Source organism: Cavia porcellus, unplaced genomic scaffold (genome assembly GCF_034190915.1).
Source record: "Cavia porcellus strain 051 isolate PalLab524CR breed Dunkin Hartley unplaced genomic scaffold, mCavPor4.1 scaffold_22, whole genome shotgun sequence".
In the NCBI taxonomy this organism is placed as follows: Eukaryota; Metazoa; Chordata; class Mammalia; order Rodentia; family Caviidae; genus Cavia; species Cavia porcellus.
This window is the reverse complement of record NW_026947505.1, coordinates 15,757,076-15,880,700: the sequence shown is the minus strand read 5'-3', so window position 1 is coordinate 15,880,700 and position 123,625 is coordinate 15,757,076. Positions and strand designations below refer to the sequence as shown.

The window sequence follows — 123,625 nt, the reverse complement described above, 5'->3', positions numbered from 1 at the left end:
AAGACAGGGAGCACCCACACTGGACATGAGATTCAAACATAGATATAGCTGTGTATTTTATCTAATTCACCATTTTCCTTATTCTCAAAATGTGTGCACCTGAGCTACTTTTCAAAGGAATGTTATCACTGCCTGGCATTAGAAGTTTACGTAAGAATGAGTTTGGGTGCCTCACCCCTGCTGATTTCCAGGTCTGCAGCAGTGTTGGAGATGTTGCTTTTTTTCCTTTGTCGATAAGATCTTGCTATGTAGCCCAGGCTGGACTCACACTCACAGCAATCCTCCTGCCTCAGCTTCCCAGTGCTGAGATTACAGGTGTGCATCTCCATTCCCGGCACCTTGGAGGTTCTGGAATCACTGCCCTATGCGAAAGGAAACCCTTGACCCTGTGGCTTGGAACAGAGGCTGGAGCGTCTCCAGGGTCTGACTCAGTTACATGTCCTCTTTGCCTTACATGTGGTCTTCTGACCAACAATAGCTGCATTTCCAGATCACGGAGTCTGCTGTGGCCTCATTCCCACTTCCTCCAGCCCAGCCCTAGGTATTACTCAAATCTGGCCGGTCTTTTCCCCTCTAACCACATCCTACCCCCATCACAGACTGATTCAGATACTGCAGTGACCACTCTTCCTGACCCCAGGACATTTTCACCACAGTTCTGACTGCAATTCTTTATTTCTTTTTTTTTTTTTTTTCTTTTTTTTAAATTTTATTTAAGGAGAAAAGAAAAAAAAAAGCAGGGAAAGGGTACAAGTTATACAGATTTACAGAAAAAAAAATGAACAGTAGGAAATCACTAGTTAATGGATTACATATTGTCATCTTAGAAATAATTGTTCAAGTCACAAAATTAAAGCTTGTAAAGTGGACATTCCATCAATGATACTGCAAACAGTTCTGTTCAATGATCCAATAAAACTCTGTGATATCATATTCTATCTTATACACTTAAATATACATGCAGTTATATAGTTTGGAGCACTTTCTTTTCCTCTCTTTTGTACCATGACTATTACACATTTTGGGTTTCATTGCTCCCACTGTTCTTATTACTTTTTTGGAAGAGAGTAAAACCAAATGTGACATAACAGAACAGAATTGGTCAAGTCAAAAGGGTGGACATAATAGATAATGTAAAAACATAATACAAGGTGATCAACAATGGTTACTAATTCTTTATTTCTTTTTGGGTTTTTGAAGACAGTCTTGTCATGCAGTTCAGTCAGACCTTGAACTCACTGTGCAGCCCAGGGTGGCCTGGAACTCATGGTGATCCTCCTGCCTCAGCTTCCAAAGCGCTGGGACCACAGGTGTGCATCACCAGGCCTGGCTGTGTTTTTTTGAGCCATAGAGAAAATTGTTCAGGCCACTGATGCCATCCCCTGCCCCTTCTCTAAGGGGCTTTGTCTGTCCCCACCTTGTGCCCCAGGCTGTCACCCAGAGTGTCCCTGAGGGAGCTCTAGGTCCCGGAACATGAGCTTCCCTCTCGGCCTCCACCTGGGCCTAGCTAGTCCTGCATGGTTTGCTGGAACTCTGCTGCCTTGGGGAAGTCTTCCCTCTGGGACAGTTCCTAGCTAGACCTCCAGTGCGCAGGGACAGATCCCAGCCACCAGGGCATGGCAAGGGGGCGGACACTGCTTGAAGAACAGAGAGCCTGGTAGGACCCAAAGGTAGCAAGCAGGGAGAAGTCAGGGGAAGGTGACAGTCCAGACCCCGTGCTCCTCTGCACCTCTTCCCCAGCCAGGCCCTACTCCCCTGGTGCAGCAGAGCTGTGGGCTGAGTGTGCCCCGCACGGCTCCTCTGTGCTCTCTTCTGTGCCTCTGTCACCTCTCTGCAGTGTCCAGGGGACAGAACTCGGCCCAGACCAAGCTGGAGATGGCTCGGTCACAGCTGGGGCACGGATAGGCGGACTTCGGCTGCTCTCCTTCCAGATTCTCAACCCAGCGGGGGGCTTCCCAGCAGAACTCTGACAAAGGCACATCTGGAGACAAACCCAGTGTCACATACGCAGGATGCAGCCACCGAAAGCCCCACCTGTGAGCCTGACGCTGGCAGGTCAACACTGAAACCTAAACCATAACAATAAGCCAACGGCTAAAATTACACCAGTGGGGGACATTAGAAAGCTCTCTCTAAGCGAGGAACAAAACAAGGATGTGGACTTTCTCCACCTTTATTCAACACCATATTGGAAGCCCCAACCAGAAGAATCAGGCAAGAGAGAGGAATAGGCTGCATCACACTGGGAAGGAAGATGCTACGCTTTCACTCGTGCTGATGACAGGATCTTTTGTACAGGAAGCCTCAAAGGCTGCACCCAGAACCTAGTGTGACTGCTACATAAATACAGTGGAGTCACAGTATGAAAAGCCTGCGGACCAGTGCGGTGCATGGCTGCATGCAAGTGATCCCTTAACCAAAGGAGAAAGTAGGAGAGTGGTCATTGTAACAGTGTGATACCTAGGAGAAGACCCTCCTGCCTGCTGTGGATATCAAGGATTCTGCCCCAAAAACGAAGAAGAAAGTGGTTAAGACGCAGAGACTCTTAGAACACTCTTAGAAACACAGCTTGCAAATTGGGAAACTAAAGTTTAGTCAGCTCCACAGGTACATTTTGTTGATTTCTATGATGTTTAAAAATACTGACTCAAGCTTCATGTAATGAAATCCCAGCACTCAAGAGGCTGAGGCAGGAGGATCATTGTAAGTTTTGAGGTCAGCCTGGGTTACATAGTGAGTTTAAAGCCATCCTGATCTATACAGCGAGACCCTGGCTCGAACAAAACAAAACAAAGCAAACCATTGACTTAGTTGCTAAGACACAAAAATTGAAATAAATATCTAAAATTCAAGCATTTATTTAAAAATCTGTGATGAATTTCAGCTACAGAAAGGTGAAACAATCAGCAAACTCTCTCTGTAAGACACAAGCATAGAACCGAACAACTCTTGATATTGGTTGCTTTCCCTGCAATATGTAATGCGTGTCTCACATACGGAAGGAAATCCACAGCTTTTAAATGTTAAGATTTAGGAAATTCTAAGGAACCTATTGATCTGCACCAAGTAAAACTACTAGAATTATTCAACAATTGTGGCAAGGTCACAGATACAAAATATACAAAAACTAACTGTACTGTGTACACTAGCAATGAGCAAACTGAATAGGTGTGGCAGTGCTCACCTGACATTCCAGTACTTAGGGAAGCTGAAGCAGGAGGATCCCTGCAAGCCTGGGCTATAAAGTGAGGTACAGGCAGCCTAGACTATATGGCAAGACCTTGTCTCAAAAAATCAAAAACAAACAACAAAACTCCTCAAAAGTACACAAATAAAGAAACAAATAAGTAGCATAGAATTGGGTGGCAGAGATTTGCACAACCCCAAAAGTAAAGACTTAGCAGCTCCCTTTAGGCAAGGAAGGTGTTTCCCATTTTGTTCCAGTTCCTGTGATACTCATTGTATCTGACACTTCTGGGTGTATTTTGCTCCTTTGTGTGTGTGTGTGTCAGGGTCTGGCTATATAGCTCTGGCTGGCTATCAAATCACTCTGCAGCCCAGACTGGCCTCGAACCCCCAGTGATCCTTCTGCTTCAGCCTCCTGAGTGCGGGGATTACAGGCATGTGCCACCACCCTCAGTTTGTAAAATCAGTTTTAAATGAGGAAACCGAGGCTCAGAGACTCTGTGTAATGTGCGCAAGACTACAGCTACCCAGTTATCTTGTTGCTGAGGATACTGTGCTTACAGACAAAAGCAAATGAGAATGTTACACCAAATATTAAAAAAGAGCTAATGCCATGGAAAAGCTTCCCCCCTACCCCGGGCCCCTAAAGATTAAATAGCTCTGCGGTTTTCTTGTTTTAGACCTGGCTGTGGGAGTGGAGAATGCTGGAGAAGCCCTGGCAGCTGCTAAAGTCATTAGGGCGGGTTGCATCTTTGTAAAACCGGGAGTTCTTTCTCAGCCAAGAGCAGGCAGCACCCAAACAAGGGCCTCATCTACGCCGTCCAACTTTGCAGGGACCCAGGGAGAAACGCTGACTCAGCGAGGTGTCTGGACAGATTTGGGGAAGTGTAGCGTGCGTCCTAGGCGCTGTACAAAGTTAGCGCTCCCCGGGTGGCACGCAGAGAGCTGGGGACAAACAGTCACCCTTCCCTGCACCTGGCCTGGCTGCCTGACTCCTTCCTGCAACCGTTTTGCGCGCAAGAGGCTGCAGGAAGACGCCGAGCTGCCCACAGCTGAACCATGTGACTGGAGCCTGGCTCAGGTTTTGTTCCTCTGCGTTTGGAATTCTAATTAGCTTTTCCTAATGACCTACAAAGCTCAACCGGTGCAGGGGCAGCGTGAGAAGAAGCCAGCTCCATCCTGGTGGCCATCCGCGGCCCCGCCCTGCAGATGTGTTCCCTCTCACTTGGCTCTTAGAGCACAGTTGGAAGGAGCTGCTTTTCTGAATTGAGTAGACAGCGTTTTGCAGTCTACAAAAAACATCTCCATTTTCTGCTCCTGTGAGAAGTCTCTCTCCCCTTTGCTGCAGTCTTGCGGAGGAAATGCTGTGCCCTTCAGGAGTATAGTAGCCAGGACCGCACAAGGTTGGGGCTGGCTGGGAGATGTTTGATTTGTGATTCTAAGGGAAGCCTTGCCTTTGCCTCTGGGTACAGCCTTGCTGGGAGTGAGGCCTGTGTCTGGAGGCCCAGCTTTTGGGAGGCTGAGGCAAGGAATGCTGCGAGTTCAGCTCCAGGCCAGCCAGGGCTGTATAGTGAGACCTTGTCTTAAAAAAAAAAAATTCAAACAAAAACCCGGAAGCCGACATGGGTGGCCTTTAAGTTGTCATGTTGGGTTCCACATGATACACGCTGGTTGCACACGAACCTGTGTTGTCAGGTTCAAAGCCACTTTGGAGTTGCTTTTAGAAGTTTGAGAATCTCAGTCCTTTAATCTGATCATGGAAACAGACAAAGGAGACTCCGGAGCCCAGTTTGGGAAAGTCCGCGAGGGACTCGCGGGCCTGGGAACTGGTGCGGGCCTTTTTTGTTTGGTGGCTGTCAGCTGCTCACAGGTAGCAAAAGTAAAATCAATTTGGAGCGGTCCAGAGGCTCGGCCTCTTCCCAGGGATCACCCTAGGCCCAAACCTGGCTGTGCGGCTAGCCTGAGTTGGGGGTGAGGCTACGGATGAGGTAGGGGTGAGTTAGAGGGTAAGGGTTGGGGCAAGGTTAGGGGTGAGGGTGAGGGTTGTCTGCCGGTCCTGCCCTCCCCCTTTCGCCAGACTGAGTGGATCTTCCGGGAAGACCCTTTACTCCTTCCTCACGGCAGCAAAGCCAAGGGCAGAGGACGAATGCGTAGACAGCGGCGGTGCACACGGGGTGCCCCGCCGGGCCCTCGGGAGCGGACGCAGTCCCGCGGCGTGGAGCGGCCCCTTCTCCCTGCAGAGTCGCCTATTTGCACGCGGTCCGCCCTGAGACCCAGAACACAGGAGCGCGCGCCAGGACTCCGCGGCCCCCGCGGCCACCTGGAAGCCACCGGGTGGGGGGCCGCGAGCTGCAGCCCGCGCTCTGTCCCGCCAGGGGACCCTGGCAGCCCCGCGCCAGAGGGCACCAGCCGGTCCCGCGCGCGCACGCTCCGCGGCGACCTCTGGCGGCGGCCCGGTTGGGGACCTGCGCCGGCCCCGCCCCGGCCCGAAATAGCCCCGCGGCGGGCGACAGGAAGGCGCGGGCGCGGCGGCCTTAAAGGCGCGGCGGGCGGCGGGTCGCGCGGGCATGGAGCAGCGGGACGGCGGCGACGCGGGCCGCGCAGGGCCGGCCGGGGACCCGCAAGCGGCCGCGGCGCTGCTGACGCCCATGGAGCTGGGCGAGGAGCCGTTGGAGAAGGCGGCGCGCGCGCGCACGGCCAAGGACCCCAACACCTACAAAGTGCTGTCGCTGGTAGGTCCGGGCGGGCGGAGTCAGCCGGCGCGCGTCTCACTCATGCTTCTGCAAAAGAGTGTGGAAAGGGGTCGGGAGGACCCTGGTGTGGTGGCGCACGCCGGACATCCCAGCACTTGGGAGGCTGAGGCAGGAGGATCGCTGCTACTTGGAGGCCAGTCTGGGCTGCAGAGTGAGTTCAAAGCCCGCCTGCATTGCATGGTGATACTTTGTCTTGGAAAAAGCAAGCAAGCAAAAGAAAAAAAAAAAAATCATAGTTAGAAATACACCTCACTATCTTTGGGAGTACAGAGGGGCAAAAACGACCCTCTTGAAAGTGGACTCATAATCGCTGTAGGAAGCAGCCTATATGACCTTCAGCTGATGAATGGATACAGGAAAAGTAGGGTTGCCATACCACGGAGTACTACTCTGCCATAAAGAAGGATAAACTTGAGTTATTTGTAGGAAAGTGGACGTACCTTGAGACTATAATGTTGAGTGAAGGGACACACAAGCTTCAGTGTCGTGTGGTTTCTTTTATATGAGAAACCCAAAGTATGAATAATTTAAAAAGCAAAAGGAAAGATAGACCTTAGGAAACCAGGAGCTAGAGCTTTTGCAAAAGGGAAGGAGATCAAAAATTGGAGGGAGGAGGGAAGAGTGGGAAGGGGATGAGAAAACGAGTGGAAATGTGTCGTGTGCACGCACCAGCTCCCCGTGAGGGATATGATCGTTGTGTTCTTACGCTAATAAAAAGACCATCTGGGGAGAAACAAACAAACCTAAAGCAAGAAAGGCAGGTGGTCCGGCTCTGAAAGGGGCGGTGAGTTGGCCTTGGGCCTCAGTGGTGGTGCGGGTGACCCAGATGGGCTGACTGCAGTGGAAAATGATTTCACAGAGTCTTTCAGTTTTTCAGGACCGTTAGCAGACACTGTCTCGCTTGGCTCTGGTGCAGCATTTCCTTGCAGCTGCTCAGAAATTCCATGGCTCGCGGTGGCCCTGAAGGGCGTCTGTGATTCTTCACCGCCCGGGCGCCGCGGTGCTGAGCGCAAAGTTGAGCTTATGGCTGTCCCTGCCCTGCAGCGGCTGGGGTTTCTCCCCGTGAATTTTCAGTGGGCAGTTTCGTGGCCTTTCTTACTTCCCGGGACCTTGCGGACTCCTGCCACGCTCAGTTTCTTCCCTCTGTGATAACACGAAGGATGGTGACCGGGACCCCGCGGACAGGGTGCCGGCGCGGGCAGGACACTCACAGCAAAAGGAGCTGTGATTGCTTCCACCGCCTGCCTGCGCCTGGGCCCCAAGGCGTGCACCCTCCGCAGCGCCCTGCATGTATTAAGGCAGGAACGTGCTTCGGTGCAAAGCATCTCCTGACTCCGCAGTTTCCTTTCCACTGTATTTCAGGTTTCGTGGAGACGTCATAGGTCTTTGACAAACCAAAATTCCTAGACTTGGGGGATGGTGTCATATCCTTAGTGCTTAAAAATAAGCCTAAGTTTAACCGATGAAATGGCCCAAGCCACATGAGGTGGCATCTCAGGATGTATTTTTGTATCCTATGTCACTGTTACAGAGGAAAACTCGCCCAGTTTGAGTCTAGCAAGTTTTTCTTTCCCTCTTTCCTTCCTTCCTCCCTCCCTCTCTCCTTTTTTGTTTGTTTGTTTGGGGTTGAACCCAGGACCTTCCCACTGAACTACACGTCTATCTTTTTACTTTTTATTTTGAGACAGCCTCACTAAATTACTCAGTTACCCAAGTTGGGCTTGAATTTGAGACCCTCCTGCCTCAGCTTCCCAAGATGCTGGGGTTCTGGGCCTGTACCACCATGCCCAGCATCTGAGGCATAGTTTTAAAGGGACTAGTAACTGTCACCTATAATGCAGTGCATTTTCCCAGTTCGTTCTTGCAGAGCATTACTTTCTGGTGTCTGTGACCTTCAACTTACTTAGGAAGCTGTGTCTGTAGTTCTGCCCTGGGCTCTGAGTGTGGGTGGAGATCCTTTTTGCAGAGTTCTTTTCGTGAAAAGTGGGCCCTGTTTATGAGATTTGGGTATGAAGGTCAGCTTGCTTAACTTCCTTTCCTTACTCCTGTAATCTCTTATCATTGAGAACACAGCATGGTTTTTCAGGTAACTCTCTCCCCTAGTTAGATTTGGAATGGTTTTCTTTCTTTTTGTTTTGTTTTTGCTTATTTTGGTTTTGGTTTTTTTGAGACAAGGGTGCCTTAGATAGCCTAGGCTGGCTTTGAACTCAGTGCATAGCCTACGCTGGCCTGGAACTCTGTGATTCTCCTGCCTCAGTCTCCAGAGTGCTGAAGTTACACATGTGCGCCACCATGCCTGGTTTCATAAAACTTCCCTGCCGTGTTCCTCCGTGTGAGTCTCTCTTCTCAGGTGCCAGTAATTAAGGGAAATGAAAATAGTTTGATATTTGTTTTTGTTTGTAAGCTTCCTGAATATCATTGTGAAATCTTTGTGCAGTTTTTAAAGTTAGCACATGTATTTCATCAATGTTACAGACTTTTTTGGATCAACTAGAGAGAGCTTAATTATGTTTAGAAATGTTTTTTTCTTTTGGCTAGAGAGAAAGGTATTTCAAGTCACAGACAACTTAAAAACAAGTAAGGTTTGGAATATAACTTATAATTAGGCATCTGCTTTCGGTTGAAATAAACCTGCCTCTGTCAGGCACGAAATCTCCATACAACAAAAAATAGACTAGAAGCCTTCAGCATATGAGGTCAGTGCAGAACAGAAATGACTTTCCTAAGCGAATGTCTTATGCAACAAGAGCAGATGCTCAGATGCTGGCCTGACCAGAAACCCTTCAGCAGCTCCAAAAAACCGGCGTCTATTTACCAAAGAGAGAAAGTGTATTTCAGAATTTTCAAAATGTTCACCTAAATACTAATTGGAACCTTCTGTTCTCCGAGCATTTTAGTTATGAGTCTTCCCGATGAGAATTTTAGATAACAGTTTTCCTTTCATGTAGCAGTCAGAAGAAAAAGTTGGTGGATATGTAGGTGGCACAAGTTTTAATGATTTTAACCCATTCTTACGGCACTTTGAACTTTTTTTTGTTTCTTTTCTTCTTCCTCTTCCTCTTCTTCTTCTTCTTCTTCTTCTTCTTCTTCTTCTTATTATTATTATTATTATTATTATTATTTTTGAGGTAGGGTCTTGATATACAGTTCAGGCTGACCCTGAACTTACTATGTAGCCCAGATCGGCGTTCATGATGATTCTCCTGCCTCAGCCTCCCACATGCTGAAATTACAGGTGTGTGTCACCATGCCCAGTGTATTTTGCAATTTTAAAGAGCATTGTGTGTGTATTTTTCACATTTTTATTGGTACCTGTTTTGTAATAGGCAAGGCTCCTCCTCACCCTGGGGATCTAGTGCCTGCACATAACACATTTGAATTCTTTTTTCTTTCTTTTTCCCACCCCTGCCCCATTCCCCATGTATTTTTAATCAATTCTAGCAACATCAGTGCCCCTGACATAGGAAAACTTTTCGATTGTCACTTCTACTTTACAAATCCAGAGGCAGCCCAGGCCTGGCCTGAGGGCATGTGCATAGCCGCCTCCTAGCAGGTGTCTTCAAGACAGATTCCTGGGCCCTGATCGCTGAGATTATAGCTAAGGAGCTTGAGAATGGCTCCAAGAGTTGGCCCTGCCCCTGAGGAGCTCCCCAAGTTATTCAGGGGTTGATGGTGCTTTTACTGCACCTCTAGAAGCATTGCAACCTTTCCAGGGACCCCCCTGCCCTGAAGTATACAATGGAAAGCAGGACCAGAAGGACTGTGGGTGATTGTGGACTGGTCACTGTCACCCCTGAGTCCTTTGCACCTCACCTACCAGACTACATCCGGGCGCATTGCGCTGGCCCCATCTGTGGGATTCCTCCTGTCTTTTGCCCCCTTCAGTGCAGACCAATGTAATCAGAACCCAAGAGTCCCCGAGTGGGAGGGAGGATGCAGGTAGCTTCCATAGTGGTGTGGAACGTGTTTCTCGTGGTAATTTGGTGACTCAGTTTCCCTGGGTGGATACCAAAATCAGTGCATTTTTTATTAGTATTAAGTCAATAAAAATGTGTATTTTCCCCCCAAGCTTCCTATGTATGCTAACTTTTGGGAAATAGATTTCTCTTCATTTGAATTTCTTCTTTGATGCATTCCCACGCGCATTAGACTAGGAAACCAGAGCGCTCTGATGGTTGGTTCTGAGAACGTGAATTTTCACAAGTTTGTCTCGAGTGGCCCTTTTCCCACCACGCCCCAGGCCTGCCCGCACGTCTGGCTGGCAAACCTTCTTTCAGATGTGTTTGGGGACCTTAAAGATCACGTGTCTTGGTTTCCAGGAGGGTGTTCTTTGGAAAATAGCTTGTTCGTGAAGGTGGCTCCCAGGGGTCCCCCAGAGCCCTTGACATTGAGGTCGAGATTATTATAGCTGCAGTAATCAGATGACATTTGCCCTTGTCATGGTGCTGACTTATATGTGGGTGTTGTTAAAAGAGCTGTGGGCTAACTACTGATGCGGGAGAGCGATCAAAGTCGTGGGGCCAGTTTTACATGGAGCCGGGATTTGTCATTAAAAAAAAAATAAAGCCAGCTGGGTGAGGTGAGGCAGGTCTGTAGTCCCAGCACTGGGGAAGCTGAGGCAGGAGGATTGTTGTGCATTCCAGACCAACTTGGGCTACAAAGTGAGCTCAGGACCAACCTGAACTGCTTAGCAAGGCCCTGTCTCAAAAAGACAAACAACAAAAAAAGCCTGCTTCATTTTTGAGAAACATGTCCTTTGTGAAGCAGATTTCAGTGATTCTCAAACTTAGTTTGGTTGTTTTATTTTCTCTGTGACAGTGTCGGGAGTTCCTACCTAGCTCATCTGGGGAAGCGGTTGCACTGGTTTTGGGTTTTTATTTTATTTTATTTTTGACATTTTTGAAAGAACTACTAACAATCTTGTTCTTCAGAGTTGGGTATTTTTGTTGTTATTAGATTTTTTCCTGAGACAGGGTCTCACTTTGTAGCCCAGGCTGGTCTCAAACTCACGATGATCCTCCTGCCTCAGCCTCCTGAGTACTGGGATTACAGGGATGTGCTACCTCTTCTGGCTGCATTAGTATCCCCTCCCCCCCAAATTGTATTGGTTTTTCAATTTCAAGAAAAAACAGATATTTGTTGCTTGTGATAAAAATCCGACCTTTCATGGAAAAATTAGAAATTTGAAGACCTTGTGTGCCACTGAAAGCCTGCTTGCTTCCCAAGCCCTGAAGACTTTTCTGACGAAATTGAGGAAGGTGGTAAGGAACAAGACTTCTTATGTGGTTCAGTGGCGCAGGCCAACCTTTGAAAGAGCAACGTAACTCAGCAAGCCAGTGTTTTCCACAGAGCCAGTGGGTGGTGGCCTAGAGTCCTGCTCTTAGGTAAGTTCCGGTCAAAGTGCAAGGTGGCCTAACGGGCATTAGGTCACTGTGTGTAAAGTCATTCGGCTCCTTTGAAGTTTCACCCTGCAGCAGGCTTTCAGCAATCACCACTGGTGGGAGTCGGGTGTATTTTAAGGAAGGATGTTGACAATTGTCTGAAAATCAGTTTTTAGACGGGATCCAGAGAAGCAGAGACTTGGGTGTACATTTGCTTCGAGAAAAGCCATATGTCCAAGAGGATGCTGGCTGTAGCTGGGGTGACCCTGTCCCCATGGATCGGGACTCTGCCTGCCCTGGGTCCTGCTCTAATTCATTTCAGGCTGGGATCACAGTCTGTAGGCAGAGTTGGGAGGAGACTCGGGTCACACAGATGTGAGTAACTGAGGGGGGTCAGCCTCGTAGCTGTGATGCTTAACTGACACCCAAGAATGGTCCGGGAAGTTTCCTGGCAGCGCCTTCTGTATTTTCCAAGTTGAAAGAGGGAGAGAGTGGACCAATCCATGGAAGAAGAATCGGCGGGTGATAGCGCTGGTGTCTGTGTGTGTGTCCCTGTGTAGATTTCTGTCTTTTCACCTCTGCTACCTCATTGGGTCCAAGCCACACTTCTGAGTTAAGTCCTTGTGGGGGATGCCTGAGAAAATTTAGGGACTCTCTGAGATTGCAGCATTAAGAATCCTGCTCACCCTCGCTCTGAGACTAGGGGAGAACAGTTTGGAGTCAGAATTGGTTGAAATCTGGGTGCTGTTATTAGATAGCTGTTTGTAGACAAATACATTTCCCAAACATCAGCTTCTATGACTGAAAAACAGAGACAGAACCTCATCAGAGTGCCGGGGGAGAATTACGTTAACACGCAAATGGCACACAGCACGTCATTTTCCTGGTTGTTATTATTTTGTTTTGTTGTGACACAGGGTCTCACTATATGGTTCAGGCTGGCCTCAAACTCATTATGTAGCCCAGACTGGCTTCAAACTTGCAGCAGTCCTCCTGCTTCAGCCTCCTGAGTGCTGGGGTTACAGACCTGTGCCAGCTGGCTTTCCTTGTTGCTGTCAATGAGCTTTGGTTGAGTCAGTTGGCACTTTGTGTACCTTGGGATTCATCTGCATCAAGGAGTTCAGTGTCATGGCACCGTGGGTGGAGACGGGCAGAGGCGCTGGTGTATGTCTGTGCAGCAGGGAGCTCTGAGCAGTGTGTTGGTCCCACACGCTCTGCTGTGATTGAAAACACAGACCCACAGCCGGCACACACCCATAATCTCTGCACTTGGGAGACTGAGGCAGGAGGATGGCCATGTGTTTGAGCCAGCCAGGGCTACATGGTGAGTCCAAGGCCAGCCTGAACTGCATAGCAAGAGCCTGTCTCAAATCAAGCCAAACAAACCATAAAACAAAATAAAACAAAGCAAACCCATCACACAATCTTTGCCTGCTACCAGTAGCAGCGGTTTGGAAGATGATAAACCAGCACTTGTACTTATTTATTTATTTGGTTTTCTTTTAGTACTGGGACTCAAACTCATGACCTTACGCTTGCCAGGCAGGCGCTGTACGACTGAGCTGCATCCCCACCCCCCAGAAGTCGCTAAAATATTCCCTATCGCTATGCTGTCTAATGTGGTGACCAGCACTTGAAATGAGCCTCTCATGGGAGGAACTAACTGTTTAATACTATTCAATATTAATTAGTGGAAGCTTAGCCTAAAGAGCCACATGTGCCTGGTGGACTGTAGTTACTAAATGGCCGAGTGAAAACAATGAAAATCGCGGCTTTCCTTGCCGTCCCTTTGATTTGCTGCCTGCTCTGGCTAAAATGATCTTTCTGTAGCATCAATCATGCCCTGTCTTGTTGCTAAGAACAAAGACAAATAAAACCAGGGGAGCAGAGGGCGGGCTCCCGTGGTTTCCAGTTGCTCTTAAATTAAAACCCCAAGCCCCTTAGCTGTCCCGCAAGGCCGGGACCTGGCCCTGGCGTCTGCATATGGGCCTGCCCTCCCTGCTGCCCGGGAGCCCTCAGCTCCAGGGTTGGCCACCTGGATGGCACTCGAATCAGCTGCCCTGAGATGCTGTGATCTCTGCATAGGTCTGCTGGGGAGGAAAGGACAGCAGAGCAGAGAGACAGTTCCCCTGGGCGCTGGCTCAGGACGACTGGGACCACAGGAGTGCTGCTGTTTGTTGGGTGAATTGTAAACCCTAATGCTAACAGTGACAAGCCCTCTTGCAGCGTCTGCTATCTGTCAGGCACCGAGGTTGCTGCTGTTGCAATTCCTTACACAGATGGGGAAACTGAGGCTAGGGAAGGCTTGGGGCTTGCCTGGGATGCACAACACCCAAGAGCAGAGGCAGGACCAGTACCCTCTCCTCTGTAAGAAGCCCCCTTGCCTCTAAACCTGTGGTCATGTGATCAGTGGCAGCTTGGTGGCTCAGGACACAGGAGAGGGACCCAGAACAACTAAGAATGTTTCACAGGGCCAATCCATGGTGAGCTGGATGGGGGTGAGACAGGCAGGGCTGGAGAGATGCGGACTGCACCCCCAGTGGAGAACAGAAACACCCCCATTCGGTGCCCGAGGGGCCTGGGTGGCCCTGCACTGAGGGCTGGCAAGGAGGCATCCCCCAAGCTGGCTGTTTGAGGACAGGGATCTGGAGCTCACCAAGAAACATGAGAGCAGAGGCGACCAAAAGATACCCAAGCCCTTCATGCTGCTAAATCCAGCCATGGTGGTGACACCCGCACATCATGTGGAACGACAGATGGCACTAGCTCGAGCCACAGGGTCACCTCACTCTCCTGATGGAACTGTGCTGACCAAGAAGAAAGCCAGCATCACGCAGCACTTACTCAAGGGCACCCAGAAAGGTGCATCTCCCCGAGCACTCAGGCAAGGGTCAGCTCGAGGGGCAGGCGGGGCTTGTGCCACCCTGCACCCTCGGGCTGCTGCTGCTCCGTCGGGAAGAGCTATACCCAGGAGCCATGGGCGAAGGGAGCTGGGACGGGTTTTCCTACTCCAGAGTTATGGACTGGAGTCCATAGCAGTATTTTAGGGAAACTAATGAACTAAGCCTGTGTCCGTAAGAAAGCAAAGATGGGACTGCAGAATGGATAAACAGAAGACAGGTACTAAATGTAGACACCGATCATATCCGAAGGAGAAGTAGAGATAATTTCAGAGATCATCTGTTGGTTTAAGGTTAGTAAGAGTCTCACGATTCTGTATGCATAAAGCAAGTCAACCAGCCCAGGAGCAGGGCCGGGGTTTGGGTCAGTGACAGATGCCAACCTGTGTGCACCAGGCCCTGTGCTCCATCCCCAGCACTCAAAAGAGACAGAAAAAGGAAAAAGGAGTGCTTGTTCTCAAGGGCAAAGGGGATCAAGAAATGGGACAGAGGGGAGCCCTGGTGAACAGGAATAAGATGTGTTCTGTACAGGTACCAGCTCTATACCAGGAATGGAAACATGAGTCTATGAACATGTAGTCATAAAATTAAAAACACAAAACTTGACAAAAGATAGCTTCAGGTATGAGTGTTCGGTGGGGAGTGAGACAGAATCTTGCTGTGTAGTTCAGGCTGGTCTTGAACTCACTGTGTAGCCCAGGCTGGCCTTGAATTCACAGAGATCCTCCTGCCTCTGCCTCCTGAGTGCTGGGATTACAGGCATTCACCAACACGCCCTGCAATATGTAGAGTTCTTATAACAAAGGGGGAACATAACTGCAAGCTGTCTATACAATTGAAACCCAGAAGAAGCCAACCTAATCCAGATCTGTATTATGATTAAACAAACCGCGATCAGCTTAGCAAAGCAGCTGCTCAGAGGTCACACAGCAAATCTGTTATGCAATACCAGGTTTTCACACTTCCCGATTCCTGTGTCTTGAGACCTTTGCTGGAATCCGCCCAGAAGAATCGACTTGTACTCCCCCACCCCCATACTGGGCAAGCGCGGAAGAGTGCAGGAAGACCTGTATAGGTTCTGCAAGGACCTAGGCCGGGTTGCAGCACAGGTGCCTGGCCTGTGGCCCCCAAGGTGATCATCTGAGGGAGATGGGCCGTACCATGCGCCCCACTGTTTCCTAGATTCTGGTCTCCTTGCGTGCTCCGATGATACAGAAACGCTGTGGAATGGGCTCCAGGCCCAGGGCGCACAACGGCGTCTCCAGCCCCCAAAGGAAGGGTCCCCTTGTATGGTGCTGTAGCGAGCCCCGTGCGGGCTCTGAGGGCTGAGCCCGCAAACTCCGAGCTCCCGACTGGCTTTGGCGGTGAGAGACACGCAGGGCCGGCTCTATGCGAGGTTCTGGGAGCCTGGCAGCCAGATTGGAAAAACACCTGTGCCTGGTGACAGCCAGGACAGCCAGGAGCCCCCAGCCAGGGGGAGGCGTCCAGGCACGAGCCCATGCAGAGCAGAAGAGGAGACAGTGCTTAGGGCACAGGACGGGAAGTTCCCAGCGAGGGGGAGTGCGCAGGTGCTGCCCACATAGGAGCATGGGGCCCTTTGTGTCACCCTGATGCTCAGGTCCCGAAAAGGGGACGCGGATGCAGCCATCAGGAGCACCGGTTCATTGCCATGGCCCCACAGAGAATGTCACTGTGTGCGTGCATGCGTGTCTGCACGTGTGTGCATGTGTTTGATTTTCTCTCACTGTTCCCCACGCTGGCCTTGAACACACGATCATCCTCCTGCCTCAGCCTGCCCAGTGCTGGGATCGCAGGTGTGCAGTACTGGGCGTGGCTCGTGTCGTGTATTTAAAGTTCTTTAGCTCCTGATGATGAAGTACATGGCATTTGCTCAAGAGCCATTTAACAAAAGAAGAAAATAAAGGTTTACCCCAGTTCCTGTGCATACTTGTTTTTCTGCTTGTTTCCTCCGAGCCCCGCTTTTGAAGGAGAAGCAGGAGGTGCACCAGCTCCAGAGTTCACCTCAGAGAAGCCCACAGTGTTCCCAGGCTTCGCTCCAGAGGCCTCCTGCCCCCCTGGCCTGGGGCTGGGCTCGTCCTGTATGCACAGAACCCTCTCCTGGCTCGTATCTTGGGAGCTTAACTTAAATAAACCCATTATTAAAAAATCACTTAATGCCCCCCTTTATATAACAAGTCCTGGATTCCTTGATAACCACAAAAGAGACATAGGGTTTTTAAGATTTGGGGGCCCAGTTTTTTTTTTCCTGTTGTTGTGTGAGATCAAATGAAAGCAGGATCTAATGACAACATTCTTTGCATCTAGGAAAGTTGAGTGTTTTGTTCTGTGTTTCTTGGTCTCTCTCTTTTGGTCTAATTGTTTGTTGTGTTGCTCAGTCTAATATGAAAACAAAGTCCCCGGCTGGTCATTTAATTAAGATAACTTTTAGTTTTTGTGTGTGTAGTCCTGAGGATATTTATCTTCTTGTGTGTATCTGTTCGAGGAGATGACAAGGTCTCACTGTGTAGTTCAGGCTGGCCTTGAATTTGCTGTGTAGCCCAGGCTGGCTTGAATTCTCCAAGATACTCTTGCCTGAGCCTCCTGAGTGCTGAGATGATTGGTGTGTACTACCACACCCAGTTTAAACCTCCTATTTTGAATAGTCTTAGATTTATAGAAAAATCGATGCATTCCTGCCCCTGCCAAATCTACTGTTACTTACTGCTGTTCTTTTTGCTGACACCCTTCATCAGTGTGGTGTGTAATATGTTCTTATTTATTTATTGTCTTTTTGAGACAGTGTCTCACTATGCAGTTCAGGCTGGCCATAAGCTCATTTTGTAGCCCAGGCTGTTCTCGGACTCGTAATGATCCTCCTGCCTCAGCCTCCCGAGTGCGGGAATTTGGCCTGTGACACCATGCCCAGCTCAATATATTCTTACTTTAAAAAGTCCATGCTCTTTTTGGATTTCCTGCATTTCCGCTAATGTCCCTTTCTCTTCTTTCCTCCACTTCTCACCCAGGAATGGAGTAGCACATGACATTCAGTTGTTGTGTCTCCTTGGGTTCATCTTAGCTACACATCCCACACTTCCCTGGTGTGGGGTGATGCTGACAGTGCAAGGAGATGAGGCGGGTGTTATGGGTTGTCTGAGGCTTCCCCACGAGCCTCTGGAATGATGTGGTTTGGGGGAGCAGGTCACAGAGACAAAGTGCTGGTCTTAACCCATGACATCTGGGATCTGCGTGTCAGTGTTATTAGCATGGCTTACCCTGGGCCACGCTGGCCTTGGTCACCTGGCCCCATGAGTCATTCTCAAGTTTCGTAGAGAACCTCTCTCTGTCTCTGTCTGTCTCTGTGTCTCTGTGTCTCTGTCTCTGTCTCTCTCTCTTTGTCTCTGTCTGTCTCTGTCTGTCTGTCTCCTGTGTCTGTCTCTCTCTCTGTCTCTCTGTCTCTCTTTGTCTCTGTCTCTCTGTCTGTCTCTGTCTCTGTCTCTCTGTCTGTCTCTGTCTCTTTGTCTCTCTCTGTCTCTGTCTCTTGGTCTCTCTCTGTCTCTGTCTCTTTGTCTCTGTCTCTCTCCACACTGCAGTTTTGGAAGGAAGCCACTCCGTCCCCAAATGCCTTAGAGGTCTGCCTGTTCCCTCTCATGTTCCTGTTTGTTTGATCATCTTTAAAGACCAGCACGGACTCTTTACAGTTTATTCTGTACTTGGATGATGACCCAGCAGCTCAGGTGGTCCCAGGTGCCCTGGCCCTCTGTGCATTCAGGGCCACTTGCTTCCTGGCTGGGAGGTGCTCCCCGCCCTGCCTCACCCTGGCTGCCCCCAGCCCCCCAGGCCGACCTGTGACTGGAGGGCTGGATGGTGTCGTCCATTCCCCCCCCCCTGCTGGGGTGGAGCCCTGCTAGCCAGCTGAGGACTGTTGTCCAGTTTGACCTTTCACCCCAGAGCAGTGGTCTGTGAAGGAAGGTGCTGGTTGCCTCTCAGACAGGTGCTGGGGCGGAGTGATGAGAACTGGGTATCCCCTGAGGCACAGGCTCCTTGCTCACTGAAACAGCAGTGAGCAGTGACCAAACCAGACGGGCGCTGATCCACACAGCCCTGTAGGTTCTCGGGGCCCAGAAGGACACCAGGGATGCAGAGGATGAGACTGGTGAGTCCTGGGCCCCTCTATGTACCGGGCAGTGACTGCAGGGCCGGGCCTCGGTGTCCCCAGAGTCTGGCTCTGCCCAGATCTTGTCATCTCCTCTCTTTGGTTTGTGAAGGGGAGGACTCAAGATGCAGGGTGGGGGTCGGTGATGACTAGGGTGTGTGGGGGGGTGACTGTCAGGGAAATATAGCGCTCTGGATAATCCCAATCTTGGGACTGTGGAGAGTGCCTGGGGCAGCTCGTTATTTTGCTGGTGGACTGCTGGAGCCCGTGTGTGCCCCTCAGGTAGAGAATCCTCAGTTCATAGAGCTCATGGGTTCAGATCGCGGGTGGGAATGGCCAGACCGGTTCCTTTGTGCCAAACATGCAAAGTAATAAAATAGTCATCTGCCTGCAAGACTGTGAACGTCCTTTACGCTGTACTGGTGAGTTAACGTCATTTCTCTTCCTCAAACTCGCTTTTTCATTCCATCTTTAAAAAAATTTTAACCTGTCCTGGAAATTTCCCCTTTCTTCTTTCTCTCTCTCTCCCTCTTCCTTCCTCCCTCCCTTCCTTCCTTCCTTCCTTCCTTCCTTCCTTCCTTCCATACTTGCCATACGTATTGATCACATTCATCACAGGGAGTCTTCTTCCTCTCCTTCCTCTCCCCTCCCTTCAACTGTCCTCCCTCCCTGTTTACAACAGCTTTGTTTCTATTTTTTTCCTTCCATTCTGACTCTTTTTAACACTTCCTTTTCTCATTGAAAAATAATTTTTCAATTATCATTGCCAGCCCTAGTTTTCTGATAGGAGCCTTCTGGAGTCTTTTCTTCAACTGCTAGGATAACTCACTGGAAAGCAGAGAAACAAGGAAATACCTGTTTATGAGTGGCACTCAGAATCTTTGGATTTTTTTTTTTAATCATACCGGGGATCGAACTCACGACTCCTTGCTTGCGAGGCAGGTGCTTATGCCACTGGGCTAAATCCCCAGCCCTAGAACCTTTGGATTTTTTGAGACTAGGGTCTCACTATATAATTCAGGCTGGCCTTGAGCTCACTATTATAGCCCAGGTTGCCCTCAAACTTAGCGAGATCCTTTGTCCTCAGCCTCCCAAATTCTGGGGTGACAGACGTGTGCCAGCATGCTAGCTCTCTTTTTGAATTATTAAATTTTTATTTTATTTATTTCTTGTTTTTTCTTTTTTGAGACAGAGTCTTGTTATGTAGTTCAGATTGGCCTTGAACTCACTATGTAGTCCAAATTGACCTCTAATTTGAGGTGATCCTCCTGCCTCAGTCTTCCAAGCACTGGGATTACAGGTGTGCACCACTAGGCCCAGTTCTGGGTTATTCATTTTGGTATAGGGAAGAATCTGCTAGTATTAGCTGTCTTAGAAAATAGTTCAACCAGCTCCACCTTGTGTTATGCAGTGACTATTCAGAACTGTGTTTTCTGTTACCCGCATCTTTTCTTGTCCGCACTGCTGTCCTGGGTTGCTTTACAAGATAAACCTGCTGTTGCCTTTCTGTCCCAGTTAGGAGAGGGTTAAAAGCCCAGAGTGTCTGTGGCACAGGGGCCGCTTCTAAGAGAGCTCATGCTTAACCTAATAGTTTAGGGAGGACTGGGGATGTAGCTCAGCGGTGCAAGCGCCTGTGTGGCAAGCTTAAGGTTCTGAGTTTGATTCCTAGTACAAAAGAAATAATGGTTTAAGGAATTCTGTTTGGTGAGTCATCTTCATCTCCTTCTGACATTCTTGCCCCTTCTGTCTTTTTAAAAGGAAAAATTGCGGAAGGGAAGAACAGAAACTTTTCAGGGAAGAATGTGGGACGTGTAGCTGGGTCTAGTCACAGCCCGGCTTGGGGAAAAGCTGTGAAACTTGGCTCAATCCCGATGGTCCCCCTAGGAAAGATGGGAAGTCTCTGACATTTTAAAAAGCATTGCGCATTCTCGGCGGGCCTGCTTGCTTGCTTTCTCCGCCCTTTCCTCTTCCATCACGCTGTTTCTAGTGCAAGTACTATTTAAAGGGAGGTGAACACCCAGCAGTTCCATCGGGTGTGATTGAGGAAGTCCTGTTGCTGGCGGACTCCTGGAAACTCCAGCTGAATTGCTGTTTCTCCTCTCTGTTTGTCTTTGAGACAGTCTCGCTATGCAGTTCAGGCTGGCCTCAGCTCACTTTATAGCCCAGGGTGATCTGAAACCTGCGACAATCCCCCTTAGTGCTGGGATTAGGGGTGTGCGCCACCACGCCCCACTTGTTTCTCCTCTTTGGGGTGCATTTGTCGGGGCTCCTGTCTTACAGCACTCAGGGAAAGCTAACTTCCCCCTCTGCGTCCTGTGGCAGGTGCTGGGCTGGCTCACGCAGAGTAGAGCCAAGCCCTTTCTGTTTGGGTAGCAGGATCTCAGGAGGGTGTGGAGGCCGTGGCTGTGGGACTCACAGTGACGCTCAGGGTGCTGACCCAGGGCTTGGTTGGGACAGGGGTCCTTTTGTGTTATGGTAGTCTTCTCCTCACTCTTTTGGGCAGTGCCTTGGTAATAAATGGCCTTGTCCATTTTTTTTTTTTTTTTGCAATGGGAATTGAACTCACAACCTTGCCCTTGCCAAGCAGGCTCTTGTGCTGCTGAGCTGAACCCCGGCCCCATGTCTGTTACTTGTATTTGAGCATTGCCTCTTCCTTCTCTCTCTGGCAGCCCACCTCTCTGGATGTCCGCTGGTGAGTCTCCCTCTGATGTTCTCTGTGGGTGGAGGGAGACCCGGGAAACTGTGCCCTCTGCGTGGCACTGGATGTTCCCTGGCATGGTGCATGTGGGCATCAGGTTTCTTAAGTTGGACTTGATGAAGTAGGGAGGCAGAGATATATAAAATACTCCTTTTCAGAAGCTACTCTGAGATATGAAGATAATTTTTTTTTAATCCAGGAACTTTTTGCATGTTTTTCTTCCTTGCACGGCTTGAACTTTGCTGCAGGCATGTTGATTCTGAGTGCAGTGCTCGGTGTGAAGCCAGAGAAGCCCGAAGTCCTGTCTGCGGTGCAGCCATTCAGTCTGCCCCTTAGGTACAGACTTACGCAAGCTGACTTCCCTTTATCTTTCTCAAGCTCTGAACCCCCCCCCCCAACTCCTGTCTCTGAGTCCCCTTCCCATTTGCAAAAATCTGTCTCCCTGTTTCTATCTGTCTTTAATTTTGCCTCAGTTAGTGTGCGCCACCACTGTAGGGATTTATTAATTATTGAGTTTGTCATATAAGAGAAACCATGCAATATTTAAGCTCGTGTGTCTGATTGGTTTCACTTAACACCGTGGTCTCCGGTGCATCCATTTTCCTACACATGACTGAGGTTTACCTTCCTTTGTGGAAAGTAGTGCTCCGCTGTGTGTAAAACACCACGTTCTCTCCACTCATCCATCTGCGCGTGGACTCATAGGCTGCTCCTGAGACGTAGCTGCTGTGAGCTGTGCTTCTGTTCATGTGGGTGCTGGGGCACTGTAACATGATGGGCCCTTAGCTCTTTTGCGAAGATACCTAGAAGCTGAAGAGCTGGGCCAGATGAAACTTCTAGTCATCGTTTTTGAGAAACCTCCACACTCATTTCTGCAGGACCGTCGTAGTGTGCAGTTCCACCACAGTGTAGGAGGGTTCCCTCCCCGGATGCGTCTTACGTGGCCAGGAAGGTCGAGGGCTTCACCAGCAATGGCTTCCACGTTGCTGTTGCTCAGGTTTTCTGTGTGTGTGTGGGCTTTTTCTGGTCTTGTGTTTGTATCTTCCTCTCAGCCTTTTGGCTTGCCTATCCCTGAAGCCAGTGCCTTGAGAGTATTGCATTCTACAAATAAAAGGTGACATTAAGTTTCCTTCAGTTAGTTTTTCTCTTTTTCTGAATGAATGCAGTTCTGACATCCGTCTCTTTGGAACACTGGGCTGCCTACTTGTGAGAGTTAAACGGTGCTGCTGGCTTTGTTGACTCGCTGATATGTTCAGTTTCTCTTAGCATTGTTGAATGACATCAGCTCCCCGCCACGCCCATCCAAAGTTCAGTGGCCAAGGTGTATTAGCTAGGACTGCACAGCGCACAGCTTTTTTTTTTTTTTTTTCATTGCTAGCTCCTCACCCTAGGTCACCACGGTGGAAAACAGGTGCATTTCATGGCCGGTGACCAGCTGTGCCCCTGCTTTAAAGTGTGTCAGGATCAGCCCCCACACATTGTTCAGGTGGCCCAGCTGCAGGCAGCAAGCAGGCAGGTTCAGTCCAGCTTTGCTTCCTCATTAGCCTGTGCAATGCATAGTCACCATGAGTGATGGAAAGGAAATTGACTGATAAGGAATGGAAGAAAAGTGATTGTCTTGGAGGTGAAACTTAAATGCAAAGTAAATAAAGTTGTGAAAGACGTAGTTCTGGTACTGTGGGACTTGCACTTTGCCACTCAATGTGAAGCCAGAGTAACTCACGGGTGGGCTGTGCATACAGCAGAGATGTGCTGGCCAAAAGACAGAGTTGTGTGCAGTAGAGCACAGTGTGCAATGTCTATCCTTCTACCCCAATGATGACTTAGCATTTTTGATTAATTTATTTCTATTTGTCTGTACTTGCAGCACATATTTATATTCCTTTGTGGAGCTGGTGCATGTACGTAATGTCTCTTAATTCTTTTTTATATCCTCTTCCTTCCTGCCCCTCATTCTCTCTCTCTCTCTTTTTATTTAAAGAGAAAGAAACAAAACTCCTCCCCCAAAAATAGAGAAAAAAAGGATAGAAATAATACAGAATTTCAGAAAAAATAAATAGTAAGTAATCACTAGTTGATAAGTTACATATTGTTATCTTAGAAATAGTTGTTAGGTTACAAAATTAAAGCATACAAAGTGACATTCAAATAGTGACACTGCCAACAGTTCTGCTCAATGATCCAACAAAAGCTTAGTAATATGGTTATCAGTCCTACACACTTGTTTTTTGTCATAAAGAGGGTAAGATTAAACATATCAAAACAGAACAAAACAGTTCAAAAAGAAACAATTTAAAGAAATACAGATTTCAAATCAAGTCCACTGGAGATCTTCACTGTCTATCTTATTGTCTCTAGTTTTCTTCCAAATAGTTGTCCCCATCTTCACACACATTGAATACATACTGCATATTATAGAACTAATCAAATCATTAAAGAATGATGAAGGTTTTTTAGGTCTTCAAGATCTGACATTGGGGAAGTCAATAATGACTACCTTAATGTCTCATTCTCTTTTTAGTAGCTGTCCTTATCTTTACACATGCTGAAATTGAACTTAAGAGACTAGACTAGGGGCTGGGGATTTAGCTCAGTGGCATAAGTGCCTGCCTTGCAAGAAGGCAGTTGTGAGTTCGATCCCTAGTACCGATAAAAAGGAAAAAGACAAAAAAAAAAAAAAGGGACTAGACTAATATCCCTCTGAACAGTGAATAATAGTATTGATAGATTTTATATCATAATCTTACAGAATTAGCATTGGGTTTTTTACTGTCTCTTCTTCAGAGTATCTATTCATTACATCATGCATTATATAGTCTGCTCCCATAAATAGTTTAAAAAATTCTTCCTATGTGTGAATTTCTACATGTATATCTGTACTCTCTGTATTATTGGGAAAAACAGATCATAACAAGACAACAAAACAGATTCCTAGAAAAACATGCAATGACAAAGACACATAAGACCACAATAGTAGGTGATCTACTGTAGTTACTATGCTTTCTCTTGTTATTTTCAATAGACTTGTCCACATCACCAGGCTTAATATAGTTAAGCATAGTATTACATAGCTATTTTTATAAAAACACAACTTTGAAGACATTGTAGGACTTGAGAGCAGTTAATAATCAAAACCAGTATGGATATCTTTTACATCTTATCATCTTCAGAGTAGTTGCCTCTACTTTTAGACTTGATACTATCAAGCATACCAAATTTGAATAAAATCAGCCAAGGCAAAACCGTGGTCTAACAAACCAGATTAAAATAAGATCAGTCATAGTAAGACAATGTAAGTAATACAGAATTTCAGTTTAAGTTAATAGGAGATTAAGGATAGTCACCATGGTATAACCTGCTATTTTGGGGTTAGCTGTCTGTGCCCTCAAATCTGATATGAGTGGACAGACCGGAACAAAAAATCAAACTAAACAGAGTGATAAGACTTCTGTGACTTTTAAATCCTGATACACTATTAACAATGTCCTCTGCCTTTTTAAGGCTATTTTTCACCTTTCCCCTTCTCAGAATGCTTTGTATGTTTTGAGTCCCACTAGCCACTTTAGGTTTTAGATTAGCGGGCCAGCCTGTTGTCTATCTGAGTGTTGCTGAATCTTTCTACCCCTGAGCTTGATCTTGAGCTGTACTCCTTTACTCACTAAAGTCATAGGGTTTTCCTTCCTTCCAGCTGTGTAGTTCTACACTGCCCCAAAGTGTCATAGCTTTCCAGTCTGTCTGTGGCTGCTGGATGAGTTGTCCCTATTTCTCTCTGGTTTCCTGTCACATATAGCATTGCTTTCTCATCTTTGACTTTCAGTTTATTAACCCTCCTTCTGGTTGAGTGTATTTCCCATTCAGAGCATCTCGATGGAGCCTGCCTCCTAATCTACTCTGCCTGTTTTTTTTATTTTAGTGTATCAAGGCTACCTATATTAAATATTATAACTTACTGTCTCTGCCTCTTGTCTGCTACTCCACTTTACTGCTATAATTTGTCCACCTTACTCCCTCATTCCACTGTCTGCCCTATTCATTGAGGCCTCTCTGCCACTGTTTCTGGAATCCTGGTATCCCTTCCTCTCTCTCTCTCTGAAATGTCCTTCAGCACTCTCTGTAGGGTTGGGTTGGTGGCCATGAACTCCCACAGTTCCTCCTTGTCTTGGAAACAACTTATTTCTCCATTAATTTTGAGAGAGAGTTTTTCTGGGTACATCAGTCTTGGTTTCAAATTATTTTCTTTCAGGGCTTGGACTATTTCCCCCCAGGCTCTTCTTCATTTGAGAGTTTGTGTTGATAAGTCTGTTGTTATTTTGATAATTTTTCCATTGTAGGTAATCTGCTTCTTTTCCTTGGCTGCTTTTAATATTCTGATCTTTTGGTGGATTTCTGGAATCTTGATTATTGTATGTCTGGGTGTAGATCTGTTTTGGTTGTAGGTGGCTGGGGTTTTGTATGCCTCATTTATCTGGATATCGTTTCTTTTTCCTATGCTTAGGAAGTTTTCCTTTATTATGTCTGAATATTCTTTGTAGTTCATTTTTGTTACTCCTGCTTTTTCACTCATGAGCTTTATTCTTAAGTTACGTATCCTTTTGTTGTCTTCTAGCCTTTGAATTGTTTCTTTTTGGTTCCTCGTTATTTTTAAGAGGTCTTTTCTTTTGCAATCATATAAATCTCTCATCAAGCTTCAAAAGGCTAACTTTAGTTTATGTCAAGGCATTTGGCCTGTTTTCAATGGAGTTTTTAGTTTCCTGGTAATCTCTTTGGATCTGTTTCATGTATTCTACGTTATGTTTAAATTCTTCATCGAAAGTTTCTCTTTCTTTTCTGATTTCCTCTGTTCTTCCATCTGTGTTCTCTTGGGAGGGGCTTATCATTTCTTTAATTAATCTTTTTATATCTTGCCTCACTTGGATTAGAAGTACAGTTTTAAATTCTCCTATGAGGTAATGAAGGTATTTCTTTATGTCTGCTGATGCTGTGTCTAGTATTGGATGGTTAATGCACTGATTCTCTTCTGTATTTACTTCTCCTGTGCTTATTTTCTCAGGTTCAGCAGCTGGAGATTTTGTAAAATTTCTGTCTCTTGTCATGTTTCTGGTTTCTTTCAGAGTGGTGTGTCCTGGGGGTCTCTGGCCCTCTCTGTATTGCTTAGGGTCTTTCTGAAATGTGCTGTATGGGTTTTGCTGCCCTCCCCGGTTTGCTGTTATCTAAGGTGCATGCAGGGATGCAGGGACAGTGCAGGCTAGCCTCAAGCCTCTGAGCCAGTCAATCCACAAGTTAGGCTGTAACTTGTGGACATCACAGAGTCGTGACAATTTTGTACCTGCTTATTGGGTCCCAATCAGAGGCGTGGCTCAGCCCCAGCAGACCCCACCAGTTCTCTCTGCGCCAGGGGTGGCTGACTGATGTCATCGCGGCACCAGGCTCTGCCCAACTCCAAGATGTCCTCCACCAGTCCTCTCTGTCAAGGACCGACTGATCTCCCCGTGGTGCTGGGCTCTGCCCAATTCCAAGATGTCCTCCAACCAGCGACAGCAGCCGTGGGACCCAATCCCTAGCACTCACCGGGAATCAATGCAGTTTCTTCCTCTTGGGTCTACTGCATGCTGCGCCGTATGTCTTCACTGTGCTCCCAGCACAGCACAGATCAGTCAGAAAACTGTGTGGTGCCCAGCTTCGGAGCCCAGGTGTATGGTTCTCTCACAGTCTCCTCCGGTGTGGCCAAGTGGCTCTGGCTGCTTCGTGGGGCCCCAGGTCCCAATTTCCAGCACTCACCAACAGTCAATGTAGCTCTTCCCCTTGGATCCACTGCTCACTGTGCCGAGTCCTCTTGTTAAGGGTTTGGGATTAGCCGACTCCCATTATCAGCAGCCAAGGTCTCAGCCCGACCTTGGATTCTCTGCGCGTGCCTAGTATAGCACGGACCGGGGCTCAGTGAGTGGGTCGGGCTTCAGCTCTCCATCCGTGCTTTTCCTTCCTCTTCCTAGTTTTATTTTTCCCTTTGGTTACTGCCTTGGTTAATAAAAATCATTATCCATTCATCTGGCCCTCTCCATGTTGTCATATTCTAGCGTCTAATCCGATTTCTCCACAGACTCTCCATCTAGCACCCTAGCAAGCCGCCATTTTTCTCCCCTCCCTCTCTCTCTCTTTTTGAGACAGGGTCTAACTATACAATTCAGACTGGCCCAAAACTCACTTTGTAGCCCAGGTTGGCCTCAAATTTGAGGTGATCCTCCTGCCTCAGCCTCCTGAGTGCTGGGAGTACAGATATGTGTCATTGCACCTGGCTCCCTCTCCATCTCTCGATCCTCTTTTCATTTGAGAAAGATCCATCTCCCTGATTCCTATTGTCTCTTATTTTGGTTTTTACATACAGTTTGAGTTTCTTATGTAGGAGAAACCATGCTGGATGTAAGCTTGTGTGTCTGATTTATTTACAATATGGTCTCAAAGGACACCCAGTGTTCTACCAATGACTCGTTTGTTTTTCTTTATGACAGAGAACTCCATTATATATAAATAACATGTCTTTTTTATCCATTCTTTATAAATTTATTTATTTCTGGATTTTTCTATTTAATATTTTCAGACCATGGTTGACTGTGAATATATATTGTACCAAAATAATACTTCACTCAGTACATTAAATCACATGTATATTTAATATATTGTAATACAATTTAATGTATTACATTAACAGCATAGGATCAGTGCTCAGTATTTTTTTTTTGTTTAAGGAGAAAAAGAAAAAAAACAGAAAAAGGGTACAAGTTATACAGAATTTCAGAAAAAATAAACAATAGGAAATCACTAGTTAATAGATTATATATTGTTATCTTAGAAATAGTTGTTCAAGTTACAAAATTAAAGCATATAAAGTGGACTTTCAAAAGTGAGACTGGAAACAGTTTTGTTCAATGATCCCACAAAACTCAGTAATATGGTTATCTATCTTACACACTTAAATATACATGCAGTTATATCCTTTAAAGCACTTTCTTTTCCTTTCTTTTTGTGACAATTACACATTTTGGGTTTTATTACTCCCACAGTTCTTATTACTTTTTTTTGAAGAGAGTAAAACCAAATGTGACATAACAGAACAGAGTCAGTCAAATCAAAAGGATGGACATAATAGATAATGTAAAAACAAAATACTAGGTGATCAACAATGGTTACCACACTGCCTCTTGCTATCTTAAAAAGAATTGCCTATATCATCAGTTATAATAAAATTGAACAAAACAGTAAAGAATAAAACCAAAACATTGGAGACATTACAGGACTTTAAAAGAAGATAATAGTCAACCGGAATGGGCGTCATAATGAATCTTATTGTATTTACAGTTGTTGCCAAACTTTCGAACTTGGTGCTATCAAGCAAAGCAGAATAGAGGAAAATCAGTCAAAGCAAGATGGTGAGGGCTATACAGGGTTTCAAATCAAGTTAATAGGAAATCAAAGTGGGTTACTATAATGTATCCTGCTATTTTTTCTAATTTTTCCCTTAATTAAAAAGAAAAAAAAGTAAATAATTAAAAAAAAGGAGACTGAGATAAAAGAGGGCATAACAACAAAACAGCATAGGTCAAAGCATAACCATTTAAGCAAAATAGTGTTGCACCACAAGATATCCTGACATAAAAGTAGTTACCATAGTGTCTCTTTCCTTGAAATCTTTGAGTATAACTTCGTATACTGTAGTACCAAACATATCAAGACAATGTAAAACTATTCAAGAGAATGACAGTATTACAGGGTATTTAGAACCAACTATCAGAAAATGAACAATGGTTTCTGTATAATCTCCTTGTCTATAAAAGTTTTTGCTTATATTATCACATATAATCAAATCCAATAAGATACAACCTGTTAATACTGATGGAGACAGAAGAATAAAAGCTTGATGGGACTTCAAAGCAAGATGATACTAAATCAGCACTAGCTATTATGATGTCTTGTTTTCTCCAAAATAGCTGTTCCTACCATCCAATCTTCTCTGCTTCATTTCTGTTGACCTCTTTTTCTGTCATTAGTTGTCAGTTTGTCTTCTTCATTTCACTTTCTGCTCCATTCATTGTGGCCTCTCTGCCACTGTTTCTGTAGTCTTGATATTTTCCCTTTTTAGAATATCCTGCAGTATTCTCTGTAGAGTTGATTGGTGGTTGTAAATTCCCCTAGTTCCTCTTTATCCTGGAAGCACCTTGTTTTTCCATCAATTTCTAGGGACAGTTGTGCAGGATGTATCAATCTTGGCTGGAGGTTGTTATCTTTCAAAGCTTGAATTATTTCCCCCCAAGCTCTTCATGATTTGATGGTTTGTGCTGAGAAGTCTGCTGTAATTCTGATGGATGTTCCCTTGTAAGTGATCTGTTTCTTGTCTCTGACAGCTTTTGGTATTCTGTTCTTATATTGTATTTCTGGAATTTTGATTATTATATGCCTGGGTGTAGCTCTGTTTGGGTTGTAGGTGACTGGGGTCCTGTATGCCTCATACATCTGAGTATCTTTACCTTTTGCTAAATTAGGGAAATTCTCTTGGATTATTTCTGTGAATAGCTTTTGTTGTAGTCCATTTGTTTGTGTCCCTACTTCTTCTTTTTATGTTCTTAATTCTTAAGTTATAGATCCTCTTATCATCTTCTAGCCTTTGTATTATTGCTGCTTATTTTCTTGTTATTTTTAAGAAGTTTTTCATTTCATGCTCCCATATTAAAAATCTGCCCTCCAATTCAGATAATCTATTCTTAGTTTCTTTCAAGCTGTTATGTCAGCTTTCGATAGAGTTTTTAGTTTCCTGGTAATCTCTTTGAACCTGCTTCACGTATTCTATGTTTTCTCTATTTTCTCCATCAAACAATTCTCCCCTTTGTTTCTGTTCTTCCATTCCACCATCTGTTTTTCTTGGGCAGTGCTTAGGATTTCTCTAACTATTCTACTTATATCTTGCTTTATTTCATTAAATACTTCATTTTTAAACTCGTCTGTGAGGCTCTGGAGATATCGCTGTATGTCTATTGGTGCCATGTCTGATATTGCATGTTTTCTGTCTTCCTTTGAGTTTCCCTTTCCTGGATCAGTGTTCTTAGGATTGGGGACTGAGGACCCTTTCTTGTTGCTTCCTCTTCCCATACTTTTTGTTTCTTCCATATAAGCGAATGTAGGAGGCCTGCTTTTTTCTCTTTTTCGGTTACAGTTTGTTTGAATTGCGCTGGCTAGGTGTTCCTGCCCACTGCAGTACACTAGGGAGACACAAACCTGGGCAGCCTCTGCTGGTCCTGCCCCTCCAGGTCAACCTACCGAAGGCTTCACCGCTAGGGTGCACCTCCATTCACTGGTTTGGGCTAGCCTACTGGGTCTTAGTCAGTGGCGTCACACAGGCTAGGCACTCCCCACCAATCCTGCTTGAGAGGGGAATATGCCACTAATGTCACTGCAGCATCCTGTTCCGGCAAGTCTTCCCAGTCCCAGTATGTCCTTTGCTGGAACCTCCTACTCTATGAAAGGGTCCCCGTTCCGCTCACTCACTGCAAGTTGATGTAGGGTTCCCTGCTAGTCCCACTCTCAACTCTGTTCACAGATTCCCGCTCTCAGAGTTTTTGCGCCTCTCTCTCCCTGCCGTGCTGATTTGGACACAGCAGCACCAGCAGGAAATTCAAATCGCTGCTTTCAGTGGTGCGGGTTCTAGCTTCTGCACTGAGATTTTATCTGTTCCTGTTATAGTACCAGGATTGGATTTCCTGGTTGGTTTCTCTTAGCTTAGTTCATTCCTGGGTTGGCAGGGTGTATCTCCCCTTGCTTAGGACTCCTCTTACCGCACCATTCCTGGATTCTAAGTGGGGTGTCTCAGAGAGCCTCTGAAGCTGCTGCTATCTATCTGCCATGTTCTTCTGGAAGTCCAGTGCTCAGTATTTTTTAAAGGAATGAATTCATAAACATCTATACACCCACCATCCACCTTGTCTTATATATTAGTCATGTTCCCATCTTTGGGGCAAGATACCTACAACTATAACTTGAAGGAGGAAGGGTCTATTTTTGGTTTATGTTTCTGGAGGGTTCAGTACATTGTTGTTTGGCTTCAGGGTACAAATGTCATGGCAAAGAAGATGGAGGAGGAAATGTACTCAGTCCATGGCAGCCAGGAAGCAGAGAGAAAAGGGAGGAGCCAGGACCAAGAATCCACCCTTTTGGGTCTCATCCCTGGGACCTGGTCCCACCTCTGAACATGAGATTTTTAGATCTAAGCCATAAAACTCCATCCCAGTCTCCCAAAGGCTCATGCCTTGTCCTCGGTTAAAATGTACTAGTGCATCTCTAGGAGTTGCCAAAGTTTTAATAATTGCTGTGTTGCTGAGAAGTCCAAATACAAAGTCTCCTCTGAGATTCAAAGCAAACAGCTGTAGCACCTATGCAAATTAAAAACAAAGTGAGCTATTTCCCATATACAATGGCGTGGAGTAAACATTCTCATTCCGAAAGGGAAGAATAGGGCAAAGAAAGAAATCAGAGCAAAGCAAGAACAAAAATACCCAGCAGGGCAAATGCTCAACCCTTGAACTACACATCCAGTGCCTGGGCAGGTCTTGGTGCAGTGCGGCTCCAAAGCACTTGGGGGGCTCCTGCCACCCCAAAACCTCCCACTCCCTGCTGCTGTCCTGGCAGACAGGCCACGTTCCTGGGGTCTCCACTGCGCTCTGGCTGTGCACTCTCATGGTTTTAGCATCGTCCCGGCAGTGACAGTATCCCTGTCACACATCATGACCTGGGCTCCCTGGGCCTCTCCATAAAGCCCCACAACTCTTGTACTCCGCAAACCTGAAAACCCGGCTTCCTTTCTGCTATCTGAGGTGTTTCTCACTACACTGACTCTGGTTGATCTAGAATTAGCTGCTGACATTTGAGGAGACTTTTTATTATATTAAAATATGCAGAACAGTGTAGAAACCACAAATGTGTGGTTTGACATTTTCAAAACGGGAGCATAGCCCTGTGACCGCAGCCACATCAGGAAGCCAGTGGCACCAGCAGGGTCGGAGATTCCTAGAGAAATAAGGCATTTTGAGAAAGAGAAGGGCTGCTGACTCTGTCTTCTTTCCCTTTTTCCTCCATACAGGTTTTGTCAGTATGTGTTCTAACGACAATCCTCGGTTGTATATTTGGGTTGAAACCAAGCTGTTCCAGAGAAGGTAATTAGTTCTTGTTCCCATTCATAGTCTCTTTCTCTGTCTCTCCACCCTTAATTTGCAATGTCATTGAGGTAAGTGTTATATCCTGAACCCATTTTTATTTCACAGATACCATATATTATACATTTATTTTTATTTTTTTGAGACAATTCATTCTGTGTAATTCAGCCTGGCCTTGAACTCACAATGTACCTCGGGCTGGTCTTGAACTCATGGTGATCCTCCTGCCTCAGCTTCCCCAGTACTGGGATGACAGGCATGTGCCACTATGCCTGGCAGATACTGAAAATTCGAGAAGGCTGGATTGACCCTTCTTGAAATGCTTATATTATTTTAGCCATACAAAATTTTATTTGCTTGCAAAATTTTATCTCAAAACAAGGAAGAGGGCTATGACCATAAAACAACTAAAAAATCTAAAGCAGTAAAATAAAATAAAATAAAATAAAATAAAAAGTCATGTAAGGAGAAAGACATGAGCAGACAGGGCCTGTAGGTCCTGTGCTGTGCCTTGGAACCCTCTCTACAGGGACCCAGGGATACTTTCCCTGGAGTTTGTTGCTAAAGCATCTGTGGATGTTGCTAGGTAACCATTTAGTATCCTTGGTCAGCCAGAAACTGATCAGAACCCACTCTTGGGGATTTTAAAATTACAGACATGGGTGGTTTCAAAGTAATAGTGAAATTGAGCTTTTGATTATGTGTCTCTTCATATAAAATGCAGAAATCTGCCCATCTTTAACAAGATTAAGTAATTTAATTCAGTCAGTACATTGCAGTGGTTGTTCTTTTGGCTTTGAGGTACCTTTCCCCCTCTGTAAAATCACACATGCTGGGGCTGGGGATTTAGCTCAGCGGCATAAGCTCCTGCCTTGCAAGCAGGCAGTCGTGAGTTCGATCCCTGGTACCGATAAAAAACCGAAAAAGCAAAAAAAAAAAAAAAAAAAAAAAATCACACATGCTTTTCCTTGGGAATTTACTTTTTAAAATTGAGCAACTTTTTTTTTCCTGTTCAATTATTCTGCAATTATAACATTAATCATTTAAAAAATTTTAGTGATTGTTAGGCTATCATATATTGTTCAAGTGAAATGTAGTAATTTTATTTAGTTAACAGACTATTCCAAACAAATATATTTAATTTAAACAAAAGTAAAATGTTTCATCATATTAAATAAATTTGCTTTGACTAAAATCAGACATCAAAATAAAGGGTTGCAGTTTTATCTAAGCCCAGCATAGAATGAATCTTATTCTTGAGATTTGCAAGGTATATAGTGTTTCTTTCCTCTTAAGGCATGAAAGCTGGTATTTCTGATCTTGGACATTACTGTTTTTACTTTTTGTCCTTAAATTTACCAGTGTCGCATGATATTTGAATTCCATGGTGTTATTTTGTGGGGTAAGGAGATCATTCAAGTCAAGAATTAAGCTTATTACTACCCTTTTCTTAGGTTATGACCATTATTTTATGTGTAGTTTCTTTTTTCTGTTTTTCATTATCCTGATTTTCTAGTAATCCAGTAAAAATCTGCTTTATCCATGGGATCTAGTAAAGAGTTACAAGAGTCAAATTATAAATTTATAGAACAGTCATAAAATTTATATTTTCAAAGTATTATTATTATTATTTGAGACAGAGTTTCACAATGTGGGCCATGCTGACCTTGAGCTCACTATGCGAACTAGTGTGGCCTTGAGGTGATCCTCCTGCCTCAGCTTCCTGAGCACTGGAATTACAGACAAATTTCACTACATCTGGCTCTAAAATTGTTATTTTTTAATGAAAAATATTTTCCTTCTTTTGTGCCGTTTATTTATTTAGCCGAGACTTGTTAGTACTAACGCTATATCAAACACTTGCTGGCTACTAGGCTTACATTACTGTGGCCAAAATCTAGATGGGGGCTTTGTCTTAAGAAGTTTAGTATTAGTCTGGGCCAGTCACCGAATAGACTAGCCCCAGATGGAATTATGTGGTCATGAGAAGGTCAAGGTTTATAAGAGCTTAGATGAGATGAGAAGTGGGAGGGGTCTTGGGAAAACTTGGTGAAAGCTTGCTGGTGTGTGGATGAAGTGGGCATTTTCGGGTTTGGTAGATTTCCCGGTGCTGGGAGCGTATTCTGTACACACCCTGCTGCTTTACAGCAAGAGTGAGAAGGGGGTGCGACAGGGATCTTTTCCTATCTACATTGTCCCTAGATAATTGCTTTTTAATTTTACTCTCACTGAGAATGGTGGTCATACCTCTAGTCCCACTGGTACTCAGTAAGCTGAGGCAGGAGGATCATCATAAGCTGGAGGCCAGACTGGGCTACTAAGTGAGTTCAAGGCCATCCTGGACTACAGAATGAGACCCTATTTAAAAAAAAAATTCTCACATTTTGAAATTTTAGGGAGCTTTTTAGCTCCTTAAGCAGCTTTTTATAGCAGGGAAATTTTCAGAACCCATCCTTATTGCTTTCTGTACACAATCACCAAGTTTGGTCTGACCCTGTAGGCTCTGTAACAAATTCTTCTTTTTTAAAAGCTTTTTATTGTCTATAGCGAGAGAGAAAAATCGCATTTCTGCACGGCAGGGTCTCTTCTTTTGATGTCTCTTGTACACACTTATTAGTGAAAAGAACCACAGGCACTGTCAGCCATCAGCTTTTTCTGGAGCAGCCTCTGAACCCTCCTGCGCCTAACCTGGGCGTCTGCCCTGGGCGTCTGCCATCGGTGACTTGTGATGGCAGAATGACTGGAGGCGTCCCCTGTTCACTGTTTTCAGTAAAAAGCTGCAAAGGCCGCTGTTTCGAGAGGACCTTTGGGAACTGTCGCTGCGATTCTGCCTGCGTGGACTTCGGAAACTGCTGCTTGGACTACCAGGAGACCTGCTTAGAGCCGGGTATGGCCATGCGGGGTGGCGGGCTGGCCGGGGAGGGCAGTCAGTGAAGGTCACAGAAAGCTCTGTCTCCATGCCGTGTCCTTCTGTCTTTATTTCCCGTCTCTTTGCCCTCCTTTTCCCCTTCCCATTTGAACATTTTCTTCCCATCTCCCAGTGTCTGTCCATTTTGCTCCTTGTTTAGCCTTTTGGATTCTCACACAAGAGAAACAGTGTGGTGTGTTTGTGTCTGATTTATTTCACTTAAAAGTGCAGTCTTAGAGAGCATCCATTTACCTAGAAGTGCCCTGGGTTTTCCTTCCTTGTGGCTTTGCGGTGCCCCATGGTGTATAAAAACTCCATCTTTATGGTGTTTGGATCTGACATTCTTGGGTACACTTCATAGTGCCATAGAGAAAACTACATGATCTGCTTTTGATAAACATCTTCAGACTAGCAGAACCATGCCTGTTTTTAACAAATGCTGAAAGCCTCTGCGGTCTCATTTGCATTTAACCTGAGTCCTAAAGGCTGCTGGAAATATTTTCATGATGCCTTACTGAGGTAACAGGTTTCAGATATTCGCTTGCATTTTAAGATAAAACCGGGAAAAATGAAGGTTTGCTGAGATCTAGTTAGAGAGGATGAATTGCAGTGGAGACAGACTTGGGTTCCGAGAACTCCAAAAGCAGCTCCAGCCTTCCTGGCCTTCTGGGCCTTCCAGGCAGCTGCAGGGTCATAATTATGTCCGAGGAGGGAAGGCCAAGCCTCAGTGAATCCGTTTCAGTGGTACCTGCCTGGCCCTGTGCTGGCTCGGAGCAACCTCTGGGCTGGTGATCGCGTGGGTGACCTGACTTGGGTCACCATGGGTCACCTCTCCCCTGGCTCTGCTTCTGAAGCGGGACCCTGCCTTCCCTTCCGGTACTGGCGGGACCGCAAGATGTGTTTGGCTGGCGTCTGCTTTGTTTGCAGCGCACATATGGACCTGCAACAAGTTCCGCTGTGGGGAGAAGAGGGTGCCCCACAACCTCTGCTCCTGTTCCGACGACTGCAAGGACCATGATGACTGCTGCGTCAACTACAGCTCCATGTGCCAAGGTCGGCTCTGGCCTCACTCCATCCCCGGCAACCACGCTGTCCTCGCCCAGGCCAGCCGGCCCGGTGCTGGGCTGCCTGTGCTGTCTGAATACGCTAGAGAGCATTTCAGAGCTGAGCGCTGGGGTGCACACCCCTAATCCAGTACTTGGAGGATGAAGCAGGAGGGTCACTGTGAGTTTAAGGCCAGCCTGGGCTGCATAGTGAGACTCTGTCTCAAAAATAAAAACTTAAACCAAACCAAACATTCAGACAGGCATGAGCAGAGAGAGTGGCTAATGACCTGATCACCAAGCCTAATGAGTGGTATTACTTACACATGCCTGGCTAATCTTCTGTATCTGTCGCCAGCCACTGACTCTGACAGTGCCCCATCTATCTGTGAAAAACCGTGTTTCTAGTCCTGGCTCCAGGATGTTTAGGCTCCAGGTTTCCTTCTAGTACTTGAGGAAGGTGTTGGCCACGCACTGAGAGTGTCTATGTGAAGTTACTTTGCAAGATGATTTCGATTGGCAAGACAGGATCTTGCTATGCATTTCAGGCTGGCCTTGAGCTCACTTTGCAGCCCAGGCTGGTCTGGAACTTGCAATGATCCTCCTGCCTCAGCCTTCCGAATGCCGTGATTATAGGCCTGCACCACCACACCTGGCCCACAAGATGATTTTGTAAGCTGATGTTATTAGATGTCGTGATGGGAGATAAAGCGTTCCTTGAAATGGCTTGACAGAACCAGAATCCTTGTGAGGCTTCCTTGCCTTTTGCGGAGATACTAGTAACTCCTTTTCCGCATGGCATCTCTCTCGTGCTGTCCCCTCCCCGGTCCATGGGTCTGTTAATGTGTCGTACTTTGGAATCCACCTTATGTGTCTCAGAAGCATCACAGTTACTAACTGTGTGTTCTCTTTGTTTTATTTCTTGAAAATATTTTAGATGAGAAAAGCTGGCTCGAAGCACCGTGTGAGAGAATTAACACACCACAGTGCCCAGCAGGGTAAGATTATATTCTGAGACATATGTTTTTCTTTTTCAGGATGTTTCCCCCCCCCCTATCTTTTCAAATTACAGTAAGTAGATAAAAATAATAACTAACCCCTGGTTCACCGTGATACCTGAGTTTCAGGCAGGTCCTGGAGTTGATTCGTGTGTGATTCCTTGCAGGAGGAAAGACAGAGGGACATGAATCGTTGCTTTTTATTGTTCCTGATTGCTGGGTGGCATGAGGTGCCTTCTATCTTTTCTTAACAGCATGGCGATTTTTAAGTTTTTATTTTCATCAGTTCTCGCTGCAGTGCGTTGTGATCACATGCATCCTGAGGAGCTGGCTGGTGCTCCCAGCACATCTCAGTTCTCTTAAACCCCTTCCCCACCCCCTCTTTCTTGGTCCCCTTCCTTTTGCAAAAGATATCTCTCCATTTTTCCTCTTACCTGTCTTTCATTTTGCTTTTAAATTTATTTATTTTCAGTCTCTTGTGTAAGAGAAACTATGTGCTATTTAAACTGGTGCATCTGATTTTTTCTGCTTAACACTATGGCTCCAAGTCTGCATCTACTTTCCTATAAGTGACTCAAGTTTATCCTTCTTTGTGGCAGTGTAGTACTCCATTGTCATCCATTCATGTGTTGATGGGCACATAGGTCACGCCCAAGATGTAGCTGTCATGAGTTGTGCTGCTGTAAACCTGGGTGTGCATGGGTCACCATAATACAGTCTCTGACATTTGTGGAGTGATACCTAGGAGCACAATAGCTGGGCCAAATGGAACTCGTGGTTTTGGTGTTTTGAGGCGCCTCTGTGCTGATTCCCACAGTGGTTGTTCTGGTTTCCACTCCTGCAGCAGTGTAGAGGAAGAGTTCCTCGTTCCCTGCAGCCTCAGCTGTGTTTTTGTTTGATTTCTGCATCTTTCTGGGGTAAGATGACCTCAGTGTTGTTTTATTTTGCCTTTCTCTAATGGCCAGAGGTAATGGACATCATTTCATGTGTATTTGTATTTCCTCTTCTGAAAAGTATCTTCATTCCATTATCTGTTTTTTTTTGACTGGGTCTTTGATTTTGGGCTTTTCTTTTTTTTAGTTTTGTATGTATTCTGGATATCAGCCTGTCTTAGTTACTTTTTACTCATGGCTGAGACAAAATACCAGACACCCAAAATGAAGGCAGGAAAAGCTTATTCTTACAGTTCTTGGAAGTTTCAGTCCACACTCAGTTGGCTCCAAGGCACCGTGGCATGGCAGGGAAGCCATTCATGGCTGCTGCAAACAGCAGGGCATGAACCAAGAGAGACACACCTTCTTCCCGCCCTTACATCGTATCCTGGCTCCACCCTTTGTGGGTGTGGCACTCACACCACCAATCCTAGCACTAGACACTAGACCAATCACAAAGGCATTTTGCATGAGGCCTGGGAGCCACTGACATAAACCATGACACAACCCTGTTTATTCCACTCTGTTTATTCTGTTGGTTGCTTTATTTGCTGTGCAGAGCTTTTTAATTTGATATGATTCATGTGTTGATTCTTGATGATATTTCTTATGCAGTTGGGGTTCTATTCAAAAAGTCCTTGCTTAGGCCAGTGTCTTCGGGATCTTACCTATTTTATCTTCCAGCAGATTAAGTGTTTCTGTTCTAATATGTAGGTTTTTGATCTACTGTGATTTTAGTTTAGTACCTGCTGTGAGAGATGTGGGTCTAGATTCAATCTTCTGCATGTGGTCAGTTTTCCTAGCATCATCTGTCAAAGAGGTTATCTTTTAGAAGAAAGAATCTTTACTTTCACTTTGAGACAGGGTCCCGCTGTGTAGTTCAGGCTGGTCTTGAATTCTCAGCGACCCTCCTGCCTCAGCCTGCTGAGTGCTGAGCTTATAGGCCTGTGCTATGGTGCCCCACTGTTTTGTTTCCTGCTGAGTGGATAGATCGGGTTTGTACACATGTGGACCCTGCCATCTCCCAAGTGTCCCTGGAAGTGGCTGCCTGGGCAGTGGTTCACAGCAGCTCTCCTCCACTGAGTAAACGACCATGTGCATTCTTCACCCCATCGACTCTGTGCGTTTGTGAGCATCCGCACGTGTAACCTCATGCTTGATGTCTTCTACCTTCAAGTTGCTTTTTGCTTAAATACATGAATGTAATAAATATTTCTCAAACTTCTGTGTCTTTTCAGTGTAAGAGACAGAAATGAAGTGCAGCATATGATGTATGCTGTGTGAGGTGCCAGGCATTAGACTCAAATAAAGATACTATCACACAGTGACTGCTTAGGAAAAAAATGGGTGAAAACAAAGATGTAAGTTAGGCAGCGCTGCTTGTTATCATTTATCTTCCTGAAAATTACAGAAGTCTCACTATAATTTAATCACATTTGGCTTAGCTTTTGCAAGCACAGGAATCATGAATGCTGTTCTCTGTACAGTGCCTGAAAGTGGGGTGAATATTTAATAAACACTGTTTGGTGACAGATGCATGTGTGTCACGCAGCACTGATGTATGCATGCAAGTACAAAAGTGTGTGAAATATCCTTTGTGGGTGTCCTTGCTAATGCATTAGTTTAATGAAAATGCTTTGGCCCCCACGGAAAATCCACCCTGGACACTTCTCCACTGTATGCATCTTCTTTTGGCTCCTTTAAACAGTTTTTTCTCTTTCTCTTTACCAGGTTTGACGCACCTCCTACCCTCTTATTTTCTTTGGATGGATTCAGGGCAGAATATTTACACACCTGGGGCGGACTTCTTCCTGTTATTAGCAAACTAAGTGAGTAACTTGAGAGGTGGCTCCAGGCATGTCACGATTTTGGTAAGGTAGATGAAGGAACCGGTGTGTTTTGGAAAAGTACTGGGCCCAGCTGCTCTCCGAATTTCCCCCTGGGAGAGTGGCTGAACCTAATCAGGAGGCGCTGGCCTCTAACAGTCTAATTTCCCCTGACATACTTCTAAGATAGCACAGTTATTTTAGAATTTTAAACCTCAACCATTTTTTACACAGATTTATTATATCTTAGAATTTTACATTCTTTTTGTAGAGAGAAAGCCTTCTTATTTATATATTATATGGATGTTGCTTTTAATAATAGAATTTCAAAAGCAAGGCTTTTGAAACTGAAGTGGTACTGCTGGCTGGGTAGGAGGCTCCTGGTTATCCTGTGTTACACTCTCGATCAGGCGGGATCAGAGCCTTCACTGAATGATTACTCCTCAAGTTAGTGATAAAGTAGTGTAATCATCTTTTCTTAGTACTGATGCCAAAGTTTTGAATCACAGTAACAGCGAGCGATATTGGTGTCAGTTATGTTGTCGTGGCAAGACGAAAGTGGTCCTGTCAGCCATGGAACTGTGTTAGCTGAGTCCTTTCGGTGTGAAATCATAGACTAAGCTGCTGGTGCAGTTCTTCTCTCTACTACTCTGTTTAGGTGTTCGCCAGTAATTAATAGCAAAGCTCTTGTCAGCACTGAGTTATTACGATGGGTCCCTCTTGAATTTAATGTTACTGGTGAGAGAGGATTGAGTCCTTAATGGGCTTAATTATGTTGTTTATTGTTTTTCTGATGAATAGAAAAAGGAACTCTTACCTTTTAGGTTGGATTTGTAGCCACAGCATTGCTTTTGACTTCATCTTGAACTCTAATGTGGCCATAAATCCCTCCTGGGGAAATTATTTTTTAGGATTTAGACTGCTGGGGTATGGAGGCGAGATGAGGTGAGCAGTCTGCAAGTGCATTTACTCACGATGTTTTTCCTTCCTCTTTCAGAGAACTGCGGGACGTATACCAAAAATATGAGACCTGTGTACCCCACGAAAACCTTTCCCAATCACTACACCATCGTCACAGTAAGTTCTGCATTGTCACTTCCATGTACTAAAGATGTGAGATGTGGTTGAAATATTTTTTGAGGAAATAATTCAATTTCAGATCAGAATGAAATATCTCATTTTACAATATGTGATAACATCTGTGTTTTATCTGTTTTAGGGTCTTTATCCAGAATCCCACGGCATAATTGACAATAGGATGTTTGATCCTCAAATGAATGCTTCCTTTTCATTTAAAACGAAACAGAAATTCAACCCCCAGTGGTACCAAGGAGAGCCAGTGAGTTCTTGGTCTTAGTTCTAAGATATTTTATTTTGTTATTTTCATTTGTTTTAATCAGTATGAAGGAAAGAGTCCCTGAAGTTTTTAATAAGCTGATTCATGCACTGTGCCTGGGACCTTTCATAAGTGGAGATGTGCGTGTTGACACTCCCAAATGCATCTTGTGTGACTGCGCACATTTGAGCGTAGTTTATTCCAGAGTTGTGCTGAACTGTTTTTCTTCTCAGCTTCGCTCTCTCTTTCTTCTTTTGGGTAAGTTGCTGGGGTTGAACCAGAACCAGGGGCCTCGTGCATTGTGCCAGACCCCATCCCACTGAGAGACATCTCCAGCCAATTCTTTTTTCTTGTAGTAGTACACAGCTGCAGTCCAGAGTAAGAACTTTTAAAAATTAATCATTATTTTAATTGCACTATCTCTAGGGTACAGTAAAATAGATGTATATATCAGAGTAGTTACCAGTCCCATCTCCTTAAACATTAAACGTTTTTTTGATTAACATGAAGTAATTCTAAGGAGATGATAATTATGTTGGTTTCACTACCATCTCTCTATATGTGTCTCATGCTGTAGGTATGTATACAGGGAGTACTTTATCTGCACAAAACTGCTTTGTTTTTCAGAGCAGTAACCCTTGACTTCCTGTGCATGTGTGCTAACTTAAGGTCCCTTCTGATTGTAGTTTAGATGTGTTCTCCTTTTCAATTTATTTTTAAATTGCTACAATAGTTGCTTGATCTTGATATTTCCGTTAGGAAATTTTAGGTTATGAGTTTAGATTATTTTGCTTTGTTTCTTGAGACAGGGTCTCACTATGTAGTTCAGGCTGGTCTCAAGCTCACAGTGATCCTCCTGGCTTGGCCTCCCAGTTTTGGGTTTACAGGTGTATGCCACCACCCCTGATTATGAATTCAGATTTCAGCCCTGCCCTTTAAAGGCATGTGTCTGAGAAACTCATTCTTTCTGGGACTCTGATGTCTCATTGTGCACTGCAGATAATTCTGTAGGTAACCACCCTGTAGGGCTACTGTGAGATTTCGCAAGTTAGCAATGTAGGCTGCTTATAGGAAAACATCACATCTGGGTTGGCAATGGGACGTGATTAATAAGTGATATTTACATAAGCAATGTGTCAATAAATTAAAGACACGTGTGTTGTAAATTTGTCTTCTTTCAAGAATTTATTTATAATTTATTAATTAGGGTTATAGCGCTGAAAGTTAAAAGAATCAACCCCTGATGTGTGTCCATCTTTTTTAGTTCAGTTTAATTCATTTAAAACTCCTCTTGGAGCTGTTCCAAGTTACCTGATTACCGAGGCTGGTGCTAAAGCCGTTATTTAGCTTTGGGCAGAGTGTGTCATGTGGCCTGAACACAGGCTTTTTCCTAAGCGGTGCTGTCTTACCTTTCCTTCATCGCCTCCCAACAGATCTGGCTCACAGCTAAATACCAGCACCTCATATCTGGCACCTTCTTTTGGCCCGGATCGGATGTGGAAATTAATGGAAATTTCCCAGACTTCTACGAGGTGTACAACAGGTAGGCACAGATGTGCGCCATCTGGGACCTTTGCTGCGGGACAGCTTATTCGTCTCTCATCGTCCCCACTTTTCTTTTGAGCCCGAAGCTGTCATGTTGAGTGATGCGCTCACTGAGAAGTGAACGCTCACAGCGTCGTCGGAATCTCAGAGATTGTAGACGGTCAAGGAAATAGTGAAACTCGGCAAGCGCTTCCTAGAAGCGAGGGTGACATTTTGTATTCAGATCTCTGGGTGGCAGTGAACAAGGAAGAAGGGATGGCGAAAGTAGGGATCCAGGAGAAAGAGCGCTGCACATGTTAGCTCAGAAGAAAGGGAGCTAGAAGAGAAAGACGGATGTGATGAAGAGATCTCAGCCTGGAGCATGACTTAACAGGAGAAATTCATGGCTCCCCTGGCTTCCCATTTCCAATCACTTTAGTGACTAAAGCTTTCAAAATAAGAAGCTGATGCTGATGATCTCCCTGTGATTTTGAAAACAATGATGTAATGAGAAAAGACAAAAGCAATTTTTTTTTGTCTTTTTGAGACAGGGTCTTGCTATGCAGTTCAGGCTGGCCTTGAGCTCATGTTGTAGCCCAGGCTGGTCTCAAACTCGCAATGATCCTGCTGCCTCAGCCTCCTGAGTGCTGGGATTACTGACATGAGCCACAACGCTCAGCAGCAATTTGTTTTTAAAGAGAAGACTCTGCTGGCTGATTTGGCAGAGAGGTTACTGCACTAATTCTTAGTTTTATACTTCTTGAAATTTCTGTTACAAAATCAATACAGTACATATAGGATGAGGAGCGAATAAAGAGAAAGACATTGTGAGTCCCAGACAGGAAGCACAGAGCAGTTTCCAGGGGGACCGCAGGTTGCTGCACCCGCAGGTTCACCCGAGCCCTGCTCAGTGCCTCTCCCTTGTGCACTTTATTGCTGGGTGCTGTTTTCATCCCAGAGAGGACATGGAGATGGTAAGTGAGATGTAACCCGCCAGCCCCTGAACCAGACCAAGGATTCGGATATGCGTGATATAGGGGCTGGAGTTTTGTGGTCCAGTAGGGAACATGACTAGCTCTCCTAGGGTTGGGCAGACATTCTGGGGGAGCTGCGTGAACAAAGCCCCGTTCTCACAGGAAGGCGTGGGTGATTTTGCCAACAGCTGTTGCCTGGAGAGAGGTTGCTTGCCTGTCATCCGGTGCCGGTTTCCCAGCTGCCATCCTCTGTGGTCTGTGCTGTGCAGAGCAATCAGCCATACAGTATTGCTGAGCTGCCGCCTCCTCTCCTCAAGGGTGTGGGGGATATCCTCGAGGGAAAGAAGCCAATGCTTAAGCTCCATTACAGCTTTCATGTGTATAAAAGTTGAAGTTTGCTTCTTTATCGGAAAAACAAATTTAGTTTTCAATTAAAACTCTTCTGTAATTTCAAAACATGATAGGTGCCTGGGTTGCTTTAGTATTTCTTAATGCTATTTTCTTTTCATTCATTCATCCTTTTGTCTTTCTGAGGCAGGGTCTCACTATGCAATTCAGGCTGGCCTTGAGCTCACTTTGCAGCCCAGGCTGGTCTTGAACTCCCAACAATCCTCTTCCTTCAGCCTCAGCCTGCTGAGTGCTGGGATTATTGGCGTGAGCCACCACGCCTGTCTAGTATCACTTGATGCTATTTTCAGTAAGAAAAATATTATATTTTGAATCTAAACAATTGTCACAGATTTGTTTTATTTTGTTTATTCTTCCTTTTAGTTCCATACCATTTGAAAAAAGAATCTTAGGTGTTCTTGACTGGTTACAACTTCCACAAGGGGAAAGGTATGTAGATGGTTAATTTCTATTATAAATACTCCTTGGTTACTAAAAAATAGGCTAGATTAAAACTTTGAATCTCCTATAATGATGATTTATATCTGAATAAACTCTTTTGGGAGCTGCCGTAGTCACATTTGGAAGAATTCCAAACCTATAAATTATTCCTCAGCAAGTTTAGAAACGTTACCCCATGGTGTAGATTTTTTAAGCACTGTCAATTGTTGAATTATTCTTTCCCCTCTGTTTTTCAATGTGTTCGTAAAATATTACATTTTGATACTGTTTGATTTAGACCACACTTTTACACTCTGTATTTAGAAGAACCCGATTCTGCAGGTCATTTCTACGGACCAGTCAGCGGCGAAGTAAGTGTACTTTTTCTTGCCTACTGTGACTTTGTTGTGCTGAGGCAAGCTTCTGGCCTTCTGTAAGATGCTGCAACTTCTGGACAGAGGAAACTGTATGCACCATTTTACTAAACCAAAGAGTGTTCTTTAATCAAAAGAAGTGTTGGGAGAAAGGATTTTGCTTACATATTCTACAGTGCTCAAGTGAAGTGATGTTAAATTCTATATTTTCAACTCCAAATCCTTTTTTTCCACTCCATATTCTGTTTCTTTGGCCTTAAAATTAAATGCTTCATGAGAGTTTCATAAGAGTTTAAAAAAAAAGAAACGAGATGTGTTTTGTACCTGTACCAACTCCTCTGGTGTATCTAATCATTGTGCCCTATAAACTTTACTAAAAGACAAAGGCTGTAGATTTCTGTGCAAATATAGGTTAATGAGTCCAGTAGCGGAAGAAGCCATATCTACACTCTCCTCCTTAGGAAGTAGGTCTCTAGATTCCTGAGGCTGTGCTTATAGCACAGGCGAGACACTGAAAGATAGGAGATTTAGAGACATAGCTGAGAGTGGTGGTCCTCATCTATAATGCGAGCACTGTGGGAGGCTGAGGCAGGAGGACTGCAAGTCTGAGCTCAGCCTGGCACTTAGTAACTTAGTGAGATGCTGCCTCAAAAAAAAAAAAAAAAAAAAAAAACCAAAATAGAGGTATGCAAATAATCCTTCTTTACTGAGTGATTATTAGAAAACTCTAGTCCAGCTCATGGACTAATGCTCATGGAATGACATCTTATTTGACCTGCAACCACTAGCCAGCTATGCCTGCCACTTATTTTGCACTTTTATTTTATTTTATCTTTTTATTGGTACCAGGGTTCGAACTCACGACTGCCTGCTTGCAAGGCAGGTGCTTATGCCACTGAGCTAAATCCCAGCCCCTATTTTGCACTTTTAAATAACTTGCTGCTTCCATGTTCTGGCTGAAGCACTTTTATACCTTGGGGCCCTGGAGATGTTAGTGAGAATGGTTTGAGCTTCTTTCCTTCTATGTCTAAGTGACTTTCCTTCTGCATTATTTTACCCATGACCTAAGATATGAAAAGCAATAAGAAGAAAGCATCTGTCACTATTGTTGGTCACACGAAGGGGGAAGTGGCACGCCTGACCCCTCCTGTCACAGACCTGTTTCATTGTCTTCTGCCTGCTGAGGCTGGGGGACGAGAGACTGCAACTCCAGTCTTCCTGCACCCTAGATTCACACCGGCTCCTGCCCTGTCTGCCCAGATAGGGTAGTTCATGAGCTAAATAAATGCCCCCCCCATCAGATCTAAATAAATGCTTCCTTTAGTAACGGTGAGAGGAGGGAGCCCAGAAGCACTCTCATTCCGACTGTCGCCTGTCTTCCCCGACTGTGACCCTGGGTCTGCCCTGCACATGCCCCTCAGGGAGAGTGGGAACTGCTCTGAGAGCTGTGACCTCATTCAAGAGACTGAAGAGTAGAGGAAGCTGAGGCTCCCCAGGCCGAGCTCTGTCCTTTGTCTCTGCTGCCAGAACCCAGCTGCAGAAGCCTGCGGGCCTGAGCGACCTCCGAGCCCTGCTCGGCCTGTCTCATTTGGAGAAGAAAAGTTCCTTCCTGGACGTGGGGTGAGGGAGAGCCGTGCCCTGAGACTTGCCCGTGCCTCACTTTGTCCTGGGAAGTGTTTTTTCTCACTGCTCACTGTTTAAAAATTTGAATTTTCATCAGTTCATCTTTCAGTGTGCACTGATTGCATGCATTGGGAGGAGTTGGTCCACGTCTGTCCATAACACAGCTCAGTGGTTCATCCCTCTCCCTGCTGCTCTCTGCCCCCTTCCTTTTGCAAAAGATCTATCTCTCTGTCTCCTTTCACTTGTCTTTTATTTTGCTCTTTAATCTATCTGTTCTTTGGGTTCCTCATAGAAGAGAGGCCCAGCGATAGGTCAGCTTGTGTGTCTGATTTATTTCGTGTAACATTATTAACGTTTATTTCACTTGACATGGTGCCAGGCTGTCTCAGGTGTGCCCGTTTCTCTAAATGTAGCTGCTGTCCTGATTTGAATAACTGACCGGGCAGCTAGGGTGATTTTCATTCTTTCACCATGGTCACTGGCAGTAAGACCCGTATCTAGGTCAACTCGTTTCCAAGAGGTCCCACGGTCTTTTTGCAATGATGATCCGGTTATATCAGCTTTGATACTGGTACTGCCCTCCCGGATGCATTAGTGATTTTCCAGAGTACCTGCTTTTTTGAGGTGTTCCTTTTCAAATCATAGTCATCAACGAATGAACTCGGTTCAACTCTACTATTACTGGGACCCACTTTACGTAGGAATTGTAATTCATGCTGTTTGGTATCTTTGAAGGAATAAAAGAACTCACTGAAAGAACCTGTGTAGTGAGAGTGACATGTATGACCATGAGTGAAGTAAGCTGATTTGATTTGTTACAGAAAACATGCAAAACTGCCCCAAGAACTTCCTTCAGGGTGGCTTCCGGAGAGAGGAGAAGGAAAGTGCTGGGCCACACACAGTTTGCTAAACTCCTTTGCTATCCTGTGCTCTTGAGGGCACAACTAGGTGCAAGTTGTAAGGCAGTAAGGGGTTTTATTCAAAGAGTTGTAAGTTTAAAAATTAAATGCATAGAATTGTAAGAAGTGTTTCGTGAGTAATTTGCTTGTGGTGCTGGGCATCAAGCTCAGGACATTGTAGATGGTAGGCAAGCACTCTACCACTGAGCTACATCCCTGGCTCCAAAGTGATTTGAACAGTTTTGAAAATCAGAAAACATTGTATTTAAACAGTGGTGATTTAAATGCTTGGAAAATTCAAGAAGAGATGAAAAATGAAGTAGTAATTTAGGATACATTGATTTCTTGTCCCCCACTATGGATTTGAGCTAGTATTATTCTGGCTTTAATTAGGTCTAATTTAAGTAGAAGGCCTAATGTCTTGCATCTTGGGTGGGGGAAGCTGATCAGAACAGCTAATATTACTCTCAGAATTTATGGTTGATAATGGTTCATTTCTGTTGTTAATGGTTAGAATTCATTTATTGCTGTCATGTCTTTGATCTTGGCCAGTCTTGGTCTAATATGAACTAGTTTATCATAGTTGCATCCACTGATTTAGTTTCCATTTTTAAAGATTTTAATTCACTTACTTTTGTTAGTCTGTGAGGGCAGAGTCTAACGTTTACATTGCTTGTGCAGAGTTGGTGCATGTGCCCGACACATCTTGTACAATCCCTTCCCACCCCGCCTCCATCCCTCCACCCCTTTCCCATCCGAGAAAGACCTGTCTCCCTACTTCCTGTCAGCTATTCTTTATTTTTCTCTTTGCATGTACTTTGGGTTTCTCACATAAGAGAAATGATGTGATATTGAACTCATATGTCTGATTTATTTCACTTAATATTATGGTCTCAAGGTACATGCATTTTCCTAGAGAAGATGCAAGTTCACACACTCTGCTGAGTGTAAGCACTACATATTCTTTATCCAGTCATCTGTTGGTGGGCAGATTTAGCTACTGTGACTTGTGCTGCTATAAACGTGGGTATGCACTGTGTCACTGTGATGTCATTGTCTCCAACTCTTCTGAGAAGATGCCTAGAAGGGTGAGAGCGGGACCAAGTGGACTATCTTGTTTTAGTTTTGTGAGGCCTCTCCATACTGATTTCCACGTTCCCCGCAGCAGTGTGGAAGAGTCCTCCACCAGGCCGCCAGCATATGCTATTATTTGATTTCTTGGTGATGGCCATTCTTTCTGGAGTCAGATGGAATCGCAGTGTCCTTTGGATGTACATTGCTCTCAGGGCTGGCGATGCTGAGCGTGTCTTCATGGATTTTTAAATAGAGCCTGCTTCATGTAGCCTTAGCTGATAGTGCAGTGTTGGTCACACGATGTTGCTTTCCACCTCAGGTCATCAAGGCCCTGCAGAGAGTGGACAGCATGGTGGGCATGCTGATGGAGGGCCTCAGGGAGCTCAAGCTGGATAAATGCCTCAACCTCCTGCTGGTTTCGGATCACGGTAATGTTTGCCTCATATACTCCTCAGATTGAGTCAAATAAAAAAAAATTTACTTGGTGAATTTTTGCCTCACAATTCCCTCTGAATGCATAGGTCATACTTTTTCTTTTTAAAAATGTAGTTCCTTAGGGAAAGTCTTTTGGAAGAAATTACAGTAAGAGGGGCTGGGGATTTAGCTCAGCAGCATAAGCCTTGTAAGCGTGTGGTCGTGAGTTCGATCTCTGGTACCAGTAAAAAAACCAAACAAACAAACAAAAAACAAAAAAGAAATTACAGTAAGTATAGAATGAAATGGAGTTCCCAGAAACATAAGCATTTGCCAGGATCATGCAGCTATCCTTCCAATTCGGGAAAGGTCTACACCAGGATTTGAGTAGTTGAAAAACTGATATTTCCGTGTAAATTCTGATCAGGCCACAGTTTTAAATTTAATCAGAACACATTCTTAGTCCCTTTTCGGTTCTACGTAGCATAATACATATAATTGTAGAGGCTGTGTATATTAATTTTAACAATATTTAAATTTTTCACAACACAATCTTGGTGACAGGTTTATGTACAGCTGTGTGACTAAAGAAAGGGTGTAGGTGACAGAAAGGAGAAGTGGGGTGTTTATTTCTGCACTTGTGTTTTGTTGTTTGCTTCAACAATAATTGCAGGAAGCTGTTTTTTCGAAACAGTCCTAACATGTTTCATGTTACAGAAATGCCAGTCCTGCATGGAGGCAGACGCCTATAATCCCAGCTAAAATAGGAGGTGCTTCTGGGCAGACTGCATCTAGATCTGGGATATGCATTCTTCCTACCAGTGCAACGCTGTTGTAATAAATAGATAAATGAGAAGAAGCATTAAACTGATTTTGGGTGAAGGGAGTTTTTTCTTTTCTTTTCTTTTCTTTTTTAAACAGTAGCAAGGTTTTATTAAAGGCAGGAAAATGGAACAGGCTCTGCAGAGCGAGTTTTGGCCAGGTAGTAGCAGGAAATGTCGTTCACCAGTGAACCAGTGAAAGTAGCCATCATGCAGGAGGGAACGTGGCAGCCAAGGGAGGTAATTTGGAAAAAAGTGAAAGGGTGACTATGGCTGAAATTCTGTGTCTTATCGGTCAGGTGGTCAGCTAGGGGACACTTGTCCATGAACGTCTGATAACCGCTGATATCAGCTGATGTATTCAGCTCCTTCTTTGAGCATATATGTAGTTAATTAAATTCTGAAATCGAAATAAATTCTGCTTTCCATATTAAATTCTTTATAAAATTCTGGGATTTCTTTCTCCTAGGCATGGAACAAGACAGTTGTAAAAAGTACGTGTACCTGAATAAATATCTAGGAGATGTTACAAATATCAAAGTGACCTATGGACCTGCTGCTCGATTGAGACTCTCTGATGTTCTGAACGAGTACTCCACATGTAAGTGCATCCGTGCGATAGCTCACAATGAGGCTGTGCTAAGAATAGATTTCTCAGGGGCTGGGGATTTAGCTCAGCGGCATAAGCGCCTGCCTTGCAAGCAGGCAGTTGTGAGTTCGATCCCTGGTACCAATAAAAAGGAAAAAGACAAAAAAACAAAAACAAAAAAAGAATAGATTTCTCCCAAGCATTAGAAACAACTGGAAATCAGTGTCCCATTATCCCTAGAACTTCATTGATCATATGGACATCAGTAAATTTTATGGGACTAAATGGGAGGCCACAATGTTCTTCTGATGTTTATTCGTGGGCCAAGCATGTGGCGTGGGGATGGTAACATGATTTGCTGTGGAGATGTGTGTTTTGCTTTTAGTAGGTTCAAGCTGGCAGTAGCAAAAAGTTTAATTCAACTCTATTCAGGTTTAGATAATTAATTAATGGCATTAATGTGACTCACATCACGCTAGCATAACACTGTGTTACGAGGAGGACTTCTGACAGATGTGACATATTCGATAAATAGTAGATTTCTGTGTGCAGAAATGACTTCTTTCTATCACTTCAAAAAGCATTAGGAGTGTATCTTTGAAAGAGGACAAGAGAAGAAATTTCACCTTCTGTCATGGCACAAGTTGCCAAAAAAAGAAAGATCTTTTCTTTGGCACATCAGCCCATTTTGTAACTTTTTCTTTGGTATCTGTTTTTTTGATTACCACCCTTGAATCTGTCTGATATGTAAGGCAGTTAAAAAAATGTTTTGGATGCTATTAGTTTCGAAATGAAAACAAAAATAAGATTTTCTGAGTTAGAATGGGGCTAGGTTTGGGCTTGAAATGAAATAGGTTCTAATAGGTACTGTTGAATATTAATTTAAGAACAGGTTTCCTTGCAGGAGAATGGGTATGAAATATATCATCACGGAGTACAATTTTTCCATATGTAAAATTAATATTTTTTAAATCTAGACATGTAGCACAGTCAGCCTTCCATATGTAGTGGTTCCCTATCTGTGAATTCAGCCAGGTGCAGATTGAAAATATTTGAAACATTTTATCTGTGTTAAGCATGTTCAAATTTCTTGTCATGGCTCTACGTAATGCAGCATAAGGATTTTTCATGTAGTGTCTGGGTTTTGTTAGGAATTATGAGTATTCTGAAGTCCGCGGGAGGATATGGGCAGATTGTTTGCAGATACTGTGCCATTTTATGTCAGATACTTGAGCTTCTGGAACTGCGATATTTGTGAACCCAGTTCCGAGGACACCAGGGACAGCTGTACATGATGATTATAAAGCCTGTTTAAATGCCGCACAGGCACTGGCTGTGCCAGAGATGTCTGAGTTTGGTGTGAAACAACTTACCCGCACTTTTACCTTGCTTCCACTACCTACCACACTCCCCGAATTCAAGCAAAAACTGCCCATCACACATATACACACAGTACGTGCAATATGTGTGTGATATATACACACAGAAGCATACACACAGAAATACATGCACATGTATATAATATATATTCTTCTTATCCGAGTGATTGTCTCAAAAAGTAGAGCTAAAGAAAATTTAGAAGCTAGACAGTTGCCGATGTACACAATGTACTCTCCTGAAGTTCATTGAGCTTGCAGTGCAAATTCAGCTTCAAACCAAGCGACTTGTCCTTTGTTCTGTTTCCCTATGTCCCTTTTACTTAGAAATTCTAGCATTATCACTGAGTATCAAATATACAAAATAAAAATGAAGTTTCCCACATTAAGTCCCCTAACTCGATCCTCCTTTTTAGAGGTCACCACTGTTAGTGGGAGCAGACTTCCCGGGTGCTTGTTGTCTGTATGGTGAATACGTGTGAAGCCCTCCTGGGTCTCCGTGTGCGTTTGGGTAGGGATGGATACGCGGGCTGATGCCCAGGTATTGGATGAGCCGATACATTAACAGGTGGATGATTGGATGGGCGCCGAAGCGTAGACAGGAGGAGGAGTGAGCAGGCGACAGGCAGACCAGGGCTGTGTCCCTTGCTTTCACTTAATGACAGGACAGTGCTCTGTCTGCACTGTAACTGGAGGTGCAAAGGATCCAGTCCTTCCATAGCTGGTGTGCAGTGTCTTGAGTAAGGCTGACATCAGCTTTGCTATTTAAATGTACAATTTGAGTCTGACATCTTACAGTTTTATAGTGTTTTTATTTTTAATTGTAGCATATCATCAATTATTAATTCTTAATGTTTGTCCCCTTCAGTTGATTATGAAGGCCTTGCCAGAAATCTCTCCGTGAGTATCTTTATTTTCCAGTATCTGGTTGTTGTTAATTTGTGTATTTAGAGAGGGGGTTTGATGTCTGATGTTAGGGTTAAAATTTAATTTATGTTTGAAAGCTTTTCAGAATTTACGTACTAGTGCTGTAAAATGTATGACAGGACCAGAAATAATTGAAAAAACAAAAAGAAAAGTGTAGAGCTATGCTCCTGTAAATACGTCAGCCTTATGACGTAGTTTCCTCCAAGCCAGGTTGGTGGTGCCCACCTGTAACCCTAGCACCCTGGTAGGCTGCGACAGGAAGATCACAAGTTCAAGCCCAGACCCGGCAAAAGAGTGATTTAGCAAGACACTGTCTGGAAGTAAAAAAATTTAAAAAGAGATGAAAACATAGCTGAGTGTGATGTTCTAGGCTCAATTCCTAGTACTGCAAATAAAGGAGGGAAGGGAAGAAGGAGGAAAGAGAAAAGAGAAGGAAAATAAATATCCGTCGTGACTTCAGTGTGGTCTAGGTAATCAAGTGACCCAGTGTAAGAGCTCCGGGACTTTTATATAATAACAATTATGATATTCAATAAAGCCTGGCATATTCACCTTGTAAGTTATACAACTAGTGAGAATGTTTTTATTTTTTCATGTTGGAGACTGAATCTGAGGCTGCTGTACTGAGCTACATGCTCAGCTCTTTTCTCCTCTCCTCTCATCTCATTTTTGAGACAGTGTCTAAATCGCTCAGACTAGGCTTGTATTTGTGTTCTCCTGCCTCAGCCTCCCAGAGTGCAAGAACGGTCCATTTTCTGTCTGTGACTGATAGGACAGGCAGGCAACATGTTTGTGGGGAATACATATGTGGAATATAAAGGAATTTCAAGAGATGTTTACAGTTTTGCCCGTAAGGAAATAATAATGTGCTTGTTTTTTGTTCTGACCTTTTGCATTTCAGTGTCGGGAGCCCAAGCAGCACTTCAAACCTTACCTGAAACAGTTCCTCCCCAAGCGTTTTCACTTTGCCAACAACGACAGGATCGAGCCCCTGACTTTCTACCTGGACCCGCAGTGGCAGCTTGCACTGTAAGTTCTGTCCACCTGTGGGGAGGAGGACGCAGCCTGAGGCAGAGGCTTTTTCTAACCATGTCACTTCATGAACACTCTGCAGATAGGACTCTGTTCACTTGACCTGGGGTTTCTCAACTGTGATGTAGTAACTTTTTGTTTGTTTGTTTGAGACAGAGTCTCACTATGTACCCAGGCTGGCCTTTAACTCACAGTGATCTGCCTGCCTCAGCCTCCTTAGTGCTGGGATGATTCATACTCTCATAGGAGAATCAGTACTTAGTGACTAAGTACCATGTAACATTTTTTACCCTGTGTCACTGAGGTTTTACAAATGACCTGCATGAGACACTGAAAGAAGATAACTGAATTTGTGTAAAGTAACCTCAAGTTACTATCATGCTCATCATCAGGGTTCAAAAGCTCTTCATCGGGGTGTTAAGGGTTTGTCCCCTCTTTTACTTCATGGACACTCATCTCCAAGCAGTGCGGGACAAAGAAGCAAGGTGGAGCTGGGCTTGAAGGTGCCTGCCTGTGATCCCAGCACTCAGAGAAGAGACTGAGGCAGGAGGGTCTCTATGCGTTTGAGGCCAGCCTGAGCTAAGTAGTGAGATTCTGTCTCAAAAAACAAAGAAACAAACAAACCGCCCCCCCAACAACAAAAGAAACACAACAAAACAACCCATCTCCAAAGAAGAAAAACAAGATATTTCAAAGCTAAGCTGTTTTATTTACTTTATGTTGGTTTAACAAATCCTTACTTGATATAGCTCATGGGATCTGCTTTGCAGTTCCCTTCTCCAGTTTTTAACATAATATTCACACTGTGTTAAGATGAGAATTACATCTCAGAAAGCGATTTGGTATCACAGTCTGTGGGCTGTATGTTTTAAAGGAGTTATGCAGGAGAGGATTAAGTCCTTGGGGTAGCTACTAAATTTTCCCTGGTCTGTTAAGTGTTCTCTTTGTATTTATGTAAGCTGTTGGTAATCATTTGTACAAGTAATGTTATAAATTAAAAGGTAAATCAAAAAGAAACTGCAAGGTAAAAGAAAAACCAAAATTGTTACTTGTTTTTTTTTTTATTAACGAAAGGTCGTAGTTACTGGTTTTGTTCTATGAAAAGACTTCACATTATTAATTCATTCATCTCAAAATAGGGACCCCACGGAAAGGAAACATTGTGGAGGTGGATTTCATGGTTCTGACAATATATTTTCAAATATGCAAGTGAGTAAACCTTTGTTCTTTGAGAAAATAGAGCTAAACCTGAGGAGACGCTAATATGTTAAAGTAAGAGACTTGAAAACACACGTTATGGTTATTTTTCTTAAGCATATTTTTATAGCACTATCTTTCTTTGAACAACAGAGAATTTTGTTAATATTTTGTATTGATGTTTCGTGAATCCGTGAGATAACATTTACTAAATCGCTAATAGTTATTTGTGCACCATTAAGTGGCTGATCCCACTGTGGAAGAAAGCCAGCGATTTATCTGATGCACAGGTATCATACCTATGTTCTAAAAAGGTAGCATCTTAATTTTATTTTGTTTAGCTTATTTTTTTCAGGTCCTGGGCCTGAACCCAGGACCTTGGGACTGAACCACATCCCCAGCCCCCTTTTTTTTTCCTTTTTTTGGGACACCTCTTGTCATGTTGTCTAGGCTGGACTTAACTTGCAGTCCTCCTGCATCAGCCTTCCAGAATGGCGGGATTATACACGTGGCCTCTCTAACACAAATTTTCAAGCTAGTTAAATTGTTCCCTGCAGCATCGTGTGAGGTGGGCAGGATGAGATTTGTACTGCATACCATTTCATAGAGGAGGAAAGAGTCTACCATCTGTGGTGTTCTGCTCCTCAAGTCAAGAAAGTAGTGAAACAACAGTGTTTTGGTGTCTTTAGATTATACAGGTGATGGCCCACCAAATCATGGCATTTCCTCCATTGTAACACATTTACAGTGCAGGCAACATAAATTTTTTGCAAACTCTACACAGACCTGAACTGCACTGATAAAGTGTTCTTTTTCTGGCCAACCCAGGCTCTCTTTATTGGCTATGGACCTGGATTCAAGCATGGCGTTGAGGTCGACACCTTCGAGAATATTGAACTCTACAACTTAATGTGTGGTGAGTGTGAACTGGAGCTCTCTTCCCTTCTTGGAGGATAGCTGGGGGAGGACTATCCTAAGTAGGTCACATGCTGGGCACCCGGTGGGCATGGTGGTGAGGAAGACAGACCTTCACATTTTCCCTCTCCTCTTCTGACCCAGACACAACAGGAAAAAAAAGTGTAACATGTTGCTTCTCATTACTTGTCTGACTTTTCCTCTGGACTACACTCTGTGAAGTCCAGGCTCAGTGGGCATCTTCACAGTGCTAGACCCTGAGGTTAAGTTCTGTGACTCCTGGGTCACAGTAGTGGTGGAAACCAAAAGATAGCATTTGAGAAAGTGAAGAAAGGTGAACAAAATGGCGGAACTTCCGGTAGCAGTAACAGTTGGATGGCAGTGTCAAAACTGTAGGCACTAAAGCGGGACTATCAGGTCCGTTCTGTGGCGAGTCTGTATCTTCTGAAATAGCACCGGTATGGTGGGGCATTGGGTTTTATATATTGTTTCCTTTTTCCACTAATATTGGATATTTGCAAAACTATTAAATTTGTCTTCAGTATAATTGTTTGACTAGGAGCCAATAACTTTAAATGAGTTAATACATCCTAAAATACTGAAATCTATGCTATGTAGTATTTCTTTGCTATTGGTATGTTATTATTATTTTAAAATTGAGAAATTTTTACAGAGTAATAGAGCATACATATCAGTATTTCTTATTGGAAGAGCATTTTCACAAATAGTCTAAAAGCCAAGAAAGTTTTACAGTTTTAGTTAAAGTGTAAAGGAGATCTCTGTTTCTGTCTCTATCTCTGTCTCTGTCTCTGTCTCTCCATCTCCTTATTTATGTATCTGTCTATCTATCTACATGGTTTTCAAACCATGCAAATTGTAGCATAAGTCTACAGAGTTCCTTGGTTTGGAACTTCTAAGTGGCTCTTTCCGGTACTTGGAATGCTGCAGATTTACTGAAGTTGACACCTGCTCCGAATAATGGAACTCACGGAAGTCTTAACCATCTCCTAAAGCATCCTGTTTACACCCCAAAGCACCCCAAGGAAGCGCAGTCCCTGGGGAAGTGCCCCATCACAGGGACCCCCCGAGACGGCCTGGGCTGCTCCTGTGACCCTGCGGTGAGTAGCGCTGGGAGGTGAGGGCTGTAGAAACGCTTGGCGAAGCCTGAGCCTTTCGGGCAGGCGGTCAGCAGACAGTGGGTTTTCACACGAGGACCACATTGTGTTCCCCTCTTTGCATCTTCAGCTGATTTTATCGTCTGATGCTGTGATGGGTTGAGTGAGCTCATGGCAACATTCTCTCCAAGACAGCCCAACCCAGTGTGAATTTAGGGGGAAACAGCGTTCTTATATAAAGTAGATGTATGACACTGTTCTTTTCCTCCTATCTTCCCAGGAGTTGTAGGTAAACCTTAGTAATTGTAAGTAAATCTTAATACTTAGTGTTAATATTAGTATTAGTATTGCAAGTAAATCTTCCTTTGGGGGAGTACTGGGAATCAAACTCATAACCTCACTGTTGCCAGGCAGGCATTTATGCCACTGAGCTAAATTCTTGGCTCTTTTTTTAGTTCTTTTTGTTTTGTTTTGTTTTTGAGTAAAGCTTAATAATTAGTATCCTAAGTATCTTAACAGCTGTTGCAAGAAGATTAAAACTAACAGACGTTAGAGGGGCTGGGGATTTATCTCTGTGGCACAGGAGTCTGCCTGGCAAGTGCAATGTCATGTGTTTGATCCCTGGTGCAAAAAAAAAAAAAAAAAAGGCAGCTTTTAGGAACCAAGTGGACCTCAGCTGGGACATAGTAGGCAATGGGAGGCATTTATGGTCACCTTCCTGTTGTCTTTGGGCCTGATGAAGGCTCACGGAGAGCTGCTGGAGGAGGGATGAGCAGGACACAGAGGGTTTAGGTTACTGGTTTGCAGTTGCTGGCATTACACCTGCACCGAGGATCTTGTTTTATTAGTGGTTTCTCTCCTTCTCTCCTCACCCTGGAAAAGCAAACCTACTTTGCCAGGACTTGCGAATCTGACCTTGTTCTGCGCTGGGTTAATTGGGCCTGAGTTGTGGGGAAGTGAAGTGTGTTGCAGGGTCCCTCGGCCTCGTCAGCCCTAACGGAGCTCTGTGGACTTGTTTGTAGATTTCGCCTGTTGAGGATTTTCAGATACAGTTTAACCTGACCAGGACGGAAGGTAATGCATTCCCCCGCCACGGAAGTTGGGAACAGCTTTTGCTCAGCAGCACAAGCCCCCTGAATTGGGGGCTCATTTAGGGGGACCAGCAAAATAAAAGCAGCCATGGAGGCCCACAGGATGACACATAGTTGTTGCTTTGCCTGACAGTCTAGCCTGCTAGGCATAAGGGAAGAAGGGCCATTTTACGGTAGAAATGGCACACCACGCCTATACTGAAATCTAAGTCACTCTGTGAACATCATGGAAGGCTTTTGAGATTCTAAAGATTTTTATGTTCTCCATGGATCCTTAACTGTTCTTGTAATGTACTCCCTCAGGCAGCTGTGGTGTTGCATACTTGTGATCCTAGCTCTAGGGAGGCTGAGGCAAGAGGATCCCTGCAAGAGCAAGGCCAGCTGAACTACACATAATGAAAGCCTGTCTCAAAAATCCAAAACATGTGAACAAAATACCAGCTTGGTGTATATCTCACCAGGTTTTTAATTGATTATAAGAGGTTATAAATTGATTTCTTTACCTGGGAATTATTTCTTTGTAACTTTTGAATGAAAATTGAAATATAGGTGGCGGATGAAATTCTTCAGGCTTAACTGGGATGGACAGAGTCACTCTGATGAGATCTCTGACCTTAAATTCCTTGACTCAGTTTTTTCTTGCTGGAAGACAGGTAACGTCTGTTTCAGTCCTAACATGAGCTTGTCTGTATAAAAATCCATACCCTAAATGTTGGGATGGCAGAAATCTCTTTATCCCTATGTGGCAGAGAAGAAAAAAAAGTACTTAATTCATTGGGAGATGTAAGAATTAGTTAGGTGATGTAAAGAAATTTTATAAAGCATTTGGTGTTCAGGAAAGGACAGTAAATGTCTATTGTTTCATTCAGTTTGGACTCACAGTTCCAGTTCTGCGTCTTTTGCTAAGTCCCCACATACGTTTTGTGCATATGTCTCACAGAATGCGCGGTTGACAATGTTTAAAAATTGGTAATGTAAGTCCTAGTTAATTGGAATTTCTAGCGATTTCACATGTCCCCTTGTAAACCTTGATAACACATTGATCTTTCAGTATCTTTATAAGCACTAGTTGCCCCAAATCACCTTGGCTTTATTAATTTTTTATATTCTTGCTCTTTTTTTTCGAGACAGGGTTATGCTTGGTATGTAGTTCAGGCTGGCCTCAAGCTCCGTGGTGATCCCCCTGCCTCAGCCTCCTGAGTGCTGGAATCATCCGCATGTGCCACCATGCCCAGCTACTCTTGGTTTTTATTTTTTGATGTTGGTTTTTATTTTTCTTGTTTAGCTAAAAACAATTTTTCAACGTGATTGATAGAGGGAAGGGTTTGGTGAGCGGGTTACCATCTGTTATTACACAGTACATGCGAGCTGCATTTAAACGGTGGCCTCCTTTTCCCTTTGTGGCTCAAGAGAAGAACATTGACCGGGGAGCTCTGCCCTACGGACGGCCCCGACTCGTGCAGAGGAAGGGCAGCGTGTGTCTGCTCTACCACCACCAGTTCGTGAGCGGGTACAGCCTGGACATCCTCATGCCGCTGTGGGCATCCTACACCGTGGACAAAAATGCAAGTGTTTTCCGTTCTTCTGGCTGCGTGTGGGTTCGGGTCATCATTAACGAAACGTTAACAGCCAGGCTGTCACTGCTGCACTGGCCTCAGGGTGGGAGACGCCGGGCAGGAGAGCAGGAAGGTTTGGCTTTCTGGGTGTCAGCTCACCCCTTGCCAGCTGTGATTCTCTGAGACGCCACAGAGCAGGCTTCTCTGAGATGAGAGGTGTGTCTCCTTTTTGGTCCTCATTTTAATATTTTAAGACTACTTTATAATTGTACGCAGGACCTCATATCCGGTATCAATTTTGCAGATTTTCAGAAATGCTTGAGCTATCAGATGCACTTAAATCAGCTTCCTTAGCATAGAGATTGGATTGAATGAATGTAATTACTGCTAATACTAATATAACTATTAATACTAATATAATTACTGTTAACACTCACTGAGGTTGGTGCGGACAGGACCATGTATAATTTCTGTGTTAAAAATGTATCATCCACACACAGTCGCATATTCTTGTAGTATTTTGAAGCTAATGTTTAAGATTTTGCAGACCACTTCCAAATACTGCTTTTCACTTGACTTCATAGTATGAAGCCCTCAGCATATTTTGTAGGCAGCCCTTATATTTAACCTTGAATGGTCATGGATTCTGGTTGGCTTTTTAGCTTTCCCATGTCATTAATGCTGCATGAATTCACAGTCCTCACTACTCCTGGGGTTTTCCTCTGCTTCATAAGTGGCTTTCCTTCCTCCCTTCTCCCAGAGACCCTGCAGAACATGCTTAAACTGTGGTTAAAAACCTAAATACAGTTCAAGTGTAGGAAGACATTTGCACATACAGGGTGAGGCATTGGTATCCGGAAACTCGTACCGAACCTTCACTTTTTAGTTAGGAACTAGATGACTACATCAGTGGAGAGCGGGGAAAGAAGGCTGAGAACAGGACCGACAGCACAAGTCACCTTCCCCTGCTGACAGCGTGACCTGCGGCTCCTTCCCTTTCTCTTCTCCAGGACAGGTTCTCTGTAGGAGACTTCTCCAACTGTGTGTTCCAGGACCTTCGGATCCCTCTGAGTCCTCTCCATAAATGTTCCTTTTATAAGAACAACGCCAAACTGAGTTATGGGTTCCTGGCCCCGCCACGTAAGCTGCCTTCTCCTCCTCCTCCCCAACCCAACCTCTCTCCATCCTCATCAGTGCATCATTGCTTTCCTGTTTTAAAATCTGCCCTGATGCTCAGAGATTTTGCTGGGGCAGAAGGTGCTGTTCTGAGGTGGTTCCTGTCACCATAAAGAGCTCAGGGAAGGGAGTTGGCTGTGCAATCCTCCTTGGCTGAAATTAGGGGAATGAAGCATATGACTTGAAATGTTTCCTGTGAGGCTCTTCTTACTGCAGTTTCTATCTCTTTGACAAACTGTCTTGAAAATGGAAAAACTAAAAAACTGTAAGGGGCTTGGTCAGATGCATTACATTCACCCTTGTTTCTGCAGCAGGGAGGCACTTTCAGTTTCAGGAAGATACTCAGCTAATTTTATTTAAATTCCTCTAAACCTACACCACGAGGAACTCTTTGAATGTTGACTGTGAAGGATGAAAAATTGTTCTCTGCTTTTCCTTCTAGAACTAAGTAAATATGCAAGTCAAATATATTCCGAAGCGTTGCTTACTACGAATATCGTGCCCATGTACCCGAGTTTTCAAGGTAAACAATTCTAACTTTGCAATTTCATTACAGGTGGGTATAATTTATACTTAATAGAATTTGTAGACAAAACTAAATATTAAATACATTCCTGCAGATTTATAACTTTAGCTAAGTGTGGCCTATAATCTTAATATTTGGGAAGCTGAGGCAAGAGAATCAGCATGAGTTTGAGGACAGTCTGGGCTATGTAGTGAGTTCAAGGCCAGCTTGAACTACAGAGTGAGTCTCAAAAAAACTACAGAGTCTGTCTCAAAAAAAAAATGGCTTTAACTTTGAAAATCCTGAAACACACACAGGAAAACTTTACATATATTAGAATTATCTTCTAAGTTCTAGTCTGCTTTATCTTAGAAAAAAGTTTGTAAACATTTTTGACAGAAAAGTATGTGACATTCTTCTTAAAGTTATCTTGCTAATACAATCAGCTAACACATAGTGTGTCAGGAACCCTAGAGGAGGATTGTTGGGAATGGGGAAGGAATTAGGAGGGCAGAGAAGAGGTAATCAGGTGGGCTTTGTTCATAGGCCAGTGCCCCCAGAATGAACGTAATTGGGAGGTGCTGGGAACGTACACTAATAAAAAAGTGAAAAAAAAACCCAATTTATAGATCGCTTTTCATTTGTTTCCCAGTTTAACATCTTGGAAATTCCCAGTCATTGTTTCTATGTTTAAAATAAATTAATGCTACATCATTAACTATAGTAGCATTTCACTCCTACAGGTAAAAAATACTCATTCACACCTAGACTGGTGTGTGCATATTCGAGTAGGGCTACACAGTGCCTTATTAACTCCCATGACGCTTGTGAATGTTTCAAAGGGAAGATTCATAGTGACACGAGAGTGTGATCACCTCCCTGGGTTGGCACGGCATGATGTGTCATGATGCCACGTGTTCTGTATCCCAGTCCATCAGGCAGCACAGACAGGGATTCTTTTTTTGGACTTTTTGAGCCAGGGTCTGGCAATGCAGTTCAGGCTGGCCTTGAGCTCATTTTGTAGCTCACACTGATCTCGTACTTACAATGATCCTCCTGCCTCAGCCTCCCCAATACTGAGATTACAGGCCTGCGCCACCACCCCGGCACTGTCAGGGATTCTTAAAAATAGAGCTGAATTCAGCATGTGTCTGTGAGTCCCTCCGAAGACCCAAGTTGAATAGTGAATGCATTTTGAGCCTCATCCTGAGACTGCAGCCATGATGCCCTGCTGGCCACTGCTGACACGGGATGCAGTCTGCATGGGGTTCATGGGCTGGAAGGCTCCCTTACCCCTGGAGCTGACCGTCCTCTTCTCCTTGCAGTCATCTGGCGCTACCTTCATGACACCCTGCTGCCGAGGCTGGCCAAGGAGAAGAACGGCATCAACGTGGTCAGCGGCCCTGTGTTCGACTCCGACTTCGATGGCCACAGCGACACAGCGGAGACACTGAAACAGTAAGTGTGGGCACTATCACGTGTGCAGGTGGCATTGATGGCACAGCCGCCTGGTGGGGTTGCAGAGCCTGCCCCACCCAGCCCGGCCTGGTCCAGTGCTGTGTCCCTGACCTTGCTGGCCTCCACAAGAGCCTCGTGGGACTCTCACTTTGAGGTCCAGGTCTGTGCTCTCGCGTGGGAGGAGCAGTATGGCTCTCTCTGTGGGATAGGTGCTTGAGCGTTGCTTGAGCCCCGTGTCAATGCTGTGCTTCACTTGTAACCTCTGGTGGCCTAGTGTGAGGATGTCCCTCATTTCAGAGGCTGCTGCAGCTGTCTCGTGTGGCCATGGACATTGCAGGCAGCATCAGGGACCTACAGCACCTCTGTAGGTGGGCAGTCATGGGTTGGCGGTCCAATCTTTGGAGGCCAGGGACAGAGCAGTCACTTTTGGGAACCATCAGTGGTGCTAAAATTCTGGACCATGGACCAGGGTGACTCTTTTAGAAACTGATTGATTCTTCCACTCGATTTTTTTGTTTTTGGGATGTTGGGGAGGAAGCCCAGGTCTTGGCTCCCACTAGGCAAGTGGTATATGTCTGAGCTGGGCTCCAGCCCTGGTTAGGCATTATTAGAACTATAATTATAAGTCTGGAAGCAATTTCGTTATTGGGAATACAAGACAAAGATTGATGACTCCACTGAGAATTGTCTGCTGTCCTGGACTGATCCAGGCCTGCTGTCCTCTCCCCGCCATGCACACAATCTGGGTGCACATCAGGCTACAGGGTCCCAGCCTTGCACTTGTCCCAAGGCTGAATGTTCCCATGGAGCAGTTCACAGGCCACTGCAAGAGGGTGGACAGAGACCTGCGTATGTTTCCTCTCCTGCCCCGCCGGAGCCGTGGGCAGTCATCTGTTTTGTATATGATGATTCCACCTAAGGCCATCTTCGTAGGCAGGCACCTGCATTGTAAAATTTGAAAGATGCTGAAGAAAACAAAGAAATACAACTTTAAAGCAAAGGGAATAGAATTACGTAGGAGTAGGTAGACTGCATGGGATAGACTTGGTAGTGGTCTACAGTTTTTTTTTTTTTTTTTTTAAAGCTAAACTTAAATTTTTGGGCAGGAAAAAAAATCCAGATAAAGCAAAGGAGAATGGACTAGAGTGTCCTATGTACTGGGATGAAAATCCCCATGGTCCCCTCTGTGCATTCTTTATAGACTTTTAGGGATGGTTCAGAACCTTCTTTGTAAATATTCAAAAACATTTTTCTTTAGAGTCTCAGTTCTAGATTTTCTAGATAGAACTGAAAAACATTGCAGATTTCAATGGAAAACAAGAGTGGTTTGGAGTTTCTTCTTCTTGGTCTCGATCTGGCAGAATACATCGGGCATCTTGATTACCTAATCTCATGTCATCTCATTATCGGGCTCAGTTTGAAGTTGAGATGTGCTGAAAGCATCCTCTGTTCAAATGTCCTTTAAAAATAGGTCTGCTCAGAAAGGCCTTGTCTACGTCTGTGACTTCAGGAATTTTACCTGTTTTTTTCTTTCAGCAGATTATTTCTGCTTAATATTTAGATCTTTGAACTGTTTAGATTTTCATTTAGTGTCTGGGAAGAGATAGGAGTTTATCTTTAATCTTCTGCATGTGGAAGCAGTTTTCCCAGCACCATTTTTTTTTTTTTTTTATCAGTACCGGGGATCGAACTCATGACTGCCTGCTTGCAAGGCAGGCGCTTATGCCGCTGAGCTAAATCCCCAGCCCCCCAGCACCATTTGTTAAAAAGCCGTCTTTCCTCAGTGGATGTTTTTGGCCCCTTTGTCAAAGACCAAGTGGCTGCATGTGGCTGGGGTCATTTCTGTGTCCTCTATTCCATTCATTGATCCACAGGTCTGCTATAAAGAGGATAAATCTGAGTCATTTGTAGACCAATGCCTGCATCTTGAATCTATCATGTTAAGTGAAATAATACAACACACAAGCTTAAATATCATGGGTTTTTTTTTTCCATTTTGTTTTGTTTTGTTTTGCTTTGGTTCTTTGAGACAGGGTCTCACTTTGTAGTTTGGGCTGGCCTTGAAATTACTGTACAGCCCAGGCTGGTTTTGCTCTCAACGAGGTCCTCCAGCCTCAGCCTCCCAAGTGCTGGGATTCCAGATACGCATCACCATTGCCCAGCATGTGTGGTTTCTCTTACAAGAGAAACCCAAAGTGTAAATAAATTAAAGAACAAGTAAAACAGACAGTAGGAAACTGGGGTGCAGACCATTTGTAAATGGAAACAGACGTTGCGGGGGAGAGGAGGGAAAGGGGACGTAAAAACAGTGTGACGCATCACGGACGCGCACTGCCTCTCCAGATGAGTATGTTCATTGTGTGTTGCAAACACAGTCTAATAAAAAGTCGGGAAGAGAGCGATTTCTGTACGAAGGTGAGTGCTGTATGTTTTACAGAAACAGAAGATTCATCCGTAACCAGGAAGTTCTGATCCCCACCCACTTCTTCATGGTGCTGACCAGCTGTAAGAACACCCTGGGGACCCCGTTGTACTGCACCGAGCTGGACACCATGGCCTTCATCTTGCCTCACAGGCCCGATAACAGCGAGAGCTGCACCGTAAGTGGGGTGCTCTTGTTGCCCTCCTCACATGCAGACCGTGTGTGTGTTTGCAAGTAGTCTACACTGGACGCCGCTATGGGCAGAAACACTGCTCTTGAGTGGACTTGGATTTAGAAACTGCACAGTCACATGACAGGAAGTTCAGGGACTCACGGTCTTGGGGTGCAGCAGCACTGTGAAGGACCCAGACCCTTCCTGTCTTTCTGGAAAGCTCCACATGCTTAGCGTGGCTTTATCCTGAGCATGGCTCTGGCTTCTGTAAATCTCATCTCTCTGTTCTGCCAAAGGCTTATACTTCCATCTGGTCAGCTGTACCACTGGCCAGGCATTAGGTTCCTTTTCCAACTTAGCTGTTCCCAAGGCTGTCAGGCCACCATTGTAGATGGACACATGTTTATCAAATGCTGTAATGGAAAGGTACCTAAAAGGTGCTAACTACTGGACTTGAACCAGAGAGGGGATTAGTTTAGGGTATAGTAGACTGACTCACCGATGGCTTCTGTTTCATGGCTGAAGTGTTGTAACTAGGGATAGGTTGGATATTAGCCTAGGGGAACAGTTACCAGTTGCCCAACATGTATTTCTTAGTCTCCTCCTATGGACATTGGAACAGATGGGAAGATGTACTGCTCAAGGGGTCGCCTGCATCAGGGCTCTTCCCCCTGGTCAGGGTTGTGGCAGGGAAGGAGACTGAATGCGAGGAGGTGGCAGCTAGAGGCTAGTGGGGACATGGAAGTCTTTGGTCTGTTTTGTGTACAAAATCTGTGTTTATCATTTTCAACTGATAGGGTCTGAAGGGTATGTGAACTTTTTGGACAGATGTCTTTAGAGTACAGTTGTAGCCCAGGGGCCAGCGTGCGTTTTCTTTGCCTGCAGTGGCCCGTTGCAGACACACACTATCCACAGGTGCATGAAAGCCATGTCCACCACCTCACTCAGCTACCACCCTGCTTCCACTGGCCAGCGTCTCAGCCTCTTATTGTTTTTCCGATCTCCTCTCCTCTAAGACGCTCCTCTGTCAGTGGAAGTGAATTTGCACTTTGGGACTCTCTCCACCCCAGTTTTCATGCAACCACGTTGACAGTGCATCCTCACAAAAACTAGCAGTTGTGTAGCCCAGTTGCGAGGGTCATTACACTTGACCCTCATATCCACCCTGGAAGGCACACAGGTGCAGGAACCAAGCGCTGGGTGTTAATGTGCATTGGTTCTGATGAGTAATCTTTTTTTTTTTTTATCGGTACCGGGGATCGAACTCATGACCGCCTGCTTGCAAGGCAGGTGCTTATGCCGCTGAGCTAAAGCCCCAGCCCTCTGATGAGTAATCTGAGAACCAGCTTTCACATGCAGGTTTCTTCACAGTTATTCCCATGCACACTGTAGTCTGTTTTCTAGTAGTTTTTTGTTTTTTTTTAACTCCACATTACTGACATTTCTTGCAATCTCTGTGCAATCTGTAACTATCTGTTGGGCTGTCCTTTCTTTTTTCCCAGAGTCGTCTGATCTCAGTAAGCACAAGTGTTTACCTTAGAGAGTGAGCTACACAAATTCAGGGATTATGCCTAGGAAATCTTACGGCAGCTACCACATCAGAAATACCCTAACGGATTAGCCAGGAGAGATGGACACTGGCTGGGGAGGTGACCTGGGTGTTCTCTGGTGACTTCTCTTCTTTATTTTGCATCCTCATAGCATGAGAAGAGCGAATCTTCCTGGATCGAAGAGCTGTTAAGGATGCACAGAGCACGGGTTATAGATGTTGAAGCCATCACTGGACTCAGCTTCTATCAAGAAAGAAAACAGCCAGTTTCAGACATTTTGAAGTTGAAAACACATTTGCCAATCTTTAGTGAAGAAGACTGATTTTTTAAATTCCAAAACAAACAAACAAACAAACAAAAGCAAAAAAAAAAAAAAAAAACCCCAAAATGTGCCATGAGTCTTTCTGAGAGAATCTTGTATTTCTTATAGTCCTGCACCCACGCGGTCACATTGTCTAGAATTGGCGAGCAGAGCTAACACCAGGACTCTTCTGTGATCGGACATCTCAGGTAACCTTGTGGATGCAGCCCAGCATGGGGAAGTGTTCCTGTCCTGTCTCTTGCAGATGAGATGAGGAAGATTTGTATGCTGCGTTGTTCTTCAGGGAGGAAAGACAGACCTTACCCCGACCGCTCTTCTGTTTCCCCTCACAGAGCAGAAGCTGTGAAGACCGTCTGAGCCCAGACATTAGAATTGTGTTATTGACAGTGACCCTCGTGGTGTTGGGAACACTAGTTAATAGGATTGGCACAGTCCATGTTACATTAGTATCTCTACAAGAATTTAAAAGTGGTTCTGTATTCTTTTTAACTTGGGGTTTTGTTATGTGGTGTTTTTTTTTTTTAACTTTTAATCAAAAAATGAATAGAAGCCAAAATATTACTGAACTCCTCTTTTTTATCTTTTTTGTATTCCCCCTCAAAAGCCAAGTTTTTAATCTTGTGGATTTTTAAAAGACAAAATTGTGTTGGATTTCTTCAGCTTTAATGACTATAGTGAGTTACACTTGGAGAGATTTGAGTAGAGCATATCTACCTATTACACTATTTTACTTTGGTACAGAATGTTGCATTCTGTTCACTGGTAATTAATAGAAATTGAATTAGCCCTCAATGTGGTTCTTTTAGACTGTTAACACTGAGTCTTTACTGGGTGAAATTTTAGGGTGAAACCTGTTGGCACAGATGGGGTGGCGTTGATCAGAGTCCTGGTGGCCAGAAAGATTTCTCAAAGCACAAGAATGACCCCTGCAGCTGCAGAGCTGTTCTGTGCCCAGCTGGTCACCCGGGAGCTCAGTGCATTTGGAAAGAACGTGTCACCTATCACTTTACACTGTTGCTGAGGACCTGACAACTGACAAAACAAACCTGATTTCCCCTGTTGCATCCGCTAGGCTTTCATTCTAACATGTGAACCTTCAAAGGCTACTTTAGTTGCTTAACCTGAGTCCAATTTAGACACTGTATTTGTACACCAAAGATTTTTATACGCCCTTCCTAGGATAATCATCCTTTAGCTGTCATGAGGCTAGCCTCAAGGACCTGTAGATAATGTAATTTGCAACTAAAATATATTAAACATTTTAGAAATTTTCACAGGGTTTTTGTGTCAGTACCAGTTTCCTGAGGCTGTACATGTCCTGTGCGTGTGTCTGTGTTTCTATTTTCCTGTTTTAGATCTCACTGATTACTTTCCCTATGTCTAGTTCATTCTGCTGTTGAGCCTATTGATTGATTGATTTTTATTATTTCATGTGTGGTGTATTTTATTCCAATTTCTTTTCTTTATATCTTCTGGTTACTGAGAACTTCAATCTTTTTGCTATAACGTAGTTCTTCATTTGTTTCAGGTGGGTTTGCCATTGCCTGTTGAAGTATTTTTATTATGACTACTATAAATCCTTATCAGGCAATTCCAACATCTCTGTATTGCAATGTTTGCACCTATCAATTGTCTCCTTTTTTCTCATTCCAAAGATTTTTCTGCTTTTACATATGAATGATGTTTTTAATCTTTATCCTTTCTCTCTCTCTCTCTCTCTCTCTCTCTTTCTTTCTTTCTTTCTTTCTTTCTTTCTTTCTTTCTTTCTTTCTTTGAGACAAGGTCTTGCTATACAGTTCAGGTTGGCCTTAAACTCACTATGTAACCCAAACTGGCCTCAAACTCATGGTGATCTTCCTGCCTCAGCCTCCTGAGTGCTGGGATTACAGGCATATGCCACCATGTCCAGCTGATGTGAATGATGTTTCATTGAGAACTGGAGTCCAGGTTCCCCACTCAGCCTTCACTGACACTTGGGGTGAGTCGGATGGCACTGAGCTCCCCGTTAGGTCTGTCCATTCCTCCATGGCAGGGGGGCTCATGGCACCAGCTGCGGCTCACACATGGCCTCTGTAGGGACTGCAGTGACAGGGAAGGCTTCATTACTGCCCCTGTGGGGATGGAGGTCCTGGTGCCCAGCTCCTCCTCCTGTGCCACTCACTGGCGAGAAGTTGGGCCTGTTTACCTCACTGCACCCTCACTGGTACGAGAGGGGCCATGTGCTTTGCTGGAGCAGAGCGACCTGTGTTGCATCCTGCTGCCTCTGTCACTCTTCTGGTCCTTTGGCTGGAGACACAGCAGGTCTCTCTTGGTGCCCCTGCGTGTTCCTAGATTATTGCCTTCCCAGGTCAAAGTCTGAACTAAGCAGAAATCTCAGGAGTCTCAGCCCAGTGCCGAGAGCAGAGCTCCTGGGTCTGGAGGTCCTCGGGCTTCGGCCTTCTGTCCACCATTGCGTCCTCCTGGGTTTGTTTGGTGTGTGATAGCCAGGCCTTTTCTGCACTTAGCAGGAGTGGAAAAAACTGACTTCCTCTTGTGGTAGTGTCTTTCTACTTCGTGTCTATTCTTCAGCACACACACAGACACACAACCAACTCTACCTAAATATCTTGGCAAAAAGTTAAATGGTGAGGAGCCTGCTGCCTGTGCTAGACGGTAACAATCCAAAGCAAAGGATTAGAGTTAGAGTCTGACAGCCTTGGGGGGGAGGCGGAGGCAGCAGAGCGCCAGTGGCCTCCTAGGGTGAGAGCAGGGCGCCAGGGAAAAGGTCACCTCCTGCTTCATGGCTCTATCAGCTGTGGCTTCCTGGCCTTTGTTTGCACTACAACTTGAAGGATGAGCTGGGTCTGCCTTGGTGAACGCTGTGAAAAGGGGCATTTGAACATCCGGTGGTGTTTCCCCATTCTGCCACTACTTCTGACAATTCTAGATGACACTGTCACAGGGACTCATTTGCAGTGTATAACCGCTTCATTTTTCTTGCTTTGTTTTAACAATCTGCTCTTAAAGGAAATGTCAGATTGACATTTGCTATGCTGACTCTTTAAGGAACGAATATATCTGTTCCTGCTTAGCTCTTTTTCCGTTGCTCTTATGTTGCATTCCATTTCTTCCTCTTTCTTTTTTGTGAAAAAGTCCTCTTTTATTATTTCATCCATTTAAAACACAGGGATTGATCTCCTTTCTCCCCGTGTGAACCAAAATTTAGGGATCATCCAGTCACCCCACAGGATTCATGTGGAATTGGCTTCAGGAGCAAATCTCCTCCCCAAAATTTTGATACTCAAAATGTGTGGATGCTTAAGTGCCTTATATAAGACAGTGTATTATTTGCACTTAACCTATGCCTACCCTCCTACAGACTTAATAAAGTGTCAGTTACTTATACTTAATGCAGTATCAATGTTCTATTAAATAGTTATTTTCTATTTAGGGAATAATGAGGAGAAAAAAAGTCCATGCCTGTGTAGTACAGGTGCAATTTCTTTTCTAAACAATTTTGAACTGCAATTGGTTGGATCTCTGGAAGCGAAATTTGGGGACATGGGACTGATTTCACATGGGAATGCCTTTATCTTTTCTTTCCAATAAAGAACTATTCTTCGCTTTTACAAATGAAAAAAGAATCCCTCCTTTTTATGCTGAATTTTGAATCAGAATTTCTTAAGTGGGGTGAGTAACTTTCACAAAGAGTTCATGGCAGAAAAAAGCACAAGGCAGAATTTTAAAATGCATTTGAGAATCAAAGAAAAACAGGACAAGCCTTAAGGAAAGCAGGTGAAAGTTGACAAGCATGTCCCAGCAGAGTGAGCAGCTGTGCAGAGCCGGCCAGGGCTTCAGCCCTGTGTGCCCAGCAGGGGAGACGGTGTGGGTGGAGACCAGCCCCCTCTCAGGAGAGGACGTGACCCACTCTTAAGGTTTTCCAGTCATCCTGTCCTGTGCTGTGCTTACCTGTGGGAGGAACAGGCATTTGAACTTTGAAATTGAAAGTGGCGATTCCACTTTCTACTGAAGCTCCTCACAGGAACTTGGAGGCAGTGACCACTTTAGAAGCTTTGAGTCAAGTTTTAGGATGGTGGTAATCCAAGTACGTCTGCACTGGTTTCAGGCCGGGCTACATATTGTAAGAGAAGAAAAGAGTCTTCTGCCAAGCACAGGGACATAAGTGTCTGTAAGCTGAGAACGGGGCCATGCAAATAAAACTTAACCACGCCCAGTCTTGGTTGCTTTCTGGGGTGGTGTGGGGGGTGGGGCAGGGGCATGGGAGGGTTCCTGGGCCCCTGGACTGTGGAACTGGGGCTCTGCCTGTGGACGATTAACCACGCTGGAGAGAGGAAGAGCCAAAGGTCACTGCAGGTTGAGAGACTAAACACTCTCCTCTGGGAGCCAGGTCCTTGTTTTTGGTGGTTTGGTTCCCTCTCATTGTTCTCCCAGACAAAACCAGGCGTCCAGTGCATGGAACGATCTCGAGTCTAGGGTGGTGTGGGAAGTGTCCAACCTGTGACTTCTTCTGTGTGTAATTTGTGCCACCGTCCTGTTCATTATATGTAAATGATGACTGAAGACAAAATAAAGATATTCACTAGAATCACCTCCAACCCAGAACCGCCAATGTCTAAAAATATGTCTTAGTCTGACAGAGGACCAATTTCTGCATTAAAACCATGCCATGTCAAAAACAAGTGACACAAAAATGGAGTTTGCCTCTTTTAACTTCAGCCAATGCTGCTGCAATCAGTTTAACTTTATGCTGGTCCCCAAATTGTCAATTTTAGGGTTTTAGCTGGGCATGGTGGTGCATGCCTGTAATCCCAGCACTCGGGAGGTTGAGGCAGGAGGATCGCTGTGAGTTTGAAACCAGCTTGGCTACAAAGTGAGCTCAAGCCTAGCCTAAACTGCATAGCGAGACTCTGTCTCAAAAAGGCAAAAACAAAACAAAAGAAAAACACAAAAAAACCAAACCAATAATTTTAGAGTTTTATTAAGACTAATGCTCTGAATTAAAATTTACTTCTAATTATTCTATGTAAGAAATTCAGATCTCAAGACTGACTTTAGCTTTCATGTAGTAATTGTGATACGGGGGAATGAAACTCCCGACTTACCATGTTCGTGAGTTCGTGTTCTCTAAAACTGAAGAATGAATTTTAGGAACAATGGAGGTTAAGAGTAGAATATATTCATTGAGAGAAAGAAAGCTTCTGCCTGAAGAGAGACAGAAGGGGTCCTGAGTGGGTTGCCCAGGGCTCTGCTTTTCCAGGTACTTTTATAGAGTAAAACCATGGGTTCAAGGTTGGGGAAGACTGGGAACTCACAAGGCAGATGGGCAGTGATAGATCTGTGAAGGGGAGGAAGAGGCAGGGGACTGGCGGTGGTGGCTGAAAAGAAGTATAAAATATAAGTGACCTTTATTTTGGGAATGCGGGGAGAGACACCCCCGACCCCCTGGGGCGTGGCATCTCCACCCTGGGGCCGGCGTGGCTTGGGGGAATATAAATAGCCTAAGCTTAGGGCAGTGCCCTAAGGCCATTAGAGATGCACAGGTATTTCATTGGCACACGGTTGGCGCCAGGGGCAGGTTTCTAAGGGTGGGGGTATAGGGTTACAGGTAAATCTCTAGGGGCGGGGGAGGCAGGAGCTCCCTAATTCCGGCTGAGGCTTTTCTGGCTATAGTGTCCGGTCTGGGCAACCCTTTCAGGCATAAGGTGGGACAGAACGATAGTTAGCCAGTAAGATCAATACTTTAGGTGCAATTGATTACATTAGGACAAATGGGGAAGCAAGTCACATAGAAAGCAAAGCAGGCATTCTTAGAGAGCTGTAACTCTTCCCTAGGTTACTCCAGACTTCCTTGGGAGATAGGGAACTATTAGAATGTCAGTCCTTAGGATGTGGGTGCATTTGTTTGATCCTTTGTCTTGAGGCCTGGCCCACAGCAGGAGCTGTTTCCTGGCAGTTGCCTTGAAACCTTTGTTTCAAGGTCTGGCCCAGTGCAATGCCTTGTGCTCCTGAGACCAGCCCTCTGCACCTGTGAGGCATAGATCACGTGATCAGCCCTCCCAGCTGGTAGGTGATTGGCTAAAGTCTAGCCCTTGTTAAGCCGCCGCAGTGCAGGTGTGTGATACAATTTATTGCTGTTCTCTCTCACTACCGTGTTGGTAGGTGACACTGGGACTTCCTGACAAGTTTTGCACCTGTATCCTGGACACTAAATGCCAATATATAGGGGCAGTCTACAAGAATAAAAAGAAATACAAAAACTTCAGGGTGGCATGGTTATAAGTATAAGGGGGTCATTAGTTCCTTCGGGGCTTCCAAGGAGCTGGCAGGGTCTTGTCCTAAAGAGAATACAATTGCCACAGTGGTCCAGAGGACATCGGAAAACCCCTGAAGCTGTGCTTTGTAAACATTTCCCAGCCTGTAGTTCTCTAATAAATGCTCTGAAATAGTATCCTTTGAGCTTGTTCCATATGACTGTAACTGGTGTAGTTTGTTATACTCAGGACTGTGTGGTTTTCCTTGCAGTGATTGTGACTTTTGTTCTGGCCCTAGCATCTGTTTCTTCTATTGAAGCATTGTCTCCACAGTCATCTGCCTCTGGCAGCAGACATGAGCTTTATATATACTAATTCTCACACAGTGTCTCTCACTGTGCTGTGTTTGATACAGATTTCCAGGTGAGTGAAAACCCGATGAGACAGTGCCAACAGGACACCCACGTAAGGCAGAGGGAACATCACAGGTGATGGGTACCTGGCCAGAGGGCGGAATCACAGGAATGAATTAGGTTTGGCTTTGAGGTGCCAGATGGTATTTTGCAGTGGGGCGTTGTAGAAAACTTGTTTATAGACAGCTCCTCCGTGCACAAGACAGAATTTTTAGAAGTAGTGCAAGACTCAGAATGTCTATAAGAATCACTCACAGTCATCCCAGAGTCAACATCCCATGGACAGTCTGCCACTTGGTGAACTGATGAGACAAGAAGGGATTTTTTAAAAAAAGGTTTTAATGTTCAAATGGACCCGTTCTGCAGAGCAAGTTTCCTCCTGGCAAAGGTGGGGATGTATGGATGTGTCTCCTCTCTCTCAGCTGCTTCTCAGGGAAGTCGCACAGCGTGGGAGGAAATAAACACAGGGCCCCGGCCACGCGGGCCACAAGGAACAAAGAGATGCAGGCACTGTCCACGTGTCACCAGAAAGCGGGACGTTTTCTCACTTCCTCTTCCTGTCTTTGAAACACAGGACATTGGTTATGAGTTCAGGGAACTAAAAAATGTTACGAGTAACTAAAACCAGCCCCTCTGTCAGGCGTCCCTGGTTGATAGTGAACAGGAAATAGGAAACCAAGTAAGGCGGACAGGCAGGCTCAGCTAGCACAGGGCTTCTCTTCTACGGGGAACACAAAATATAAATACAGGGTAAAATAAAGAATGGATAAAAGGAAGCAGACGGATAGATGGGTCTTCCTGGAGTGAGAAGGGGACCCGGAGGTGGGAGGACAGTGCTGGTAGGGGGGTGCACATCAGCTCCCCAGGAGGAAGACGATCACCACATACTGTGGACCTGCACCAATAGAATTGTTTTTAATAAAAAAGAAAAACTTAAGTTTTGGTAAGCCCAAGGAATCATTGCTCAACATGGAGCAGTATGACAATTATCATATCTGTCATTTAGGAGGGGGCTTACTTTGTTCCAGATGTTTGCACTAAATAACTTATTGTATTTTCACAACTATTTTCTCGGTTCTTAAAAATATTAGTCCTCACTGTGGCTGGCAAGCAAGCAGGGATTTGAATCCAAGACTCAGCGAAGCTCATGGATCTAAATATGAGGTCATATTGCCTCTTTAGAAAACACACAGACACTCAAGTTCATCTGTGGAGTCCCCCGCCATCAGCAGCCATGTTCCAAACCAGAGCAACAGTGCATTCATAACGAGAAATGCCATCGATAATGAAGGACACTCAAATCCAAAGAAGGGAAATTCTAGATTAAAAAATGGGCTGAAGTCTGGGTTGAGACACTGATGGGAAACAAATGCAAACAAACGCAGAAGGTCTGATTAATTGAATGATGTCATTTTGTGCTCATTGTGTGGGAAAAGACCAAAAGGATGTAGGTCCCCAGTGTCGGGGAGAAGGGATTGTCACCTCTGAGAGCAACTGGAGAAATATCCTAGAAGCCTGGAGATTGTTCCCCAAGTATGATCATATTTCAGTGCTTTATTTTAAAGAAACCACTATATAATTTTACAAAACAGAGTGATGCTTAACCTAAATATTAACTTATTTGATAAATAGTAATAATATAACATATTCACACTAACTAAATCCTTTCTTATTCTCCCCCAACCCCACTCCTGTTTCTCAGACAGGGACTCCCTCTGAGTCCAGGCTGCCCTTAAACGCACTGTGTAGCCCAGGCTGACCTCAAACTCACAGAGATCCTCCTGCCTCAGCTTCCAGAACGCTGGGATTGCAGGCATGCACCATCGAGCCTGGCGGCAGAATCTTTTCTTCAGAGTTGTTTGCCTTCATTTTCTGAAGTGGAAAACTCCACAGCATATTAATTGAGAATGACAAAAATCCAAAATGGCCCTGCCAATGGATCCATTTTGGTGAACAGAAGAAGCAGAATCCCTTTCGCCTTTTCGCCCGCACCCTCACTTTCCCTTCTCTGCGTCCTCCTCCTTAGTTTCCCCTGGCCTTTCTCCGCAGGTTAATTAATGCTTAGGAATTAACAGTTATTACACGTGAGCGGTGGGGCGTGGGGTCATTCCCATACAATGTACTTCTATAATTTTAAAAACAAACAAACAATAAAAAAAACCCAGTGACACTCATTCAGGCAAGAAAATTAGAACGTGAACATCGGAAGGGTCATAAATACATGGGAAAGGTACATAAATTATGTACGTGACAGTGAGTGTTCAAACAGCAGGAAACAGCCAGCGCCCCAGAGAAGCAGAGGGGTGCAGGGCAGCCCTGGCCGTATTCTGTCGTGCTGCAAAGGCACTGGGGCTGCCTCCCTGCGGAGCAGGGCCGGCCCTCCCTTTCCCAGACCAGACTTCCAGCGTCTTGTGGGGCTGTGCTTCCTCGATCGTTAGCCCCTCCCCGATCATTAGGGAAACACTGCGCGTCCCCTCCCTCGGGGCTGCTGCCTCCTCTGCTGGGCCAGGCGCGGTCCTTTCTGCCCGGTCGCGGACCGTCCTCCAGGCTCGCGGGTCTGCACTGCAGCTCTGGGCGCGCAGAGCCGGGTGTGCATCCTCGCTGACCTCTGCCTCCTCCTGAAACCCTCACAGGCCGGTTTCTGATCACTTCCCAACACCACCCCACCTCCCACAACGCCTCCTTAAAAAAGAAAGATTATTTTCCAACGGGTGGATTTTTATTTTTATTTAAAAAAAAAAAAAAACAATCTATAAGGAAGGAAATAGCAATCATCCCCACATCGTAGTGCTATGAACACTCCACTTTATTAGCTCCTGAGTTATTCTTTTAATACTCTTTTCTTTTGTGCTTCAATTTGTATGATGATTTCAAACAATCCTGGGTACCCAACCCCATTTTCCAGGAAATCCATTCGTTCTTTGCTATGTATAGTTTATTATTTTAATATATTTACATCTGGGACTCGCTATGCTTTTTACCTTCTGCTTTACCTAATCTTCTTTGAGCTCTTTATTTACTGAGTTCATGAATCTACGAACCTGCTTTACAGTGCGAAGTATGTCCGCAGTTTCCCTTATTCTTTGACTTATGTTTTCTTCTAGGTAGAGTAGATAGAATCAGCCTTTTCCTGTCTCCTGTTGGAGATGTTGAGGCTGAATGAATACACGTGGCTGAACTGAGAAGGAGACACCTGGGGGGCAGGATAGGCCACAGCTGAGGCCACGTGGAGACTTTCTGGACGGTTTTCCTTAATCAGCATCCTCTGTTGCTCTGAGGGGTCCTTGAACCCCTCCTAAGATCCTGCTCAGGTTTCCTGTGTTTCCCACCTAACTCTTTGCTTGTTTTAGTTAGATACGGCTGCCCAGAGGCAGTTTGTCTGTGGCTGGCATAGTTACAAGCTCTGCAGAGGATTTTAGTTCTCCTGGAGCCCTAAAGAGCATGCCGCATGTCTCAGCCCTTTGAGCCTTCGCTGCGCAAACATTTAGGGCGTTGGAGATCTAGGCTCAGACCCCAAATGTCTCCCACTCTTCCCTCCTTGAATCTGTCCTTCCTTCTTTTTCTTTTTTGTTAACCTCATGTATATTTGCTAAATTTTGTGCTATTTCTTCCAAATGGAAGACGTTAGGCAAATAGAATGAATCCTGAGTAGTTTACATACACTGTGACGAGCATGATAAGTGAAAGGGGGTTGGTACTAGAAGTGTGATTTAAATCAGGCAGCATTGGCCTTGCGACCAGACAGAGGAAGAGAAATGGTATGAGGCTGAAGAAAACACCACCCGTGTGATGAGCTGTGTAGTGTTAGAATTACTCCAAATCTATCTCAGAACCAACTTGGGAGTCTGAAAATGCACCTACTAAATCTGAGATTCTCCAGCAGAAGATGGAAGTGCCCTTTGGGGTCTGTTATTTGTATGTAATAAAATATTGATAGATGAGCTAACATGTAGACACTTTAGAATTTACACATCCAACAACAGAGTTGATGACTGAAACAGCTAAATAAGAGAACCACTTTTCATTTCTAGCAGTCAAAAAAGTGAAAAGGTAAGGGTAGATCTATAGGTTTATATAGAGGTTCTGATCTGTGGGTGTATTACTTTTGTTTCTACAATCTGATTTACACATTTGTGTCCTTAGGTCCACATCAATGTTGTTATGGTTTGTGCTGGGATGGCCCCCAAGTCTCATGCAATCAGGGACACGGCTGAATCTAGTGTTTGTGATTGGTTCATTGTCTAGAGCTGGGATTGGTGGTGTGAGTGCTGCACCTGCCCAGGGACAGGCAGCTGGCATACAATGTAGGGGTGAGAAGGAGGTGTGCTTTCCCTCTTTTGCCCTTTTTACCCTTGTCAATTGCTGCCGCCATGAACAATTGCCCCTCAGTCACGCCACTCTGCCTCCAGAGCCAGCTGAGTAGGGGCTGAAACCTCCAAAACTCTAAGCCAAATAAACCTTTCCTTGCTTTACTTTGGGCATGAGGTGTTTTGTCTCAACAATGAGAGAAAAGTACCTGAGACAAATGTCATCTCTGAAACCACTATTTAGCACTACTTACAGTAAGGGTTAAAAGTTGGTGAATGAGCATATTCATTGTTCATTTGATTAACAGGATTAATCTGAACTCTGAGGGGAAGAGATAGATCCAATTCTTGTTTAACTTCTGTCACTCAGAATTTTTGTACATTTCTGTACAACTTGAGTGTCTGTGTGTTTTCTAAAGAGGCAATATGACCTCATATTTAGATCCATGACCTTTGCTGAGTCTTGGATTCAAATCCCTGCTTGCTTGCCAGCCAGAGTTAGGACTAATATTTTCAAGAACCTTTAATTCTGCTCCTCCAATTAAAAAGGAGGGGTAGAAGCCAGTCTTTTGCTATATGCATGTTTTTTGTCTTTTTTTTTTTTTCGTTTTTATCGATACCAGGGATTGAACTCACCACTGCCTGCTTGCAAGGCAGGCGCTTATGCTGCTGAGCTAAATCCCCAGCCCCTTATATGCATTCCTACAATGCAGCTAACCACTTATAGCCAAGCTTGACCTCTCCATAGCATGGCATGGATAGACTTAAAAATTGACATGATGGTTCTCAAACATTAACCTCTGGAAACTCAGCAAACCCCACTGCAGGTAGGGAAGCTTCAATAGAGCTTCCCTTCAGATACACATGAGGTGAGGCTCATGGGCTGTGCCCTGAGAAATCCAACTGAAACAGATGTAACCTTTCAGTAGATACAAGGTCTGATTTTGCTTTCTTTGATTCAGCTGGTTGCCTCCGGAGGTGATAAGAGTGAGTTCAAACTGAGACACGAATCACCTGTTTTTGTGCATTGGTTCCATGTTTAAAAGGACACATTGGTCCATGCTGGTTTAGATCTAAAGTGTCCCTCAAAAGTCTCACATTTGTAGGGGGCCCTGGTAGCAGCAGCAGGTCACTGAGGGGGTGGTCAGAAGGACTATTCATCATATGGTTCCTCCTTTTCTCCTTTGTCCTGGCCTCCATGCAGTGAACCTACCATGTGATTCTGCTGTGCTATTTCTCCCTTGGAGCTCATGCAGGAGATTAGGGCAAAGGCAGACGGCTGAAAGGCAGGATGAGCCTGCCAATTACAAAGATCCCAACCAGATGCCAGGGACAGGGTATGGCTATGTAATGTCATCTAGAATGGATAGGACCTGTAAATCATGGCCTGGATGGGTCAGCAGAACTCCACGGGTACCGGACTCACAGGATATAAAAGGCACTGATCATAGACTTTGCCTTTATGACTACAGCCTCGTTTTTCTGTCCTATTTCTGCTGTGGCCCATCTGCATTCAGGATGTGTCTCTTCCTTTCTTCTCTTTTCTTCACCCTTTCCTTTTCTTCCTTTACACTTCCTTTATGTTAAATAACATATTTATCTGTATTTATCTGTTCACTGGTTGTCCCAATCAGTTCTTTAAGTGGGACAGAAAGATCCTGGAATCTTCAGACATCAGGACCTCCAGCAACATGGTCTGAGAACCATGGACTGAATCCACAGAAACCATGAGCCAAAATAAACCTTTCCTCCTTGAAGTTGCAGGTGTTGTGTATTTTGTCACAGTGCCAGAAACTAAGACACACACCTGGGTTCATAGAAGCACTATTTACAATAACAAAGAAGAAGAAACAAATTAAATGTCCATTGATAGACCAGTGGAAAAACAAGATGAGCTGGATATCTTCAAAGGAAGATTATTCATCCTTAAAAAGAAGGAAATCCCAGCCAAGCATAGTGGTGTAGGCCTATAATACCAACAATCTGGGAGTCTGAGGTAGGAAGATCACAAGTTTGAGCCCAGCCCAGGCAATTTATCTAGTTAGTGAAACTGTCTTATAATAAAATTTTAAAAAGGCTGGGGATATAGCTCAGTGAGAAGGCCCTGAATTCAATCCCTACTGCTAAAAAAAATTTTTTTTCATCACATGTTACCACCTGGATGGGCCTTAAAGGATGTTAGGCTAAGTAAAATAATTCTCTTATAAAAAGTACTTTTTTGTACTGCTGCTGGTGTGAGGTATCTAAGGGGTCAAATTCAGAGAAACAGGAAGTAGAATGGAGTTCTTCGCCCCCTGCTGGCCTGTTTTGGAATTGCACAGTTTGCATACTGCTGACCTGAGAATGCTCCTCAGGAAGGTGTGTCTGACTAAAATTTGCATTTGCCAAACTATTTCCTGTGTAGCCACTGCATCAAATTACTCACTTTGTGACTTGAATCCTTGCCCTTAAACTTCAGGAAGAAGTCATCTGATTATGCAAAGGTACACAGCTACTTGTCAAAGAGCAGTATCTCCTTTTTCTGGTTTTGAAGGAGGTTTTTCTTTTGAATCATTAGAGACTCATAGTTGCAGAGACAGTGGAGGGAAGTCCTGGGTTTCCTCCCCGCCAGGGTTCCCGGGTTCATCTTCCACCAAAGAGGCTGACAACGAGACAGTGTGTGTGCTGTTCTCTGTCGTTTTGTGGTGGCTGTAGGTTTGGCAAGTGTTATGAGTTACACTGTTATGAGTTATATCTAGGTGCCCCGCAAAGCCTCTATGCTCATAGGTGGGGCTTTAGGTGATTGGAATGTGGGGGTGTGATGCTGTATCCTGTGTGTGTGACACTAGGTTAGTCCCCTGCTGGCTTTGTGGTCGGGTGTGCTGCTGGCAGTGAAGTCTGATGGGAAGACATGTACACCCTTCCCCAACGATGGCTTCTTCCGCTGCCATTTTATGAGGAAGCCTCCGGGACCCACCACCCTGCCTCAGAGGCATCCCTTCATCCTAGGAAGTGTCAGGGTGTTTTTAGAAGATGACATTGGCCTCAGAGATGACATCAAATGGAGAGACAGACAGGTCAGTCAAATGCAGCAGCACACAAGGTGGCTTGTCACTTCAAGAAACTTATGCAAATGGAATCACACAACATGTGACTTTTGGAGACTGGCTTTCCCTACCTTAATTGCTTAGTACGGATACTTGGTGGTCATTCAAGGTGTTGAATGATCAAGAGTTTGTTACATTTTTGTGGCTGAGTGGTGTTCTTGAGATGTGTTTAATCATTCACCTCTTGCAAACATTTTAGATTGTTTATAGTTTTTAATCTGTCACATATAGAACTACCACGATCCAGTTTTGTGTGGGTATGAGTCTTCATTTTTGTGGGTTAAGTGACCAGATGAAATAATTTCTAGGTTGTATATTGTTTAGTTTTTTTCTAAAAAACTACTAATCTACTTTCCAGAATGGCTGTAACATTTTATATCACGACAGTATTGTTATCATTTTTAAGTTTTGCTTTTTTGGTAGGTATGTAGTGCTAATTCAGTGGTCTTGCATTTTGTAACACTATCACATTTTCATTTGCTCATACACCATTGGAATATCCTCTTCAGTGAAAAAATCCCCTCACCATTGCTTCCACCCATTTTCAAAGTGAGTGGCTTAAAATTTTTACTGTTGTATTTTGAGCTCTTATGGATTCTAGACACGGGTCCTTTCTCAGGGATGCAATTTGCAAATATATTCTCCTATGCTGACACTTTTTTCACTTTCTTAATAGGATCTGTTGCAGAATAAACATCTTTCATTTTGATGAAGTCTATTTTCTTCTCCTGTAAATCATGCTGTTGGAGTCAGGTCTAAGAATTCTTTACAAAGTCCTATGGTCTGAAACTTTTCACTTTGATTTTCCTCCTAGAAGTATTATATTTTGCTTTCTTTTTTTTTTTTTTTTTTTTGTCTTTTTCATTTTTATCGGTACCAGGAATCGAACTCACGACTGCCTGCTTACAAAGCAGGTGCTCATGCCGCTGAGCTAAATCCCCAGCCCCTATATTTTGCTTTCTAATCTATGATTTGAAACTTTGGGTTAAGTTTTGAATAATGTGCAGAGCTGAGATGCAGGTTTGCAGTTCTGTCAATGAATATCCAACAGTTCTGACATCATATGCTGAAACGGCTTTCCTGCCTCTTCTGACTTGCTTTAGGATCTGGGTCAAGAATTACTTGGAGATGAAGTTTAGTGGAATAAAACTCGGTGGTAAAGCACTTGGCTAGCATGTGTAAGACCCTGGGTCAACACCGAATCTGTTGGGTGTATTTTTGTGAATTTATTTCTGGGTTCTTTATTTGTTCTATTGATCTGTGTACCTGTTTCTCCAACAAATGCATAGAGTCCGTTTACTGTACCCATATGGTAGGTTTTTGTTTTAATCAGGGGTTGTGGGGAGGACAATTAGAATCAGGACATGGAATTTATAATATTATTTCATGATGATCACCCAGAGTAAAACATAAAAAAGTGCAGGAAATCTGTCCACAACACTAGAGACCCAGAATATTCATTCAAAGGCCTGGGTCCCACAGCAATGTCCTGAATGACTCTACATGAAGACCTAGAGCCTAGGACAATGCCTCCCACGAGTCCATCTGGAGGTCTAGAGCCCACGAGAAGGACTCACACCAGTGTCTTTTATGGATCTGCACTGAGAAGGCCCAAAGGTCAGCAGTGGAAGCTAGAAAGTCCATACCAGGGGTGTAAAGGAGCTGGGCTGGTAGGCTGAGGGTTCCACACTGGAGCCGAGAAGTCATGCTCATAATAAAGACCAGGGCTGTTTTGAGAAGCACTACAGCCATCTTCAGCAACACGGAGGTCCTGAACTCCTCTGACAATAAGAATAGTCGAGTACATGCCAGAAAGCCAGCATGACAAATTTGTTCTGGAGATTAAACAGCACATGCCTTCCCCTCTGGAGCCAGGAAGTGATGCTCGATGTAAGGACTAGAGCTCCCTGCAAGTGAACCACAGCTGCTCTCACCAACAAGGTCCCAAGCTCCGCTGACAACAATGGTAGAAGTCACACTGGGGAAGCTAGTCATGGTGAGCTCCTCCAGGAGAACCAACGGCCCAAACGGCAACACTTAGAGAAACCCACAACACCTCGCTTCTCCTTCTCCACATCTCTCTGCTGGCAACTTTCCTCAGGTGGAACATCCCCATGCATCACCATGATGATTTAATTCAGCTGGTGTTAAGTTGAGCACCAGTTTTTAATCCATAACAATCTTGAAAAGAGGGTGAGTGAATTCTCTTGCTTTATTCTTCTTTTAAATTTGGTTAGCTATTTCAGGTGTTTTGCCTTTCCTTCTGCTTCTTAGAGTAATCATGTTCCCATCAATGACACATCTCTCGGAGATGCTGATAAGAACGGCAGCAAACCTATGGCCAACCAAAGGAGCATCGGCAGCTTTGCTGGGCCCCTTCTTCTACTCTGTGACCACATCTGTGCACTTGATCTTTGATTTCTTTCATCACTGTTTTCCAGTTTTTCTTAGATTGAAACACAAGGTTTTTTGGTGGCAATTGTTTTCTTTTTGTTGATTCATTGGAATTTTTTTTTGTATGTAGACAGCACACTATCTGCCAGTAAAGACGGTGTCCTTTGTATTTTTCTAACCTGTTCTTTTCTCTATTAGCTATTGATTTCTCTTCTTGCTTTACTGAGCTGGCTAGGATATACAGTGCCACACTGAGAGCAGAAGTGACTGCTCATCTTTGCCTGTTTCCTGTTGTTGGCAGGGACGCATTGACCGTCACTTTGAAGAATGATGTTAGCTGTTGGTTTTTCTCGGTTGTTGTTGAGGTTAGTATTCTCCACGGGTAGAAACAAAACTAACATTTTAAGTGACCCATATAAGGTGCCAGAAACATTATTTTTCTCTTTTAATGATGTTTCCATTTTTTGCATAAAAAATTTCTTTTTAAAATACTTAGGAAAAGTTATTTGCAGAAAAACTTGCACTCAGTAAAATTTATAGCAACTGTATTATCATATTCATGATGACTTTAAATTTCATCTGTGGTTACATCAAAAACAGCAATCACATTAATGATTATTAATGACTTTAAAATACCTTTTGTACCTTCCCTTGGGTGCTTTTCCTTCTAGTCATGCAATTCGCCCCTCGGAAATCACAGTGAGAAGAGTGCTAGCCCTTGCAGTTAGGCTTTATGGAGGAATGATAAGCTATACTCACTTCCCAAACATATAGCTCTCATCTTATTGACAGGAAAAAGTGGATAATGTAAAAATCATTTTGATACCATTAGAGCTCAGTGAAATACTGCCCTTCACTATGTCTAGCTGGGGAAATATCAGGGCCAGCGGAAGCTGGAGTGGTGACAAATTAGACATACAGATCTCGTGGGAATTCTCTGGGACCCAAGGCCCAGGTTTGTCCATTTAGGGCCCGTGAGGGCTGACCACACGGGTCACCACGGCGGGTACGTGGGTGCTCTCAGAGTGACTGGCGTGGGCTGCAGCTGCCACGAGGGACATTCCTCCAAACTTTTACAAAACTAAATTCTTTTTCCCCCCTGCTTAAAAAACTTAACTTTTGGTTATACAGATTCATGAGTTTCATTTTGGGAGGTCTGTGTGTGCACAAAGTACACTTCAATTATTTCCACCGTTAGCCTTTTGTCCTGCCCTGCCCGTTTTTGGCGTTTAGTTGCACTGAGTGACATATTTGGCTCATCTCCCCCAGTAACCACCCTTATACCCCGCCCGTTCCCCTGATTTGCATCCTCTTGTCTAATAATCGTGTTCCTTCTGCTTTCTTGTCACTTTTCAGAATCCACGTATGAGGGAGGACCTGAGATATTTGTGTTTCTGATTGTGGCTAGTTTTGCTCAACACGCTGATCCCCAGATCCATCCTTTTTTCTGCAGATAGCGTTTGTCTTTTTGGTATACATGCTGCCGAAGCGAGCACAGTTTTGTTCTTTTTGCGGCTGAATGACAGTCTCTCGTGTGTATACCGTATGTTCTTTATCCACTCGGCTGCTGAAGGGCGTCTAGGTGATCCCATACCTTGGCCAGCAGGAGTCATGCTCCAATAGACACCAGTGTGCTGTTCTTTTTTTTTTTTTTTAAATTTTTTATTTTATTTTTTTATTTTATTTAAGGAGAAAAGAAAAACAAAGCAGAGAAAGGGTACAAGTTATACAGATTTATAGAAAAAAAATGAACAGTAGGAAATCACTAGTTAATGGATTACATATTGTCATCTTAGAAATAATTGTTCAAGTCACAAAATTAAAGCGTGTAAAGTGGACATTCCATCAATGATACTGCAAACAGTTCTGTTCATTGATCCAATAAAACTCTGTGATATCATTTTCTATCTTATACACTTAAATATACATGCAGTTATATAGTTTGGAGCACTTTCTTTTCCTGTCTTTTGTACCATGACTATTACACATTTTGGGTTTCATTGCTCCCACGGTTCTTATTACTTTTTTGGAAGAGAGTAAAACCAAATGTGACATAACAGAACAGAATCGGTCAAGTCAAAAGTGTGGACATAATAGATAATGTAAAAACATAATACAAGGTGATCAACAATGGTTACCATAATGCCTCCCGCTATCTCTAATAGAATTGCCTATATCGTTAGTTATAATACAATTGAACAAAACAGTAAAGAATAAAACCAACAAAACCAAAACATTGGAGACATTGTAGGTCTTCAAAAGTAGATAAAAGTCAACGAGAATGGGCGTTATAATGAATGTCATTATCTTCACAGCTGATGCCTAAACTTTCGAACCTGATACTATCCAGCAAAACAGAATAGGGGAACATCAGTTAAAAACCAGATGGTGAGAGTAATACAGGGCTTTAAATCGAGGTAATGGAAAGTCAAAGTGGGTTACTATAATATATCCTGCTATTTTTTTTCCTTTAATTAAAAGGATAAAGATAAAAAAGTAAATAATGGAGTGGAGATTGAGATAAAAGAGGGCATAACAATGAAACAGCGCAGATCAAAACATAACCATTTAAGCAGAATAGTGTTTCACCACCAGATAATCCTAACCTAAAAGTAGTTACCATATTGTCTCTTTCCTTGAAATCCTTGAGTACAACTTCATATACTGTAGCATTAAGTATATCAAAACAATGTAAAACCATTTAAGAGAATGACAGCATTACAGAGTATTTAGAATCGACTAACAGAAAATGAACAATGGTTTCTGTATAATCTCCTTGTCTCTAAAAGGTTTTTGCTTATACTATCGTACATAATAAAATCCAATAAGATACAACCTATTTAGACCATTGGAGACAGAAGGACAAAAGCTAGATTAGACTTCAAAACAAGATGATACTAAATCAGTATTACCTATTAAGATGTCATTTTCTCCAAAATAGCTGTTCCTATCATCCAATCTTCTCTGCCTCATTTCTGTTGAGCTCTTATTCTGTCAGTAGCTGTCAGTTTGTCTTCTTCACTTTGTTCTCTGCTCCATTAGTTGTGGCCTCCACTATTTCTGGATTCTTTGTATTTTTCTTTTTTTAGAATATCCTGCAATACTCTCTGTAGAGTTGAATTGGTGGTTGCAAATTCTCCCAGTTCCTCTTTATCCTGGAAGCACCTTGTTTTTCCATCAATTTCCAGGGACAGTTGTGCAGGATATCTCAATCTTGGCTGGAGATTATTATCTTTCAAAGCTTGAATTATTTCCCCCCACGCTCTTCGTGATTTGATGGTTTGTGCAGAGAAATCTGCTGTAATTCTGATGGGTGCTCCCTTATAAGTGGTCTGTTTCTTGTCGCTGACAGCTTTTAATATTCTGTTCTTGTATTGAATTTCTGGAATTTTTATTATTATATGCCTGGGTGTTGCTCTGTTTGGGTTGTAGGTAGCTGGGGTCCTGTATGCCTCATACATCTGAGTATCTTTACCTTTTGCTAAATTAGGAAAATTCTCCTGGATTATTTCTGTGAGTAGCTTTTGTAGTTCACTTGTTTGTGTCCCTACTTCTTCTTTTATGTTCTTAATCCTTAAGTTATGGATCCTCTTGTCATCTTCTTGTCTTTGTATTATTGCTGTTTGTTTCTTTGTTATTTTTAAGAAGTTTTTCATTTCATTCTCCCATATTACAATTCTGCCCTCCAGTTCAGATAGTCTGTCCTTAGTTTCTTTCAAGCTGTTATGCCAGTCTTCGATAGACTTCTTAGTTTCTTGGTAGTCCCTTTGAACCTGCTTCACGTATTCTATGCTTTCCCTGTTTTCTCCATCAAACAATTCTCCCCTCTTTTTCTGTTCTTCCATTCCACCATCTGTTTTTTCTTGGGTGGGGCTTAGCATTTCTCTAACTATTTTGCATACTTCTAGCTTCAGGTCATTGATAACTTCATTCCTGAATTGGTCTATGAGGCTCTCTATATGGTGCTTTATGTGTATTGGTGCAGTGTCCGCTATTGCCTGTTTCTCAGAGTTGGGGGCCGAGGAGCCTTTCTTGTTGCTGCCTCTTCCCATATTCTCTGTTCCTTATATATGCAAGCTTATATGAGAGGCCCAGCTTCTCTCCCAGTCAGCCACAGCCTGATCGAATTGCGCCGGTTAGGTGTTCCCACTCACCGCTGCGCACCAGGCAGCCTACGCGGGGCCCGCACCTCCCGGCCTCCATCAGGCTCTGGGATCTGGTTTGGGCCAGCCTACGGGGTCCGCCGGCAGCGTCACGCAGGCCAGGCACTTTTCACCAATCCCGCCTGAGAGGGGAATGTGTGGCTGGAGTCGCCAGCGCGCCCTGCTCCCGCAGGACTGCACGGGCCCAGAAAGTCCGCTGGAGTCAAACTGTGGTGGAGTGTCAGTTTCTCTCACTCACCTCGCCACAAGTCAGAACATGCCTCCCTGCCCGTCCTGTTTTCGACTCCGTTCGCAGACTCCCGTTCTCAGAGTTTCCGCGCGTCTCTCTCCTTGCCAAGCCGATGTAGAGGCAGCCAGCCACTGTGCGGCGGGAAACCCAAATCGCGGCTTCCAATGGCGCAGGGTCCAGCCTCAGCAGCGAGACTTTTCTGTTCCTGTTTTAGCACCAGGACTGCATTCCAAGTTGGTTTCTCTCAGCCGAGTTCATTCCTGAGTCAGCAGAGCATAACTCCACCTGCTTATGTCTCTTTAGTCCGCACCATATCTGGCTTCTGAGCCTAGTTTTTCAGAGAGCCTCCGGTAGTTGCTGTTATCTGTCCGCCATGTTCTCCCGGAAGCTTAGTCATGCAGTTTTCAACTCCTCCGTGCCTCCCTATCTTGATCTGCTCTGCCCCAGCTCAGCAGGTAACACTTCATTTATAGTAGTCACGAAGTAGTGAACGAGTGAGGTACAGAAATAAATGAAGTGGATCATGTAACACATGGTCATTTCTTTGATTTTTATTCACAGAGAGAATGAACTCTAAGACACCAAGAACGATGGTGTGAAACATTGTCTGACAATCTATGAAAACAGTGGTGTGGTTTCTTGGATAAGTGCATTTTGAAGTTTCTGGAGGAAATAAAAACTACATTTTTTTATTTTAATGGGTTAGAATGCTCTTTATGTTCTTGGTTTTCGTCAAGAAATTCATTTAAAGTAGGGACCGTTTTGCCATGTTTCTGTCTATGTATTTAGGGTTAGTGATATCCAAACAGATGTACTGTTTGTTTTGTAATCTTGTATGCACTAAGAATAGCCATTATGATCATTTAACAGCAAAGGGAATTGTTTTTTGGATCAAACTTCTGACCACCTGCATTCCAGGCAGGCGCTTATACCACTGAGCTAAATCCCCAGGGCTGAAGAGCATGTTAATAATTTAACTAAAATGTCTGGGGGTTTAGCTCGGTGGTGTAAGCACCTGCCTGCCAAGTGTGAGGTTGTGAGTTGATCCTCAGTTCCAAAAAAACAAAACAAAACAAAACAAAACCACTTGAAAATCCCTTCTTTAATCATTTTTTATTTGATTTTACACTTGTTTCAGGGCATAGGGAACCACTGGCTCAGTTGTGATCATGTGACATTCAGTGTCAGATACTACTGGTATTGCAAGACATCACCTTTATATAGTTAAAATTTATTAGAAATGCTTGCTTGTCTTACAAAACATTTGCACAAGTTACTCACAATCTAAGCATATTGAACTCAGATTGTTCACGAGCATCTCCAGTATCAGACTTTTCTTTTCTTCTTCTCTTCTTATTCTTCTTACCCGTTCTCCTCCTCCTTCTCGTTCTTTGTTTCCTCCCCCGGTGCTTCCCCTGCTTCTTCTTTACTCTGGTTGCCAGTTTCTTAAATACACCCTATGTGAACCTTATTGTAGAGCTTTTAAAACATTGTTCACATACAGACTTGATAAAAATGTAGTTTATAGAAAACCATCTGCAAACCTGAAATGAAAATAATACACTTAGTATAAATATATTAAACTGATAAATTGTTAGGAATCATTTTAATTTAATCCATCATGTGACAATGAAATATTAGGTGGGTTAATTTTCTTTCATGTGGTACCAGATACAGACTTAAAGAAACCACAGTCTGACAGAGTTGCTCATTTTAGAGGTGCAGATTGGCACACAACACAGGACTTTAACACCTAGTAAAGGTAATAAAGTTTAATTAACTGTGAATCAGCACATGAACTATTCCGTTAAAGAAAGAGAAAGTACAGAAGTTACCAAATCGGAAGAGCTTGGATTTCTCTTCTAAATAACTATAAAACACTTGCTTACGATGCTGGCATATATGCAAATGTAAGTACATCTTCCAAGCCATCACTGCCAACTCTGAGTTCATTTTCTAAGTCTTGTTTTCCTGCTTTCACAGGGAGCACTTTTAAGACCTCCAAAAGTCTCATTAAGATCGTTTCAAATGTGTCTCCTCCTACACTGTCCTTTGCTTATCACTGTTAAGCTGTAGAAAAACCCGGTCTCCATCCCAAGAATTTTTGAGTCTTCCAGCCTTGCCCTGGAGGAGCAGAGAAGGGCGCTCAGCTAGGGATGAATCATTCAAGGTCGTTCAAGCTATGAACGGGGCGCAGCCTCCCGCCCCTCCCTGACATCTTGCTGTATGTTCTGTCCCACCCTGGGCAGTTGTGCTAGTTCTTATCCTGGAGAATCAGGTGGTGCTGCTGCCCCTGCTGGTGTGTACAGATGATTGCACCCCGGGGGCATCTACTGCTGAGCTACATTCCCCACTCCTTTTTCTTTTTATTTAAATAGCCCAGAGGAGCCTGAACTTGTGATCCTCCAGGCTCAGCCTCCTTAGTGCTGGGATTACAGGTGCACAGCACACCTCATGTAAAGGGCTTATTTTGGCTCACTGTTGTGGAGTTACAGTCGGTCACTGCTTCACCCCAGTGCTTTTGGGCCCATGTTGAAGAGGCACATGATGGGAGGCTGTGACAGGAGAATCACAAGTTCAAGGCCAGCCTGGGGGGACTTCATGACTTAGTTGAACCTCGTCTCAAACTCGAAAATAAAAAAGGGCTGGGGATGTAGTTCAGATGAAACGTGTTAAAAGTATAGTTTAAATTTCTCTTAGAGTTTTGCAGATTAAATGTCTTTTACTATCTTATGTTTGTACTTTTTCTGTGAATTTGCTTATGTGCTTATCCAAGAAAGAAAGAAAGAAAGAAAGAAAGAAAGAAAAGGCTGACTGAGCTGGCTGTGGAGGCCCATGTTTGTCCACACAATGGGCTGGGCAAGCAGCTCAGTGTGGTGGCCATGGGTCCAAACCTTGGGCCTAGGGATGAAAGAAGCAAAAACTGTCCGTGGAAATTGATGAGGTATTTGCAAACATCATAAGCATACCTTTACCCTGATGAAGCCTCTTGTAAGTAGAAATGAAGGCAACAGTGTATCATGCGCTGGGAATACAGGCAAGTGTCACAGCACCTGCCTGGCTAGCATGAGGTCCTGAGTTGAATTCTTGGGACAGAAAAAAAATTGTGTATTACTCTTTTCTGTAAATACAGAGCTACTGTACCTTTCTAGTAAATGTTAAAAAAAATTAGATAAAGTTAGTGAAGGGATTATTTAACAAAAATCTTGTTAAAATTTTGAAGTGCTTGTATTTTAAAGTTGTTATATTTTGAGTTGTTTTTTGTTTTTATTTTAAACTATAGAACGTCATTTTGGGGTGTAAAGTCAACTGGGCAGCAGATCCAGCACTCAAGGAAACTGTTCTGCAGCTTGAAAGGCTCTCACCTCAATCTAACAAGAATTCCACTGGGCCAGGTGTTGCCATGTGTGCCTTTGATCTGAGCACTCAGGAGGCTGAAACAAGATTGCCACATGCTGAAGACCAGCAAAGATTTGTACCTTGCAGTTTTTGGAATTTTGTCTCTGTATGTCATTTAAATAGCAAGTTTCAAGTGAAATGAATTTGCGATGTTTGGGGAACTCTCCTAATCTGTAATTGCTTTTTAGCTTCAGTTAACACTCTAACCTAGAATCGGTCATTTTAAATTAACAGTAAAGTGACTGTGTACTCTTCAAAGGGGAATGTCTTAGTCATAGAAAAGACACCTGGTCTGATATCTGAGGAGTAGGCGCAGTTTTGGACATTCACAAGGTCCCAGCATTTAATTGTAATAATTGTGTGCATTTCTGCATTTGTCAGTCAGGATGCAGAGAGGTCTCCAGAGTGTCAGCAGCTGGTGTAATTCGTAGTGGGGTTCTGAGTAACTGTCTTCTGTTCTCCCTGTGTCTGTTTCTCCCCTCACACATACTTCTCCGCATGCACATACATAATGCTGGCTACACCCCGGCAATGCTGATGTACAGTGACATCCATGCCCATTTTCACTTCTGTTTAGAGGCAAGCTCTTGCCAACTTACCAAGGCTGGCTTCAGACTTGGAACCATCCTGAACAACTGGGATTACAAGCATGTACTGCCATGTCCAGTACAGCTCTTTATTAATTAGGAGCTATTGATCATATTTATGGACAGTGTGGTGTTTTCAGTATTCTTACTGGAATAAAGTGAAACTTGAAAAGATGTGCTCATTGGATAATAGCTCATGAAATCTGTTCTTTAGATTAATAACAAAGAGAGATTTTCCTGAGTTGAAACAGTAGGCTTTTCTTTGAAATACTTATACCTTGTTTTCTTTGATCAATCTTAATGTGTGCATAGTTTTATTCTTTTTGTCAGTTATTGTTTTGAGGTAGAGTCTCACTGTGTCCTTCAGGGCCTTCTTGAACTCACTATGTAGCCCAGGCTGTCCTAGAACTTCCTGCAGTCCTCCTGCCTCAGCCTCCTGAGTAGTAAGGTTACAGGCATGCACCACCACACCTGACCTCTTGTTGTCTATATCAATTGTTATGAAGCAACCTACTTTTTGTGTGCAAATTATTATTTTGGAAAACGGTTTTCTGTTCCAGTAATCCACACAGGAACTGTTTGTTTGTTGTAGTACTGGGCATTGAACCCAGAGCCATTGTGCTAAGCTCTCTTCAGCCATTTATTTTTTTTTTAATTTGTTATTTTGAGATAGGATCTCATCAAGGTGCTGAGTTGCCCAGGCTGGGCTGAAACTTGATCCTCCTGCCTCAGCCCCTAGAAAACTGGCAGTCTAGCAGTGCACTACCACAGTCACTTGACACTGTATTAGTAAATTTCAAACCGCGGACCACCTGAAAAAGTGTGCCTTTGTCTGGGACCTTAGTGGTCTTTGACTTGCCTGTTACCCAGCTCTGAGAGAGGAAGAGTAGGCTTTGCCTGAACTGTTGCTGAATACGGACCTCACAGCTCACTGTTTTAGGCCATTTACTTCTGCCTGGGTTTGAGGTTCAGCCGCCCACTCTAGGACTCCATTTGAGGGAGCAGCCACTCCGCAGAAGGCAGGGGCTCCTTAGATCAAGTCAAGTGCATTTCACAAGCAGCATGTAATCCTCTGCTTGGGGAAGGCAGCCGTAGCCCCAACCCCACATCACAGAGGCCTTGGTTTTTCTCCGAGCAAGCGAATGCTGCATTTCAGAGTCAGGAAAAGGAAATGGGAATTTGCTACAAATGACATGATCTACCTTAGTCAGCTTTGCTCCATAAATAGACACTCAAGACTAGGGAGGTGCCAGCTGTCCTAGTGACTTGGGAAGCTAGGGCAGGACTGCTTCAGCCATGGAGGTCAAATCCAGCCTGGGAAATACTGGAGACCTAATGTCTGGCTTATAACCACATCCACAAAAAGACACCCCTCTCCAGGAAGTAAGCCAACAGCACAGCCTCTCCTGGTGTTATTTCAAGCTTCAAGAGAGCTCTCTCTCTCCTCACTCTCTCTCTGTCTGTCTGTCTGTCTGTCTGACTCTCTCTTTCTCTCTCTCTGTTTCTCCCCCCTGTGTCTCTGTCTCTCTGTCTCTGTGTCTCTCTCTGTCTCTGTCTCTCTCTCTCTCTCCCTCCCTATTCCTGTTGCAGGCGGTCTCCTTATGTAACTGGCCTAGAACTCACAGGGATCCTCATGCCTCCGCCTCCCAAGTGCTGGAGTGAGAGGTGTGCTTTACACACACAGATTGTCTTGTTCTTCAATTGTTCTTCGCTTCAGTATTGGGGACTGATAACCTGGTTCATAGGCTGTTTTAGTATATGAAGTTTTACCGCAACAATGCCATGCCAGTATGTTCACATGTTAACTGGGTTGCTTTCTTGCTATGATAAAATAGTGTAACCTAATGAAGTAACTGTAATAGTGACCCAAAGGCGGCTGCAATGCGCTTTTCCATAGGACAAGGTGTTGTGAAAAACAGGTTACCAGCCCTGTGGGAGCTGGCTTATGTTTGAGGGACAGCAAAGAAATACCAGCACGGCCCTCTCTCAAGGGCTCAGGGCTTTGCATGGGAATTGAAGAGGGGATTGTCACTACCTTCAGTCAGGGTTGCTTTGCGAATAGTGACCTCCGTGCTGTTGTGCCCACATGTGTCTTTCTGCTCCTTTTCCTGTCATAAGGCCTCACGAACCTTGGTGGTACATGGGGTGGCAGTTCTGCCTCCCTCATTTTTGCCTTGACATGTGCCCAGGCATCCTGGGGCTGGACCTAGTAATCCTCAAGTTTTCCTTCACAATGGATTGAAAAATCTAATTATGGTGTGGAAAGTTTATTTTGAATTACCTGAATTATTCTTAATTGTTTATGTGATTCATTTCACTACTGAATTACTACACCCTACATGTTAGATCCAAACATTTTATTAAAATATTTTTTATCAAGAGACCTCAGCCTGGACTAGGTACCTCCTGTCGCATCACCCACTGTGCTCTGGCCTGACTTCCAGCCAGCAATGGGGATGGAGTCACTGGCCGAGCAGAGGAAGGGCGAGGACAAGGAAGGTGGTGACACTCCGGGCACACAGGCCGAAGGTGGGCATAGGAGTGGAACAGGCAGGTGCGTGCACTAGGTCCTAGTCGGTCCTGGTGTGCACCCTGCCACCCAGGGAGCAGTGCGTACGGATGGCGCATCCCATGCCTTGTAAGCAGACACAGTGAAGATGAGGACGGACAGACTGAGCACTGATGGTGAATTACTGAGTGACCTGGTAGCAGTCTCTGGGCAGACTCTACCTGTGGGAAGTGAAGATAGAATTCCTGCTTTTGCTTCAGAAGCATTTACCATCCTCATCCTGTGGAAAAGTCATCTGCAAGGAGCCTGCATTGGGAATTCCGTGAAGTAGAGTCAGTGCCAGCACTCTCCTGGCAGGATCCCTGAAACGGTCCATTCAGATGTGATTGGGACTGTGATTCACTGAACACTCTCTTATGCCTCCTGTGTGACTGTGTTTTGCTTAGTTTATATTTTTATTGGTATGTGATCACAGTACATAATGATTCTATTCATCAGAGGCAGTTGGTGGATATGCATGATAGATTTTTCCTTGATGTGGTAGAAAAACAAGAGTAAAGAAAGGCAAAAACAAAAAGGCCTTTATTGCTGGCATGGGAGGGCTGCAGAGGGGTGCAAGATCCCTTCAGGGCAGGCAAAGAAACCTGGAGCCTTTTATTGAGTTTGAGAGGGGTGGAGTTCGAAGGGGTGGGCAGAGTGACATTTTGACAGTTACTGGAGGGATTGTTGATGTGTGCACAGCAAGTGGGAAGTTCACTTTTTGGGTTTGCAAGAACAATGTGGAAGTCAGTTTTGAAGTGAGGTACTGTCCAGTGCCATGTTGCACAGGCACCACGCTGAGCCTGGCAGTGCTCCACAGGAGCGGAATTCATCATTCCCATCTTTTGGGTGTTAGAGGCAGCCACTCTTAAACTGCTTCCTGCTGACTGAGGTGACATGATGGGCATTGAAGTAATCATTGTGATGACAGGTTGGACCCGTGTAGAATCTGGTACCAGGGGTCCCCTCAGGACAAGGAATTATCTTGTTATAAAGGCCCACAACCTGCATTTGAGGAAATCTTCAGGAAAGTTTAAACAGACAAGGAGCTATAATCAAGAAATAACAAGTAGTATGAGAGGTCCTGCCAGGGGAAGAAGCTAGGAGGAAAGTGTTCCCTTTTCTATAATAGCAGCAGTTAGACGTTTTTGCAGATATTATTGTAATGTATTTTTTAAAAAATTTTATTTAAAAGGAAAAAGAGAAAAACACAAAACAAAACAAAGCCGTGTAAGGATACAAGTAATACAGAACTACAAAAAAAAAAAAATTAAGAAATCACCTTAATAGATTACATATTATCATCTTAGAGATAGTTGCTCAAATCACAGTATCAAAGCATACAAAGTGGACATTCAAACAGTGAGACTGCAAACAGTTGTGTTCAATGATCCAACCAAAAACATTAATATGGCCAGCTATTTAACACCCCTAAACACACTTGCTGTTGTATCCTTTAGAGCTCTTTTTTACAACAAAATTTACACATTTTGGGTTTTATTACTCCTTAGTTCTTATTACTTTTTTGGGGGGGAGAGAATAAATCAAATGTGGCAAAACAGAGCTGTCGGTCAAAACCAAGGATAGACATAGCACATGATGTAAAACAGAGTACAAGGTTATCAACAATGGTTATCAACAATGTCTCTTGTTTCCTTAAAAAGAATTGTCTATCTCATTAGATATTATAAAGTTGAACAAAACAGTAGAGAACAAGACCAATAAAACTTAAGCATTGTAAACATTACAGGACTTCCAAAGGAGACAATAGTCAAACCAGAATGGGCATCTTAGTGAATCTTATTGCCTTCAAAGTAGTTGCCTATACCCTCAAACTTGATACTATCATACAGAATGGAACAGAGTCTAAACAGCCAAAACAAGATAGTGGGAGTATTACAGGACTTCAAAACAAGTTAATAGGAAATCAAAAAAGTTACTATTATATATCCTGCTATTTTTTTAAAATTTTCCCCTTAATTATAACAAACATAAGAAATAAATAAATAATTTTTTTAAAGAATAAGGGAGAGATTGAGATAAAACAGGACATAACAATATAACAATACAGGTCAAAGCATGACTGTTTCAGCAACCTAGTGCTTCACCACCAAATAACCCGACTTAATAGTAGTTACCATAGTGTCTGTCTTTTTCCTTGAAATATTTGAATAAAACTTCATATACTATAGCTTCAAATATTTCCATATCAAGAAGCCCAGAATATAGCCTTTCCAATTAATAAGTGAAAACCTTATAAGGCTTCAAGGCCACATAATGGGGAATCATGATTACCACATATTTTTATATATTTGAATCATTACTTACATTAGGGAAATTATTCGGTATTCACACATGCGAGATTCGTTTATCTCACTTATGAGTATGGTCTCAAGCTGTGCCCATTTATTGATAAATATCTCAATGTGATCCTTCTTTATAGCTGAATAATACTCTATTGTATAGAAATACCACAACTTTTTTATCCATTCCTCAGTTGATGGACACTTGGGTTGTTTCCAAGATCTGGCGATTACAAATTGTGCTGCTATAAACATAGGTGCGCATATATCACTGTGGTATGATGCTTTCAATTCTTCTGGGAATATGCCTAGAAGTGGAATAGCTGGAATAAATGGGACTTCCAATCCCAGCTTTTTGAGAAATCTCCAGACTGACCTCCACAAAGGCTGCACCAGTCTACACTCTCACCAACAGTGTAGGAGAGTTCCTTTTTCCCCACAGCCTCTCCAGCATTTGTTGTTGTTGGTTTTCTTGATCCTGGCCATTCTTTCAGGAGTGAGATGGTATCTCAGTGTGGTTTTAATTTGCATTTCTCTAATGACCAATGATGAACATTTTTTCATGTATTTATTTGCCATTTGCGTTTCTTCATCTGAGAAGTGTGTATTCATCTCAGATGCCCATTTTTGGATTGGATCTTTGAATTTTGGGGGTCTGAGTTTTTAAAATTCTTTATATGTTTTAGACAAGAGTCCCTTGTCTGAGAGAGAGTTCACTAAAATCTTTTCCCAGTTTGTGGGTTTTCTTTTCACTATGCTGGAGATTTCTTTTGACATGCAGAAACTTTTTAATAAGAAGTGGTCCCAGTTATTGATTCTGGGAAATATTTCCTGTGCGGTTTGAGTCCTGTTCATGAATTCTCTACCTACTCCTATGTCTTCAAGGTTTCTACCCAATTTGTCCTCCAATAGATTTAGTGTTTCTGTTTTAATATTCAAATCTCTGACCCATTTAGATTTTAATTTAGTATATGGTGATAGACATGGTTCTAGCTTTAGTTTTCGGCAAATGGAGAGCCAGTTTTTCCAGCACCATTTATGAAAGAGACTGTTGTTCTTTCAGTGAACCTCTTGGCTCCTTTATCAAAGATAAGGTGGTTGAGTGTGTTTGTAGTTGTGGTTGTATCTTCTAATCTATTCCATTGATCTTTGGCTCTGTTTTGATTCCAATACCATGTTGATTTTACTACTCTTGCTTTGTAGTATAACTTCAAGTCATGGATTGTGATGCCTCCTGCTAAGAATTGCCTTTGCTATTCTAGGTCTCTTTTGGTTCCAGATGAAATTTAGCAGTGATTTCTCTAGATCTATAAGTTATGTTGATCCGTGAGCAAGGGATGTCTTTCCATTTTCTGAGATCATCTTCAATTTCATTTTTCAGTGTATTATAATTTTCACTGTATAAGTCTTTCACTTCTTTCATAAGAGTAATTCCTAAATATTTCATTTTTTTGCTTGCTAATGTGAAGAGTGCAGTTTCTCTTATTTCCCTCTCCGTGATTTTGTTGTTCATGTATAGGAATGTTATTGTTTTCTGAGTATTGATTTTGTATCCAGCCACATTACTGAATTTATTTATTGTATCTAAGAGTCTTTCCATGGAGTTTAGGGGGTCTTCTATGTAGAGTATCATGTCATCTGCAAACAATGATAATTTAACTTCTTCTTTTCCTATCTTTACCCCTTTTATTTCTCTCTCTTGCCTAATTGCTCTGGCTAATACTTCAGTACTACATTAAATAGGAGTGGTGATAAAGGACATCCTTGTCTTGTGCCTGATTTTAAAGTAAAGGCTTTCAATTTTTGGCCATTTAGTATGATGCTGGCTGTTGGTTTGTCATAAATGGCCTTTATTATATTGAGGCAAAGACCATCTATTCCAATTTTCTGTAAAGTTCTTATCATGAATAAATGTTGGACCTTATCAAAGGCTTTTTCTGCATCTATAGAAATGATCATGTGATTCTTATTTTTGGCTTTATTGATATGGTGGATTACATTTATTGATTTACGTATGTTGAACCATCCTGGGATGAATCCCACTTGGTCATGGTGTATAATCTTCTTGATGATTTGCTGCATCCTGTTTGCCAATATTTTATTGAGGATGTTTGCATCTGTGTTCATTAGGGAGATCGGTCTATAGTTCTCTTTTTTAGTTGGGTCTTTCTCAGGTATTGGTACTAGAGTAATATTTGCTTCCAGGAATGACTTAGGAAGGATTGCTTCCCTTTCAATTTCATTGAATAGTTTGAGGAGTGTCGGCATTAGGTCTTCTTTGAATTTCTTGTAGAATTCTGCAGTGAATCCATCTGAGCCTGGGCTCTTCTTGGTGGGTAAGGACTTAATTACATTTTCAATTTCATTAACAGAGATTGGGTTATTCAACAGTTTTACATCCTCTTGATCTAGCTTTGGTACTTCATATGTTTCTAAGAATCTGTCTATTTCTTCTGTGTTATCAAACTTTTGAGAGTAGACGTTTTTGAAATAGGTGTTGATGGTCTTCTGTATTTCTATTGGATCTGTAGTGATTTCACCTTTTTCATTTCTTATTGCATGAATTTGAGCTTTTTCTTCCCTTTTTAAAATAAGGTTGGCTAGGGGCTTATCGATTTTATTTATTCTTTCAAAGAACCAACTCTTTGATTCGTTGATTCTTTGGATTGTTTTCTTAGTCTCTATTGCATTGATTTCTGCTCTGATTTTTATAATTTCCTCTCTTCTTTTGGCTTTGGACTTGACTTGCTCTTCTTTTTCTAGCTGTTTGAGGTGTAGCATCAAGTTATTTATTTTTATTCGATCTGTTTTCCTGATGTGGGAACTCAGTGCAATAAATTTTCCTCTGAGGACGGCTTTCATTGCATCCCACAAATTCCAGTAAGTTGTATCTGCATTTTCATTTTCTTTTAGGTATTGTTTAATTTCTTCTCTAATTTCTTCTGTGACCCACTGATTACTCAAGAGTGTGTTATTCAGTTTCCATGTGTTTGCGGGATTTTTGCAGTATCTTTTATCATTAATTTCTAATTTCAGAGCGCAATGATCCGATAACATGCAAGGGATGATTTCAACTCTTTTGCATTTGTTTAAGTATGTTCTGTGAGCTAATATATGGTCTATTTTAGAGAATGATCCATGTACTGCTGAGAAGAATGTGTATTCTGATGTTGTTGAGTGGAACATTCTGTATATGTCTATCAAATCCATTTATTCACAGGTGTGATTCAATTCTGTTATTTCTTTGCTCATTTTCTGTCTGGTTGATCTGCCCTTGGTGTCAATGGCATATTAAGGTCTCCTGTTACAATTGTGTTACTAATAATTTGAGTTTTCATTTCTGTTAATAGTTGTTTTATATAACTGGGTGCTCTGGAGTTTGGTGCATATATATTTAAGATAGTTATCTCTTCCTCTTTGAGTTTTCCCCTTACGAGTATGGAGTGACCTTCTTTGTCCTTTATGGTCATTGTTGGTTTAAAGTTCATGTTGTCTGCAAACAGAATGGCTACTCCTGCCTTTTTTTTTTTTTTTTTTTTTTTTTTTGGATTCCTGCTGCATGAAGTATTGTTTTCCATCCTTTGACTTTCAGTCTGTGAGTATCCTTCTGGGTTAGATGGGTTTCCTGTAAACAACATATGGTTGGATTTTGTTTCTTGATCCATTCTGCTAGTCTGTTTCTTTTGATTGGTGCATTGAGACCGTTTACGTTAATGGTTATTACTGTTAAATGCTGGTTTCTTGTTGACGTTATCTCTCTGCTGATGCATCTTTATCTTTCTGTTCTGTTTAATTATCTGCTTTGCTTAGTGGTTTTTTCCTTTGTGGGTCTAAACTGTCTTTCAATATTTTTTGCAGGGTTGGTTTGGTGTTCATGAAGTTCTTCAGCTGTTCTTTGTCATTGAAGTATCGTATTTCACCATCAATTTTGAATGATAGTTTTTCAGGATACATCAGTCTTGGTTGGAAATCATTTTGCTTTAGGATCTGGAGTACTTCACTCCATGCTCTTCTTGACTTTATTGTTTGTGCTGAGAAGTCTGTTGTGATTCTTATAGGCTTTTCTTTACAAGTGATCTATCTTTTCTCTCTGATAGCTTTTAATAATCTATTCTTGGGTTGGATTTCTGGGATGGTGATTATTATATGTCTGGGTGTAGTTTTATTTTGGTTATGACTATTTGGAGTTAAATATGATTCACTGATCCTGATGTCGGTTTCTGATCTCATGCTTGGGAAATTTTCAGCTATTACTTCTCTAAATATCTTCTTGACATCCTTTATGTTGTCTCCTTCTTTTTCATTAATCCCTATCATTCTTATGTTATTCTTCTTTGCATCGTCTTGCAGTTGTTGAATTGTTGTTTCCTGATTCCTTGTTATTTTTAAAAGATCTTTCCTTTCCTGTTCATTAGCTGCAATCCTGTCTTCCAGGTCTGAAATTGTATCTTCACTTTCATTAAGGTGGTTTTTACAACTTTCAGTGGAGTTTTTTATTTCCTGTATATCTCTGTGCATCTGCATTATGTATTCTGTTTGTTTCTTATATTGCTCATCTATGGATTCTATCTTTTTGTTTAGTTCCTCCAATTTTTTATCTGTGTTTTCTTTAGATATATTCAGAGTCTCTTTCATTTTTTTTAACATTTTTTCTTTTACCTGGGAGATTATTTCGAGTTTGAATTTCTTTAAAGCTTCCTGGAGTTGCTTGTTAATTTCAGTAGCTACTGTGTCCGATATTTGAGGTGAATGGCATATATTTTCTTCTATATACATTGCTCCTAGGGTTTCTTAAGATGGGCTGGTGGTTTGAGGTTGTAATTTGGTCTTTCGTTTTGTCATTTTCCTATATTTCTGTGTTTCAAGTGTTATTTGAAAGTTTCCTCAGGATCTGTTGGAAATCCCCTTCTATGTTTGCAGCTCCTGAGACTCTGGCACCTGCTACCCCAAGCCACTGGGCCTGCAGAATCAATGGCCCTCCTCTGCCTGCTCAGAACTCCGCAGTTCCAGACAAGCTGGGCCTCAGGGACACTGTGCGTCCATCTGCCCTTGGAAGCTCCACAGTTCTCCAATCGCAGCTGGGATGTGGAGGCAGAGGGAGACGCCTCAAACCCACCTCTCCACTTCACTGCACCTGGAAGCCTGGAGGGACCCAAACAGTCTGGGCTCTGGGCAGAGTACGCTGAGCACTCACCATAGGATGCAGGGCCTCCAGAACCCGTGATGCTCCACTGCCCGTGGAGACATCCACAGTCCTCTAGACACACGGGGCTGCCGATGCAGGTGCCCCAGATCCGCCCAGCCCTTCCTCTGCACACTGATGGCTAGGCGCAGCTGTCCCAAACAGGCTGGGCTCCTGGGAGAGCTTGGCCCGCCCACCCCTTGGAAGCTCAGCAGTTCTCCAAGTGCAGCCAGGATGGGGAGGCGGATGTAGAGGCCTCAAACCCACTTCTCCACTTCACTGCACCCGGAAGCCTGGAGAGTCTGGAACAGTCTCTATTGTAATGTATTTTAATGTAATTTAATTGCCCACAACAGTTGTTAATTATTGGGATAGTTGAAAACTGCCTGAAGAATTTAAACTTGGAGCTCTTTTTATACTTTTAACTTATGACACACTTTTATAGCCTTTGATTATATTTTTTGCTGGATGTTTAAGACCAAGTTAAATTGAGACCTGTGTTAATTAAAACTAACCTCTTGCTATCTATCAAGGGCATGTAAGTCTCCTCAGGATTTGTCTTGGAACCATGTATGGAGCCTCTCAGTTCTTGACAGTGTCAGCCATCAGGATGGTCAAGCAATGAGCTATTGCTTGACCAAGTTGGTTTCTGTGAAAGCTTGGGAGAGATTTCTCCTGGTGACTCTCCTTAGGCACACTGTATACTGTGTCACACTTTTTTTGTAGTCCAATAATCTCCTTGATCACAAGACCCACGGAGATAAGGAATGTCACTGCAGAGGTTCTCTTATATCCTGGGTCTTCAGTGACCTCAGAAGGCTGGAATCAAAATATTGGTTGTCCTCCCAGCCCATTCTTCTTTTTAGTTTTTGGTCTCCAACTACCTATTGTTGAACATCCAGAAATAAGGATTGGTAATATTATAGTGTAATAAGGCAGCATGTTTAACATTATTACCTTCTCTGAATGTCAAGGACCTTAGAACACAAAATAGTAACCAATATTTCTATCAAGCATTGATGTCCTAGTACTTGAACCCACGGAAAATGTTAATGGTTACATAGTTTTCACAAAAATGACAATTATGACACTTTGTGTCAATCTGAATTGGAATTTTGACCTAAGATACCCCTTTTAGTCAAGCACCCCTATCTAGTATGTAACCTTTCACCCGACTGGTTTACCTTTACTGGAATGTGCATGCAGTGTGTTTGTGTTACAGGCAGAGGTCTGAATCTGAAACAATTTTGTTAAACAGTCTGTGTTTTACATTTTTGGAAGGAAGACCTGTACATGTGGAAGCAAGAATACATTAATACACTGTAAAGTTAATAACAATCTATCATTTTATGTGAAACCTTTGTATCAGAGCATATTTAAATCAAAAAAATTATTGTATGATTTCTTTTGACAATGACCAATGTGAACATAACACAATACTGTGTTTTTGAATTTTAGTTGGGATGTCTCCCATAAGGCTATGGAGGTCATTGGAGCCTCTGATCAATGAACAAGAACTGGTTAAATGTTACCAAGTAGCCACTTTGTGAGTCAGCAACTCTATTGAAGTCCTATCCAATAATGCCCCCCACCCTACAGGATTTTAATTATCTTAACAATTTCCTAGTGACTTAGGAAAGACACAGACACAACATTTAAAATACAATTTTTAAACAATGAGAGACTGTTATGTCACGAAACATAAATGGCAGTATTATCAAATTTACATAACCAATTATAGCCTCATTTTGATGACCTGGCAACTTAGGTGGAAGCAGGTTTTCAGACATATAACCCATAATAAATTTTGAATCCCATGATCCAAATATGGGAAAGGAAAAAATTATTGAGCTCAAGTAAAAACCAATTGTTCATGGATATGACAAGCAAATATATATACACAATGTGTACAGGACATAGAAACATACACAATTTTTTTGTTTTTCTATTTGTTTTTTAGTACCAGGAGTGAAACTCATAACCTCATGACCTTGTGCCTGCCAGAAAGGCACTTACGCTGCTGAGATTAATACACAGTCCAGAATATACACACTTTAACAGACAAATACAATCAGCATGCACTCAAATATATTTGGCCAATTTGATTTCCCATAAATTGTATAGGTTGTACAATTGTAAATGTAGACTAGTGAGAACCTTTTTGCAAGCCATTTAACAGAGATCTCTTGAAATAACAACCAAAAGGAACACAACTTTTTATACTTGTGAAAGAAAAGATAGTAGTAAAGCAAAGACAGCTATTAGGAAGTCATAGGAATTTACCCTGAATTGAAGCTCTTTGACAGAATGACACGGGTTGGTAGCTAAGGACCTCAGTGCTGTGAGATATGGGAAAAGGCAAAGAGAGAAAACAGGACATAAGCATGGACCAAGTCCCCAGTGCCTGTCACCTCACAGACAGGAGGGAGAGGTTGGGTGAGTGACACTTTGAAGCAGGCTGGGGTGGAGATAGCAGCAGCCATGCAGAGCTGGCAGGTGGTGGCAAGCAGGAGGGGACACAGAGGCTGGGAGGGCTCAGAAGGCAGTGGAGGCTGGAGGAGTGAGTTGGGGTGTGATGGGCAGGTGGGGAAATGGCCAGAGCAGGAGGAGACACAAGGTGATGGCGAGGGGCGGAGAAGATGGCAACAGAGAAAAGCAGGAAGTTTCTTGGGGATATGGCAGAGGTCGATGGTGTGGAGCAGGCCAAAAAGCTGGGGCCACCCCATATGCTGAAGGAGGCAGGGACATGCCCCTAGAGCAAAACAGGCCTCTACATGGGGTTGCCACTGTGATTGCAGAAGTCATCCAGTTTGCAGAGAGTGGCCTAGTGTATGTCACCCCCCTCAGGCCAGGGGTGGACATTATGGAGACTGTGGACAGCTGTCTGGCAGGAAATGAGTGTTTTGGGGAGTGGGAAGAAGTATTTCCCATTGTGACCAAATGAGAGGTGAGCTGGATGGAGCCTCCAAAAACTGAGTCACAATCCCTTAGAGTCATCACCCTTCTCAGGCTTGTGGGAGAGAGAAATACTCTGTAGACCCCAACACCTGCCCCCGCCAGTTGTCACTTAGGGAAAAAGGAGTGTGGGTCCTGAAGGATGTGGGGGAAATCCTGACATGATCCCATGAGTTACAAGACAGGTACCCCAAAGCAAGAGGTGCCTCCCCTGTGAGAACGAGGTGGTTTGGTATTGGATGGAGGCTAGCAATGGCAGCCCCAGAGATGGGAGAAAGAAGAAAAACAGGGAAGAGAAAAAGCAGAGAGGGGGCTCATTGATGGGGAGCTCAATGACTTGTCCCTAGGAACCACTCTGCCTGTCAGTCTGAGTTATGACACCAAAAATGATAGATTTTTCCTCGCACAGCACAAACAAGAACAAAGAAAGGAAAACAGGAAACGACCTTTATTGCAGGTACAAGAGGGCTGTAGGAGAGTGCAAGGTCCCCTCAGCTCAAACAGAGAGAAGCCTGGAGCTTTTCTTCAGTTTGACAGGTGTAGTTTGAAGGGGTGGGCAGGGAGACAGTGAGACAGTTGACTGGGGGATGTTGGCTTGTGCAAGAAAAGCAGGGAGTTCAATTTTCAGGTTTGCAAGAACAATGTGGGAGTCAGTGTTGAAGGGAAGTGCTGTCCCTTGAAGGGAGGTGCTGTCCAGGGCCATATTGGCCAGGCTCCCTGCTGAGCCTGGCAGAGCTTCACACAGGCAGAACCTATCACATAGCACATCTCAGTTCTTTTTATCTTCTCCTCTTCCATCTCAGTCCCCTTGAGCTCAGGGAGCACCAAGCTGCATACGTCCCCATAGCTTTGGATTGATTTTTAAATTCACTCATTGTTGCCAGTTGTGGTGGTGCACACCTGTAATCCCAGACTTGGGAGGCTGAGGCAGGAGGGTCTCCATGAGTTCACGGCCAGCCTGGGCTAGATTAGATAAGCAAGTTCAAGGACAGCCTGCATTACATAGCAAGACATTGTCTCAAACAATCCAAAAAAAAAAAAACCTGAAAGAAAAAAAAATTAATTTACTACTGGGTTTCATTACATTGTGGTTGGATTTGGGGGTTGCTTTTTTCAAAGATGCTATACCATAGGTTGAGTCCAGGTATAATGGTTGTGTCTCTGCCTTGAGAACAAGATTCAACTCTCTGCAGAGCCCCAAAGATTGGGTGTTAAATCACTGCTATGCTGTTTTTGGATTTTGGGCTTTGCTGTTTTTTTTTTTTTTTTAATTTTATTTAAGAAGAAAAAGGATACAAGTAATACAGAATTAAAAAAAAAATAAACAGTAGGAAACCACTGGTTCATAGATTACATATTGTCATCTTAGAAATAGTTGTTCAAGTTACAAAATTAAAGCATATAAAGTGGACATTCAAACAGTGAGACTGCAAACAGTTCTGTTCTAGGATGCAACAAAAACTCAGTAATATGGTAATCTATCTTATATGCTTAAATATGCATACAGTTATATCCTTTAGAGCACTTTCTTTTCCTCTCTCATTTACAATGACAATTACACATTTTGGGCTTTGCTGTTGTTTTAATTGTTGCTATGCAGTGCAGGCTGGCCTTGAACTCACTATGTATTTGCAGTGATCCTCCTACCTCAGCCTGCTGAGTGCTGGGATCATAGCTGTCCGTCACCACACCCATACAGTGGTTCTTACAAGTCCAGGGAAAGCATCTCACACTGAGACAAACTGAAATACCTGAATTACTGTAGCAGATAGTGGAGGAAGCACTCAAGGGGAAGGGCATTTTGGAGTGGAGATTTCTTGAGGCCAGAAAGCCCAACGACAAACTGGGAAAAAATGAAGAGCCATTTCACCAAGAAATAAGCACTGAAGTAATGCAACACCATAAGACAAGCCCATGGGAAGCCCCTGGGGCCAGAACCCATGGAGAGAGTGGCAGGGCACCACAAGGGACAGGGAAGGGGCAGTGCCCTGGGCTCCCAGGCCTGGAAGGTGGCCAGGCAGGGGCCACAGCTTTGTGTACCACTTCCAATGGGCCCGATAGCTCACAAAGTCTGCAACAGACTGCTCACCCCTGACTCTTCCTTTACTCCTCCCTCAGGACCACAAGAATGTGAAGTCACCCCAACAAGGACAGGTGAGGGGAGCACATGCCTGTGCCAGCTGAGGATTGAAGGGGCCACCAGCTCGTCTGTTGAAAACTCACTGCAATGCATGCCCACCATGGTGTTGAGTCAGACTCAGGAGACCAAGATGTCACTGAAATCGATGGTTTGTTGAGCTGCGCTGCTGTTGGCCAAAAGGTGATTGGCCACAAAAGGTGTCCTGGGACACATTCCATAAGCACTAGTGCCATAGCCAGAGAGCTGAGCAAAGAAGCCAGACTGTTCTTAGGGACATTTTGAGGAGAAGAAACATGAGCCTCTCACACTGAAGCTACATTAGCTATTATGAAACGTGCCGCTGTACACATGGGTCTGCATGTATCATTAAGTAGTTTATTTATTTATTATTCTGGCAGTGCGATCTAATTGACAGCCTTGTGCTTAGCAGGCAAGTGCTTGAACCACTGAGCTAAATCCTCAGGCCTGCACATATCACTGTGTTATGACATGTTTTTGGGCGGAGGATACCTAGAAGAAGAATAGTTGAATCTTACGGAATTTCTATTTTCGGGGGTTTTTGTCTTGTGTTTTGTTTTTTAGTTTGAGACAGGGTCTTGCTGTGCAGTTCAGGCTGGCCTTGAGCTTACTTTGTAGCCCAGGCTGGTCTCAAACTTGCAGTGATCCTCCTGCTTCAGCCTCCCAAGTGCTGGGATGACACAAGAGCTGTTGACCCGCACTTTGAATCCTCATGAGTTGATTTAGAACTCCTATTTCACAGATTCCTAAACCCCCAGCAGTCACCTCACTCGCTCTCCCTAGCTAACAAGTGGCAAGGGGTGCAGACCTGCTTAGCCTTTTAGTTCCAAGTGGAGTCCTGCTGAGACACTTTCCTGTCAGCTTCAGCACTGCTTCCCTTAAGAATTCTCCCTTCCAGCTCCTGGTTCCAGCAGATGCTCCGCTGTGCTTCCCCCACTCTCCCACTCTCCCGCCTCCTTTTGCACACAGGACAGTGTCCCCTTGAGGTCCCTCAGCGAGCTGACTTGTGTGCCGTGAATGGGACAGTCCCAGGGAAGTTACATGGGTCTCACATTGTGGGCTTGCTGACCACCTTGGAATCTGAGGACGGTCCAGACAGGACCAAGACTAACACATCCCAAACCAAGATCCTCTCCTGATTGGGGCTGGCAGTTGAGATCAGGAAAGTCTGAGGCTCCAGCCTCAGAACACTTGGGCTGGGCCCTGCCATCTGATCACATTGGGCACATCTCTGCACCTCAGTCGGTTTTGCTGTAATGAGAACGAGATATTCTCAGTTAACATGCCCACAGCACAGGTCCTCTGTATTTTCCTTCCCCTTCACTTCCCGACTTTCTTTGCTCTTCTCCTTGGCACTTTGATGACGTGGGTTACCCTTCACTCTACGTTCTTTCTCATCCCTTCAATCCATCTCTTAGAGGCACCTTCTTTTTCCTCAGGGATATCAGAGCAGTATGTTCTGTTAAATTAAACTAGTATTTTTTCTATGTGTTTGCACCCCTGTAATTCCAGCACTCTGGGAGGCTGAGGCAGGGAGATAGCACATTTGAGCCCAGCCTGGGCATCATAGTGACTAAATGAGGCCCAATCTCACAGTGAGAAAATTTGAGAGGCCTGGACATGCAGCTCAGTATAAAGGTGCTAGGTTCAAACTCCAATTCTGTCCCCCAAAGGCTGGGGTAGCTGGGGTGATCTTCAAGGTTAGTTTTCTTTATTCAGTGGGACCTCCCAGAACATTGGCTGTACTGAAATCCTGGTCACACTCAAGAAATCAGGGGTATGGAGGAAGTGTGTAGGACAGGGAGAGAGAACCTTTTAGAGTATTCAGTGGCACAAACAGCCTGCTGCCACATGTGTTTATCACTGATGCAAGTCATTCTCTCAAGTGTATTTGACCCCAGAAACCTTTACTGGAAACATGCATCCTATGGCTTGTGAAATGCAGAACTCCCTCTGGAAGGAGTAGTTTATGCCTATAGCAGGATTTTAGAGAAGACCCCTGTGTCCTCCGCCTGGGTGGATGTGGTGGCCCTAGCGGCTTTGGTCTTCCAGCCAGAGCTGCAGAAGCCAAGCTTGCGTGGCATGGCTCCTGTACCTGTGGGCAGCTGCTCCGGGAGCATACCTGGGGAGTGGAAAGCTGCCAGGGGACTCAGCATGAATACACACTGGCTCTCAAGCTCAGACTAAAAGAATTATTTTTCTTCTCACCAAAATAGTTACTTTCTAAGTTATAGAAGTAATGCTATCTTATGATAGCAGTTCACAGTATAAACAATGCAGATATATTAAATCTAAAAATTATATACTGTGATCTTGTTGTGCGTGCATGATGACTGACACGTGATGTGGAATGTTCTTTAGAGTTCAAACCCTCATCTACAGCATTTTCTACAACCTTCATTTTATAGCATTTTATATGTAGCTGTTGATACAGAGGCCTGTATAGATCTAATATATAGTCATAGATTTTCTATGTATCTGTAAGATATAATATGCTAAGCTTGCATATTATCTACCTATAATATATAAGATGTATAGGTTATCTGTATTGGTAGGCACAAATCTACCTAGTTGTAGGTATGTAGCATTATAGATTTTATAGATTTCTGTCTGTGTGCATGTATATTACATCAACAGAGATGTTTTATCTATAGCTAGGTATCTATCTTATTTCTGATCTCTTATGAAATAATTATATAGAATATATGTTGATAAATCTATGTAAAGTATTACTGAGGAATAAAGTTCTGTGTCTCAATACTATGTATATGCACCTTACTATATCCCTTATTTTTAAATGTGCTTGTATTATGCATACTTGCATTGTAAGCCACCATCTTTTATGTCTATTGTATAGACACCCTCTGATTTCTAAACAAGATATTGAATGTTAGAACCTTGCACCACTTATGAATAGTCCATAATTTACTCACATCATTCCTGAACAACACACATCTATGTTCCTCCTTTCTCTTTTTAAGCAGTTACTGCAAATGGTATTGCAGTTGATGTAATGATGAGCACAGACCTTTCTGCACCGGTATTGTTTTTTCACTTGTGTATATGGTGCGTCCTTTAGATGGTGGTTCATTTTTAGGCTGCAATGTCCAGTTACTCCAGTCCCCCATGTTGAAGCCAGTAGGGTTTGTCCACTGGGTTACTTTTGCACTTTTATTAAAAAACAGTCTGTGTGTGGGGGGGGGCGGTGTATGCTATTCTGGTTCCTCTACTCTGTTGTATGATTTCTCTGTCACTAGTACTGTCAGTAGCACCTATCTACACTATGGTGAGACACACAAGAGTCTAAATATTTTAGAAGCCACATTTTAAAAAGCAGAAAGACAGGGCTGGGTGTGTATAGCTAAGTGGTAGAACACTTGCCTAGCATGTACCAGTCCCTGTTCGAATCCCCAGCACTGCAAAAATAAATAAATGAAGATGTAATGAATATCCCTAAACATTGTATTGTAAAATAATTGTAAGCTCATAAGAACTTACAAAAATCATACCGAAATCCTATTACCTACACTCAGGAGTAACGTCTTATGGAAAGACAGTGATAGGTTCTGCTTATATGAGACTCTGCCAGGCTCAGTATGCCGCCTGCCCAACACGGCCCTGACACTTACAACAACAGCAAGTCTCTCCTACACTAACTCCCATGTTCATCTTTTGGTCCCAAAACAATAAACTTTCTATGTCCCTTCTGTGCATGTGCTTAAGGTTCTCCAAACCACTCACGGCACTGTCCACTCAGATAGTCTCCACCCCCTCTACTAAAGGTCCTCAAGTCCTCTCCCAACATCATGACATGTCCACTCATCCAGTCTCCACCCCTACCCCAAACTCTCCCTGACTTTTTTTTGAGGGCCCTTGAAATCTGCAAGAGTCCTTTTGCACCAACAATAAAGGTGTTTTTTTTAAAAATCTTTATTGATGTCTCTCAGCTGTGCAAAAGAGCTAACATTTGGTTGTGATGACTGAGACCATTTGAGGCCTGCAGCTCTGGGGGGCTCCCCCAGTTGGCTCTCCCCATCCAATGAGCCAACCTTCATATTCCTCTCATCTCTGCCTTTGCCATTGTCTGCCCCCATCCAACACTGATCCAATCTGCTCCCCACAGGTGAGTCTCTCCTTTTACTCTCTCTCTCTCTCTCTCTCTCTCAAAATATGTGGGTCCCATGTCAGGACACCCCTCCATACTGTGGATGACAACCAATGGGTTTGATGGGGCACCTCTTTCTCTCTGTCACACCCCCAACTAGGGTGATAATCCCCCTTAGGGTTTGTGAGTAACTTTGGCCTTCAGATCACCTCTAATTTGATCACTATGAGAAATACTCATTCCCACCCAGAAAAACACACTCTACTCAGGTGTCCCTTAAAGAATTTAAACACTCTTGGTCTCAGAGAGAACTCTAAACTAAAATGACTAATCTCTTATTTCCCGACAAGTTGGATCCAATATAAAATGAACAATAACAGCTTCTGGCCAGAACAGTGCACTTTCCATTTTAGCATTCTCTGCAACTTAGACAGCATTTGCTTTCACAACAGCAAGTGCTTGGAGACACCTTAGCTGCCAGCCTGTGATGCTTTTAGAATGCATCCCTCTCATTCAGACATGAGAGTTGGCCCCAACACTTCTGACCCACCCTATACCACTAAACCCTCCTGATAATCCTAACAATCCTATTGATGAAGTCATTTTTGCTTTCTCTCCTGCCTTTCACTATACCCACATGTTCCTCCCTCTGAACCTCTCCAACCATCTCCTTCTCACTCTGTGAGCCTCGCCACTGCATCCTCCTCCTCCTCCTCCTCCTCCTCCTCGTGTCCTCCATCACCATTTTCTCCCCTAGACACACGTACTCTATCTCTTCAGTCCACTGCCCCCACCACTTTCTCCTCCCCTACTCCTCCATTGCCATTTTTTCCTCCAGAAAACCACACCAAATCTCACTCCCACACCTCCAGCCATCTTCTCTCCAACCACCACTGTCTTCTGGCGACTGCCACCCCTGAAGCCCATAAAGGGCTAGTCCTTGTTCATGTCCCTTTTACTCTGTCCAAGCTGTGCCAGATCTCCCATAGGTGAGGCTCCTTCTCCACACATCCCCACAATTACATAAAAAAGCTCCAGTTTGGGACTAATTCCTATGATTTACAGTATACAGTTCTCTACATTGTTCTTATGGCTACCCTTTCTCCTTAAAAAAAAACACCTCAACTATGGAAAGGGGCCCAAAATGAGACTGACTATAGACCACCAACTAATCTTAACCATCCCTCTGGGGCCACTGCAGTACTGAATGCAGACCCCCCCCCCATTGCGATTATCAAAGAGAACATGGCTCACAACATATGAATGACCATCTGCATTATTGTAGGTCTAAACCAAATTTCTCACAAAGTAACTAGCTTATATAATTTTATAATTCAAATCACACTCAACACACCGAGGAAAACCCTGTGGAATTTGTTTCTTATCTTACAGTTACTGTAACCAAATGCACTAATTTAAACCCCCAATCTGCTGAGGGAATAATCCTAAACCCCCATTTTATTACCAACCTGCAGGTGACATCCAAACTACAAAGAAACAAATTTTGGCCCCCTAATGCCCACAAAGAGATCTTCTCAATCTGACCTTTCATGTCTTCAATAATAGATAGGCACAACCACAACAAGATAATCTTGAGAAGACTAATATTGTATGCCCATTTTTGGGTGCAGCACTCAAGGCTTCGGGAAAAGACAAATCCAAATAAAATGGTACCACCCAAGCAACCTCTACACCATGCTTCATGCGCAGGAAAGAAGGATGCTGGGCATGAACCCGTCTCAAACCATGGCCACCACGAAGACTTGTCTCCTCTGCAATCCTGAGGGTCACTGGAACTACAACTGCCCTGTCTGCCAGAGAGCAGGTAAGTCATCAAACTGCCTACCCTCACAGGAGATCTCACTGCCACCACCACTGGACTCTTCCTTAGCTGTTCTGCTCAGTCTCACCACTGAAGAGGATTGATGGGATTGATGGGTTCATCAAGGTATCTCTCACAACCCCAACTTTCACTGAATATCTTAGGTAAGACACTCTCCTTCCTTACTGACACAGGGGCTGTTTGCAGTATTCTTCCTGAGTTCATTTGGTTCCTGTACCCAATCCATGATCTCCACTGTAGGTGTTGAGGGAAAACCTGCACAACCCCTCCAAACAGGACCCATCCCCTCCTGATCCCAAACCTTTCTTCACCCAAAATTTACTTATACTTCCAAACTGACCAGCACCCCTATTAGGCAGAGATATCCTCCAAAAGTTCAGCTTCTGTTTCACTTCCTCCCTTCTCACTGCCCACTTTTTTGACTCAATCACCCTGTGCTGTCAGTACCACACAACTTCTTCCCCCTCCCTTATCAATCCTATAGTTTGGGATACCACCAGCCCATGCCACTACATGCTATTGATGTCACTCCTGAGCTAATTCATCAGAGTCCCTTCAAACTTTCTGTGCATTCCCCAATATCCAATAGCCCCCAAACAACCACAGGGACTCAAACCTGTGATCTCACACCTATTAACCCATGGTTTCTTTAGCCAAAACACACAGTCAGCATTCTTCATTCCCAAGCTGCCATTTGGCAGAAAAGAAGCTTGATCAGTACTCAAGGAATCCCCATCACTAGTGTACCCCTCATCCTCAAACTACTATAGGCAGCAAAACTCTCAAAACAGGTAGCAGTCATTCCCTGCAGGGGACACCAAACATTGTCAGATCCTGTTTCTCAGGGTAATATCTTTGCTGGCACACAGGCCAAGTTGAATGCACCATAGACATATATCCTTCTCATCTTCTCTCCCTTATCCCAAATATCCTGCCACCACCTCAATATTCACCTGCACACCTACAATTAATCCATAAATCTGCCTATTTAAACTTCTAACTCTGATCACTACCCACCCCTCTTTACAAACCCTCATGTGCCAACCCACGCACAATTGCCATCTCTGTGCCAAGACCTCTCCTCGGGGATATTTACCTCCTTCCTCTTTCCCAATTCACCAACTTTCTGGACACACTCCAGGCAAAGATTGGAAGATAGATTTTACACCCCTTCCTCATCATAAGACCTCCAAATATCTTCTTTCCTTTGTCCGCACTTTCTTGGGGTGGATAGAAGCCTTCCCAATGTCTCAGAGACTGGAGACATAAGTTATTAAAATTTGTATACAAGAGAGTATCTGCCATTGGCTTACCTCAAACTACCCAAACAGACAACATATCACCTTTTCTCATTCAGATTACTTGACAGTTATCCTTGAAACTAAACATCAATCAGAATCTACACATACCATACCAACCACAATCCTCATGAAAAGCAGAAAAAGCAAACAGTCTTCTAAAGACACACCTGGCAAAACTCATCCTAGAACTACATCTACCTTGGCCTGAATCTTTTCCCTTAGGCCTAATTGTCTTCAGAGTTGCCACTTCCTTCAGTGTCCACTCTTCTGAGTCCTTTTGAGCTCATGTATGGGTAGCCTCTTCCTGCTTCACAACTTACCTGTCCCATGGAACCTTGCCTGTTTTGCTGATTGTACCCCAATCCTCTCCATTTTTAGACATCTTTTATGACAATATGCCCATCTATGTCTCCCTCTACCAAAAGATAAACCAAAACCAGAACATTCTATAACTCCTGGAGACTTAATATATCTCAAATCCTCTAAAACCACAAGACTTCAACCAAAGTGCATGGGACCTTACCTGGTCAACCTCATGACACCAAGAGTGGGTAAGGTTGCCAGTCTTCCAACAGTGCTCAAGACTGCCAATCTCTCATCTTGGATTCACATCACCCATGTTAAGTGTTGCCCTGACAGTGCTAACCCCAAACCTCCATCCCCAGACTGGGCATCGCACCTTCTGTTCCCCACCCATCTTCAGCTCATGTGATTCTAAATCACAGTATTCTGTGACTCAATACCCTCTTTGCTGTTTTTGTACCACTGGTCTTTGTATTTGCTGAGGCACTTTGGACAGCCTCCCCTAGCGACACCAAGATGACCATAACCCTTCTCTTCCTTGCTAGATTCTTGCATAACCACTGTCCATTGTCTAAAATTATCATGATGGCAAGGGTATTAGCCTTAATATGCCCCTCCTTTCTAACCTTTATACAAATTTCACAGACTTTCTCATGGACCCTTCCCTTTCCTTTCCAAACCATTAGGGACAATTTTCCAGTTCACAAGATTATTAGAAATATAAACTCTTGATTTATGCAAAACGGCCTCTCTTATTGTGAACTGTGCTAGGAGATAAAGGAAAATACCTCACCATGGCCAGCGTCCTCACTGACTAAAAACCTCCTCCTCTAGTCCAAAACATTTTTAGTGCTCCAAATGGGACTGCAAGACTATTGGGGTCAGGGGCCCAAGTCCTACAAATGTTTGGAAATAACAGGACCCTTGGATCAACTTTTCTTGACACTTTGATCTGCAACACACTAGGTTCCTATAACCCTGTTACTTTAATGATTAGGCAATCCTCTTGGCTGATAGACCACACCTGGAGGATGAGACGCTGTAGTAGGGGAACAGACCTGGGAGTTAACTTGAATATAAAAATGATCCCAAACCAAACAAGATACCCATTCTTAACATCCCCACCTTTAGCTTACCTCTGCCCCTTCCCTCACTATACTTTACACCTCCACTATTCCTCAATCACTAAATCACACATATGCCCTTATATGGTCTTCACTTCACACAGACTGGACCCAATGCTGGTTCTGTCTCCCACTCAACCAAAACCTGTGGCTTGCCCCAGGGGTTCTTTGTTCTTGGGATGGCCATGCCACAGCCCTACACATGTGATCCATTTCCAACTTCAACAGCTTGTCGACACCCTGTAAATGTGTACAGCTGTTCCTGCTAGGTCAAACCTAGGAGGGACCTGGGATGCAGCAGGACACAGCATCTGTGCACCAGGGCATTTGCATAGCATGTGTGAATCCTGGGTTCCTTCCTGACCACCTGAAAGGGAGATTACCAAGTGCTGAGAAGGTGCTAGCCACACTGCCATACCAATCCCAGGATGACCCTTTCTCCTCGTGCAGTCAGAGCTGGGAGAGTTCAGGGTGAGATCTTCCTGAGGTTGCATAGGAGAATGTATGCAAGTGAACTGCAGTTCCCTTGGCTACTGTGCAAAAGATCTCCTGTTCCTTCCATGCCTTCTGGGTGCTGGGCACATGGCAACTGGGTAGCTGCACATCTGCAGATGCACAGGTAAGCTGCTTGTCAGGTATTGTGGCGGTGGGGTCATGAGGTAGTCAGTGATGTGATACATGCCAACCAGGGGTTGTTTGCATACATCGGGGCTCCTGAGCCAGGCAGGACAAGGGGTTGGCCAAGGAAGGCCCCTGGAGGAACTAACTGCTGGATCCATGTTCTTTGAGAGAGTTTGCTTACCAGGCAGAGATGGAGAGGGGAGACCCAGAGGAAGGAGGATGGCAACAGCACAGACCGGAGGGAGGCCAGTGTGACGTGTGGTGCATGTCTGTGTGGCTGCTGGGGTGAAGGGAGAAAGACATGGTGCACAGGAGATACTGGAACACAGAGTTCTGGGAATAAGGGCAGCTCTGAGAGATGACGTGGGACAGATGAGAATGCAGGCTGCTAAGTGACTTGGAATACAAGGGGCAAGACAGGACACACAGGGACCTAAGAGGAGGCTTCTGGGGTCATCCAGGTGAGAGGTGGTGGAACTGGACTAGGATAAGCAGGGGGGCAAGTTTGGAGAGGTCAAGGAATCTGATGGGGACCCAGGCTACCTGGGATCGTCATGTTAAAAAGCCTGAGTGTTCACCTTTCTCTTTCCTATTTAGGTGCATTCTGATTGCAGGAAGCTACACCAGATTCCCCCACTTTATCCTTGCACTCAAAACCTAGACCAACCCAGTGGCCAGCAATGTCTGCTCCAGCTTACACATGGAATCGGACAGTGTCCCCAGGTTCAGTTTAGGGCCTCTTCCCACCTAAGGTGCAATGGCCAGTGGGGGTCCATGGCATCAGCAGGGGTGCTGGCGCTCTGGTGGGGTAGAGGTAGGGTGGGGGTCCTTGGAAAACCCAGAACCACTGTGTGTGCTGAATGGACGTCTGAGGGGCTGGCAGATGATTTTACTCACAGGCATGGTGCCTCAAGATTGGTGGGCCACTCACTCTCCAGAGGGGATCTGCAGAGTCCCTGGGTGGGGTGCACAGGTCTTCTATCTGCTCTCTAGGCATGGGGCTGGCTTCCCTTGCCCTCAGTGAGCTGGCAAGAATGCTGCAGGAATGCAGCATCCCTGCGTTTGGAGGAGGAGTGATAGAGGGAAGGGCTGGTACACCAAGAGTCTGTCCCAGGAGCCCAGCCACCACGCTGTGTGTCCTGCACTGGGTCTATTTGACATGTGTTCTCACACTGGCTGCTCTCCAGAAGGACAGCAGAAATGTGTGGATCTGCTGCCTGGCTCTGCTCCCTGCTTTGAGTGATTTACATGTTGGGTGTGATCTACAGGGATCACCTTTTCTGATTTGGGGTGTAAGAGTATCTGCAGCTCAGTGACTCTTCTCTGAGCAGCTCTGATGTGACTCTTCTATGCAGTTAGGTGGGGTCTCCGTTTTCGTTATTTTTATTCATCAGTTCACTAATCTTTTCTTTGGGCTTATTCTTTCTTTTCTGTTTGTTTTTTGAGACAGGGTTTTGCTCTGTAATTTAAACTAGCCTTGAACTCACTATGTACCCAAGGCTGGCCTTGAACTCACAGCAATCCTCCTGCCTGAACCTCCAGAGTGCTAGGATGATATGCATGTGCCACCACATACAGCTTTGGCTCTATCCTTTCTCTAAAGTTATACATATTTCTTAGGGCATGATTCTCAGATCTAGGACTTCTATTTGGTTCTTCTTTACACTTTGCACTTTCTGCTTTGATTCTCACAATCTTTCTTTTATTATTTTATCTTTGAGCATATTTATAATAAATATTTTTCTTTTTTTTTTTAATTTTATTTAAGGAGAAAAGAAAAAAAAAGCAGGGAAAGGGTACAAGTTATACAGATTTACAGAAAAAAAATGAACAGTAGGAAATCACTAGTTAATGGATTACATATTGTCATCTTAGAAATAATTGTTCAAGTCACAAAATTAAAGCTTGTAAAGTGGACATTCCATCAATGATACTGCAAACAGTTCTGTTCATTGATCCAATAAAACTCTGTGATATCATTTTCTATCTTATACACTTAAATATACATGCAGTTATATAGTTTAGAGTACTTTCTTTTCCTCTCTTTTGTACCATGACTATTACACATTTTGGGTTTCATTGCTCCCACGGTTCTTATTACTTTTTTGGAAGAGAGTAAAACCAAATGTGACATAACAGAACAGAATCGGTCAAGTCAAAAGGGTGGACATAATAGATAATGTAAAAACATAATACAGGTGATCAACAATGGTTACCATAATGTCTCCCGCTATCTCTAATAGAATTGCCTATATCATTAGTTATAATACAATTGAACAAAACAGTAAAGAATAAAACCGACAAAACCAAAACATTGGAGACATTGTAGGTCTTCAAAAGTAGCTAAAAGTCAACAAGAATGGGCGTCATAATGAATCTCATTATCTTCACAGCTGATGCCTAAACTTTCGAACCTGATACTATCCAGCAAAACAGAATAGGGGAACATCAGTTAAAGACCAGATGGTGAGAGTAATACAGGGCTTTGAATCAAGGTAATGAAAAGTCAAAATGGGTTACTATAATATATCCTGCTATTTTTTTCCTTTAATTAAAAGGATAAAGATAAAAAAGTAAATAATGGAGTGGAGATTGAGATAAAAGAGGGCATAACAACGAAACAGCACAGATCAAAACATAACCATTTAAGCAGAATAGTGTTTCACCACCAGATAATCCTAACCTAAAAGTAGTTACCATATTGTTTCTTTCTTTGAAATCCTTGAGTACAACTTCGTATACTGTAGCATTAAGTATATCAAAACAATGTAAAACCATTCAAGAGAATGACAGCATTACAGAGTATTTAGAATCGACTAACAGAAAATGAACAATGGTTTCTGTATAATCTCCTTGTCTTTAAAAGGTTTTTGCTTATACTATCGTACATAATAAAATCCAATAAGATACAGCCTATTTAGACCATTGGAGACAGAAGGACAAAAGCTAGATGAGACTTCAAAACAAGATGATACTAAATCAGTATTACCTATTAAGATGTCATTTTCTCCAAAATAGCTGTTCCTATCATCCAATCTTCTCTGCCTCATTTCTGTTAAGCTCTTTTTCTGTCAGTAGCTGTCAGTTTGTCTTCTTCATTTTGTTCTCTGCTCCATTTGTTGTGGCCTCCCCGCCACTATTTCTGGGTTCTTTGTATTTTTCTTTTTTTAGAATATCCTGCAATACTTTCTGTAGAGTTGAATTGTTGGTTGCAAATTCCCCCAGTTCCTCTTTATCCTGGAAGCACCTTGTTTTTCCATCAATTTCCAGGGACAGTTGTGCAGGATATCTCAATCTTGGCTGGAGATTATTATCTTTCAATGCTTGAATTATTTCCCCCCACGCTCTTCGTGATTTGATGGTTTGTGCAGGGAAATCTGCTGTAATTCTGATGGGTGTTCCCTTGTAAGTGGTCTGTTTCTTGTCTCTTACAGCTTTTAATATTCTGTTCTTGTATTGAATTTCTGGAATTTTTATTATTATATGCCTGGGTGTTGCTCTGTTTGGGTTGTAGGTAGCTGGGGTCCTGTATGCCTCATACATCTGAGTATCTTTACCTTTTGCTAAATTAGGAAAATTCTCCTGGATTATTTCTGTGAGTAGCTTTTGTAGTTCACTTGTTTGCATCCCTACTTCTTCTTTTATGTTCTTAATCCTTAAGTTATGGATCCTCTTATCATCTTCTTGTCTTTGTATTATTGCTGTTTGTTTCTTTGTTATTTTTAAGAAGTTTTTCATTTCATTCTCCCATATTACAAGTCTGCCCTCCAGTTCAGATAGTCTGTCCTTAGTTTCTTTCAAGCTGTTATGCCAGTCTTCGATAGACTTCTTAGTATCTTGGTAGTCCCTTTGAACCTGCTTCACGTATTCTATGCTTTCTCTGTTTTCTCCATCAAACAATTCTCCCCTTTTTTTCTGTTCTTCCATTCCATCACCTGTTTTTTCTTGGGTGGTGCTTAGCATTTCTCTAACTATTCTGCATACTTCTAGCTTCAGGTCGTTGATAACTTCATTCCTGAATTGGTCTATGAGGCTCTCTATATGGTGCCTTATGTGTATTGGTGCGGTGTCTGCTATTGCCTGTTTCTCAGAATTGGGGGCCGAGGAGACTTTCTTGTTGCTGCCTCTTCCCATGCTGCCTCTTCTTCTCTGTTCCTTATATATGCAAGCTTATATAAGATGCCCAGCTTCTCTCCCAGTCAGCCACAGCCTGATCGAATTGCGCCAGTTAGGTGTTCCTGCTCACCGCTGCGCACCAGGGAGTTACGGACCAGGCAGCCTACGCGTCTCCCCTCCCGGCCACCGTCAGGCTCTGGGATCTGGGTTGGGACAGTCTACCAGGTCCGCCGGCAGCGTCACGCAGGCCAGGCACTTTTCACCAATCCCGTCCGAGAGGGGGATGTGTGGCTGGAGTCGCCACCGCGCCCTGCTCCCGCAGGACTGCTCGGGCCCAGAAAGTCCTCTGCTGGAGTCAAACTGTGGTAGAGTGTCAGTTTCTCTCACTCACCTCACCATAAGTCAGTGCACGCCTCCCTGCCGTTCGCAGATTGCCGTTCTCAGAGCTTCTGCACGTCTCTCCCCTTGCCGAGCCGCTGTACAGGCAGCCAGCCGCTGCGCGGCGGGAAACCCAAATCGCGGCTTACAATGGCGCGGTTCCAGCCTCCACACCGAGTCTTTTCTGTTCCTGTTTTAGCACCAGGACTGCATTCCAAGTTGGTTTCTCTCAGCCCAGTTCGTTCCTGAGTCAGCAGAGCATATCTCCACCGGCTTATGTCTCCTTAGTCCGCACCATTCCTGGCTTCTGAGCCGAGTCTTTCAGAGAGCCGCCGGTAGTTGCTGTTATCTGTCCGCCATGTTCTCCCGGAAGAGTCAAATGGCAACTTAATTGTGTGTACTGAGCAATTGGCTAGATCTTACATCTTTGACATCCTCCATAATATATTAAAAGATCACTGTGTGTCTTTCCGGTCTGTAAGAGTCCTTCCATGAGGCCTGTAGGCCGTAGAAGTCTCAGTAAGCAGTCTAGCTGGGACAGAAATTCTCAGCACTACGTTGTGGTCAGGGCAGCCATGACACCGGAAGTCCACACCCCTATAATAAATATTTTTCAATGCTCTAGATTGTTTCAGTATCTGAGCAATCTTTTCCTCTCTCTTTAATCTTGCTTCTTTGCTCTTTATTTCCAGTTACCCCAAGGACTTCACAAGGGGCCACATCTGCAGCCCATTTTAAATTCTTGATTGTGAGACAGGGTCTCAGGAAGTCACTAAATTGCAAGGCTAGGCATGAACTTTCAATCCTCTCCCTCAGCTACTGTGACACTGATGGTAGCATGGGAACTTGGTTGCTTAGGTGATCTCACGGAAGGGGTTACCAGAAGGAGGAACACACCTCTGGGTATATCTGGGTAGATCCTGGTGGGTTGGTCTAGGGGTCTGTGGCCACGGTCCTGTCTTCTGTTGTGATTTTCCACAGCTCTGCTTCCCAGTCACCTTGAAACCAGCACCTTTGCTCTGTCGCACCCCTTTGTCATGATGGTTTTGTGAGCCAGCGAGTCATGGACTGAGTCCTCAGAACGTGAGCTCCCAATGAAATATTTCCTTCCTTAAACTGTGGGGGTCAGTACTGGGTCTCAGTGTCTTGGTTACTTTTTTCTTGGTGCTGGGACAAAACACCCAACACCCTGTAATGAAGGAAGGAAAGGTTCATTTGTCTGGTTGTGGAGGTTTCAGACCAAAATCAGCTAACTCCAGGGCAAGGAGGGTAGCAGGGCACCAGGGATATGCTTCCAGGCAGCAGTCAGCAAAAGCAGCCAGTGTAAAAAGCCAGGAAACGAGACTCTTTACCTCCCCTATACTGCACACAGACCACCCCCACTGTAGGTTGGGTGCAGGGCTCACACCCTCTCCAGGCTCTGCTCTTACCCATGCTCAGAACATTTACAAATATGCTGGCTCCCTGCAGAGTCTCTTAGGCAACCTTCTTCTGAACTTCTCAAACTGACACAATATATCCACCATAACACACAGAGGTGAGAAAGCTAATTATTCAGCCTCCCTAAGTGCCACAGGTGTGTGCCACCATGCCCTGTTGTTTTGGGGGTTTTTCCACTTGACTTTGTTAGGGCTGGGGATCAAATTTAGGGCCTTGAGCACTGTAGGCAAGTGCTCTACTCGTGAACTGCCTCTGCACCCCTGCTTCAAAGTTTCAGTGCATTTCTCCGTTAATGTCCATGGAGGATTGCTTCCAGTACACACACATCCATCCAGCCAAAACTCCCCAAATGTAGATGTTCTCTTCCCTTATACAAAACGATGCACTGTGTGCTGCCCCCATACACTTTCAATCCTCACTAGATTATTATAATGCCTGAACCAATGGAAATGCTAGGGAAGTAGTTGTTATTCCACATTTTAGGAGGATAAAAAGGAAAGGAATTTGGTCATGGTCAGTTCAGGCACACTTTTTCCCCAAATATATATGGTCTGCTTAGAGTTGCATCCACATGTTTTGAAACCCCAGACATGAAGGGGCTACTATATGTAGAAAAACTGGTGATTGAGGAGCACTGTTGTCTTTATTCGAAGACTTGGAAGGGGTTTTAAAAAAGCACAGAGCCTGAGGCAGCCCACTCAGAGATGGGTGTGCAGGAGTGCAGGAGAGAGAATTAGGAAGCACTCGTGCATCTGGGGACAGCTCCAGCCCATCTCACCAGACCAGCAGGACAGCCATCCCCTCCATCAAGCCTCACCTTGGCCCCTGGGGCTCTGAATACCCTGGAACCTCTGAGGCTGTCTGTCCTGAGGGTTGGAGGAGCTTGCAGGTGAAGCAGAGAGGGTGGAGCACAGACCTCAGCTAACAGAGCCTGCGAGGTGAGAGGAAAATTAGATGGAGAGCCGCTCCCAAGCCCTGCAGAGCTTCAGATCCTGAAAGCACCCATTCAGGGCCTGGATTGTGCCCCCCAAGGATGCCTGACCTTTGTAATTTTTGGTGTCCTCTTATCCCTCTGAGTAGCACGTGTGTTCCCCGGCCCTTCTTGTCTGTCAGTGCAGTTTTGCCCCCACCATCACCTATCCCAGCCCTCATGCCCTGGCTGAGATGCTTTCTTCT

The 123,625-nt window shown here is 44.0% G+C and overlaps 1 protein-coding gene and 1 long non-coding RNA gene across 2 annotated transcripts; one reads left to right on the top strand and one right to left on the bottom strand.

The window, feature by feature from the left end:
- Window positions 1-5,729: 5,729 nt before the first annotated feature.
- On the top strand, window positions 5,730-68,517 carry Enpp1 (ectonucleotide pyrophosphatase/phosphodiesterase 1). Its single transcript, XM_003468464.5, has 25 exons — window positions 5,730-5,918; window positions 32,194-32,266; window positions 35,037-35,153; window positions 36,102-36,227; window positions 37,155-37,215; window positions 39,879-39,976; window positions 40,971-41,050; window positions 41,193-41,312; window positions 42,743-42,852; window positions 44,579-44,644; window positions 44,934-45,006; window positions 48,925-49,033; window positions 50,310-50,441; window positions 52,674-52,705; window positions 53,634-53,761; window positions 54,904-54,973; window positions 55,790-55,877; window positions 56,825-56,994; window positions 58,014-58,065; window positions 59,493-59,647; window positions 60,649-60,778; window positions 61,257-61,337; window positions 62,645-62,777; window positions 65,215-65,377; window positions 67,073-68,517. Exons 1-25 carry the CDS (start codon window positions 5,754-5,756, stop codon window positions 67,241-67,243), a joined length of 2,703 nt encoding a protein of 900 aa, XP_003468512.3. The 5' UTR covers window positions 5,730-5,753; the 3' UTR covers window positions 67,244-68,517.
- Window positions 66,764-71,453, bottom strand: LOC134472232 (uncharacterized). Its single transcript, XR_010042125.1, has 2 exons — window positions 71,192-71,453; window positions 66,764-67,164 (listed from the first exon to the last, which is right to left on the bottom strand). It is a non-coding gene; the product is annotated as an uncharacterized LOC134472232 (long non-coding RNA).
- Window positions 71,454-123,625: the final 52,172 nt, after the last annotated feature.

Coding starts and splice junctions, on each gene's coding strand:
- Enpp1 (XM_003468464.5), top strand. CDS start 5,754: ATGGAGCAGCGGGACGGCGGCGACGCGGGCCGCGCAGGGCCGGCCGGG. Junction 50,442..52,673: donor TCTGAACGAGTACTCCACAT/GTAAGTGCATCC, acceptor TGTCCCCTTCAG/TTGATTATGAAGGCCTTGCC. Junction 53,762..54,903: donor CCGCAGTGGCAGCTTGCACT/GTAAGTTCTGTC, acceptor ATCTCAAAATAG/GGACCCCACGGAAAGGAAAC.